The sequence below is a fragment of the Oncorhynchus kisutch genome, linkage group LG28, assembly GCF_002021735.2.
Source record: "Oncorhynchus kisutch isolate 150728-3 linkage group LG28, Okis_V2, whole genome shotgun sequence".
NCBI classification, from domain to species: domain Eukaryota; kingdom Metazoa; phylum Chordata; class Actinopteri; order Salmoniformes; family Salmonidae; genus Oncorhynchus; species Oncorhynchus kisutch.
In genome coordinates, this window is record NC_034201.2 from 22,835,667 (window position 1) to 22,955,664 (window position 119,998).

The 119,998-nt window shown below is 43.4% G+C and overlaps 1 protein-coding gene across 5 annotated transcripts; it reads right to left on the reverse strand.

Annotated features, from left to right (window-relative positions):
* Positions 1-5,955: 5,955 nt before the first annotated feature.
* On the reverse strand, positions 5,956-110,427 carry LOC109872630 (nuclear receptor corepressor 1). 5 transcript variants are annotated; one of them, XM_031807505.1, is made up of 47 exons: positions 110,286-110,427; positions 98,424-98,615; positions 95,364-95,458; positions 91,332-91,533; positions 90,841-91,023; positions 89,601-89,723; positions 87,784-87,840; positions 87,567-87,619; positions 76,746-76,812; positions 75,423-75,595; positions 73,980-74,070; positions 73,501-73,679; positions 71,624-71,678; positions 71,343-71,444; positions 47,755-47,885; positions 46,668-46,966; positions 42,877-42,957; positions 36,407-36,543; positions 36,024-36,114; positions 33,835-34,291; positions 33,405-33,531; positions 32,498-32,702; positions 31,586-31,747; positions 30,530-30,696; positions 29,351-29,468; positions 28,953-29,039; positions 28,102-28,160; positions 27,693-27,858; positions 27,497-27,616; positions 27,312-27,395; positions 26,645-26,901; positions 26,172-26,502; positions 25,675-25,899; positions 24,128-24,334; positions 23,486-23,635; positions 17,786-17,971; positions 17,409-17,547; positions 13,668-14,137; positions 13,178-13,408; positions 12,362-12,510; positions 11,638-11,882; positions 11,256-11,402; positions 10,732-10,874; positions 10,412-10,465; positions 10,021-10,209; positions 9,652-9,822; positions 5,956-8,420 (listed from the first exon to the last, which is right to left on the reverse strand). In XM_031807505.1, exons 2-47 carry the CDS (start codon positions 98,532-98,534, stop codon positions 8,236-8,238), a joined length of 7,461 nt encoding a protein of 2,486 aa, XP_031663365.1. In that variant the 5' UTR covers positions 98,535-98,615; positions 110,286-110,427; the 3' UTR covers positions 5,956-8,235. The 5 variants fall into 5 exon arrangements, with proteins under 5 accessions (XP_031663365.1, XP_020319521.2, XP_031663364.1 ...); XM_020463932.2 differs by having other exon boundaries at positions 12,362-12,507; positions 91,314-91,533; XM_031807504.1 differs by having other exon boundaries at positions 91,314-91,533.
* Positions 110,428-119,998: the final 9,571 nt, after the last annotated feature.

Genomic DNA, 119,998 nt, shown 5'->3' on the forward strand with positions numbered 1-119,998 from the left:
ATATTCTTATTAAATACTTTTTTCTTTACATAGTTGAATGTGCTGACAACAAAATCACACAAAAATGATCAATGGAAATCAAATTTATCAACCCATGGAGGTCTGGATTTGGAGTCAAACTCCAAATTAAAGTGGAAAACCACACTACAGGCTGATCCAACTTTGATGTAATGTCCTTAAAACAAGTCAAAATGCGGCTCAGTAGTGTGTGTGGCCTCCACGTGTCTGTATTACCTCCCTACAACGCCTGGTCATGCTCCTGATGAGGTGGCGGATGGTCTCCTGAGGGATCTCCTCCCAGACCTGGACTAAAGCATCCGACAACTCCTGGACAGTCTGTGGTGCAACGTGGCGTTGGTGGATGGAGCGAGACATGATGTCCCAGATGTGCTCAATTGGATTCAGGTCTGGGGAACGGGCGGGCCAGTCCATAGCATCAATGCCTTCCTCTTGCAGGAACTGCTGACACACTCCAGCCACATGAGGTCTAGCATTGTCTTGCATTAGGAGGAACCCAGGGCCAACCGCACCAGCATATGGTCTCACAAGGGGTCTGAGGATCTCATCTCGGTACCTAATGGCAGTCAGGCCACCTCTGGCGAGCACATGGAGGGCTGTGCGCCCCCCCAAAGAAATGCCACCCCACACCATGACTGACCCACCGCCAACCGGTCATGCTGGAGGATGATGCAGGCAGCAGAACGTTCTCCACGGCATCTCCAGACTCTGTCACGTCTGTCATGTGCTCAGTGTGAACCTGCTTTCATCTGTGAAGAGCACAGGGCGCCAGTGGCGAATTTGCCAATCTTGGTGTTCTCTGGTAGATGCCAAACGTCCTGCACGGTGTTGGGCTGTAAGCACAACCCCCACCTGTGGACGTCGGGCCCTCATACCACCCTCATGGAGTCTGTTTCTGACCGTTTGAGCAGACACATGCACATTTGTGGCCTGCTGGAGGTCATTTTGCAGGGCTCTGGCAGTGCTCCCCCTGCTCCTCCTTGCACAAAGGCGGAGGTAGCGGTCCTGCTGCTGGGTTGTTGCCCTCCTACGGCCTCCTCCACGTCTCCTGATGTACTGGCCTGTCTCCTGGTAGCGCCTCCATGCTCTGGACACTACGCTGACAGACACAGCAAACCTTCTTGCCACAGCTCGCATTGATGTGCCATCCTGGATGAGCTGCACTACCTGAGCCACTTGTGTGGGTTGTAGAATCCGTCTCATGCTACCACTAGAGTGAAAGCACCGCCAGCATTCAAAAGTGACCAAAACATCAGCCAGGAAGCATAGGATCTGAGAAGTGGTCTGTAGTCACCACCTGTAGAACCACTCCTTTATTGGGGGTGTCTTGCTAATTGCCTATAATTTCCACCTGTTGTCTATTCCATTTGCACAACAGCATGTGAAATGTATTGTCAATCAGTGTTGCTTCCTAAGTGGACAGTTTGATTTCACAGAAGTGTGATTGACTTGGAGTTACATTGTGTTGTTTAAGTGTTCCCTTTATTTTTTTTAACAGTGTATGAGAACTACCCTACTTTTAAAAAACTGGATAGACCAGCCTACATTTTCAAGCTGGTCCATGCTGGTTTATGTTGATCCATGCTCTTCTATGCTGGTCTGACCAGCATGGTCTAGCTAGCTGGTTAAGCTGGCTGACCAGCTGGTCAAGCTGGTGATGCTGGTGACCAGCTCATGCTTGTATGCTGGTGACTAGCTAATACTAGTAGGGTATGCTGGTGATGCTGGTGACCAAGCTGGTCTATACTGGCCTATGCTGGTCCTACATAGTCTAGCTCCCTCAAACTCAACTCTGGACTTCAAAGCTAGTTTCACTTTGTTGTTTCATTGTTCCACACTAATCAGGGACTTAGACCTGGGTCACCAGGTGGGTGCAATTCATCTTCAGGTAGAACAGAAAACCAGTAGGCTCCGGATGTTGTTGTTTAAGAGTTGAATACCCCTGGTCTAGCTGGTCAAGCTAGACTGGCAAAACCACAGCCATCATTATCACATTTCCCAGCATGCTCTATTGCAGTTAGATTTTTATATATTTTCAATATATTTTTTGTTTGTTGTGTTTTGCATTGATTGATTTATAAATGTTATGCACAAAGATAAATAACATACATGTTTCTAAACTAGTGGAATCTGTTAGTTGGATTTATTGCACCCGTTACTGAAATGGTTGTTCCAGTTTAAATGGTTTGTTAGTCGCGCTTATATATTTGTCTTTCTAACCTTGACAGTCATTCTGAATACAGATTTTGGGTAAATAAAAGTTTCTTGGATATCACCAGTATTGCTGGATTCCAATAGGAATTAAATATCACTTTGCAAGCTGGCATAATATGACTTGCAGGTCTGATATGGCCACTGTATATTAGAGACAAACTTAGCTGAGGAACGCTCAACTCAGTAGAGGACAGGGCTACTGCTTACAGGGCTATTGCAGACGACGACTGAGAGAAACAAGTACAGGAAGTTCCTCTACGATCTTCGCAGAGTCATCTAACGAGTTAAAGGACAATATAGGTATAAGGTGGACTGATACTACACAGGTTCCAACGCATGTGGCAGGGGCTACAGTCTATTATGGATTACAAGCGAAGACCTAGCCCTGATCTGCCCAATGATGCCTCTCTTCCAGACGAACTCAATGCATTTTATGCACGCTTCCACAATAACAACATCGTACCATGCGTGAGGGCCCCCACTGACCCATAGAACTGGGTGATCTCTCTTTCCCAGGCCGAAGTGAGTAAGGTCTTTAATCAGGTCAGAACTAGCAGCAGGGCTGGACGGTATTCCAAGGCGCGTTCTCAGAGCATGTGCAGATCAGGTGGCAGGCATATTCATGGTAATATTCAACCGTAATTTTCAGTCTGTAATCCCCACGTTTTAAAATGGCTACCATCATTCCTATTGGAATGAACTCTAAAGCTTCATACCACAATTACTACTACCCCGTAGCACTCACATCTGTAATCATGAAGTGCTTTGAAAGGCTGGTATGGAACACAACTCCATCATCCCAGACACCCTAGACCCACTCCAATTTGCATATTGCCCTAACAGATCCATAGACAGTGCAATCTTAATTGCACTCCACTGCCCTCACCCACTTAGATAAGAGGAATACCTATGTGAGAATGCTACAGCTCAGCGTGCAACACCATTGTTCCCTCCAAGCTCGTTACCAAACTTAGGACTCAGGGACAGCTGCATCATTGAGAGCATCTTGACTGGCTGCATCACTGATTGGTATGGCAACAGCACCTCCCTCAATTGCATGGCAGTACAGAGGGTGGTGCAGACAGCCAGGTACATGTCTGGGGCTGAGCTCCCTGCCATCCAGGACCTCTATATCAGGCAGTTTGAAAGGAAGGCCCGGAAAATCGTTAGACTTCAGCCACCCAAGCCATAGACTGTTCTCTCTGCTTCCGCACGGCAAGCGGTACTGGTGAATCAAGTCTGACACCAACAGGCTCCTGAACAGCTTCTATCCCCAAGCCATCAGACTGCCAAATAGCTAACAGAATGGCTACATGGACTATCTGAGGTGACCCTTGTATTTTATTTTTGCACTGTCTCTATGCACACTCAAAGGACTCTACACACACTGACACTCCAACACACACATAACATGCACACACATTTATACTGACTCTACACCTGCACGCACACACACTCACATACAATCATAATTTACGCTGCTGCTACTCTATCATATACCCTGACACCTAATCACCTTACCCCTACACATATCTAAAATAGTAGGCTGGTGGGAGGAGCTATAGGAGGATGGGCCCGTTGTAATAGCTGGAATGGAATCCTTGGAATGGTACCAACCACATCAAACATGGAAAGGTGTTTGACTCTGTTCCAATATTCCATTCCAGCCATTACAATGAGCCTGTTCTCCTATAGCTCCTCCCAACAAGCTCTGATATCTACAGCTATCACTCCAGTGTCCCTGCAAAATATGGTATTGGAACTGGTTCTGTATATAGCTTCTTACTTTCTCATGTTATTTCTTATTTCTCGTGTGGTTTTGTTCTACCTTATGTTATTTTTAGCTCTACATTGATATAGATTACTGCATTGTTGGGTTTGAAGCTTGCAAGAAAGGCATTTCATTGTACTTGTGCACGTGACATTTAAACTTGAAACTTGAGTTGAGCGTTCCTCAGCTACATTTCTAGTTGAACAAGCAATGCATATTGTTTTGTTTTCACACGGTTGACTGGCCTGCCCTGCTGATCCTGAGAAATATGTGTGGGGGTCCCGTGTGGTTGTTGATAGATTATTGAGTTTGCAACGCCAGGTTTGTGGGTTCAAAGGCCAGTACGAAAAAGTATGAAAATCACTACTGTAAGTCGCTCTGAATAAGTGTCTGCTAAATGACTAAAATGTCAATGTAAAATATGTTCAGGAGAGTAATAGTTCTCTCTAGCTGCTTTATGTATATTTCTTTGAGCATGTTTAGGTTGTATTTATCCCATACAATTACTGGGATGAATTTGTCTCCAATGGAAAGGTGGTATGATATGTTTAATGCAAGATGAAATGGGTGTGTCTATAAATGTAGACTGTTGAGTGTATTTCGTTATACCAAGCTGCAATCCTATACCTGGGAAATTACATTCGTTTCTCAAATTACATGTTCTGAATTGAAGACCACCGGACTGCTTTAAGCGATACATTTCCTATTTTTCAGGAACTTGGACAGGATGAGGGAAGGAGCTGTTGAGATCTCAGGTCTCTACGGCACCTGTGGTGTGTCATTGCAGAAGGATGGACAAGGGTGTCTGCCCTTTCCAGGATCCTCATGATAGACTTAAGAGGGACCAGCCATCTGGCTTAAAAAGCCTGAGTCTGTCATGGGCAGTGAGGTATTCAGGTGGGACTGCCCAAATAAGGAGGCCCTAAGCACACATTGACCAAATGTATGCTAACTGACTGTCTTGGCTTATACAACAAATAGGCTATCAACCTTTTGTTGTGATCAGCTTATATTACACAGTTTTCATTCTGCATTTTTGTCTATAGACCAGGTAGAGTACTCATCTAACTTTACCTGTTCCCTATGTCTCTCTGGCTGGGAAGGTTCAGGATGTATTTCCTGCTATTTTCCCTGGGCCAGCCACTGGTCATGGTCTGAATGGGCACCGGCCCTGATCCGCCAGGACCCTTCCCACCTCCTGCTGTGGGCCTGAAGAGACCGGGCAGCGGAGGACATATGGTGAGAGACCAGGTCCGTCAAACAACGATGAGAAACAGCATAGACTAGAACTTTTACCTCAATCATTCATGTCTGTTCTCTAAAAAAGTTTCAGGTGTACCTCATGGCAGGTCCCCACATTCCAGACCAAAGATAGCATTTCTTGTCCAAGTGTAGCAAAGGGATCAGGGCATCTGCGACCTTGCTCTCTTCGCCACACCAAAACAACTTGCACTCACAGAGTTACCACCACTCTGTAGCTGCTCTGCTGGCTTTTACCTACCATGTTAGTCTTCAGCAGGAATGTGAAAAGGCTGTTCCATTGAGGGTTCTTCGGCATACCAAAAACATTTTAGCAATGAAAGTTGATTGTTTTGTTAGTCATTTCACCACACTGATACATTTTTATTTATTTAACCTTAACGGACTTGCCTAGTTAAATAAAGAACAAATTCTTATTTACAATGACGGCCTACCCCAGCGAAACCCAGACGACACTGGACCAATTGTGCGCCACCTTATGGGACTCCCAATCACTGCCAGATGTGATGCAGCCTGGATTCAAACCAGGGACTGCAGTGACACCTCTTGCACTGAGATGCTGCACCACTTATAGATGAGCCTTGCCTTGTATTGGATGGAGCCGTTAGTCTCTTGGCCTAGCCCTAGACTAAGTGATAGAGGTCTCAGAACTTGTAACCCAATGACCGATCAGAGAAGGAAACAAAGATGCAAACGTTTGAGGTGGAGAACTGATCCACTTTATTGATTGGTCTGAACTCTTGTAATAGACTATTAAGAGACATTGTGCGATACAAACATTGCATTTCAACATCATGGGATACATGGGTTTAAGTCTCAAATTTTAAACAGCCCCCCCAAAAATTGCATCCAGATTGGATATCACCCAAAAAAGTAGTACACTATATAGGGAATAGGTTGCCATTTTGGACTCAACCATTGAGCTGAAAAGATGCACTAATTATTTTCTGTCTTCATTTCGATTTTCTTTAAGATTCAAGTTTTGTAAACTTTTTGTCATTTCCGTTGTAAACACTTGACATCCCATCAAAAATAGGATGTTGAATAACTGATGTTGAAAATGATAGCAAAAATCTGAGCTCTAGGACTTAAAACAAATCAAAATATTTTGGGGGGAAAATAAATTAGTTTAGTTCAGCAAAAGCTGAGAGAACCAAAATGGAACATTACTGTCAATATCAATGTTGACCTTGTCAAAATTCAAAATTTAAAGAAGCTACATGTCTGTTGACAAAAAAACGGCTGATATTAATCTAGAATATTGAGAATAGATTAAGAGGCCATGGATTTGAATAGTCACCATGACAGCAAAAAAGCAACTCTTCCTTAACATCTTGACTGTACCCCAAACAAAAGTAAAACTGCAATGCATGTCACACTACAAAACCATGTACCAGCTACAAGAGAAGACAGGAACTCGGTCATAAACATCCAGGTTTCCATGAGTGATGGGCAAAGTCAAAGCATATCTCAGTACAATCCTCTGCATGAGCGTGAATAAGTTATACAACAGGTAGAAAGTATGCTTTTGTTGTCAAAGGTTACAAAGCAAAAAGTGCAACAATGGTGCAGACCATTTATGTTTGGTTAGTTGTCTTTTTTTGTCTAAAACATAAGACAAATCACACATCGGTTTTCTGTCTGGACAGTATACAAAAAAAAAGGACTAAGGATACAAAACAAAAACATTAAAAAACACCAACTTATATCTCTGAGAAAATGTGTTTAAAGCTGCCTTATTTTTCTCCAGCCACAAGGCATGGGCAAACCTCTAGAAAAGGTTCCCGATGTACTTTAGTTACCTTGACAAAAAGGACTAAGGATACATGGGTTGCAGAGTACTGTAAGTAGAACATTCTGCACTTGTTGGAAACCCTAGAGGGATAGCTACGGGTCGGACTGTGTGCCATACAATACACCCACCGTAGTGGTGGTCAGCTTAATCCAAAAACTATTGGCTCAATGACAGAGTTCAGATCAACATGGGGGCCCAGAAGTAGTCATGAGGAGAAGAAACAACTTGGGACAACATCAAGCTTATTAATTAGTCTTCTTTCACCTTTCTGCTTGCGCCTACACCAGTGTTCTCAACTTGTACCAAATACATGAGTTTTGTCTCAAGGGTGTGGTGACTGACTGACAAAAGCTTTCTTTAAGTTCTAGATCAGGGGGAATATTGTTACATCCATGCATCATCTTTCTCCACAGTGTTGCAAAGACAGGCATCAAATTACAAAGCCGCAATTGAAATGTTAACATGTGTTTGTTTCATTCACTTATGTCCACAACAGGCTTTGGTGGTGCTTGGTGGTCAGGGCTTCTTCTACAGTTCTCCCCTCATTATCAAGTACAACCCACAGGTTCTGTCTCTCAGCTTCACTGTGGTGCTAGATAGGTGGGGGGTAAGAGATGGACAGGGAGAGACCGACTGATATTCAAGATTAACCCCCCCCCCCCATTCATTCAAAAACAAAGTGGATCCATTTAAAAGCATCACTAAAAGTTCAGAAAAAAACCCACTGCAAAAGGTTACTCTATTTACATACAATGATTTTTCTTAAAGACAAAAGCATTTCTTTACAGAAATCAACCACAAAAAAAGTGTTGGTTTTTTTCATCTTTTTACATACAAGTTCTTCATCTTTCATCATATCTTCCACTCAGGCGTTCTCCATCCTGGCAGGCTGTGTCTATCAAAGCTTCTGGACGTAAAGGGAGTCAGTCAGTCCATCCTGAAGATTCCAGCCTGTCAGAAGTCACTCGCTGTCTTTCTTCCTGCTGGCAGCTAGAGAGCGCACTTGAACCAAAAGGGATACCGCCACACCCCCCTGTTCTCCCCACACTCGATCAGCACCAGTGAGTGAGGATAGTTTTTTTTTTGTGTGGGGGGGGGGGGCATGCAGGCCTGTACTGAGAGGCCTGCCCTTCCTCTGGGGTGGGATGGGGGGCAGGTAGGATTCTTGTGGCAGGGATCAGTCGTCACTGTCTGACAGGGTCTCATACTGCTCCGACAGTAGGGGCTCTCGCTCCCATACACGCTGTTGCTGCTGGGGCCCCAGAGGGCCTCCAGGTGGGGGCTGCTGGGCCTGTATGGAGGTGGGGGGGGTGCTGCTCAGCATGCGCATGGTCAAGGGGTTATAGGGGAATTGCATGGAGCCTGGAGAGTAAAGTAAGACAGGATAGTCATTAGAGGGATTCAGACTGTTTTGTGTCTAATATGTCAGGCTGAAAATCTATTTTTGAGATACAAGAAAATAAAATCCAGATTTCTGAATACCTGTGTGGCTGTTAATGTGGAATGATGGCCAGACAGTCAAGGTTTATATGGGCTAAAGGCCTTAACCTGTTTGGGCTAGTGGGCAGCATTTTCACTTTTGGATGAAAAGTGTGCCCAGAGTAAACTGCCTCCTATATGCATATTATTAGTAGTATTGGATATAAAACACTCTGAATGATGTCTGTGAGTATAACAGAACTCATATGGCTGGCAAAAACCGGAAAAAAAAAATCCAAACAGGAAGTGGGAAATCTGAGGCTTGTAGTATTTCAACTCATCCCCTATTGAAGATAGTGGGATATTGGTCATCTTGCACTTCCTAAGGCTTCCACTAAATATCAACAGTCTTTAGAATGTTGTTTGATGCTTCTACTATGAAGGGGGGCTGAATGAGAAGGGAATGAGTCAGAGGTCTGGCAGAGAGCTACGGGCTCGTGACGCGAGGTCATGAGAAAGTTACCTCTCGTTCCATTGCTTTTCTACAGACAATGGAATTCTCCGGTTGGGACATTATTGAACATTTATGATAAAAACATCCTAAAGATTGATTATATACATCGTTTGATAGGTTTCTATGACCAGTAATATTACTTCATCAAAGGTAAGTGCATATTTTTAATGCTATTTCTGACCAATGTTGACTCCAACATGGCGGATATCTGTTTGGCTTGATTTGTCGTCTGAGCGCCGTACTCATATTATGCTTTAAAAAAATAAAAAATAAGTGAAATCTGACACAGCGGTTGCATTAAGGAGAAGTTTATCTAAAGTTCCATGTGTAATAGTTGTATCTATTATCAATGTTTATTATGAGTATTTCTGTGAATTGATGTGGCTCTCTTTGGCTGGAAAAATCGCAGTTTTTCTGTGACTTGGTGGTGACCTAACATAATCGTTTGTGGAGCTTTCGCTGTAAAGCCTTCTTGAAATCAGACACTGTGGCTGAATTAACGAGAATTGTATCTTTAAAATGGTGCCTAATACTTGTATGTTTGAGAAATTTGATTTATGAGATTTCTGTTGATTGAATTTGGCGCCCTGCAATTTCATTGGCTGTTGGCGAGGGGTTCCGCTACCGGAACGGGTTTCTGTTCCCAGACAGGTTAAGTACCTGTGGACGAGGGCCGGTCCTCCCAGGACCAGGCTGGGGGCTGCTGGTGGTAGTCTCCCTCTGAGTGGACGGAAGAGACTGATGAGGGCCGCTCTGCTGCGGTGTATGCCTGGCCTGGGTTGGGCGACTTTGACTTTCGGCTGTTGGCTTTGCTCTGCAGTTTCTGTTTGCCTGTTGGACAATCAGACAAATACAAGAGTGTTAGCAATAATGCAATAGAGTTAGCAAAAGCTTAGGACTAGTCTGGTGAGTTTGTTGTAAATATCAGAATTTCTAAGAATTTGATTTGACATTTCCTTGTGTGTGCATGTGAATGTGTCTATTCCTATATGTTTTAGTTGGCTGTAGGTGTGCTTGTGTGCCACTGACCCATGCTAGGTGAAGGGTTGGCCTCCTGGCGGGCCTCGTTACTGGGGGTGTTAGAGCTGGGCTGAGGCCCTCCCTGGTGCTCCTCTGGCCTTTCTTCCAGGTTCCCCATCAGGGCCTTGCGAATTATGTCCTCCAGGCCCAGGTTACTGGCCGGGTCGCTGAAGGAGTGGTTCCTGGGGTTCACGCTACCTGGAGGGCCAAACACACGACGGACGATTAGACAGGGAAGATATGGAGCAGCCAGCACGGTCGTGTTCTTTAGGGTATGCAAACAGAAAACAGAGTTTAAATTTATTTTATTCCATTTTGGTGCTTACTGAACACTACCTACAAGTTGCTGGTTTAAATTATTCTAGTTTGTTTGAATGGTGATAGAAATATCTAAACGCACTTGAGCTGGTCACAGCAGGCAAGTTGAAGATCTCTGTGCCTGGTTGTGCATTTCCTGAAAGGAGAAATGATAGCACAGTAAACAAAATGTCTGAAACAAAAAAATGGTGCTAAAGACAGAGTTCATTGTTAGTCGTTTTATGCCTTCCTTTACAATGTTTCCTTCCCCTTGTGAAAATGAGAAATGAGTGCAATGCATCCCATTATATGTTCATATAATACTGTATAAGTTGAGTTCCATCAAATGTCACATTATTTCCATTTTGGAAAGCTTTGTTCAATGATGTTAGTACAAGGTAGATAAGAAGAGAGCACACTTACCAACATCAGAATCACTGACACCAGAGGAGTTCAACTTACGAATGATCTCCTGCTTCTTGGATTTCACCATAGGGGAGGTGTTCTCCAGCCTGGTGAAGAAGGAGGGCAGGTAGCTGACACTGCCAGGGGAGCGAGAGTCACCCCTGTAACCAGAGAAAGGCCACCACAGGGGTTAAGAGTCAGGCAGCAGATGGCTGAGTAGGCTAGCGTGCAACTGGCACCTCTCCACCCAGTTTCCACTCCGTTGGCATGCCAATTGGGTCACAGCTGCCCACAAGACACATTCCGCTATGGGCACTGAATCCATGTGTCCTTGTGCCAGGGGAAGGTATTCAGAATCCACCACACACACACACGTAGACATACAACAAAAAAAATCTGTCATGCTTTTTAGTTTGTCACTTAAACCTTAAAGACACAAACATACAAATATGCCTAGTTATAACATTGAAAGACAATGTAAGGAGAATATAAACAAATGGGAGTACCCCCACTTCTTATGAAGATATGCCAGTCCTACACACCTCATCTCAGGCTGGTCAGCCTCTCGCCTCTGTGGTTGCTGTTGCTCTCTAGCCTCTTGTTGTTTATCCTGGTAGCTCTGGGGAGGGGAGATGGGCTCATAGCTCTCTATCGCTCCCCTGCCACCCCGATCAGGGGATTTACCAGGTCTGGGGGAGGCACAGAGGAAAAGAGCAAAAAGTGAATCTGATGGAGTGGTCAGAGGTGTACCACCAGGGTTATGTTCAGTAGGGAGAAAACATTTTGCATGGAGGTACTACCTGAACACAAGTTTTTGTTTTTCGTTGCAAAACATTTTGCTATGGTGTACACCCTAATGACCATGTCTCAGGCTGGCTTGGTGAAGAGGCTGTGTTGGGCTACCGCCGGGTGCTGTTACTGTACCTGGCTCTGGGCTTGTCAGGGGCATTATCGGGAGACACTCTGCTGGGTGTGGGTCTCTGGTGGTGTGATGGGGCCTGGGCCTGGTTTTCTGGGCTGTAGCGGCTGGGGACCTTGGCACGACCCCCAGGGCCCAAGATAGACACGGGCAGCTGGGCACTCTGGAATGTGGTGGTGGCAGAGGAGGAGATGGTAGTGGAGGACTGAGGAGGGTCCTGGTTCCTGGCAAAGTCCTGGGTGATGATATGCTATAAAGGAGAAAGAGGAGAGGACAAGGGGATAGACAGATCAGGGAGATGTTAGTACTTGGAGGCACACATACATTTTCACTACTCTTAAAAGTATTTCTCTTAAGATGTCTAGTAGAGGCTGTTGTCAGAGTTGTTGAGATCATCATTTGCAGTTCAGTCGATGGATCACTCAAGATATCATCACTCAACAAAAAGTGGTATAGGAGGCATACTGTACATACATTTTTGGTAAAGTAAATTGTATTGGTTACACAGAATATGGATACTTTGCCTCAGGATCCAGGAACCCAGTTGAAAAGGGTTATGAATGAATGAGTCATTGGATGTGTTCCAGGCTGACTACATTGCAGTTGCCTGATAGATCTCTGATTAGTTTTAACATATTAGATAACCACATAATGATATATCAATCTGATGGCCGACTGCGCAGGCAATGACATGGCATGCAACTGTGGAAAGCTACCAGTGTGTCTTACCGAGATGTGGTCAGCCAGGGTCATGACCCGGTGGGTCTTGGGGACCTGCTGGGACTGGGAGTACCCTCCGTCAGCCTGGGAGGAGGGGGGCTGCTGTGACTCTGCTGACTGGCGGTAGCGGATCATGTCAAAGGGACGCATGCCAGCTGCTGAGTGAGAATATTCCACACACACACACACACACACACACACACACACACACGAGTTGCGGGAGGGGAGATGAGGAGGGGTAGCACTGTATTGCATGCCAGCACCAACTGAAATACATTTGCCTCCAGCAGACAGAAATAGCTTGTGCAGCGGTCTGGTGACCAGACGGGGGCTAGTGGGGAATGGAATGGTGTCGTCTGCTATATCTGTTGTACTAAAATGACTCGGGTGGAGTCATTCGGGTTGTAGTATGTTTACACCATATCATCACTATAAGATACAGTATGCCTCTGCAGTAACCTGAATTCCTGGTTAAATTTTGTATCGAAGTCAGTTGAGTACAGATATTGTACTGTACTCATGTAGGACATGGTAGGTAACTTAAACCTTGGAAAAGGAAAACAGTACTTGAGAAAGAGTGATTCAGAGCGCCAAGAGAATACTTCAAGTCTCCATATATGGCATCTATAGAGCTTTACCGGTCAGTCGGGCAGGGCCAGTTTCCCAGACACATTAAGCCTAGCCCTTGACTGAAATGCACTTTCAATAGATGTTCACTATTGAGCAAGCATTTTTTTTCCAGGTGCAGGCTTAATCTGTGTCAGGGAAACCAGCACTGACAACACATATTCATGTTTTTTTTCACAGTATATAGTGCCATCTCACCTTGTGCTGCTGCCTGTGCGGCCCGGTCCCTGTCGGCCCGGTCCCTGTCGGCCCTCTCCCTGTCGGCCCGGTCCCTGTCGGCCCGGTCCCTGTCGGCCCGGTCCCTGTCGGCCCGGTCCCTGTCGGCCCGGTCCCTGTCGTCCTGCTGCTGCTGGGACTGGGCTGGAGAGTTGGCTGGGCTGATCACATCGATGGCTCCTCCACTGGGCATCTCATACCTACTGGACGACACTGCAGGGCCAGGCACAGACACACACACTTATAAAACAACCCTCTCACTAACATATGAGATATTATTATAATTTGTATTTATTTTATTTGCTATGTTGTTAAGTCTTATATGTTAGAAATGTTGGGAATTAAACCGCAAACCAAATCTATATCCAGGTCTCTAACCACCACAGCAGTGTTCCGTACTGCCTTCCATCCCATCTGTCCCATTGTGTCTACGTTCTATACTGTTCCCTGTTGTTCTATGTGGAAGACTCACAGCTGCTGGAGGAGTCGGAGCTCTGGGAGCCTCTCTCCCGGGAGTCCTTGTCCGAGGCGATCTGGCTCGTAATGATGACGTCAATGAAGTTGGCGGCCGTGATGGTGGTCTTTCCTCTGGTCCTCAGCTCTTCCTCGATGCGTGACTTGCTGGGAGGACCCTTGTCCTTACTCCCCTGGGGACCATTGGGCCCCTCAGCGTATCCTGGGTGGAGTTTCCCCCCTGGCAGAGACATTGGGCCGTAGGGAGACTGCATGGAGCGCCTGTCTGCCTCCTGCTGCTGCTGCTCGTGCTGCCGCCTGGCCACCGAGGATGATAAAGATATGTCGTCATCTCGGTCATGCTTGGAAGAGTCCTTGCCTTTGTTGACGTCCATTTGAGGGGCGGAGGCGGCGGCGTCCACCAGGGCAGCCAGGGCGTCGGCTGCAGTGCTGTAACGGGCTCCTGCCTGGGCTGCTGCCGCTGCCGGCCTGGAGGGGGAAGAGAGAGGCAGAGGGTTTATGCCTCAATCACACCGACAGCGTCATCATGCAAAATGGTATGCATGCAACACAAGTTAAACATTCACCTTCTGTCAAGCTGGCTACGCATGGTTTCATGCATACATACAGAACACACTGTCTCTGCAACGCTGCATGGCAAACGCAGCATTCCTTTGGAAATTAATGCACTTCTGGTGTACCGCAATGACGCTATCGGTGATGGAGGCGTTAACATTGTATTGATAGATATCTATATACATATATACACACACACACACACACACACACACATATACATATATATATATATACACATATATATACACATATACATATATATATATATATATATATATATATATATATATATATATATATATATATATATATATATATATATATACATACACATACAACAAAAATATAAACGCAACATGCAACAATTTCAAACATTTTACTGAGTTACATTTAATTTAAAGAAATCAGTCAATTGAAATACTCATTCATCTTTAATGATAATCTATGGATTTCACATGACTGGGAATAAAGATATGCCTATGTTGGTCACCTTAAAAAAAAAATCAAGTGGATCAGAAAACCAGTCAGTATCTTGTGACCACCAGAGTATGTGAATGGAACGAAGAGCAGTGTGACTAGAGCGCAGAGTTAGATTCCAAAAAGGCTGGTGCGTCGGCCTTCTTGCACGCTACCAATTTCGCTCCAGTGGCACTCACTTCATGACCTCAGGGCATGCCCGCTCCAGCATGCATTTGTAGTCTACTTATGTGCTGCTATAGTCCCTTGCTTTAGCTACTGTCATGGAGTTCACTAAATATTGATGGTATACTTACTATGTGCACATGCTAAATGAAAGGAATGAGATGGGTAGCTAACTAAGTGTGTCATTGTAGCAAAGTATTTATAAACTAAAACTCAGATCTCAAAAACTAACTTTTTTCTCCAATACACACACACACGACCATAATATGATTTTGTCTCAATAGGCCTGGCATATTCTCACTTTCAAGGAGCTTTCAATTTTGAATGAACCAAATGCCTACCTATAAGAAGAAGAAAAAAACTCTGTATCTATGCCCAGCCTGGCAAGAGTGGCCAAAAGGGTGTTTAGCATCTCCAGTGGGCTCTGCAAGCACGGTGAGGATATTCTCCATTCTCCATCGCATGAGCCTGAAGCCACATTCTCTCAAACTCCTGTTTTTTTTATTATTTCAAAAAAGGCAATGCAGATTGAGCCTAACATTGCATTTTTTGTTTAATTTGTATTTAATTGTAAGTAAGTCACAGCCTGTATGCACAATTTATAGACTAATGATTTAATACAACAAAATGTTGTTTAAATGCTGAGCACTTTATGTTCCTACCAGCCAATTGTGTCGCACTCGCAAATGCATTTCTTTGTAGGCTACAGCCTTGAAATAATATCCTAAATAATACATTTTCTTTCCGTGTTTGGCTCCTGACCTATTTAGAGTGTTTACATACTGTTTAATATGACATGTAGCCTATTTGAAATGATGAGCACTTCTTACATTGAACTTTGTTTATTAAAATACTTGTCATTCAAATCATATGGTTTGGTTTAAATACTTCAAAACCAAATAGTAGGTCCAGGCAGTCAGAAAAATAGATGGGTGTTGGTTAAATTGTGCTTTTAATGAATGGAGTGACCGTTTTTCCCCCTGTGAGCGCAGGATGGTTTTTAGCGGAGCGGTTGGAAAGGACGTTGAGCGCCAGAACGGTGTGCAAGCATTTGCCTCATTCAGCGCAACACATCTCCTTCATATAGGGTTGATCAGGCTGTTGATTGTAGCCTGTGGAATGTTGTCCCACTCCACTTCAATGGCTGTGCGAAGTTGCTGGATATTGGCGGGAACTGGAACACGCACACGGAACTGGAACACACATCCCAAACATGCTCAATGGGTGAGTTTTGCAGGCCATGGAAGAACTGGGACATTTTCAGCTTTCATGAATTGTGTAAAGATACATTTTTATAAAGTATTTTACTTTTATTTAACTAGGCAAGTCAGTTAAGAACAAATTCTTATTTTCAATGACGGCCTAGGAACAGTGGGTTAAACTGCCTTGTTCAGGGGCAGAACAACAGATTTTTACCTTGTCAGCTTGGGGATTCGAACTTGCAACCTTTCGGTTACTAGCCCAACGCTCTAACCACTAACCCTTGCGATGTGGGGTCGTGCATTATCATGCTGAAACATGAGGTGATGGCGGCGGATGAATGGCTGGACAATGGGCCTCAGGATCTTATCACGGTATCAAATTGTGATAGATAAAATACAACTGTGTTCGTTGTCTGTAGCTTATGCCTGCCCATACCATAACCCCACCATGGGGTAAACCGCTCCCACACAAAGATATACACATTGTCTGCGGTTGAGAGGCCAGTTGGAGGTACTGCCAAATTAACATGAAATTCTCTGGCAACAGCTCTGGTGAGCATTCTTGCAGTCAGCATGCCAATTGCACGCTCCCTCAAATCTTGAGACATCTGTGGCATTGTGTTGTATGATAAAACCACACATTTTAGAGTAGCCTTGTATTGTCCCCAGCAGAAGGTGCACATGTGTAATGATCATGCTGTTTAATCAGCTTCTTGATATGCCAGAGGTGGATGGATTATCTTGGCAAAGGAGAAACGCTCAAGAAACATGGGCCCAACACTTTAAATAATGCGTTTATATTTTTGTCCAGCACACACGCACTTGGTCAAAAGTTTAAGAAAACCTACTCATGCAAGGGTTTTTCTTTATTTGTACTATTTTCTACATTGTAGTTGGTTGGTTGAGAGAATGCCAAGAGTGTGTAAAACTGTCATCAAGACAAAGGTTACTTTTTTGGTTACTACATGATTCCATGTGTTATTTGATAGTTCTGATGTCGTCACTATTATTCTATAATGTAGAAAATAGTAAAAATAAAGAAAACCCCTTGAATGAGTAGGTGTGTCCAAACTTTTGACTGGTACTGTAAATATATAGAACAAGGGAGAGGGTAGAGAGTAGAAGGGCTGTTATGTTCTGTGAGCATGTAGAGGGTTTTCATTGCAAATGGCATAACATTTAGTGCAGGCAGGTATGCTCCTGACGTGTTGCGATTTGCAACTGAAAGTATGCCCATAAGAATGGATTAACAGTACACACACACACTAAGACTCAGAGTGTACATGAGGTGAGGTCAGGGCTTACCAGGCCAGAGCGGAGCAAGCTTAGAGACTCACATGAGAGGGGTGATGACGCCCTTGCTGTTGGCTCCCTGGAAGATGCTGGGCCGCTGCTGCTGGGCTTCCTGTGATCTCATAGAGGGGGAGGGGCTACGCAGGTATCCACGGCTACCTGGTCTGTCTGGCTGCCCAGGACCTGGGGACAAATAAGAGGGGACTTCAATAACAGAGAAGAGCAATTCAAAGTTGGAATCATATAATGGTTTTTCCAACACTGTGCAAAAGACAGGCTACATAAATCCTTAACTCTGTGAGAGCATCTGTCCATCCAGGTCCAATCGAAATAAACGACTATTATATAGCTCACATTCACATGCATTTCTGTATTATTGATGACACAGTACAGCACTATACAATATGATGATGAGTCTCACCTCCACGCATGTAGTCATTGGCAACCGCTGCAGCCACTGCTCGCTCACGCTCTCGTTGTCTTTGCTCCTGTTCCCGCTCCCTGTGCTCCCTTTCTCTCTCTTTTTCTCGGTGCTCCCGATCACGCTCCCTCTCACGTTCTCGCTCCTGGTTGGCCGCTGCAGTAGCTGCGAGGTGGGCTTGGTGGCCTGTAGACACAAAGAAACAAACAGCAGGGTTACACACCATTAGGGCTGCAAAGGGTCGGGAAATTTCCATGGGAAGTAAAGCCTGGGAATTTGGGGAATTTTGTTTAAATTCATCAAAAAAATGTTAGCTTATAACAGTGAACCTTTTCTGTGGGATACACACAAGGCAATTCTAGGTCTTGTGACATATTTTGGTTAAACTATCCTAAATTCAATGGAATTGCACCCTCTGCATGCACAGTCCGAGGGCGAGCCTTCTCGTCTCTACTCCTCCCGTTACGGGGTCTGAGACGCCGAAGCTTCCCACCATTAGCTCTGACAAATTGAAAACTCTAGTCATTGGCGACTCCATTACCCGCAGTATTAGACTTAAAACGAATCATCCAGCGATCATACACTGTTTACCAGGGGGCAGGGCTACCGACGTTAAGGCTAATCTGAAGATGGTGCTGGCTAAAGCTAAAACTGGCGAGTGTAGAGAGTATAGAGATATTGTTATCCACGTCGGCACCAACGATGTTAGGATGAAACAGACAGAGATCACCAAGCGTAACATAGCTTCAGCGTGTAAATCAGCTAGAAAGATGTGTTGGCATCGAGTAATTGTCTCTGGCCCCCTCCCAGTTTAGGGGGAGTGATGAGCTCTACAGCAGAGTCTCACAACTCAATCGCTGGTTGAAAACTGTTTTCCGCCCCTCCCAAAAGATAGAATTTGTAGATAATTGGCCCTCTTTCTGGGACTCACCCACAAACAGGACCAACCCTGACCTGCTGAGGAGTGACGGACTCCATACTAGCTGGAGGGGTGCTCTCATCTTATCTACCAACAGACAGGGCTCTAACTCCTCTAGCGCCACAATGAAATAGGGTGCAGGCCAGGCAGCAGGCTGTTAGCCAGCCTGTCAGCATAGTGGAGTCTGCCACTAGCACAGTCAGTGTAGTCAGCTCAGCTATCCCCATTGAGACCGTTTCTGTGCCTCGACCTAGGTTGGGCAAAACTAAACATGGCGGTGTTCGCCTTAGCAATCTCACTAGGATAAAGACCGCCTCCATTCCTGTCATTATTGAAAGAGATCATGATACCTCACATCTCAAAATAGGGCTACTTAATGTTAGATCCCTTACTTCAAAGGCAATTATAGTCAATGAACTAATCACTGATCATAATCTTGATGTGATTGGCCTGACTGAAACATGGCTTAAGCCTGATGAATTGTGTTAGATGAGGCCTCACCTCCTGGCTACACTAGTGCCCATTTCCCCTGTGCATCCCGCAAAGGTGGAGGTGTTGCTAACATTTACGATAGCAAATTTAAATTTACAACAAAAAAAATGAAGTTTTCGTCTTTTGAGCTTCTAGTCATGAAATCTATGCAGCCTACTCAATCACTTTTTGTAGCTACTGTTTACAGGCCTCCTGGGCCATATACAGCGTTCCTCACTGAGTTCCCTGAATTCCTATCGGACCTTGTAGTCATAGCAGATAATATTCTAATCTTATTCTAATATTCTAACCCACTCCAAAATGCTTTCGGAGCCATCATCGACTCAGTGGGTTTTGTCCAACATGTCTCTGGACCTACTCACTGTCACAGTCATACTCTGGACCTAGTTTTGTCCCATGGAATAAATGTTGTGGATCTTAATGTTTTTCCTCATAATCCTGGACTATCGGACCACCATTTTATTATGTTTGCAATTGCAACAAATAATCTGCTCAGACCCCAACCAAGGAACATCAAAGGTTGTGCTATAAATTCACAGACAACACAAAGATTCCTTGATGTCCTTCCAGACTCCCTCTGTCTACCCAAGGATGCCAGAGGACAAAAATCAGTTAACCACCTTAATGAGGAACTCAATTTAACCTTGTGCAATACCCTAGATGCATTTGCACCCCTAAAAACTAAAAACATTTCTCATAAGAAACTAGCTCCCTGGTATACAGAAAATACCCAAGCTCTGAAGCAAAGTTCCAGAAAATTGGAACGGAAATGGCGCCACACCAAACTGGAAGTCTTCCGACTAGCTTGGAAAGACAGTACCGTGCAGTATCGAAGAGCCCTTACTGCTGCTCGATCATCCAATTTTTCCAACTTAATTGAGGAAAATAAGAACAATCCGAAATTCTTTTTTGATACTATCGCAAAGCTAACTAAAAAGCAGCATTCCCCAAGAGAGGGTGGCTTTCACTTCAGCAGTAATAAATTAATTAACTTCTTTGAGGAAAAGATCATGATTATTCGAAAGCAAATTACGGACTCCTCTTTAAATCTGCGTATTCCTTCAAAGCTCAGTTGTCCTGAGTCTGCACAACTCTGCCAGGACCTAGGATCAAGAGAGACACTCAAGTGTTTTAGTACTATATCTCTTGACACAATGATGAAAATAATCATGGCCTCTAAACCGTCAAGCTGCATACTGGACCCTATTCCAATTAAACTACTGAAAGAGCTGTTTCCTGTGCTTGGCCCTCCTATGTTGAACATAATAAACGGCTCTATCCACCGGATGTGTACCAAACTCACTAAAAGTGGCAGTAACAAAGCCTCTTGAAAAAGCCAAACCTTGACCCAGAAAAAAAACTAAAAACTAAAATCGGCCTATATCGAATCTTCCATTCCTCTCCAAAATTTTAGAAAAGGCTTTTGCGCAGCAACTCACTGCCTTCCTGAAGACAAACAATGTATACGAAATGCTTTAGTCTGGTTTTAGACCCCATCATAGCACTGAGACGGCACTTGTGAAGGTGGTAAATGACCTTTTAATGGCATCAGACCGAGGCTCTGCATCTGTCCTCATGCTCCTAGACCTTAGTGCTGCTTTTGATACCATCGATCACCACATTCTTTGAGAGATTGGAAACCCAAATTGGTCTACACAGACAAGTTCTGGCCTGGTTTAGATCTTATCTGTCGGAAAGATATCAGTTTGTCTCTGTGAATGATTTGTCCTCTTGACAAATCCTCCCTACACTGGCTTCCTGTCAAGGCAAGGGCTGACATCAAGGTTTTACTGCTAACCTACAAAGCATTACATGGGCTTGCTTCCTACCTATCGTTCTGATTTGGTCCTGCCGTACATACCTACACGTACGCTACGGTCACAAGACGCAGGCCTCCTAATTGTCCCTAGTGGTCTGCCTACCCATGTGAGAGACGCAAACTCGGTCTCAACCTTTAAGTCTTTACTGAAGACTCATCTCTTCAGTGGGTAATATGATTGAGTGTAGAGTCTGGCCCAGGAGTGTGAAGGTGAACGGAAAGGCTCTGGAGCAACGAACCGCCCTTGCTGTCTCTGCCTGGCCAGTTCCCCTCTTTCCACTGGGATTCTCTGCCACTAACCCTATTACAGGGGCTGAGTCACTGGTTTACTAGGGCTCTTTCATACCGTCCCGAGGAGGGGTAAGTCACTTGAGTGGGTTGAGTCACTGATGTGATCTTCCTGTCTGGGTTGGCACCCCCCCTTGGGTTGTGCCGTGGCGGAGATCTTTGTGGGCTATACTCGGCCTTGTCTCAGGTGGAAAGGACTTTGTGGATCTGAAGCTCTTTCCCCTGTTGACTCAATCATCCTCCAAATCCCACCAACATCAGCCACCTCAGAGTGCAACTGGTCCTTGTTTGGGAACACACACACACACACCAAATCTCGCAACAGGCTGACCAGTATAAGGGTTGAAAAATTGTTGACCATCCGGGCAAATTTGAGGCTTTTTAAGCCTGACAGCAAGCCATCCTCAACAAGGTTGGAAAGTGACAGTGAAGATGAGGCCTCAGAGTCTGATGTTCAAGAGGTGGACATTGAGGAGGTCCAGGGAGAAGACATGGAAGACGGGGGAAGACAAACAAAGCTCAAGTTTAGACTATCACCGTGATGTTGACCAGACAGTCTTTCAACAATGGTCGCATGGTAGCATCTCAAATAGAGGTCGACCGATTATGATTTTTCAACGCCGATACAGATTATTGGAGGACCAAAAAAGCCGATACCGATTAAAAATCGGCCAATTTTTATTTATAATAATGACTATTTACAACAATACTGAATGAACACTTGTTTTAATTTAATATAATACATCAATGAAATCAATTTCATTCAAATCAAGTAAATAATGAAACATGTTCAATTTGGTTTAAATAATGCAAAAACAAAGTGTTGGAAAAGAAAGTAAAAGAGCAATATGTGCCATGTCAGAAAGCTAACGTTTCAGTTCCTTGCTCAGAACATGAGAACATATGAAAGCTGGTGGTTCCTTTTAACATGAGTGTTCAATATTCCCAGGTAAGAAGTTTTAGATTGTAGTTATTATAGGAATTATAGGACTATTTCCCTCTATACCATTGGTATTTCATTAACCTTTGACTATTGGATGTTCTTATAGGCACTTTAGTATTGCCAATGTATCAGTATAGCTTCCGTCCCTCTCCTCGCTCCTCCCTGGGCTCGAAACAGCAACACAATGACAACAGTCACCATCGAAGCAGCGTTACCCATGCAGAGCAAGGGAAACAACCACAGGCTCAGAGAGAGTGACGTTTGAAACGCTATTAGTGCACGCTAACTAGCTAGCCATTTCACTTCGGTTACACCAGCCTCATCTCGGGAGTTGATAGGCTTGAAGTCAAACAGCGCAATGCTTGACGCACAATGAAGAGCTGCTGGCAAAACACACGAAAGTGCTGTTTGAATGAATGTTTACACGCCTGCTTTTTTATTTTACCTTTATTTAACTAGGCAAGTCAGTTAAAACCTGTTGCGACTCTAGGGGCAGTACTTTTACTATTGGGGAAAAAACGTTCCCGTTTTAAACGGGATATTTTGTCAGGACAAGATGCTAGAATATGCATATAATTGACAGCTTTGGATAGAAACACTAACGTTTCCAAAACTGTAAAGATATCGTCTGTGAGTATAACAGAACTGATGTTGAGAGAAATCGCTGAGAAAGCACTGCGTTCCAATGAGTCCCTATTGAGCAGTGAATGTGCCATCAACAAGCTTACGCTTTGATTACGCTCCCGGACCCGGGTTTGAGAGTCACAAGAAGTTAAGAACAAATTCTTTTTTCAATGACGGCCTAGGAACAGTGGGTTAACTGCCTGTTCAGGGGCAGAACGACAGATTTGTACCTTGTCAGCTCGGGGATTTGAATTTCCAACCTTCTGGTTTCTAGTCGAACACTCTAAAAATGTTATTTAAAAAAAAAAAATCGGCGCCCAAAAATACAGTTTTCCAATTGTTATGAAAACTTGAAATCGGCCCTAATTAAATCGGCCATTCCGATTGATTGGTCGACCTCTAATCTCAAATTGAACTTTTAACAAAGCGCGTGTCTGATTTTGAGAAGAGAAGTTACTGAACTATGTGTTCATTTAGATCTGGTCCATAGAGGTGCGTAGAGGTTTGTTCAGATTCTCAGAACTCGGGAGTGTAGCAGGGCAGTGAGGTTAGGAGGAGGGTACAAAGGAACAAAAAGGGTGTCAGGTTGGGGTTGGGGCAGGATGGGGTCCTCACCTGGAGATATGGAGGCTTGGTTGAAAGGCCTAGGAGGGAAAGGGGGTTGAGCTCCAGGGATGTAGGTGATGCGGTCCAAAGTGGGAGTACCTGTTCCCCCAGGGTGAGGCAACAGGATAGTTGGAGGCATCTGGGCTAGATCAATAATCCCTTTTACAGACAGAAGCAAAGGGCCAACAGTGAGCAACATGAACCAAATCCATAGGATCAATTTCAAGAGTTATGAATGAACACTGCGTACAGTAGCCTTGGTTTTACCGGTCACCTTACTCTGAACAGTGCTCAAAAATAATTATTTTATTTGTTTAAGGGCTGCTTTAAAAAATTATATGTTAAGGTGTGTGGAGTGATGGTCACCTTGTAACCACTGGACAAATGAAAATTGGAAGTTTGTCAATACCCAATTTATAAAATTAAGTATTAGCTGTAGTCAGCTGCAGCCCTAAAATATACATAAACAAATCAGCTATAGTAAATCAAATAAAATTCTAAATCAATATGAGGCCATTTGTGAGGGTCATTTGCTTCTGGGCGTCTGGAAAAAGGTAGCCACTAATTCACAAGCACATTCTGCTTACTATCCCCCCACCTCCCTCCCGTGAGAGAGGGACACACAACCAGCCAGCCGCCAGAGTACAGTACCTCGCGCTCCGGGAGGGTAAGACAGAGCTATCGGTTGCTGTTCCCGTGGCGACAGGCCCCTGGCGACGTCGGGCCGTGGGATAACCTGCATCTGCTGGGAGGTGATATAATCATTGAGGATGGTCTGCCTCGTGTTCTCCATGGTGTACAGCTGGTAGGTGTTGTGGTAGCCCGTTGGGGACGGCTGCCTCGGGAACATGTACGCAGCTGCAGGGGGAAAGAGGAGGATAGATGAGGAGCAAACAGAGACCAATAATATGAACAACAGGCACGCTCCTTACTAGTGATGCACCGATATAACATCTAAAATAATCCTATTTTATAAGACAGTTCTTATTTGATTAATTGTGGTCGGACCCATCTATGTGAAGCAAGCCACAATAAGGATTAGCCTTCAAAATAAAAGTACGGCATAATTCTACTATTTGTATTCATTTGCATCACTGTCAATGACATACTTTTATTTTGAAGGCAACCTGCAAATCCCACTATTGTGCCTAATCCTTATTGTGGCAAAGCTTCAGAACACATGAGCCTCACTAGCCAGATGAAGCTAGCTGGCTGCTTATAACGTTAACTTTGGGCAACAGAGTTAAGTAGCTGGCTAGCTATTTATTTTCATGAACTGGAGTTCAATTTCAATAGCCGAACAGCAAGTGGCAACCTAGCTAATACTTATAAGGATTCCTAAATCATTCCTGAAAATGACTGCAGTTTCTACTGGTCATTGTTTTCCGGCTGGTTGTATTGGTGCTAGCTTGGTACCAAGCTAAAGCTAGCTACCCCAGAAGTTGCGGTTGAACAAAATCGTTCGTGGCTGGTGTTTGCAGACTTTTTTTGTACAGCTTTGACAGTACTACTTTATATTTTTTGACACGCAAAGACCCAAACGGCGTTCCATAGTATGTATGTCGTGAAGGTAATAGTAGTGACGCTATTCCTGTGTAACTCCGGTAGGGCAACATCTGAAAAATAGAGCACTTGGTTGTGTGTACCGGTGCTCAACCAGTCGGCGAAAGCCAACATCACCCACGACAGAGAACGGTTGATTGTCAAGAGCAATGAATGACATTTTCTTGGCTTTAATGGATTTCGCCTTCGAGTTGTTTCGCAGACATGTTCTTACTCTTTCAAATGACTGCTCGATCCACACAGCACACATTGTGGGCTAGGTTAGGAATGCTGTGTTGCGCAACATTTTACGTGGCGTCATTATACCATGTACCAACGTTATATAGGTATGCACGGTAGCTTTGACATCGGTTTTTAACATCGGCATTAAACTAGACATCGGGCCGTTACCGATGTTGGGTTTTTAGTAATATCGTCCGATTCCGATATTTTCACCGATATATCGTGCATCCCTACTGACGTCAACTGACTCAACCTGAGACTGGACATTCAGTGCCTATGAATGAGAGACACCAAAGATAACCTTCATCAGTTTACCCAGAATCCTTCTATCATTCCAGGATTCAGGTCTATTACTGTGTCATTTAATGGAGGTTGGCTTAGGTTCATTGGAGTGGCTGTGTAGCATGTCCTACCTGGGTCCAGGACAGCCCTGTGGAAGAGGGCAGGGTCTAGGTGTGGAGGTAGGTGGAACCTGGGCTCTCCGGGGGCTATGGGGCGGTGGTGGGGGTCGAAGGGGCTGTGGGAGGCCATAGGGTGGTTGGGGTCACCCCCTGACACAGGAGACTTGGCTGGAACACTGTCCCTCTGAGTGGGGGTCATGGTACTCTTCCGGTCATGGGACGCAGGCTTCCCAGAGCCTGGATAGGGGAGAGATGATCACAATTACAAATGGGTTTCATCAATACAAAATCGGTTTATATATATAGTACTGTAAACATAACTAACTAATATAAAAATGTGTTCACTTTCAATGTTGGAAAATTGTAATGATGTAAAGACCCATAGCAACACATCATTGCTTGTGAACTGATTGCTGTACAGCGAAACTACATGGTGCAGTCAGATACAGCTGACAGGATACATCTGCATTGAAAGTGAAGACTAAGAGGGATGGTCAGACAAGACGTACCCTCCTGTCCTCGGCCCAGCATCGGTGAGCCTCTGGACATGGAGCTAGTGCTGTAGTTGACCGGGGTCCTGCGGGCGTCGGCATCTTGGTACATGCCCGGGCTGAGCTGGGACTTTCCTTGCTCCTGGTGGGTGGAACGCAGGACGGAGGTTGCCGAGTTGACCACAGAGGTGTGGCGCGCTCGCTGCTCCGCTGCCGCCTTGCTCTCTTCATACTTGGCCCGCTCCATGGCCTCCAGCGGGGGCATGGTGTGACCATGGGGCAGCCTACTGGGACTGGTGATCAGGGACTTGACGTTGTGCTTGATGGCCGACTGGCTCAGAGGATGGCCCTGGTAGAGAGAGGAGAGGAGTGATTAGAGTCGGCTGGTGACAACGGACAGACCGACACGATGCACTCAGTAAAATCAGGCTAATAAAACACACTCACACGCCTACACACACAAATGTGTTCACTCTCTCTCAAACACGCACCTGGGATATAGAGCCCTCCATGGAGGCTCGGATGTTGGCAGCCATGTCGGGGGTCTTGCGGGGGTCCTGTCCAGGCTGCTCCTGGCGGGGGATCTCGTGGATGGAGCGGCCCATCTCCTTAATGGTGTTCACCCCCTCGTAGGGCTTACCCTTACCTATCCCCCCCTCAAAGGAGCGGATGGGTGGACTCTCCCTCTTTATCTGCTTGCCGTACTTCATGCTCTCCTCATAGGCCTCTGCAGAGGTTCTGGGTGTACCTGGAGTGGGAAGAGAAAAACACAAAGCTGGAATCTGTACATGGTAAAAATGACAAGATATTACAACAACAAAGAAGTTCCTTCAAACAACAAACACATTTTCTTTCCCTTGGACATCTTTGCACATGAGATTGAACAGCATTGTTCCTCTGTTTCATCAAGAAAACAAAAACAATAACAAATGCGTTGGGGGGGCGTGAACAGTGGTGTCATTGCAGATTTCAGCTTTAATGTGGGTTACATTTACATAGTAAAAATCATATCTGATTAATTTAATTGATTTAGCTGTTTTTAATTGACTGATTTACATACGGTTGTCTTCGTTATAATTATCTGATCTGCCAGGTTCTCGCTCATGCCCCAGTACATCTGAGTTTTGGAGCTGTGATGACACCTGATAGCTTAATTACCTTGCATGATGGATCCAGTCATCATGGGCCTCTCCTTAGACTCCCCGTGGGGACTGTCTCTGGGCAGGGCTCGGCTGATCAACCCTGACAAACACATACACAGTCAGTTACTCTCACACAGTGGCCTGAATATATGCACAGAGACGAGGGTAGAAGAAGAAAAAAAAAAAACACACACGCCTTACCTTCGAAGGGGGCTCCCTCTCTCCCGGGGTGGCCTCTGGCGACCTCCATCATATCGTAGGAGCGTTTGAGCTCATGGCCTGTCCTGGGGCTACGTGTGGCCTCTCTTGGGTTTTTAATGGCTACGGAGACAGGAGCTGATTTACAGATATACAAAAGGATCAAGTCAGAGTGACCACTAACAGGCCTTAGCCTTACCGTCGTAGGAGAGGATGTGTCCACTCTTGCCTTCGTAGATGACGTGTCCCTTGGCCAGCTGTTCCCGAGCCTTCTCTGGGCTGCTCAGGTCCTCCGTGGGCAGCTTGGTGATGGTGCCCTTCAGCAGGTCAGCCGCAATGCTGGACCCGGACAGGGCTGGCGTGCCCTGGTCACATGGAAGAGAGCGAAAGGGAGAGAGAGAAATAGGTCCAGAGAGAGCAACCAGAAACTGTTTAATACATTTTACGTTTTTCCTTTCAAAGAAATTTGCTCCAAGAATATTAGACTACTTCATAGAATATACACGGATTTACATAATCATAAACTCAATTGTTCTATAAGACATCCATAGACAGGGTGGTGCTTGGACACACATACTGATTTAGCAATGTTAGTGACATTCTAATACCTGTGTGATTGATCCTCTGGCTGAGTTTCCCCTGCTGATACCCCCATCCATTGGGCCTCCTAGAAGGAAGACAACAGAGAGACAGGTTGGTATGCATGGATACATGAGGGCTGTACAGTTGGCATTTTATTCCTGCTCAGAATCACTCATGCTCAATTCCAATTTTCCCCTCATTCTCCCTGAAATGTGCACTTGTTGACTCCAAGGATGTAAAATATCATTGGTGTAAGAAATATGGTACACTCTGGCTACACTAATGTAATGCTTCTAAATCTTTGAAGGGGAGTGAACAAATGCACACTTCAGGGTGAAGTGTGGAGCAATGGCCTGAAGTACACACTACACCCCCATGTCACCTCAGAGGTCAGTTGTAGAAGAAGTTGTGAGGAGGACTGCTGGTGAGTGGAGATGCTCGTTGAACTTGGGCTTGTGAAGGCCCCCCCTCTCCCTCCCTCCATCCCTAGCATGCCACATTCTGTCAGGTCTGTGCAAACAGAGGCCTGGAGGGAGGTAGGGTGGAAGTCGGTGCCAGACTCCTTCATTTCATTCTTCTCTTTTCTCCCTCAGCCTGAGATAATGCTCTTTTTCTCTTAAATTTCTCAGACCTGGGTTCAAATAGTATTTGAAATATTTTGCCCCAGAAATGCAAATCCCAACCATCTGCCACTACAAGCAGGCAAACACTGAGTATTTGAACACAGGTGTGGTTTCTGAGTATTCACTGTTGGAATCTGCATCGTTTAGTGAGTGACACTCACACACTTTACCACGGTGAAAGGGGAAACACACCGAAGGATAGACAGGTTGACAAACAGATTGAAAGGTTGTGAGATGGACAGACAAACACGCACCTCTGACTACCCCCTCATACTGCGTGCGAGAGAGGAGTCCCTCAGACTGGCCACGCGGAGAACACTGCTCCTGCTTAATGTAGGACACTAGGGAGAGGGAGGGAGGTGGAGAGAATGAACAGGGGACAATTAGGGAAGGGAAGTGGGATATTTGGGACTGTCACATCAGGTCTGAATGCGATTAAACTTTACAACAACATGCCACCTCTCTCATGCAAATCTAATAGCAGTGAGAGGACAGGAGCTGATGATAGACAGCAGGGCTATGTTCCAATATCCACACTAGCATACCACTTAGTAAGAAGACATGTATTGGGCATTTATTGTAAATAGTATTATAGTTTAATCATTGGGAATGTGGGTAGGGTGTGTGTGTTGTCCAGACTGGCTTGTCATACCAGGCTTGGCGGGGTCCTGCTGCCTGGGCAGGCCCAGAGATATGGAGCCCACAGAACTCTTTGCCCCCTCTGGGCCACCGTAGACAGCATGAGACGGTAGGTACGTACCAGGAGTCCCCTGAAATGGCCGGAACAGACAGGTCAGAATCAGGTCAGGATTGCAAAATTCCAGTTGGTTAACCAAGATTTCTGAAAAACCTTGAAACTTGTATGGAAATATACAGCAGGGAAATACAAGGAAGGTGCAGTGTACACAAATAAAAGTGGATCCAAGTGACATGTACCAAAGTTTCCCCTTTGGCATATTAGCTAGTAACCGTTACTAAATACAGACTACAAGGGCAAATACAAGGGCAAATACCCTTATCGGTTTCTTAGTAAATCATTATCACACAAATACTGCTATATTATGACTGAATGATAAAGAGAGAATGGTGCTGAATAGAACATACCAAAAACTCCAGCTACAGTGCCGTTTCTAGGCACAAGGGCAGGGGTTGCCAAACTTTTTTGGCCTGTGACCCCACCATGTAAAAAAGTGATGTCATCAATAGCAAATGCCTACTTTTTTAAATTGGGGCTATGACATTCTATTACAAATCAGTCTGACAGTAGATTTGGCAGTATTTCGATCTGAAATAAGTATGGTTTCAAGTGACTGAAACGCATGTGGAAAGGCATTGGGAAGTTCAGAAGATCATCAGGCAATAATTTTGTATGATCTTCTGTGTAGAAAAGATCATCATTGATGATATTATTTTTCCCAGTCTGATTTAGTGCCTGCTCATGTCGTCCAGTGATGGGGTCATGACATTTTGTAGCATAAACCATTAAATGATAGAGCCACATCAGTAGGAAGAAAACAGAAACCACTGTTTATTACAACCGCATCTAGTGGCTGCCGGAGGTTACTGACGTAACACTAGTTCTAAGACCCAAGCGCATTTAAAATGTATTTCAGAGTTTCTCGCATAACCCCATTTTGAAATCAGGCGACCCCACATTACATCGCAACCCCTAGTTTGGGAAACGCTGCAAAAGGGACATAAGCGCTTAGAGGCCCCACAACCGCTAAGGCACTCAAAATGCTAGAAACGGCCCTGTCCAGCTACACCTGTGTCGGTCTTTACCAGGGGGCTGGCTGGATCTGAGCCCTCACCTGATGGATAGGGGTCTTACCTGGGAGATGGAGCCACCCTGGATAAAGGAGGGCTTGTCTGTGGGTTTGGAGGTTGGAATTAATGGAGGAGGAGATGGAATGTTGGCGGGTCGGCTGTGTCTGGAGAAAGTCACACGGACTCCATCAGGCAGGCTCTGGACCACCTGGTTGGGAGCTGGCTGGAGCACTGGGAGAGGAGAGAAAACAGTAAAAGTTAGAAAGTGACACACTCTATAATATGGTCACTTAGCATATGGAAAGAGAAAACACACAAAAGAACGTGTGGCAAGAATAGAGAATCCAGAGGCACTGAAAAGTATCTGCATGATTGCACCAAAAACACTTCAGGATTTTTTTTTCAATTGATGTCCAGTATGGATAATTTTTTTCTTTGGGTGGCATTCCTTCAATTTGCTACTAAATTCAGCTCAAATTGTTTCTCATTCTCAGCCAGTGAATCATTCATTAGTCTTGCCAACAGGCTCCACCCATCTCCCATCTATGAGTGCATTATGATCAAACATTGATTTGCCCTAATGCTGCTCCCCCAGATGTTTAAGCCTGCCGCCACAGATTTCCCAGACTGCAGTGTTCTAACATGTTAGTGAGTCACAGTGACTGGGAGTGACCTGCCTTGAGGAAGCAACGCCTGCTCCTTTCCTCCCCACCGCACACCCGTCCTCCATGCCCCTGCACTACTAAATCAAAAATTTTATATTTGTCTGGGAGAGTTCCTACAGAAGGCACAGATGTCAGCACCCTGGCAGCTCACACGGGAGATAAGAAAACAAGGTACTCCATAATGAAATACTGATAAAGCCTTACTGCAGCCAGGCTGTGTGTGTAATGTTAATTCATGATAGGGACAGATAGATGCTCAAGGCCAGCTACACTACAGCTGAATCTACTCACAGAGACAAAGGGGAAAGAGTATGGGGGTGGAGTGCGAAAAGAACAAGGGCACGAGCTTAAGCCAATGGAACAAGAGTTGGCTACGGCACAAACAGTATGGGACCAGGCTAGGTGAATGGTAGAGAGGAGGTCAGATGGGGAAGGACAGAGCAGAGGGCGGTTACCTGGAGGCACGCTGTAGCGGGAGGCGTTGGGGTCATTGGGCTGAGGAGAGGCCTTGCTCATGTCCCTGGGAGAGAGCCCGTAGGGAGAGCCTGGCCGACCAGACTGGGCCTCCTGCTCCAGAGCCATCTTCATATCATAAGGCATGTAGGGGAAGGGCTTACCTGGAGAACACAACACAGAACAGAGACACATGAAAGAAAACACTACCACAACAAATTACACACACACACACACACACACACACACACACACACACACACAAAGAATCATAAGATGAAACACAATTTAAGGAAATCCAGTTCTCTGAGGACACATGCTGTTGATTTTGATTATTCATTCCAAATCAACTAAAAATGATTGAGAAGCATCTTGACATGGATTCGCAGTTGACAAAAAAGAAAGAAAAAAAGGCTGCTGTAATGCACGAACACGAACTTCAATTTTGCAGGCTTCTTCAAACATGGTATTGCGAGACTACCCGAAAACCTTTGTGGCTGAATGACTCTTCTGCCGTTCAAAATAGGACCCGCTTCTCTGTCTGTCTGGGAGGCACTGACTGTGTCCTGCTCTGACACACTCAAGTCACACGCCTTCAAAAGTAGACCGCAGAATCCCTCTCTTCCCCCAGAGGCATTTCAGGAAAAACAAGCCTTCCCCATCAGAGGCTTCATGGTGGCATCAGAGGTGAAATGGGGTCAGCTAACATCTTGTTCTGGCTCAGAAAGACATTTTAGAGTGGCAGTCTGAACCTGCTCTCTCTCTCCTCTCATATTTCCTTTGTTGACGGTGAACTACAGCGAACGTGACAGAAAAATGCATTGGCTACAAATAGGCTGCTGTTGGTTGAGAGGCTCAGGTAGGTAGGGGCTCAGAGGGAGGATATCGGTGTGTTTGTATGTACTCTCTCTTACCCTCCCTGTCCACTATGGTGGGGCTGTGGTTGGTGAAGCCAGGGCAGTTGGTGGGTTGTCTGCTGCGCTCGGGGTCAGCCTGATCCTGCCTCTGTTTCTCCTCGGCGTGGGCTGACTCGTGCACAGCCGTGATCTGGTGCTGGAACATGGCAAAACCGCTGAGGGGGGCTCCTATGGAAATTCCACCAGGACCAAAAGGAACCACCTACAGGAAGGGGGCGAGGAGAGATGCCCATGTGAGGAAGACTGGGGGGGACACAAGCTCTGTACAAGTGAAGCGAGCGGCTGATGCGTTGCCCACTAACACTGAAGTTTCTCGATCTACATTTGTAAGAGTACAGGAAAAGTAGATGTTGATTGGACTTCAGGGTCAGAATTAAACACAAAGTACTAAGGCATGACTTTAAACCATCCCAGAGAAAAGATAATGGACATTATTGGATGACAAATGTAAAACATCAGCTAAACAGTTGTCAGATTTGATAGTGTTCGTGTTTTGCACATAGTGCTTAAACAATCCAGTTTGTCTGATCTCATTCCATAAGAAATTAGGAGACAGAAGCACCATAGAAGAGGCCATTGGAGGGAAAGAAATTTACATCAGAAAACAATTTGACAGTGTCAGTACATTAGCATGATTGATTACACAAAAGATGGGCACAATTTGATTGATTTAAATCCATGCTGACACATTGCTCAACTGATTGAATGACAGAAGATTAATGATTGGTAACAAATTGATTGATTGACAGGTTGGTTGGAAAAATGCTGGGGATGATGGACTCACTTGACAGGGAGGTTGGTCTAAACAAGACATGCTTTCACCCTGCTGCCTGCCTCCGTGTGCCTGCCTCGCCGAATGGGCATATCTGATCATAGAAAAGTGTGGGTTGCTATAGTGACTGACCATGGGCGGGATGGCAGCGGCGCGCTGCTGGAGCTGCTGCATGTTGAGGTGGGCCTGCTTGGCCGTGGACATCAGCACTGAGCCGGGAGGGCTGAGCAACGAAGGCTTGTCCATACTAGAGAAAATCCTGAGGTCACAGGAGATAGGGGTAGACAGGAGAGGAACGGTGAGACACACTGTTCAGAAAGAGTTGAGGTAATGGTCAAAGGAGTTACAATAAAGGAGTCCTGTATGGAATGATTCAATTACCACTAATAATATCAACCATTTACCACCTTAATAATTAATCTAAGTACATTTTGCCCTCATCTGATCCCCTATACTGATAGTATCAACAGCTGAATGATCATTAGATTCACCCAAATAGCTTTGTTTTTTAAGTCCAAATGTGTTTTTTAGGTCCATCCCTGTGATCATCATCCTGACCCACCTCTGTCTCTCGGGCTCAGCGTCTACATCTTCGTCGGCGCTGCAGGTGGCACTGGAGTCGTTGTCTGAGTGGTGCCCCTCCCTCTGCTTCTCTGGCTCCCCCTTCTCCTTGGCAGAGTCAGGCTCCACCTTCACCTGCACCTCCCCGGCCCCCCCAGGCTTCATGTCCACATCTTGGGGCTCGCTCTTGGGGTGCCCATGTCCCTCGTAGGCCACCCGTGCTCTCTCCCCATCCTCCTGAGAGCCAGGCTCTCTGGCCTCTCCCTCGGGGCTCTTCTCCAACTTGACCCTCAGCTCCCCGTAGGAGGGCTCCTGTATCCTCCCATTGCTAGCCTGGCCCTTGTTGGACCACTGGTTCTCTGACCCTCCAGCTCCGTCTCCCCTCTGGGAATCCCCTCCGGCCTTGGAGGGGTCCGACGGGGACGGGGCGCTCTCTGTGTCTGAGCTGTTATCTCCACCTTTATGGGCACACAGAACAGGAAAAGACATGGGTGAGACGCACTTAAATCACTCTGTATGGCATACATAGTAAGTGACCCTGAGGAGAGGGACACCTATAATGATCCAAGCAGATAAAAATATTATGGATAAAAATATGCAGTATAGATAAAAACACAGACCACATACAATGCATTAATATTCTGCAAACCAATGATGCATGCAATGTTGCCTGTGTCTGGCACTATTGCCATGGAGAGAAGAAACCTGAACATTGAATCAAAAAAGCATGTGTCGATGCCAAGATAAATCTCTAACACAGGTCAAACTGAATCAAATCAAACACCAAAGAGTCTGTCCAAATAATGTGACCAAAAACAAATAATCTAAATGTGTCCCCTCTGACAGAAGCAGGGTTTTAGAACACTGAACACTCCCCTCCCAGCAGCATTACTGCCTTTGCTCAACCATGTGACACTCAATCAGCAGGCAGTTACACCAACCAACCAAGACCTTGGAGGACAGTTTGAGTTTCCTTGGGAGTCAATGAGAGCTTCAAAAACAACACATAATATAGTGACCTTCTGTAGTCCAGACACAACTTTACAAATATCTGATTGTAGTTGGTTGTCATCAGGAGGGGCAGCAAGGCAGCAGCAGGGATAGAGTGAGACAGAGACTAGCAGGCTACAAGGGTAGGGGGAAGCCTCTACTACCTCCCTCCTCCCAGTCAGGTGAGAGGATCAACCCTAAACCAATTTGCTTCACCTCAGCCACTTTGCTTAACCACGACCAAAAGCTAGAGGGAGATGGGCTCCACGCCAAAAGAGAAAGAAAGAGAGATGGAGAAGGGGAGAAGAAAGAGGGAGAGAGAAAGAGATGGCCAAGAGCAACAGTCGGTGAGTGATCGGTTTGTGACAAACCCAAGGGAGACATTGAATTCATGAGGACATTTAGGGACAGGATGAAATGGAAAGGTACCAGACAATCTGGACTCACACGCATTAACCTATACCCATACATGGCAGAGCATTGCAGGGCAAGGGATTTAAATATTCAAAACAGGCCCTGTTACGACAACATTTTAGAACTTTAAGAGTGGAGAGAGAGAGAGCAAGACCGAGAGAGATAGAAGACTGCAAGTGGAGAGTGAGAGAGAGGGGGGAGAGAAGAGACACAGAAGGAGAAAGAGCAGAGAGTTGGGGAGAGAGTGGGAGAGGGGTAGAGAGAAAGAAACCGGGGGAGGCCCGGTGGATCAAAAGAGTGGAGCAGCACTCCGCGTTCCATGCAGTACGCTTTCTTCAAAGCCAAGGAACAGTTACATAACCCAGACCCAGCAGTCAGAATTAGTTCACATCTTTTATCTCTCGCTTTTTCCCCCTCCTTCTCCCTTTCTATTTGATCCCTTTTTTCTCTCTCATTAAAACTACAGACAGTATAGAGAAAATACCGGGGCTCCTTTGCCATAATTCAAATCAAATTCTCAGAAGACAGACAGTTCAAGAGGCTCTTTCTGAAGTGGACTCACTCTTTTAGACTTTGCTTCACTCTTCCATAGAGGCGTTTCTCTAAATCTTTCTCATTCACACACAACTACATCGTTTATTCACTCAGATCAAATGTAAGTAAATAATCATCAAAAACAATTCTTAACAATGGTTGTGTTTGTGTATTTGTGCTGTGCAGACAGTGTAAGTGTGTCTGAATGCGAGGATATACAGTAGGATGGTGTGCGACATCTCTCTGACTGACCATCACTATCCTCTGGGTTTTGGTCGTCATCAGCTGAAGCCATGCTCTCGCTCTGAGACGGGTCTCGATCTCCCCGTGCCCGCCGTGTGTCCTGAAGAAACACAGGTTATAGAACAAACAACTTCACTGCTCCTCTGATTATTACAGAAAATCGATTAAAGACAGTGACAGACATTCAAGTTCTAATAAGACGTTAAAGAAAAGAAAACTCTTCATATTGTACCTGAACAATGTTATTAAGCACTAAACTGAGAAAATTAACTGAAACTGGTAGGGACTGCCTGGATGATAAGGTATACTCTTTTATTGCCATTGTATTTACATTTTTTATGTGCCCATATGAACACAACCCTGGTAATTAATTGTGTTGAATGCTGCTGTACCTGCTTGTGCTGCTGGAGCAAGTTGTCCAGGTTGTGCCGTCTCTTGTAGTTGAAGTAGAAGTTCTTGCACTGAGCCTCGCTCTTGGTGCCCACCATCTTGGCAATGGCTGGCCAGTTGCGCCCGTGCTCGACAAGCCCTGGCAGAGGAGAGAGAGGGAGACTGGGTTGGGATCTGAACCTAAAACAGGCGCAGATTAAGCATATTCATTGAATATTAACCTACTACAGATTGACACCATCTCACCTGGTAAAACCTTGCAGGCCAACAGCACTTATCTAATCCAACAATTAGCTTTAATGGAGTCTCAAACTGTTTACGACAGACTACGCTTACAGAGAGGTGCAGTGGACTGGAAGATCGACAGCCGATTACCTTTGACATTAGGGTCTCTCTCCAACCTCCCTCCCCCTTCATCCACTGCATTTCTGAGCTAAAGGACACCGACACTTTGACAAATCACCTCAGACTGGAGCCCAGAATAGGACAAAGGTCCATTACAAACGCCATCTGAACTAATAAGACAGAAGACACCGGACAGAACATTTAGTGTCGGGTTTGAGTCACTTGTAATAGTCGTATTTTTTTTCTTATCTTTTTCAAAATGATAATGGTGGTCCAGTTGCCCTATTTAGTGTTGGCCAGAAAACCACTGAAAACACCTACAGTATATAACATGGACATTATCCATTCTCCCCCCAAATTATCAAAGACACCAGCCACCAAAGTCAAACTATTCTCTTTGTTACCACAAGGCAATCGGTACCGATGCACCAAATCTGGAACCAACAGGACCCTGAAGAGCTTCTACCCACAAGCTATAATGCTGCTAAAATGGTTAGTTAAATAGTTAACCAATAGCTACTCGGAATACCTGCAATGACCATTTTTGCACTAATCTATTTTTAGTTTATCTATCCCGTTGCAATCGGAAAGTATTTAGACCCCTTGACTTTTTCAGAGGTGTTATATAACATTACAGCCTTATTCTAAAATGTAATCCATTGTTTTTCCCCTTCATTAATCTACACACAATACCCCATAATGACAAAGCAAAAACAGATTTTTTTGAATTATTTGCAAATTTAAGTATAAAATATCACATTTACATAAGTATTCAGATTCTTTATGCAGTACTTTGTTGAAGTACCTTCGGTAGCAATTACAGCCTCAAGTCTTCTTGTTATGACGCGACAAGCTTGGCACACCTTAATTTGGGAATTTTCTTCCATTCCTTTCTGCAGATCCTCTTAAGCTCTTTCAGGTTAGATGGGGAGTGTCGCTGCACAACTATTTTCAGGTCTCTCCAGAGATGTTAGATTGGGTTCAATTACGGGCTCTGGCTGGGCTACTCAAAGACATTCAGAGACATGTCCCAAAGCCACTCCTGTGTTGTCTTGGCTGTGTGTTTACGGTTGTTGTCCTGTTGGAAGGTGAACCTTCGCCTCAGTCTGAGGTCCTGAGCAGATTTTCATCAAGGATCTCTGTACTTCTTCCGTTCATCTTTCCCTCGATCCTGACTAGACTCCCAGTCCCTGCCGCTGAAAAACATCCCCACAGCCTAATGCTGCCACCACACTTCACCGTCCCAGGTCCCAGGTTTTCTCCAGACAAGGCGCTTGGCATTCAGGCCAAAGAGTTCAATCTTGGTTTAATCAGACCAAAGAATCTTGTTTCTCATGGTCTGAGTCCTTTAGGTGCCTTTTGGCAAACTCCAAGCGGTCGATCATGTGCCTATTACTGAAGAGTGGCTTCCGTCTGGCCACTCTACCATAAAGGCCTGATTGGTGGAGTGCTGCAGAGATGGTTTTCCTTCTGGAAGGTTCTCCCATCTCCACAGATGAATTCTACAGCTCTACAGTCAGAGTGACCATTGGGTTCTTGGTCATCTCCCTGACCAAGGACCTTCTCCCCCGACTGCACTGCTTGGCCGGGTAGCTAGCTCTAGGAAGTCTTGGTGGTTCCAAACTTCTTCCATTTAAGAATAGCAAGAATGTAACAAAATGTGGAAATTGTCAAAGGGTCTGAATACTTTCCGGATGCACTGTACATGTACATAACTACCTCGTAACCCTGCACTTCAACTTGGTACGCCGTGTATATAGCCAAGTTATCGTTACTCATAGTTAAATGTATTCCTTGTGTTTTTATTTTTCAATGTTCTTTGCTATTCTTTCTACTGTGTCTTTTTCCCCCCCTCTCTGCATTGCTGGGAAGGGCCCATAAGTAAGCATGTCAGTGTTAGTCCACACCTGTTGTTTACGTAGCATGTGATACATGTTGATTTGAAAATGTGTGAATACTGTGAATGCTATATTCACCCATCTCTTAGATTAATAGAAGTAATCATATCAGCGTCTTTCCTAAAAGTTTGTTGTTGATATGCATTAAATTGTGTAGGACTTTCAGACGGACTGATCCCTAATATTCGTCATGAGGCCTACGACCAGTACAGCACTAAATCAAATCAAATTTTATTTGTCACATGCAGATGTTAATGCGAGTGTAGCGAAATGCTTGTGCTTCTAGTTCCGACAATGCAGTAATAACCAACGAGTAATCTAGCTAACAATTCCAAAACTACTACCTTATACACATAAGTGTAAAGGGATAAAGACAGTCAGTGGCTTGGGTGGTTGTTGTCCTTGATGATCTTTATGGCCTTCCTGTGACATCGGGTGGTGTAGGTGTCCTGGAGGGCAGGTAGTTTGCCCCCGGTGATGCATTGTGCAGACCTCACTACCCTCTGGAGAGCCTTACGGTTGTGGGCGGAGCAGTTGCCGTACCAGGCGGTGATACAGCCCGACAGGATGCTCTCGATTGTGCATCTGTAGAAGTTTGTGAGTGCTTTTGGTGACAAGCCAAATTTCTTCAGCCTCCTGAGGTTGAAGAGGCGCTGCTGCGCCTTCTTCACGATGCTGTCTGTGTGGGTGGACCAATTCAATTCAGTTTGTCTGTGATGTGTACGCCGAAGAACTTAAAACTTACTACCCTCTCCACTACTGTTCCATCGATGTGGATAGGGGGGTGTTCCCTCTGCTGTTTCCTGAAGTCCACAATCATCTCCTTAGTTTTGGTGACGTTGAGTGTGAGGTTATTTTCCTGACACCACACTCCGGGGGCCCTCACCTCCTCCCTGTAGGCCGTCTCGTCGGTGTTGGTAATCAAGCCTACCACTGTTGTGTCGTCCGCAAACTTGATGATTGCACTGTTGTGTCGTCCGCAAACTTGATGATTGAGTTGGAGGCGTGCGTGGCCACGCAGTCGTGGGTGAACAGGGAGTACAGGAGAGGGCTCAGAACGCACCCTTGTGGGGCCCCAGTGTTGAGGATCAGCGGGGTGGAGATGTTGTTACCTACCCTCACCACCTGGGGGGCGGCCTGTCAGGAAGTCCAGTACCCAGTTGCACAGGGCGGGGTCGAGACCCAGGGTCTCGAGCTAGATGACGAGTTTGGAGGGTATTATGGTGTTAAATGCTGAGCTGTAGTCGATGAACAGCATTCTCACATAGGTATTCCTCTAGTCCAGATGGGTTAGGGCAGTGTGGTTGAGATTGCATCGTCTGTGGACCTATTTGGGCGGTAAGCAAATTGGAGTGGGTCTAGGGTGTCAGGTAGGGTGGAGGTGATATGGTCCTTGACTAGTCTCTCAAAGCACTTCATGATGACGGAAGTGAGTCCTACGGGGCGGTAGTCGTTTAGCTCAGTTAGCTTTCTTGGGAACAGGAACAATGGTGGCCCTCTTGAAGCATGTGGGAACAGCAGACTGGGATAGGGATAGATTGAATATGTCCGTAAACACACCAGCCAGCTGGTCTGCGCATGCTCTGAGGGCACGGCTGGGGATGCCGTCTGGGCCTGCAGCCTTGCGAGGGTTAACAAGTTTAAATGTTTTACTCACCTCGGCTGCAGTGAAGGAGAGTCCACATGTTTTGGTTGTGGGCCGTGTCAGTGGCACTGTACTGTCCTCAAAGCGGGCAAAAAAGTTATTTAGTCTGCCAGGGAGCAAGGCATCCTGGTCCGTGACTGGGCTGGTTTTCTTGTTGTAATCCATGATTGACTGTAGACCCTGCCACATACCTCTTGTGTCTGAGCCGTTGAATTGCGATTCTACTTTGTCTCTATACTGACGCTTAGCTTGTTTGATTGCCTTGCGGAGAGAATAGCTACACTGTTTGTATTCGGTCATGTTTCCGGTCACCTTGCCCTGATTAAAAGACGATTAAAAGCAGTGGTTTGCGCTTTCAGTTTCACGCGAATGCTGCCATCAATCCACGGTTTCTGGTTTGGGAATGTTTTAATCGTTGCTATGGGAATGACCTCTTCAACGCACGTTCTAATGCACTCACTACCACTTATCCTCCTTCTCACATGTACAAGGCCTGTTACATACAGCTTACATGAAGATAGGGGGGAGAACGTGAGAAAAAAAGACAAGGGGGGGCACTCTCTGACCCATCCAGCAGTGGGCAAAACATAAAAAGGCTGTTGTGAAACTACGCAGAACACTGTGCCAGCATCTAATGTACACTATTGTTAGGCAGCCCAATGAATGAAAGTGCTCCTTTCAAACATGTCATCTTTTAAAAACTCCCTCTATATTGTCTGGTCTGGAGGAGCTTCAGATTTAAGACCTTGGGTATCAGTGGCTGCTCTGCTAGACCCTGTTAATTCAACCAGACTACTCTAAATTAACAGCCCTAGTCACTGTATGATTGCAGTGATTCACTTTTGGCTGTGAATGTATGACCAACCAAATGATACCAATGGCAAAACAGAACACTGTATCTGGCATCAGCATTCTGCAATACAGAAAATACAGAAATACACAGCAGAGGTAGTTACTCCCTGGGATATATAGGCTAGGTTTGTCGACTGAAGTCTATGTACGGGAAAATGTACATGGGTTGGGGGAGGCATGACCAAATCAATTCCAAATCCGCAAACCCACCCAAGACAGCCTTAATTAATCCCCATTAATCCTTCTATTTACTCTCCTGTCCAATGTGCTTAGCCCCATTGGCACTCTCATGCTGCACTTCCACCTAAGACTTACCCCACACCAAAGTAATGCCAGTGTTTTCTATTAAAGTAAGCTCTAGTGTTATTGTTTCTCCATCAGGAGTGTGACACTAAAAACTTTGGGCGAGCAGAAATCAACAACCTCTGCATTATCAAGACCTTTACTTTGTGAGAAGGTGCTAAAGTTCACAGTTAGCCATTATTATGGAAATGACTGCTGAAAAGTACCAGTGGCCTGGCACTGGCCCCAAGGAGGAGCAGGTCCGCCGGCGCCATGGCCCAGTGAGACATGGGTGCTGGTACACGTAGATGGAAACAGAAAAGTCTGAGCCTTTTAGGTAAAACACCAGGATAAATTATGGAAACTCGACATATCTCGCCCTCTCCCTTTTTCTCCCATTGTCCACCAGAGTCTACACTGACAAATTTGGAGGAGTATTGGCCTGGCTGGAAGGTAACTATGGGTCGATGGGGTCAATCTCCCATGGACTGAGTGACGCAACTGGCGAAGGCAGAAACGCTGTTGTGTCCACTGTCAGTAACTGCATGAAATGAAAGACTCACCTCTCAAAAGGAGTGGTTTTGGAGAGAAAAATGTTTTGGGGTAAAGTCCTATAAGATCCAGAGGCCTGGCAAAGTGTTTTTGTGAATAATAGATATGATCTTTAGAGGAAACTCAAACTGTCACGCTCTGTTACTTCATACTTTGGCCTAATAGATCAGTTTTGATCGGCACGCAGAACAGAGCCACTGCAGTTAGCTACCAGAAAAAGTATCCTCGCTCAAACCACTCCGTCTTGCTTCGCCCTAAAAGCCTCCACCAGTTATGCACCCAGCCAGGCGAGTGTCAGAGTGATAGTTTATGTGGGAGCAAACTTGTATTTGTGAGAGGTATTGACATGTTGAATGCACTGAACTGTCTGTTTAACTACTGGCACACAGCTCCGACACCCATGCATACCCCACAAAACATTCCACCAGAGGTCTCTTCACAAGCCCCAAGTCCAGAACAGACTATGGGAGGTGCACAGTACTACATAGAGACAGAAATACTTGGAACTCTATTCCACATCAAGCAACTCCTGCAAGCAGTAGAATCAGTTTTAAACAGATAAAAATACACCTTATGGAACAGCGGGGACTGTGAAGAGACAAGCACAAACACATGCATAAGATAACATACACACACGTACACATGGATTTTGTGTCGTAGATATGTGGTAGTAGAGTAGTGGCCTGAGGGCACACACTTAATGTGTTGCGAATATATTATAATGTTTTTAAAATTGTATAACTGCCTTAATTTAGCAGAATCCCAGGAAGAGTAGCTGCTGCCTTGGAAGGAAGTAATGGGGATCAATAATAAATACAAATTTCGAGTAGAGAGATCAAACTAGAAAGAGAGAGGGGTGAGAGAAACAGTAGATAGAGAAATAAAACAAAAACACTACCTTTTTTGGCAACCTCCATCTCCTCCTCGGTCCAGCGAGAAGTCTCTCCGGTTTCGCCGTTCGCAGCAGCAGCTCCTCCTGCTTAAGTCACAGAGAGAGAACAGAAACCTTCATAATCAGCCCACAGAGAGAGAAAGTACAGTACCAAGCTCGTTCCGCTTCTCAGCCGTCTTGCTTCTCATGGCTGCTAATCTAATAATCAGTTTACATTCTGTGGCTCGCTGCCGAGACCTACCCCTCACGCTCTCTCTTACACTCCCTTTCTCTCGTGCTCTCTCATGCTCCCTCCTATTTCCCTTCGCTCTCTCTCTCCCTCCCAACCCCCTCCTCACTCTCCCCCCCAAGGGGAGGGTCCGTGTCACCTGATCTGGCTCTAAACAGCGGAGTAGAGACGGGCCTCCCAACATCCCCCTCTTTGGGAAACGGCCTTGGACAGAGACAAAACAGACAGAGAGAACAGCCAACAGATTTACCGCTCATATCGCTGCTACAATGCAACAACCATTAACCACACACACACACACACACACACACACACACAGGTGCTGATGGAGGCTGGGGCTGAGAGAGAGTGAACCCTGGCCCACCCTATTCCACTGGACCCATAGAGATTGTGTAAACATTTGGACCAATATAGCTGCAGTACGAACCCGACATTTACACAAAACATTTTTACTAAGGAGATACATTCTTACGGTTTAGACGGCTCCTAGCGAACGGTCTAGGGCCACACAGACTTAAATCTACTCAAATGTTTACTGAATCACTGCTCCTGTCCCGTTCAACATGTTCGCCTAATCTTACTGCCATTCCCTCATGACCCCATCATGGCTTTCAAGGTCCAGGGAGGTGGGCAGGTCATTAATCTCAGCTGGCTCTTTGAAGAGATAGGGGGCCATTTTGGACTGACCCTATACAATGGACTGCTTTTGACCTGGCCCAGATCTCGTACTACTCCCTTCACAGAACAGCGCAAACTGGCTCTAACCAGAATAGAAAGAGTGGGAGGCCCCGAGCCATAAGACTCCTGAACAGCTAATCAAATGGCTACCCAGACTATTTACATTGCACATGGGGACAAATATCATATTTTTTTGAAAAATGTCCTCTGGTCTGATGAGACAAAAATGGAACCGTTTGGCCATAATGACCATCGTTATGTTTGGAGGAAAAAGGGGGAGGCTTGCAAGCTGAAGAACACCATCCCAACCGTGAAGCACGGGGGTGGCAGCATCATGTTGTGGGGGTGCTTTGCTGCAGGAGGGACTTGTGCACTTCACAAAACAGATGGCATCATGAGGAAGGACAATTATGTGGATATATTTAAGCATCATCAAAACATCAGTCAGGAAGTTAAAGCTTGGTCGCAAATGGGTCTTCCAAGTGGACAATAACCCCAAGCATACTTACAAAGTTGTGGCAAAATGGCTTAAGGACAACAAAGTCAAGATAGGGCCATCACAAATTTCTAACCTCAAACCTATAGAAAATGTGAGGGCAGAACTGAAAAAGCGTGTGCGAGCAAGGAGGCCTACAAACCTGACTCAGTTACACCAGCTCTGTCAGGAGTTATGGGCCAAAATTCACCCAACTTATTGTGGGAAGCTTGTGGAAGGCTACCCAAAACGTTTGACCCAGGTTAAACTATTTAAAGGCAGTGCTACCAAATACTAATTGAGTGTATGTAAACTTCTTACCCACTGGGAATGTGATGAAATAAATAAAAGCTGAAATAAATAATCATCTACTATTATTCTGACATTTCACATTCTTGAAATAAAGTGGTGATCCTAACTGACCTAAGACAGGGTATTTTTACTAGGATTAAATGTCAGGAAGTTTAAATTTATTTGGCTAAGGTATATGTAAACTTTTGACTTCAACTGTACCAATCCAGTCAATACCTTTGAAACTATTTCTTTAAGCGAATTTTTATAAATGTTTACATTTGAAGCTACTCTTTAAGCAAATACCTGCAGTCAACTTCTGCAATACATTAGGAGATAAAGAAAATCGCATTCTTCATTTCACCTGTCACATAATTTCTCATTATGAAACTTACCGGTAGTCCCCAGTCAAGTGGTGTATGTTTACTCACTCTTGTGCAGCATGCGCCAGGGGACATAGTTACAGTATGGAATGCACAACTAAATGTTAGGAGTTGTAATTCCTATCTATCTATAAGCTCTATCTGGCTAAGTTAACAGTGTAAAATGTGCTAAATGCAGTTGTGCATTTGATTTGCTGATTTAGTAGCTTGTTAGCTAAATGGTTAGCTTCTTTCAAAATTAAAGCTTTGCTTGGTAAAAATCAGAGAAATCCCCTCCTGGATTCTAGAGCCTTGCTGCCTAATATTTGTTTTGTGCCTGCAGCAAACTATGAGTAACATTTTTTTGTTACTTGTATAACTTTGAGGTGGGATGTCTGTCCTGCAAATAATTTCAGTCAGAGACCATATAAAATTTTTGCAATATGCTCGTTAGCATTCTCTATGGGATTTTACATGTACTTGTTAACGGCTAACCTTTGGATTTTAAAGGCTCAGTGGGGTTTGAAAATAGCACTCCTTTGTGTTCAGTGGTGGTATTACCGAATATCCCGGGATGGCAAAAGATAAAAGGTATGACTATCTGGATACCGCCCAAGCCTAACACACACAAAACCAGCACGGAGGCTGTGAATCAGCAGAGGAGAAGAGAGGAGACAAGCAGTCTGCTCAGCAGTCAGTCATTTCATAAGATTGAACTTAAAATGGTCCTATGCAAATCCCTGACGCACCAGAGCCAAGAGGGGACAAGGGGTTGACAAACTGCACCTTATTTCCCAGTCTGACTTAAAAAAGGACAGCACAACATGTAGGTTTTGGTCAATACAGAAATTAGCCATAAAGACGAAATTCCTTAAAATAATACAACTTGATTTTACATCCTTGGATGGATATTCACCTTTCTGAGATGGATAATCAATTATTCCATTCAAATCTTTACAAGGATGTAGCTTAAATTCACCTTTCTAAAACACTTTTGTGTTTGCTTGAATGCTCTGGTCAGAGACCTGAGCCTGCACTGTCTTGACGTTCAGCACACAAACATCAAAAGAAGCTCTCAGAGCAGCACAAGGACAAATTAAGTGGTTCGGCTGAGGTACAGCTGTGAGGAGCCATGACAACAGGTCCACCCCAGACACCACACTATTGCCATTGTGATGATGGCTAGGGTATAGGCTAGACAGACCGAACCCCTGGCTAGGTTACAGAAGTGAGACAGTCTGTTATGGCATTGTGTTGAGGAGCAAAACATCAAAAAGAAAATCAACCTGAACCTGGTGAACCAGGGACCTATTCAGTGCGGTGACATGATAGAAATATAGCTAATGAATAGAACTGACTCCAGTTGTTAACTGCCCACCCTGTCACGTGTGTGTAAAGGTACCTGGGGTTAATTATATAGTATGTGGTGTTTTTCTTGAAGCAAGGGGTGTTTCAGCTCAGCTGTATGACCATTGGGACTTATTTAGGCAAGTTGTGCCGTCCTCTTCTATAGCTGGGACCTATAAAAGCATCCTCACAATGCTATTATATTTCAGGGCCTTTCCAGGAAAAAAACAGTTGATCTCTCACATAAGATAATCATGAAGCCACAGTTTACTCCCCACACACTTGTTCAAACCTCCATAGCTAAGGAGCAATACCACGAGTTGACAGGAGTTGAGACTTATTATCTACTCAGTCCCATTGTCACAAATACAACATAACCACAAAACTAAAAGCGTAGAATAGCTGAGGCGCTTACCTCCTCTGTTAGGGTCCATGGGGGGCTCACCCGGTGCAGATTTGGTGGGCTCTCTCACAGCCTTCTGGGTAGTAGGCTCAGGTTTGGAAGGCTGAGGGGGCTCGGAGGGCAAGAGAGGCTCGGGTGGCGGTGGCTCCTCGGCCGCCACAGAGGCAGCCTCATTGGCCATGGAGCGCGTGGTGATCCTTCCCTTGCGCCGGCCCTGGCTGTTGGCGGTCTTCCTGCCACGTGGCGTGCTCTGCTCCTTACCGTCCTCGTCCTCCCCGCCGTCACACTTGTCTTTGTCTTTTCCGATGTCCCTGGAGGACACAAGAGAAGGGATTGTTTTATTTTATTCAACTCCAATTAATTTTGAGATGGAGAAGGGATTAGAAGAATTGAGGAAAAGCTAAATGGAAAAAGAGCTACTGACTTAAGGGAAGAGCCCGGCAGACATCTTGACCCCAGGACTCTGATCCATTAGCCAGATAACTCCCTGCCTTTTTACCCAGCTGGATCAGTGGGCAGCAGTTAGTCATGACTCATGTGTCCTAACCAACCATCAAATGAGAAATGCAAGTGCCTGTAAAAAAATAAATGTTTTTTTTGTTGTTGTAATTATTATTATTATTATTTAGATTGGACTATAATTTAGATTTTCCTAAGCATTTAGCTATGCAAATAATAGGCTTGTACAGTTTATGAAAATGTCCATTGTGGAATTTACAGGCACTTGCATTTCTCATTTGATGGTTGGTTAGGACAATTCTTCTAAACCCTTGATCTCAAAATTAACTGGAGTAGAACATCCGAAGGAGAGAGGACAGGAGTAATCAATGGAACATTGAAAGCAGTCGGGTGGTGAGGTCAGCTTGGCCATCACCCCAGAGAAGGGCAGTGGTTCTCTCCCACTCTATGGCCTGATTTACAACACATCTATGAGGGCTCCAGAATTCCCGTCACCTCAACTGAAGGTAAACATTTACTGGGAGGTACAGATTCTCAGAGGTGGATCGGGCCAGAGGCTGACTATAGCCAGGACTAAAAGCTGTACCTGTGGGAAACCCATGCAAAAGTGCATACGCACACAGAGCTATTCAAAACTCACCTGGAGTCCTCCTTTTCATCTTTCTCTTCCTCTTCCTTATTCTGCTCGTCCTCTTTTTTCTCTGACTTCTCCAACTTGTCCTCTTCAGGTTTATCGTCTGACTTTTCTTCTTGTGAGGATCGTGTTATTTGCTAGGAAAAAGGATACATTTTTTAAAATTACTATTTTTAAAATGTATACATGGCAACTCTTCACCAGTCATCAAATAGGGAGATTCTCTAATCTCTCATGATGCCAGACAGAGAGCACTCTAGTCTATTCAAGTTCATCATGATGACGCAGTTCAATCTGGGCCAGAAAGTTAACAAAAAGGCAGCCCACTGCTCATTAATGTCTAGTTTTAAAAGTCTGGCCATGTTTGAATTCCTATTTAGTGACAGAGTGAGTGGGGTTAATGAGGCACACAGCTAAAACAGCTCACCATGACCCACTTTCCTTTTAAGGCAACATAATAGTGGTGCGCTAAAACAACACCCTTTAGGAAAGAAAAGGAGTCAGGATGAAAAATAAGTGACACCGTAAAAAATACCAAATGATGGGAACTGATTATGTTTCAATACCTGTGTATTTCTGTAACATGGCTAAAACACCTTTCTCCTACACATTGCCTGTGTGACTAGTTAACTTCTCGGGAAGGTATGGTTCGCTTTGCACGTGTCCCAGAGAACTAAGAAGATCAGATGTACCAATGCATACACAATCTTCAGTATTATCTAGAAGCCATATGTTGCCATGTTGACCAGTGTTAATGTAAATGACCAATGAGTCGGTATAGGTGTTTTTGCACTTGACCAATGAGAATGAGACCAATGAACACGTGCAAGTTGAGGAGGTGTAAAACTTGTCTGGCATAGTGTTTCAGCTGAGCACAATCCTTCCATTGGGATGTAAATTAAAGACTTGAATTGGATTCAAGCATTTGTTCTCAATATCTTCATTACCATTCACAAAGCAATAAACTGACGGACCTACAAATCACAGCATGAATCTTAGAGCGACCTACGGTTTATTTCAGATATGATATACCATTTCATGGCCTATTAAATGCACTCTCCAGCCAAGCAAAGCCACAAAACAAAACAGCAGTTAAATCTCTTTACTGTTGCAGCAATCACCCAAACTCAATGTCTGACCCCTTACACATTCAGAAGCCTGCTAAAAGTTCACTGAGTGTTCTGCTGCTTAATTCTTCAGACTAAAGAGAGAACAGACAGACTGTCCCACAAACTGAACAACAGTACTATGTCATAATGTGACGAGCTAGCCTAACTGCCCTAGGGTTATTCCCCAATTTACCAGGCAGTCCAATATCCTCAAAGCTAACCAAATAAGAAAAGAAAGGGAACCAGGAGTGGAGTTTAACAGCCTGGTCATGCACCCAGTGTCAATAAGATGACTATGGCTTCCTTTGATGATCTTCACATGGAGAGGGTGTCCACAGGATCATGCCACACACACACACACACACACCATAAGTACAATACATGCGATTGTTCCCCCTGGATTCAGCTGGTGTAGAAAATCAAAGGCCTCACATGACAACTAAATGAAGAGAATTACAGTGAAAGATGGGGGGAGTGATAGGGTGTCCTGAACCCACAACCACCCCAACCCATCAGAGTTCATATATGCAATCATTCAAGTCATTATGATTGCCCATGACAATTAGTAATCACATTAGCTTACAGCAAGAATGCAGATACTGTACAAACCAAGATTGACTTTTGCAGCCACCAATCAATATAAAGCTTTTGGCAGATGCACCAATGATGAAAAGGATCTAAATGTTGCATTTTGTATAAAAATAGTAAAGTACACATTTATATACAGGATCAGTCAAAAGTTACTCATTCACCTACTCGTTCAAAGTTTTGTAAAAAATTTGTTTTTATTTTTTTACAATTTTGTACATTGTAGAATTATAGTGAAGACATCAAAACTACAAAATAACATATGGAATCATGTAAACAAAAAAAGTGTTGTCTGATTCGTCAAAGTAGCAACCCTTTGCCTTGATGACAGCTTTGTACACTTGTTGCATTCTCTCAAGCAGCTTCACCTGGAATGCTTTTCCAACAGTCTTGAAGGAGTTCCAATTTAAGCAGAGCACTTGTTGGTTGCTTTTCCTTCACTCTGCGGTCCAACTCATCCCAAACCATCTCAATTGGGTTGAGGTCATCTGATGCAGCATTCCATCACTCCTCTTGGTCAAATAGCCTTTACACAGCCTGGAGGTGTGTTGGGTCATTGTCCTGTTGAAAAACAAATGATAGTTGGACGAAGCGCACACCACATAGGATGGCGTTTTTCTGCAGAATGCTGTGGTAGCCATGCTGGTTTAGCGTGCCTTGAATTCTGAATAAATCACTGAGTGTCGCCGGCAAAGCACCCCCACACCACCTCCATGCTTCATGGTGGGAACCACACATGCGAAGAGCATCCGTTCACCTACTTTGCATCTCACAAAGACACAGCAGTTGAACGCAAACACCTCACATTTGGACTAATCAGGCCAAAGGACAGATTTCCACCTGTCTAATGTCCATTGCTAGTGTTTCTTGGCCCAAGCAAGTCTTTTCTTCGTATTATTGGTGTCCTTTAGTAGTGGTTTCTTTGCAGCAATTTGACCATGAAGGCCTGATTCACCCAGTCTCCTCTGAACAGTTGATGTGTTTGTTACCTGAACTCTGTGAGCTGCAATCTGAGGTGCAGTTACTTGCCGATTTCTGAGGCTGGTAACTCTAATGAACTTATCCTCTGCAGCAGAAGTAACACTGGATCTTCCTTTCCTGTGGCGGTCCTCATGAGAGCCAGTTCCATCATAGCGTTTGATGGTTTTTGCGACTGATCTTGAAGATTTGTTCAAAGTTCTTGACATTTTCCGGATTGACTGACCTTCATGCCTTAAGTAATGGACTATCAGTTCTCTTTGCTTATTTGAGCTGTTCTTGTCATAATAAGAACTTGGTATTGTACCAAATAGGGTTATATTGTCTGTATACCAACCATACCTTGCCACAACACAACTGAATGGCTCAAATGCATTAAGGAAAGAAATTCCACAAATTAACTTTTAATAAGGCACACTACTTGTTAATTGAAATGCAATTTTTTGGTTAATACATGATTCAATATGTGTTTTTTCATAGTTTTGATGTCTTCAATATTATTCTACAATGTAGAAAATAGTCAAACTAAAAATAAATCCTAGAATGAGTAGGTGTCCAAACTTGACTGGTAAAGTATATCCACATGGTGAACGTTCATAACACATAAGCATACATTACATACATATTTACCAGCAATAGTTTAGAATGTATTCACTAAAAGCAGTAGATACTAGATAGCAGAACCCCTGGGTCAGATACAGGTCTGAAGACAAGTCCCACAGAGTGATTGAGAATAGAGCAACATTCTTTATTATCATTGCTGGCGCAGAACACCACAGACTACCTCCCTCCTCTGCCTGTTCCACGAAAGTACTGTGCTGGAACAAGTCTGGCTATGCCAAGCCAAACATCCCATGCTGGTACCGGATGGGGCCAAGGAATTTCAAAACTCAGTGGTGAGGCAGAGAGGGGAATGAGGCAGAGAAGATAAAAGGAGAGCGAGCAAGAGTGAACGAGAACAAGAGAGAAATAGTAGAAACAGGGAGAAAGGCGGAAGATAAGTAGATTATTTAAAAAGCATGAAGAGGGACAAGGATGAATTTGAATGCATGAAGACAGACATTATTGGTGGGCTCGATCTACAGACAGATCAGAGAGACCATTTGGCCAAGTAGACATGGGTCGTGTTCAGCAAAAAAACTGAAAACATTTAGCAACAACAAAAATCTGTGTTCCTTTTGGAGACATTCAGGTAATAGCACTTGTGAAACTCCATTTAAAAAGGTTTAGGGACCACAGTTATTCCTCCACACTAGAGCAGTCCTGGTGGGGTCAGGGATCACGTGTGTTTATTTTGGAGGCCATCTGGGCACCATGATGGCATTCCTGTCTTCTCTCCCCATTCTGCTCAAGTGCTTCCAGTGCTGCTTCCACACCACTGATGTTCTCCAAATCTCAATGGAGCCCTGTTTGCCAGTTTTTTTAGACTGTTTTTCCCCCCCTAACCTGGTCTGAGTTTTAATTTCTCCCCTCTCTCGCCTTCTTTTCACTGGTTCCCTAGTGCTGTTTGAGTAAGGAAATGACAACCACAAGAGCATCTTTTCCTTTTCCTAGCCTGGAGTTTAAATGGGGCATCAGAGAGATCTTTGAAACACACACACACGCTGTTAACTTCTCTAGGGTAGGAGACAGCATTTGGAATTTTGGATGAAAAGCATGCCCAAATTAAATTGCCTTCTACTCAGGCCCAGAAGATAGGATATGCATATAATTAGTAGATTTGGATAGAAAACATTCTAAAGTTTCCAAAACTGTTAAAATAATATCTGAGTATAACAGAACTGATTTGGCAGGCGAAAATGTATTTTTCTATTCAATGCCATTACAGTATCCATTGACTGAGGACTCAAATTGCAGTTCCTATGCCTTCCACTAGATGTCAACAGTCTAGAAGTGGTTTCAGGCTTGTATTCTGAAAAATTAGGGAGTAAGAGTAGTCTGAATGAGTGGACCCTGCCGTGTCACTGAGCTTTTTCATGTGTGAGACCGGGAGTGTGCCTTTCTTGTTTACCTTTTATATTGACAACATTATTGTCCGGTTGAAATATTACCGATTATTTTGGCTAAAAACAACCTGAGGCTTGAATATAAACATCGTTTGACATGTTTCTATGAACTTTACAGATACAATTTGGATTTTTTTTGTCTGCCTGTTGTGACTGCGTTGGAGCCTGTGGATTACTGAAGAAAACGATCGAACAAAGTGGAGGTTTTCAGATATAAAGCGAGAATTTATCAAACAAAAGGAACATAAAAAAAAAAAAAATGTCTTCTGAGTGCAATCATACGAAGATCATCAAAGGTAAGTGATTACTTTTCTCTCTATTTTTGACTTATGTAACTCTTCTACTTGGCTGGTTACTGTTTGTAATGATTTGTCTGCTGGGCTATGTTCTCAAATAATTGTATGGTTTGCTTTCGCCGTAATGTATTTTTAAAAATCTGACACCGTGGTTGGATTCACAAGAAGTTCATCTTTAAACCTATGTAAAATAGTTGTATCTTTTCTGAATTTTTGTAATGAGTATTTCTGCATTTGAATTTGGCGCTCTGCATTCTCACTGGATGTTGGCCAGGTTAACAACCTTCAATGAGGAAAGGAAGTAGAATAGACCGTTCAAAAATACCCAACTACTATCTACCGCTAGCTATTCAACCTACCCATCTACCTACAATTCAGTTTGGTATGACCTTCAACTCAAATGGGGGGGGAGGGGGAGCTTAACCCTTTCAGAAAACACTCTTGTACAATTAAGTCAGAATTGGTTTCCTCTCCAAGAGAGCAAAGAAAAACAGAACAAACTTTACAGAAAATACTTATCTACCGCAAGCCATCTAACCCACCTACCTACAGTTCAGTTTGACCTTTTACAATCCAATGATCCAATAGGCTAATCCAATTAGATAACAAACTTACTAGAATTTCTGTCCTCCACTGGACTCCAGACCTGGGTTCAAATACTCTGTGCTTTATTGAGCTTGCAAAACAGCAAAACCCATCCACATGGCACTCCAGGTGGGCTAGATCAAACAAGTATTTGAAAGACTCAAATAGCATTTGAACACCGGTCTAACTCAAAAACAGTGGATTGTCCACTCTCCCCCTGCATGTCATGATCCAGGTCACTGTGCCAAGTAGGCACCTGGTCAGGCGCTTAAGGCAAGGTTTGGCTCTCTTGGCGTCGCTACAGAAAGCTAATGGGTTCTGCTTGACTGCTGCTAGATAAATATTCACTGCCAAGTGATTACGAAGAAAAGAACAAGGGAGGGAAACCACTTCTTTCCATTGCATGTCCAACAGAAGCAGGCATTATTAAAAAAAGACGTGGCAATAGCGCTGACTGATTTCCCTACAATTACATTCCTTAATTTCTTCTCCTGCCGTCTGTGTGAAAGTCTGCCACCTGCTGTAGACTAGAGTAACATCTGTGTGGCTTATAGTGGACTTGGTTACAGCCCAGTGAACTGAACTCCTCTGGTCACCTTTGACTCCATGACACACACGCCCTTTGGCCCTGGAGGCCATGGCTGGAGAAGGTCAGCAGGCTCTGTCACCTCATAAAATAACAGCTATTCCAGTCCGGACCCATTTCAACATCCCGCATGGCAATGCAAGCAGCCAAGCAGAGGAATACACAACGGGTCTGGTGGATAGACAGACATGTTAGAAATACAAGTGTAATGGTGTATACTTTTTGTGAATGCTTTTCTCCAGTGTTCAATTTGGTGTTTTAATGCAATAACTATGGAGGTGCTAACTACTAACACAGGTCAATATAAAATATACAAAACAGATCCATGCGACATCCATATAGCAAAGTATGAGGAAAATATTAGATTTCACAACAACAAAAAAGTCCATTGCAGGGGTTTAAGAGTAGAGAGTTAACTAAGTGTGGGGGGGGGGGGCACAATTTTTATTTTTTAACTATTTTTGCTTTGTCATTATTGGGTGTTGTGTGTAGATTGACAAGGATTTTTTAATATTTTTTTTTAGAATAAGGCTGTAACATAACAAAATGTGGAAAAAGTCAAGGGGTCTGAATACTTTCTGAATGCACTGTATATATATATTTTTCTCTCTCAAATGTCAGATGATCTGGGCTAAAAGACAGTTTTTTATATATATTTTTAAAGAGAACACACCTGTGTCTTGTTACAGAAGCCCAAATATGATATTCTCTCCATTTGATATACAACTTGGCCTATTAAGCCACTCTTTCAGTTGAATGCATGCTACATTTCTGCTGCAGCGATATTTCTTGATCAAACTAATGAATCTAACAGAGTTCTAGGTTCAGAAAGTTAAGTTGTTTTTGAATAACCCCAAAACATGGGAGGCCTAAGGTAATGAAAGAGAGATTTTATATCTTGCTATTGTTTCTTCTAATGAGAAATTTGAACAAACCTTACAGCTGAGCAAAGCATTGTAAGACTGAAAGGACGCATGCATAAGTGGCCAGAAAAGAAGTCCCTCCTTGCTGTTGCAAACCAAACTACAAAAAACCTAATACTACTAACTGAAATATCATTAAATCAAAGTTAAATTAAGACAATTTAAAGTTATGAAGAGTTGTGGAAAAACTACCCAATTGTCATACTTAAAGTAAAGATATTTTTAACCTCTTGGTGTTAGGGGGCAGTATTTTCATTTTTGAAAAAAAATCGTTCCCGTTTTAAACGTGATATTTTGTCAGGACAAGATGCTAGAATATGCATATAATTGACAGCTTTGGATAGAAAACACTCCCAACGTTTCCAAAACTGTAAAGATATTGTCTGTGAGTATAACAGAACTGATGTTGCAGGCGAAAGCCTGAGAAAAATCCAATCAGGAAGGAAGTGCCCCAGGTTTTGAAAGTGCAACGTTCCAATGACTCCCTATTCAGCTGTGAATGTACCATCTACGAACTTATGCTTTCTACGTATTCCCCAAGGTGTCTATAGCATTGTGACGTAGTTTTACACATTTCTGTTGAAGAATAGCCATAGGCGGCCACATTGCGTAAATGGTCACATTAGGTGGCTCCGAGAGAGATTATTGCGTAAAATACAGAGGTAGCCATTATTCCAATCGGTCCTAGTGAAAAACAAAATTGTCCCAACGGATATATTATCGAATAGATATTAGAAAAACACCTTGAGGATGGATTATAAACAACTTTTGCAATGTTTCTGTCGATATTATGGAGCTAATTTGGAATATTTTTCAGGGTTGTGGCGACCGCAATTTCGGCGATTTCTCAGCCAAACGTGAAGAACAAACGGAGCTATTTCGCCTACAAAAATAATATTTTGGGAAAAATTTACTTTGGCTGTCTACCTGGGATGCTCGTGAGTGAAAACATCCGAAGTTCATCAAAGGTAAACGATTTCATTTGATTGCTTTTCTGATTTCCGTGACAAGGTTACCTGCTGCTAGCAAGGCATAATGCTATGCTAGGCTATGATAAACTCACACAAATGCTTGTCTAGCGTTGGCTGTAAAGCATATTTTGAAAATCTGAGATGACAGGGTGATTAACAAAAAGGCTAAGCTGTGTTCCAATATATTTCACTTGTGATTTTCATGAATAGGAAGATTTTCTAGGAAGATTTATATCCGTTGCGTTATGCTAATTAGTGTCAGATGATGACAACGGTCCCGTTCACGGGATGGGGTGTCACTACAGGTTAATAGAAAATGACTCAAGTAAAAGTCACCCAGTAAATTCCTACTTGAGTAAAAGTATTTGGTTTTAAATATACTGAAGTATCAAAAGTAAATATAATAGCTAAAATACACTTAAGTATGAAAAGTATAAATCATGTCAAATTCCTTATATTAAGCAAACCAGACAGCACCTTTTTATTTATTTTTACAAATAGCCAGGGGCAAGCACCACATGAAAGATGGCGCCAAAAGAGATGGTCGCTTCGAGTCCTGAAGAAACTATGCTGTATTTTGTTTTTATGTATTATTTTCTTACCTTGTTACCCCAGGAAATCTTAAGTCTTACTACATACAGCCGGGATGAACTATTGGATATAAGAATGACATTAACTTACCAACACAACAACCAGGAATTACGACTTTCCCAAAGTGGATCCCCTGTTTGGACCACCACCCAGGACAATGGATCTAATCCCAGAAGCCGACCCAAAACAACGGCGCCGCAGAAGGGGCAGACGGAGCGGCCTCCTGGTCAGGCTCCGTAGACGTGCACATCTCCCACCACTCCAGAGTATACTACACACCAATGTCCAATCTCTTGACAACAAGGTAGACGAAATTAGAGCAAGGGTTGCCATCCAGAGAAACAGAGATTGAAATATGGATCTCTCGGGATATGTTGTCAAAATCGGTTCAGCCACCAGACTTCTCCATGCATTGCACCAACAGACACACATCTCTCTGGGAAGAGGAAGGGCAGGGGTGTATGCTTCATGATTAATGACTCATGGTGTAATCATACAGGAACTCAAGTCCTTCTGCTCACTCAACCTAGAATTCCTTACAATCAAATGCCAGCCATATTACCTCCCAAGATAATTCTCGTCAGTAATCATCACAGATGTGTACATTCCTCCTCAAGCAGACGCCAAAACGGCCCTCAAGAAACTTCACTGGACTCTATGTAAAATGGAAACCATATATCCTGAGGCTGCATTTATTGTAGCTGGGGCTTTTAACAAAGCAAATTTGAAAACAAGGCTACCTAAATTCTAATCAGCATACTGATTGCAGTATTCGCGGGAGTAACACTCGATCACTGCTATTCTAACTTCCGCGATGCATACAAAGCCCTCCCCCACCCACCCTTCGGTAAATCCGACCACAACGCCATCTTGCACCTACCGTCTTATAGGCAGAAACTCAAACAGGATGTACCAGTGACAAGAACTATTCAACGCTGGTTTGACTAATCGGAATCCACGCTTCAAGATTGTTTTGATCATGCGGACTGGGATATGCTCCGGTCAGTCTCAGAGAACAACATTGATCTATACGCTGACTCCGTGAGTCAGTTTATAAGGAAGTGCATTGGGGCTGTTGTACCCACTGTGACAATTAAAACTGACCCTAACCTGAAATCGTGGATGGATGCCGGCATTCGCGCAATACTGAAAGCGTGAACCACCACATTTAACCATGGAAAGAGGTCTGGGAATATGGCTGAATATAAACAGTGTAGTTATTCCCTCTGCAAGGCAATCAAACAAACTAAAATGCAGGTACAGGGACAAAATGGGGTCGCAATTCAGACACAAGACATATGTGGCAGGGTCTACAGGAAATCACGGACTACAAAAAGAAAACAAGCCACGTCACGGACACAGATGTCACACTTCCAAACAAACTAAACGACCTCTTTGCCCGCTTTGAGGATAATACAGTGACAGCGTCGCGGCCCCGCTAACAAGGCTGCCTACATTGAGACCCAATCACTGGCCACCTTAAATGGATCACTAGTCACTTTAAACAATGCAATTTTAAATAAAGCCACGTTAATAATGTTTACATATCCTACATTAGTGATATGTATATAATACCATTATTTCACTTTGCCTATGCTGCTCGGCCATCCACATATTTATATTCTCATTCACCCCTTTAGACTTGTGAGTACTATGTAGTTGTTGGGGAATTGTTAGATATTACTGCACTGCCGGAACTAGAAACACAAGCATTTCGCTACACTTGCATTAACATCTGCCAACCATGTGTATATGTGACCAATACAATTTGATTTGATACCGTTTAGTGAGTCCACCAGATCAGAGGCAGTAGGGTTGACCAGGGATGTTCTCTTAAGAAGTGTGTGAATTAGACCATTTTCCTGTCCTACTAAACATTCAAAAGTACTTTTGGGTGTCAGGGAAAATGGAGTAAAAAATAAATTATTTTCTTTAGGAATGTAGTGAAGTAAAAGTTAAAATAGTAAAGTAAAGTACAGATACCCCAAAAAACTACTTTAGGAGTATTTTATACCACTGGTTATGAGTAGAGTATTTTCCAAACTATTCTAAGAAAGTGTTTGTCCTAAAGTTGCAGCTTTTAAATGGGAATAATTATCAAAGTCTATGCTATTCTCAATCAAATATTTATTTTAAAATTACAAATATTTTAGGCTACAAGCTGTGAAAGTGAGCAAACAATACCAAGATGGAAAAATCTAACGAAAAGTCAAAAGAAAAATAACTTTCCACAGCTGTAGCATAAATGTGTAGTTGGCCTAGGCCTATTTCCATATTATTCTAGCAATGTTCAACCTAACTAAACCGTATATAGAACCTAGGCCAGTAAGAGAGGAGGATGAGGAAAATGCAAATCAGTTTATAATTATCCAGTTCTGAGGACAGCAGTTGCTCTCCAGCCATTAAGATTTACAACCCATCACAAGACGCACAGCCAGCGAGGCTCGAAGACGGTCACTCGCGCCATCTACGCGCTTCGGCACACAGACACAGTTAGCAGCCTTAGCTACTACATATCTCTTTCATTCCCCAGCTCCACCAGAGTGGAATAGACTATTCGAAAAGATTTGGCCCCACTAAATATATTTTGTCAATGTCATTTTTAAAATGTTTGTTTTACATGTTTTGGACGGACGCGAATGAGCAATAACATCGTCTATGGGCAAGCGCAGATAATTATTTCCGACCCCTTCTATGTACTTCACTCATTTTCAGTCACCCTGGGAGAGAAAAGGGAGAGGGGGGACAAGTGACTTCAACTTTCAGACAAGTACACAATCCATACAAAATGTAACACGTGATTAAAAAAGTTAAATGTTAGAGTGTAGCCTATTTATATATTTGTAGATAGCGGGCACATACGCGCAAGCAACTAGTACATCATCAAGAACAAAAACCAGGCACTGTAGCTATGCAACTGTGATTGTGCAAGAGTACAGAAAAAACTAACTGTACTCAAATCCACAGTGTTCCCCATTGTAAACTTTAAATGGGTGTTAAGGTTAATACGCAGAAAGTTTTTAAAAAATGCAAGCAACTGTGGCTGTCCCAAGAAACTGAAAGAGGGAGAGAGAGCGAAAAAGCACGATAGAGGAGATGGGAGGGGGGTGGGGGGGGAGAGAGAGACAGAGCCAACACACTACAGTACTGGTTTCAAAGCCAGACGCCACATACCTGCAAATTCATTTGTCGGTCATAAAGGCCCTTTGCCCCTGAGCAAGCCACAGCCTATGGGTGTAGCAGGCGTGAGTTTGGCCAGACCCCCGGTAGCAGTACCTCCATAGCAGCGGTAACGGTAGCAGTACTACAGATACTGCAGGACAGGATAGCAGCATCATAACAGAGCTCCTTAGAAGGGCTGCCTGGCCCCGGCACTGCTCCACATATTCCAGGAAAGCATGTCATCAAGCCGCTTAAACCGCTTGAAGAATCGTCCATCTCACATGCACATTTTAATCTATGCGGGGTCACTCAAGGTAATCCCCGTCGAGCGCTTGTCTTTGATTGGCACTCGCAGCAGCACATCAAGTTTTTTGGGCCTGTCAGATCGCTGGGGCATACCACTCCGCTTTTACTGAGGGGGGTTATCGGTTGTCTCTCGCTTACAGCGAACCAGAGCAAACCACAGAGTAGACTGTCAGTGTTTTTTTTTCCTCTCTCCCTCTCTCACTCACTCTTTTTCCATTGCTCTCTCTCCCTCTCGCAAATCACTCGACCCAGTCTCTGAGGAAGTTCAGATAATTTACACAAGCTCCAGCCAACGGCTTGGTCAGGTTGAGCTGCTTTCCACCATATGACAAGGCCGTGGCGTTTTCACTTCACTGACAATGGGCATTTTAAATGCCTACCGTAATACATGACAATATTAACTTAATCAAACTTTCATGACGAGTCAGTTAAGAACTAACTCCTAAATATAATGACAGCCTTTCAATAATGGATACAAACAAATTTTTTCCGCACGGTTACATAACCCTTTACAGCAGAAGAGCTGACTGGCTGATACATTTGCATGTGAGAAGGTCAGTGGCTGTGTGCTCTGGCTGAACAAGGCTAATAGTTGTGATTATTGGACTGATGATGCGGAGGGCTGCTGGCCACTTCATGCCTCCTGTGACCCCAGAACCAAACTTGTGATATACAGATCTGGAGACTGGCTAGGCCACTCCAGGACCTTGAAATGCTTCTAACGAAGCCACTCCTTCGTTGCCCGGGCAGTGTGTTATACACCCTTTGTTGGCAATGACAGAGGTCAAATGTTTTCTGTAAGTCTTCACAAGGTTTTCACACACTGTTGCTGGTATTTTGGCCCATTCCTCCATGCAGATCTCCTCTAGAGCGGTGATGTTTTGGGGCTGTTGCTGGGCAACACGGACTTTCAACTCCCTCCAAAGATTTTCTATGGGGTTGAGATCTGGAGACTGGCTAGGCCACTCCAGGACCTTGCCCGGGCGGTGTGTTTGGGATCATTGTCATGCTGAAAGACCCAGCCACATTTCATCTTCAATGCCCTTGCTGACGGGAGGAGGTTTACACTCAAAATCCCATGATTTTGACCCCACGGGGTGAGATCTTGCGTGGAGCCCCAGATTGAGGGAGATTATCAGTGGTCTTGTATGTCTTCCATTTCCTAATATTTGCTCCCATAGTTGATATCTTCAAACCAAGCTGCTTTCCTTTTGCAGATTCAGTCTTCCCAGCCTGGTGCAGGTCTACAATTTTGTTTCTGGTGTCCTTTGACAGCTCTTTGGTCTTGGCCATAGTGGAGTTTGGAGTGTGACTGTTTGAGGTTGTGGACAGGTGTCTTTTATACTGATAACAAGTTCAAACAGGTGCCATTAATACAGGTAACGAGTGGAGGACAGAGGAGCCTCTTAAAGAAGAAGTTACAGGTCTGTGAGAGCCAGAAATCTTGCTTGTTTGTAGGTGACCAAATACTTATTTTCCACCATAATTTGCTAATAAATTCATTAAAAATCCTACAATGTGATTTTCTGGATTCTTTTTCTCATTTTGTCTGTCATAGTTGAAGTGTACCTATGATGAAAATTACAGGCCTCTCATCTTTTTAAGTGGGAGAACTTGCACAATTGGTGACTGACTAAATACTTTTTTGCCCCACTGGATGTCCTCCTGTCTCCGAGGCAAACGGAGCCCTACCTTTGTTTCTGCTTGTATAGACTGACATATAGTAACAGAGTCGCTTCCTCGAACTACACTGAACAAAAATAAACAAAACATGTAGTGTTGGTGCCATGTTTCATGAGCTGAAAAAAAAAGTATCCCTGACTTTTTTCATAAACACAAAACGCTTATTTCACTCAAATGTTTTGCATCCGTTAGTGAGCATTTCTCCTTTGCCAAGATAATCCATCCACCTGACAGGTGTGGCATATCAAGAAGATGATTAAACATCATGATAATTACACGGGTGCACCTTGTGCTTGGGACAATAAAAGGCCACTTTTTGGTGCAGTTTTGTCACACAACACAATGCCCCAGATCTCAAGTGTTCACGGAGTGTGCAATTGTCATGCTGACTGCAGGAATGTCCACCAGAGCTGTTGCCAGAGAATTTAATGTTCATTTCTCCTCCAACGTCATTTTAGAGGTTTTGGCAGTATGTCCAACCGGCATCACAACGTGTAACCACGCCAGCTCAGGACCTCCACATCTGGCTTCTTCACCTGCAGGATCATCTGAAACCAGCCACCTGATGAAACTGAGGAGTAGTTCTGTCTGTAATAAAGCCCTTTTGTGGGGAACCCCCCCTCCCCCCCTCTGATTGGCTATATCTGGCACCCCAGCCAGGGTGGGCTAAGGCCCATCCACTTGAGAACAAGGCCCACCCATGGCTGCACCACTGCCTAGTCATGTGAAATCCATAGATTAGGGCCTAATTTATTTATTTCAATTGACTGGTTCTCTTATATGAACAGTAACATTTTTAAAATTGTTACATGTTGAGTTTATATTTTGTTTAGTATATGTAAAAGCCATTGTCAGAACCCAGACAATCCTTTAAATGAGCTCAAGTAGTAGTAGCAAGAATGTTGTGTCTCAACACACAAACTAGTCTATTCTCTCATCACGTATGAGTACAACACACACATGATTCTTACGACTTGACTGGTGGAATTAATCTATAGTTGTTCAGAAGTAGAGAAGTCCAATCGGGCCTCTACTCTGCAGTTATACCCTGCTACTCTGCCAAGTGAGATAAGACTGAAGGTCACCAGGCAGTGGGAGAAACAATAGTGAGAGGAACACGATGTTACATCCGTGATAAAATACAATGTACTATTAAGATACTGTTACTACAACTGCACCACACCAACACGTTCTCATCAATTATACCCACTTATCACACCTGTATTTCATTGTACATATTTTCCATAGACAGTGGTATGTTACAGGGAGAAGATGAGACGGACCAGTGAATCAAACCTCGGTCTCCAGGGGGTGTGCAACATTTGGTCTGGAGGCAGCAGGCAGCGCTATTGCTAGACTAATCGATTATTAATTATCTGACATGGTGCCTCTTGGTGCTCTGCCCTTAATACATACATAGATAGAATGTTCTATAAGTACAGGGTCCACAGGGATCATGTACAGTGGGATCTGGAATTACTTAGCAAAAAATACTAATAAATAGCCTAGTACAAATACCGAGTTATATTGTATGGTCATATGACACAAAAATAGAAGTCTGACCATGCATACCAGTGGTGGGTAAAATAATGCATACGAAGAAAATACCTCATCCATACTGTAAATATGGTGGTACTTTTGGTGTTATGGGGCTATTTTGTTTCCACTGATCCTGTTAAGGTCAAAAGCATCATGAACTTTACCCAGTACCTGGAGATTTTAGCCAAAAACTTGGTTGCCTCTGACAGGAGGCTGACACTTTGTCTTGCTGGAAGATCCACTTGCGGCCATAACCCCAAGCACTAATCAAAATCCACAAAAATGTTTAATTGGTCACAAAATCAAAATTTTATAACTGGCCATCTCAGTCTCTGAACACCATTGAAGAGGGCAGTCTATAAGCGCAGATGAAGGAAATCAAGGATCTGGAAAGATTATGTACAGATGAATGATCTAAGATCCCTCCCAATGTGTTCTCCAATCTCATAACACTTACCCTTTTTCTAAAATGTTTTATCCTCAATGGGAGGGTGCTGCAGTATTGAAACAGGGAACATCTTTCTCTGAGCAATTGTATTTGTAATATATATATTTTATGTGCATACAATAAAGCTCAGTTTATTTATTTATTATATGCAGTCTTTTTTGCTCATCTTTATCAAGGAAGCCAATAATTCCAGACCCCACTGTATGTTCTGCAGATAGAGGGGCAATGGACATGAATGAATTACACATACATGGGCCAGAGGAAGCACCAAAGGCATCAATGAGCTAGAAAAGCCCAAGAGGGAAAGCCAAGGCAGTCCATCGTCCTGGGATACAGGCATTAGAGGAGCTCAGACAACACGAGATGATATGAATTATGAAATCAGCTGTTAAAGCTATGCTGGGGATTTCAGAACAGGGTTAAATGTTTGTCGCCCAGAAAGAGTCACAGGTGAGTCATGGAGGTGATCATCAACTCAAGACACAGCTTTTAGCGTACAACAATTCACATGTGTCTGCATTTGGTTTATATTACCATAACCTTGCAAACATAAACAATGTGTACCAATGAATACAAATCCCGTATGCCAGTTAATAGATGGGACTTGGTGTACTGTCCTCAGACACAAGACACACGAGTCCCTCTCTCACCCGCACACAACTCTTATCTAGGCGTAAAGCCAACCTGTGTGCAATCCCTTACCCTCCCTTGCCCTGCTCACCTGGGGCTGGAACCGCATATACCATATTTCACTATATACTTGTATTGATGCACGGACCGGTTTGAGTTCTCAGTTTACTTTCTATAAATGGTATTTCAGTGTTTGGTTTATTAAGTGTGATACGCAACTCCGGCGTGTAGAATGTCCATTTTTATAGTTGAATTGAATGGAGAAAGCCCCATTGAAATAAATTATAATTTATGTGTTGCCATCCTAAAGTCATGAATTACTCAAAGCATATATCTAACTAATTCAAAAACATAAGTTAAAAAAATTGAACATTGTGATATATTTTGTCAATATCGCCCAGCCCTATTTTATTATTATTATTTTTTATTTCACCTTTATTTAACCAGGTAGGCTAGTTGAGAACAAGTTCTCATTTGCAACTGCGACCTGGCCAAGATAAAGCATAGCAGTGTGAGCATACAACAAAGAGTTACACATGGAGTAAACAATTAACAAGTCAATAACACAGTAGAAAACAAATGGGGAGTCTATATACAATGTGAGTGCAGGCTGGCTGCCTGTTTCAACAGCAGCCCCAGGACATACCACTACCACTTACAGTACATTTGGAAAGTATTCAGACCCCTTCACTTTTTCACCATTTGTTAAGTTACAGCCATATTCTAAAACGTATTAAATACTTTCCCCCCCTCAATCTACACACAATCCCCCATAATGACAAAGCAAAAACAAATGAAATATCACATTTACATAAGTATTTGGACCCTATACTCAGTACTATATTGAAGCACCTTCAGCAGCGATTACAGCCTGGGGTCTTCTTGGGTATGACGCTACAAGCTTGGCACACCTGTATTTGGGGAGTTTCTCCTAGTCTTCTCTGCAGATCCTCTCAAGCTCTGTCAGGTTGGATGGGGAGCGTCGCTGCACAGCTATTATTATGTCTCTCCAGAGATGTTCGATCGGGTTCAAGTCCGGGCTCTGGCTGGTAATCAAGGACAGTCAGATACTTGTCCCGAAGCCACTCCTGTGTTGTCTTGGCTGTGTGCTTAGGGTCGTTTCCCTGTTGGGAGGTGAATCTTCGCCCCAGTCTGAGGTCCTGAGCAGGTTTTTATCAGGGATCTCTGCACTTGCTCTGTTCATCTCTGCCTTGATCCTGACATGTCTCCCAGTCCCTGCTGCTGAAAAATATCCCCACAGCATATCACTGCCACCACCATGCTTCACCGGGGGGGACCTTCAATGCTGCAGACATGTTTTGGTACCCAGATCTGTGCTTTGACACAATCCTGTCTTGGAGCTCTACGAACAATTCCTTCAACCTCATGGCTTGTAGAAACATCAAGGATTATCAATATAAACTGGATGCACCTGAGCTCAATTTCAAGTCTCACAGCAAAGGGTGTGAATACGTATGTAAATAAGGGATCAGTTTATTTATTTTTTAATTGGGGGGGGGGGGGTGAAAACCCAGTTTAGACTTTCTAAAATGTAAATGACAAAGGCTGTAACGTAACAAAATGTGGAAAAAGTGAAGGGGTGTGAATACTTTCCGAATGCACTGTATGTAACGCTAACCCACATTCAGACCACTGCTCAAATCCAATGGAAAACACTCAATCAGCAACTCAACTGCAGCCTCCAACTATGTTTTATTTTTTTCTACTCTCCAAACAGAGAGCCTTGTTGGATTGGAATGAGGGAAAACAGAGTATCAGGGCTGACTAGGCGATTACGAAACAAAAATGACAAAATGTGCATAAACCTCATTGATTAAAACTCCTCCAGTGTTCTTGTGAGAGAGGGAAACAATATAAAACACGTCTGAAGTAAAACAGCACGGGCACGCCGTTGGTAAGCAGAGCTCCAAGGCACGGATAACCTTATTGAGTGAAGTGAAGTCTGCATCTCACCCAATGTAAAAGCAACTGCCGCTCTCTCACTTCCTCTGCAGAAATAAAGGTTCTGACAAGTTTCTCACCATAATCAAATTGAAGAAATTACCTTAAACCCTCCAAAAAAGTTAAACAAGAGAGCCTACTGATGCGTATCAACATATTTTAGCAGTTAGGATGGACGGAGACTAGAATTGAGGATGACTGGGTGAGTTCACAGAGAGGGAGTCTGACTTTCCTTTTTGACCTCCGTCTCGCTTTCTCTTCCCTCAGGCTCTGGAAAGCAACACGGAGCCTCCCGACTATGGCAACCAGATTAAAAAGATTCCTGGGAACGTTTGCTGCTCCCCAGCCCTTCCATAAATCAGTCTCAGCAAGCCAGCCCAGACCTAGCTCCACTCTGTTCTGCTTCTATGCCTGGGGCCTGGTTCTTATTTACCCACACAACACATCAAGAGCCTTCGCTCACTCAGCTCCCAAACCTCACACTCCTCACAAGCCTCTATAATTCTACTGCTAGCCTGATACACAGAGAGAGGGAGGGAGAGCTGAAGAGGCACTGTGGGCTAAAGGTCACTACAAGCGCCACTCTGTTGATCTATGTGCATGCATGCGCCTTTTTGGTAACATTATATCCTTGCCGATCCCACTCCCATTCACAAGGGGGCAAAAGCAAAGTATTTAATTTGTGTCTTTTCATTTTGAGTCGCTTTCCCTTGCAAGTAGGGGCGGCAGGTAGACTAGTGGTTAGAGCGTTGAGCCAGTAACCGAAAGGTTGCTAGATTGAATCCCCGAGCTAACAAGGTAAAAATCTGTCATTCTGCCCCTGAAGAAGGCAGTTAACCCACTGTTCCTAGGCCGTCACTGTAAATAATAATTTGTTCTTAACTGACTTGCATAGTTAAATAAAAAATAAATAGTAGCTAGTTGGCAGCCTGACTAGCTGGCTTTAGCTTGGCTAAAAGTACAGCACGCTAGCTAGCCTTTTTAGCTTCTCACATCTCCATGTGAAATAATCAGATTCATAAAAATAAATAAAATATGCCAGGCAAATATTATACTTGCCTGTGTAATATATTCCCATATCAGCAAAAAAAATAGAATGTCATGTTTTGGTCATGGAGAAGAAAAAAAAAAGCACATGGCTAGCTACAGCAGGGTCCACCATTTCACCAGCTTCTCACATCTTCATGTGAAATAATCAGATTTATAATGAAATAATATGCCCTGGCAAACATTCTTATACTTGCCAGTGTAATCTACAACATTATCCTAATTTGATATGCTGCTTCAATGTATTCGCTCCCATATTAGCCAAAAATTGACATTGTATTTATGTCATCATGAAGGAAAAAAAAACACATCGCTTGTTGTTTTAGCCTAGAATAATGTGATCACATCTAAACAATTTTTTTTGTGGGATTCTATAAGGCTACAATGTTGTCTGGTTTATTATTTGAACATTCGCCGAGAATATATTTGGTTATCAATGCAAAAAAAGCACATCTCACAGCTGTTTTTAACAGTAGCCTGGAACCACTAGTTATTATATCTAAAACAAAATACATTGGGGGGGGGGGGGGGGGATAATAAGGCTAATGTTTTTTGGTTTACTGTTTGAACAGTCGCTGAGATTATATTTGCTTATCAATGCAAAATAGGCTACTTTGATGCATAGCCAATAGGATATATAGTGGGGAGAACAAGTATTTGATACACTGCCGATTTTACAGGTTTTCCTACTTACAAAGCATGTAGAGGTCTGTCATTTTTATCATAGGTATACTTCAACTGTGAGAGACGGAATCTAAAACAAAAATCCAGAAAATCACATTGTATGATTTGTAAGTAATTAATTAGCATTTTATTGCATGACATACGACAGAGCCTGGGCGCGAACCCAGAGTCTCTGGTGGCACAGCTGGCGCTGCAGTACAGCGCCCTTAACCACCCGGGAGGCCCTAAGGAGCAGACTTTCTATCAAGTGTTTCCCAAAACTCCCATGAAGTAAATGATCTAAGACCAGCTCAGCTAATCCCTACCATTGTGACAATGAGTCGTCATAATGCTGCATCAAATGTACATGATCATTGGCAAACACAAAGTAAGAAATTAAATGTATGTACCCCTAATTGCACTGAATACATCTGTTTATCCCACAGCTATTGTAAGCAGAAATCATGTGTCAATAAACCAGAGTTACACTGTTAGCACTGAGGCGGTGTGCAATAGGAGGAAGACCACTTTATGCAGCTCACCCTGCACTGTCAATGTAAATCAAATGAGTAAGTCTACTTCTGATAAGCTTCCCAGTAAAGCATGAAAAACAATCCAGCAACCCAGAAAAGTGCTAAAAATAGCCCATATTAACATATGTAGCCTAAGAAACAAGGTCCATGAAGTCAATAACATGCTTGTAACAGATGACATTGATATTCTGACTCTCTCTGAAACTCACTTAGATAACACCTTGGATGATTCAGTAGTAGCAAAACATGGTTATAACATCTACCGAAAAGACCGAAATGCCAATGGAGGCGGTGTTGCGGTCTATATTGAGGACCACATTCCTGTAAAGCTTAGAGACAATTTCATGTTAAATACCATTGAAGTAATATGACTAGAGGTTCATCTGCCTCACCTGAAGCCCATTCTGGTGGGAAGCTGCTATAGACCACCAAGTGCTAACAGTCAGTATCTGGATAATGTGTGAGAAATGCTTGATAATGTATGTGATATCAACAGAGAGGTATATTTTCCAGGTGATTTAAAATATTGACTAGCTATAATCAAGCTGCCCACTCAGGAAAAAACTTCAAACTGTAACCAGTGCCTGCAACCTGGATCAGGTTGTCAGTCAACCTACCAGGGTAGATATAAACAGCACAGGAATTAAATCATCAACGTGTATTGATCACATCTTTACTAATGCAGCAGATATTTGCTTTAAAGCAGTATCCAAATCCATAGGATGTAGTGATCACAATTATAATAGCCATATCTAGGAAAACCAAAGTTCCAAAGGTTGGGTCATACAACAAGTTTTGTAGTGATTCATATGTTGATGAAGTAAAGAATATTTGCTGGTCTGTGGTGTGTGAGTGAGGAGCAACCAGACGCTGCACTTGACGCATTTATGAAACTACTTATTCCAGTTACTAATAAGCACACCCATTAAGAAAATGACTAAAAACTGTTAAATCCCCTTGGATTGATGAGGAATTGAAAAATGGTATGGTTGAGAGGTATGGCAATTAAGTCTGGCAGCCCAACTAATTGGCAAACGTACTGCAAATTAAGAAATCATGTGAGTGAAGAAAACTACACTATGAAACAAAGACAAATTATATAAAACATGATTTAAAAATACTTTGGGACACCTTAAATTAAATTTTGGGTAAAAAAGCCAACTCGGCTCCTTCATTCATTGAATCAGATGGCTCAATCATCAAAGACCACTGATAATGCAAACTTCTTTAATTACTTTTTCATTGGCAAGATTAGCAAACTTGGGGATGACATGCCAGCAACAAACACACTACACATCCAAGTATATCAGACCAAATTATGAAAGACAAGAATTGCACTTTTGAATTCCGTAAAGTCAGTGTGGAAGAGGCGAAAAAATGATTGTTGTCTATCAACAATGACAAGCCACCAGGGTCTGACAATCTAGATGGAAAATGACAGAGGATAATAGCAGACGATATTGCCACTCCTATTTGCCACATAGTCAATTTAAGCCTACTAGAGAGCGTGTGCCCTGAGGCCTAGAGGGAAGCTCAAGTCATTCTGATATCCAAGAATAGTAAAGCCCCCTTTACTGGCTCAAATAGCCGACCAATCAGCTTGTTACCAACCCTTAGTAAACTTCTAGAAAAAAAGTGTGGCTGACCAAATACATGGCTATTTCACAGTAAAGAAAATTGACAACAGAATTTCAGCATGCTTATGGGGAAGGACACTTACACAAATGAATGATGTTCAAATGATTGTGGGGGCTGCCTTGTTAGACTTTGGTGCAGCTTTTGACATTATCGATCATAGTCTGCTGCTGGAAAAATGTGTGTTATGGCTTTACACCCCCTGCTATATTGTTGATAAAGAGTTAATTGTCTAACAGAACAGAGGACATTCTTTAAATGGAAGCCTCTCAAATATAATCCAGTTAGAATCTGAAATTCCCCAGGGTAGCTGGTAAGGCCCCTTGCTTTTTTCAATTTTTACTAATGATATGCCACTGGCTTTGAGTAAAGCCAGAATGTCTGTATGTGGATGACTCAACACTATACACGTCAGCTACTACAGAGACTGAAATGACTGCAACACTCAAAAAGCTGCAGTCAGTTTCAGAGTGGGTGGCAAGGAATAAGTTAGCCCTAAAACTAAAATCATTGTATTTGGAACAAAACACTCACTAAACCCTAAACCTCAACTAAATCTTGTAATAAATCATGTGGAAAATGAGCAAATTGAGATGAGTAAACTGCTTGGAGTAACCCTAGATTGTAAACGGTCATGGTCAAAACATATTGACACAGTAGTAGCTAAGATGGGGAGATGGCTGTCTATAATAAAGCAATGCCCTGCCTTCTTAACAACACTATCAACCAGGCATGTCCTACAGGCCCTAGTTTTGTCGCACATTGACTACTGTTCAGTCGTGTGGTCAGGTGCCACAAAAAAGGACTTAGGAAAATTGCAATTGGCTCAGAACAGGGCAGCATGACTGGCCCTTGGATGTACACAGAGAGCTAATAATAATATGCATGTCAATCTCTCCTGGCTGAAAATGGAGAGATTGACTTCATCACTTCTTTAATTTATGAGAGGTATTGACATGTTGAATGCACCGAGCTGTCTGTCTAAACTACTGGCACACAGCTTGGACACCCATGCATACCCCACAAGACATGCCACAAGAGGTCTCTTCATAGTCCCCAAGTCCAGAACAGACTAGGAAGCACACAGTACTACATAGAGCCATGACTACATGAAACTCTATTCCACATCAAGTAACTGACACAAGCAGTAAAATTAGATTTAAAAAACAAGAAAAAAAAAATATATCTTTATGGAACAGTGGGGACTGTGAAGCAACACAAACCAGTCCCTGACACAAGCATTATTTACTGGTTAAATCCCACCCAGACAGCCTCTCGGTATTTCCAAAGCCCATTCATTAACACATAAATACATTTAGCCATTCCCTAGTGAAGATGCTCTCTAGAACTCACGTGGTTTCTCCCTCGCCGTCTGCCGTAGTTGCGTCTCACCAGTGTCTTGTAGTTCTGGTTCTTCTTGGTCAAGTAGTAGTACAGGACACAATCGGACACACACTGCAGAGAGAGATGACAGAGGGACATGAGCCCATGAAACATTTAAATAACAGACAAATGCAAACCATGTGCTTTTGGGTTTGTTGGATTAACTTTATAAACATATGGGGAAGAGTGGAGAATAGGCTTTACTACAAAGTAAAATCACCAGAGAATGAATTCAATCCACTGTAGCTCACCTTTCTCTCTAGATAAGAAGCAATGAGGCCAAAATTTTTGGGGTGCTGAACAAACCTGTGAGAAAAACAAGGGAAAATAGTCACGGTTAAAGCTACATTTTGCGATTCAAAAAATAAAACGGCAGACCCGCCACTTGTTTTGGTATACAGCTGAGGGATGGTTGCCTGGCTACCCAGACTCCTTGCTCCGGCCAAAGGCTACACTACACCCACAGACTTAAGTTTCTTCTCTGGAAAAGTCTGGATCGGAGTACCTGCCCGACACGTCACCAAATGCTTCTGATTGGTCCAGAAACCGATGGGTTGGGCCACTTCGTTTTTCTTAAGAATCCCTCCTGTTCTCCACTCATTAACTGCACCCGTTTGAACTCGTTACATGTATAAAAGACACCTGTCCACACACTCAATCAAACAGACAGACTCCAACCTCTCCACAATGGCCAAGACCAGAGAGCTGTGTAAGGACATCAGGGATAAAATTGTAGACCTGCACAAGGCTGGGATGGGCTACAGGACAATAAGCAAGCAGCTTGGTGAGAAGGCAACAGCTGTTGGTGCATTTATTAGAAAATGGAAGAAGTTCAAGATGACGGTTAATCACCCTCGGTCTGGGGCTCCATGCAAGATCTCACCTCGTGGGGCATCAATGATCATGAGGAAGGTGAGGGATCAGCCGAGAACTACACGGCAGGATCTGGTCAATGACCGGAAGAGAACTGGGACCACAGTCTCAAAGAAAACCATTAGTAACACACTACGCCGTCATGGATTAAAATCCTGCAGCTCACGCAAGGTCCCCCTGCTCAAGCCAGCGCATGTCCAGGCCCATCTGAAGTTTGCCAATGACCATCTGGATGATCCAGAGGAGGAATGGGAGAAGGTCATGTGGTCTGATGAGATAAAAATAGAGCTTTTTGGTCTAAACTCCACTCGCCGTGTTTGGAGGAAGAAGAAGGATGAGTACAACCCCAAGAACACCATCCCAACCGTGAAGCATGGAGGTGGAAACGTCATTCTTTGGGGATGCTTTTCTGCAAAGGGGACAGGACGACTGCACCGTATTGAGGGGAGGATGGATGGGGCCATGTATCGCGAGATCTTGGCCAACAACCTCCTTCCCTCAGTAAGAGCATTGAAGATGGAGGTGGCCGGGTCTTCCAGCATGACAACGACCCGAAACACACAGTCAGGGCAACTAAGGAGTGGCTCCATAAGAAGCATCTCAAGGTCCTGGAGTGGCCTAGCCAGTCTCCAGACCTGAACCCAATAGAAAATCTTTGGAGGGAGCTGAAAGTCCGTATTGCCCAGCGACAGCCCTGAAACCTGAAGGATCTGGAGACGATCTGTATGGAGGAGTGGGCCAAAATCCCGGCTACAGTGTGCGCAAACCTGGTCAAGAACTACAGGAAACATATGATCTCTGTAATTGCAAACAAAGGTTTCTGTACCAAATATTAAATTCTGCTTTTCTGATGTATCAAATACTTATGACATGCAATAAAATGCAAATTAATTACTTAAAAATCATAATGTGATTTTCTGGATTTTTGTTTTATATTCCATCTCTCACAGTTGAAGTATACCTATGATAAAAATTACAGACCTCTACATGCTTTGTAAGTAGGAAAACCTGCAAAATCGGCAGTGTATCAAATACTTGTTCTCCCCACTGTATGTGATCGTAGACAAATGTAAGCAAGGACTGAAATTGTTTAAATCAAATAGTGTATGTTGGGCTTCTTGTGGTCAATTTGCAGTCTACAAATTTGTAATTATGTTCCAGCCCCCTGACCATCTGCTCAAGAAGAAATCATCCCACAGCTGAATCTAGTTGATGATCCCTGCTATAAGGACAACAAAAAATTATTGGTAATCACTTTTCTTTGAAGATCCCCTTCTCTTGTTCGGTCCACACATTCATGAACTGCCGAGCCTTGTACACCTTCATGGGGTCATCCGTCAGGCCGTTCATGTTGATGAACCTGACTCGCCTCTGCTCGGTGTCGTACATCATGGGTGGGATGACTGACAGCTGTCTCATCTGCTTCTCGTTATTCTATTGGACGAGAGGAGGGGTTAAGCTATTTACATTTTTGTTAACCTTGTTTCAACTTGAACTTGACTCTGATAATGGCTGCATCCAGATTCTACACCGTTCTTCCTAAGTATGTATTTGCATACTTCGTCATTAATTTAAAAGCATAGGATTGATGCAAGCATTGGCTGGAGGGAGTTTCAACCACTGTGAAATCCATGACAGGAAGTGCACAGAGAGAAGGGTGGACAATCGAGATGTAGCCAAGTGGTAATGGACGATGACCTTTAACTGAGATGTTTCAAAGTTGACAGCGCTCACCTCCTGTTCAGAAAGGCCATCGATGATTTCAGAAATCTCATGCTCGCTTCTGGCAATGGTCGCAGACATTCCAGTTCCTCTCTGACCAACCCTAAATTGGAGAACAAACACAGATATTAAGAAACATAATGACCTTTTAAAAATACCAAATGAGCACCCTCCATATAACAATACTGGGTAGGTGCCATCACATCAGTGTGCCCCTCCTTCCCTCATGACCCTTCCATTACCGCTTCACTTGAGGTTTAAAAAAAAAAAAAAAAAAAAGAGGCTAAATCAAGCTGTAACAAACAGGTTTTCTGAGAAATCTTCAAACAAAGCAGGGAGAACATTGTCTGCTAACAAGGCTGTTTAAGCATACAGGAATAAGTGTACCTCCTTCACCACTCCTTTAGTCCTTAAGAGTTGATTGATGCACCCTTCCAAATCTGTCTGTTTAAGCTAGCAATGTTTTTTGTATGAGCTACGTCTCAATCCACCGCATTCGCCTAGGTCGGCCTTCCACATCTCTAGTGGAAAGTGGCAGAGCTACAGCGCCATTTGACATGCCAAAAATCGGTCATCTCACAAAAACATATGTAGCGTCCAAACAGTTTGGCCCATAAACTATTATGACCACTACCTAGAAAGATGACTCTCAAACATTATGGTATTCTCTGTTTTGCTCAACGACCCCTACAAGTGTCACGTGACTCTTCTGAAGGTAACCCGGGACCGGTGAAGAAAAAAATGTAAGTGGTTGTGCGCCCCCCCCCACAAATATTGTTAAATATATGTCCACATTTAAAAATATATATAATCCGAGGTCTAATATCTTTTAGATATAGGACAGACACTGGAAAACCTTATTCCTTATGATACATTTTTTTTTAACCTTTATTTAACTAGGCAAGAACAAATTCGTATTTTCAATGACTTTTTCGAGGCGAATCACTGCTTGCGCTCTCTCTCTCTCTGCCTGGTCTAGTACTACCAGTCTGAACAAACAGCCCTGACCTGCCTCTTAACAGCCTTGCTCTGAGATTTCAGCGAAAGACCCATGCCTGTGTGCCAGGAACAGCCAGACACTGGCTGGACTCTGTCCCCTGACACAGCCAGCTGATAAGCCCACTGCAGACTGCCTTCAGCGCACCACCTAGGATGCATCTGAATAGTGTGAAGAGGCCTCCTCTCTCTCCATGTTTCTTCTCCATCATTATGCACTGACCTGAAAGAAACTGGACTGGTGATAGCAATTTCTTATTATATCAGGCATTGATTGTATTGCTTTCACCTTTGTGTCAAAACAGTGTGAAGAGGGTAGGAACCTAGTCAATGCATTTTGAGGCGGCGGCGAGAGGATGCAACCAATCAATGGAAGACTTTAGATTAATCTGCTACATCGTAGCCGCCAAGAGGAACAAGAGAAAAGTATCATTCCAGTTCACTGTTCCCTCAGTTTACCTCTGGAAGCGCTCCTGCTGCTCTCTCTGCTTGCGTATCTCGGGGAACTGTCTCTCATAGTACTCTCTGGTGCGGCTATCTTTGGCCTTGCGACGTGGGTTGTTCTCCATCCGCTCCACCTTCTTTTCCCAGGCCTCCATTAGCTGGTCGTAGCGCTGGCAGATGTTCTGTTCCTGAACCACACAATAATACACATTTATAAAAAGGGGATTTGAATGTTGAGGTACAACATGATGACGATGACCTAAAGCAAACCTTAGCCATTTGCTTTCAGAGGAAAGTCAAGATATTCTACTTAGCCATGGCTATATCCAAAAATCACATTTTCTGCTGATGATACCCTGCCCTATTGGTCATATTTCGTCTCTCAAAACATAATGCTGGCCACAACTGTCAAATCCAGAAAGTTCCATTAGCCATCTTGGACTTGAAATGTGAGGTGTTTGATGTGGAACATTACAGCTTTAACAAATGATGTGCATTAACCAAGAGTTTACTGTTACAAAAGAGAGAACATTTTTTATTGAAGAGAGAGAGAGTCCCATACACGGAGGACAATACAGCCTTGTTTCCACTTTCAACCAGCAAGGGCCAAACAATCCACCTTCCTCTTGGCAGGTGGCCAAGCTGCGCACTGTGCTGCCATTGTCCTGACCCTGCCTGGAAGCAGCCAGCTAAAAGTCGCACTCCGTTAACCATAGCTAGCTACCTTCATCATTTAAAAAAGGAAAACGTTTACAATGGGGGTGATCATTAGTAAAAACTATTTTTAGCTATGGGCTGATGAACTGATAAGAGTAATTTTGCTAGCCAGTGCTGTTTTGGTCTGAGGTCTGTCCCTTTGATGACATTGGTTACTTAATCCATTGACTAAGGGAAAGCCACTGATTGGACTTGCAGTACCATACTAGTAGGGATGCAAGGAGATACCCTGTTCAAACAGAATTTGTGTTATAAACATGTCAACCATGAAATTCTAAAACCAATAAGAGGGCATGTAAGCTAAAGCTAGCGTGCGTGACTGCCACCTATTAATTTAAAATTCAATTGACGTCAAAGACCTGCAGCGGACAATAAAACGCCACCAAATTGAGAAATGCGATGCAGTTTAACATAATGTATATTATTGTCCATGGTCCGTTTGAGTCATCTCTATGAGAGCACAGCTTGTGTGGTGGAGATTTACAACCATGTCAGTCAGGCTGTCCGTGTGTGTTTGGGTTCAATTGTTTGTATCAGTCTGTTTTGTTCAAAGCATTCAACACATTCCTTGAAGTTTCCTTCCCTTGAATCCCTCCCTCAAAAGCAGGGAGAGAGACTTACCCTTTGTTTACGAGCATGGTTCCTTCTCTTGAAAAACAGAATCAGTTTCTTCCTCATCACTTGATTACTGGGAGAGAGAGAAAGATTGTTTGGTCAGTGAGGTGTGCACTGATCTAGGGCCCATAGGGACACTAATGTTACTGTAAACAATACAACAAAATCATCCTGTAGGAAATAGTAAACAGGTACACAATATTATATGTTCACAAAACATGCCTATTTAATTGCACTAAAATAATCAACCTAACTAACTATCTGCCTTTCACCTCTCCATGGATGTAAAGAAATCGATAAGGAGAGGATCCTGTATCAACAACACAACTGCTGTCTATCATTGGTCAACAAGAGCTGGGCAAACAACATCACTACTTCCTTCCTACAACACAGCAGCAGAGTGCAGAGTCATTACTTTAGAGGGGCACCAAACCAGAGGGGAGAAAACATCTGTGGTGTAGTAAAAAGCATTCTCTCCAAAAGCAACATGCAGTGCATGAGGTATTTCACACAGAGATTGCAGACACAGTAAACAATCCTGAAGAAACAACAGGGTCATTTTAGATTTTATGTAGTTGCCGTCTGATCTGTGTGTAACAAGTACTTTACACAAAAGGGCCATGGGAGGTGCTCTCATGACCTTAACTAGGGTTGCAAAGGGTCGGGAACTTTCCGGTAAATTGCAGAATTTTTCCAATTTTCCATGGGAAGTTAAGCCAGGAAAATTTGCTTAAATTCATCACAAAAAAGTTAGTTTATAACAGTGAACCTTTTCTGTGGGATACAGAAAGCAATTCTAGGTCTTGTGGAATATTTTGGTAAAACTATCCCCAATTCAATGGAATTGCACCTTGTGCATGTACAGTGCACTCTTCCATCACATGTACAGTTATGGCTAAAAGTTATGAGAATGACACAATTATTAATTTTCAAAGTCTGCTACCTCAGTTTGTATGGTGGCAATTTGCATATACTCCAGAATGTTATGAAGAGTGATCAGATGAAATGCAAATTCCCTCTTCGCCATGCAAATGAACTGAATCCCCAAAAAACATTTCCACTGCATTTCAGCCATGCCACAAAAGGACCAGCTGCCATCATGTCAGTGATTCCTTCGTAAACGCAAGTGTGAGTGTTGACGAGGACAAGGCTGGAGATCACTCTGTCATGCTGATTGAGTTTGAATAACAGACTGGAATCTTCAAAAAGGAGGGTGGGGCTTGGAATCATTGTTCTTCCTCTGTCAACCATGGTTACCTGCAAGGAAACACGTGCCGTTATCATTGAGTTGCACAAAAAGGGCTTCACAGGCAAGGATATTGCTGCCAGTGCACATAAATCAACCACTTATCAGATCATCAAGAACTTCCAAGGAGAGCGGTTCAATTGTTGTGAAGGCTTCAGGGCGCCCAAGAAAGTCCAGCAAGCGCCAGGACCTAAAGTTGATTCAGCTGCGGGATCGGGGCACCACCAGTACAGAGCTTGCTCAGGAATGACAGCAGGCAGGTGTGAGACCATCTGCATGCACAGTGAGGCGAAGACTTTTGGAGGATGGCTTGGTGTCAAGAACGGCAGCAAAGAAGCCACTTCTCTCCAGGAAAAACATCAGGGACAGACTGATATTCTGCAAAAGGTACAGGGATTGGACTGCTGAGGACTGGGCTAAAGTAATTTTCTCTGATGAATTCCCTTTCCGATTGTTTGGGGCATCCGTAAAAAAGATTGTCCGGAGAAGACAAGGTGAGCGCTACCATCAGTCCTGTGTCATGCCAACAGTAAAGCATCCTGAGACAATTCATGTGTGGGGTTGTTCCTCAGCAAAGGGAGTGGGCTCACTCACAATTTTGCCTAAGAACACAGCCATGAATAAAGAACGGTACCAACACATCCTCCGAGAGCAACTTCTCCCAACCATCCAGGAACAGTTTGGTGACAAACAATGCCTTTTCCAGCATGATGGAGCACCTTGCCATAAGGCAAAAGTCTGAACTAAGTGGCTCGGGGAACAAAACATCGATATTTTGGGTCCATGGCCAGGAAACTCCCCAGACCTTAATCCCATTGAGAACTTGTGGTCAATCCTCAAGAGGCGGGTGGACAAACTAATACCCACAAATTCTGACAAACTCCAAGCATTCATTATGCAAGAATGGGCTGCTATCAGTCAGGATGTGGCCCATAAGTTAATTGACAGCATGCCAGGGCAGATGGCAGAGGTCTTGAAAAAGAAGGGTCAACACTGCAAATATGGACTCTTCGCATCAACTTCATGTAATTGTCAATAAAAGCCTTTGACACTTATGAAATTCTAGTAATTATACTTCAGGATTCCATAGTAATATCTGACAACAACAAAAAATCGAAGGACACTGAAGCAGCAGACTGTGAAAATTAATATTTGTGTCATTCTCAAAACTTTTGGCCATGACTGTACAGCTGATTCTCAAGATCTTGCACACTAATGATATGATATAGAGCCCACACTACTACACTGTCTGAGTCAAGGACTACATGCTTTCTGGTAAATTTTGATTACAATACTGGGTGGGGTGAATATATTGCATATGACATTTTTTGATAACTAGTAAATAGTAATCACTGCAGCTAATGTAGAAGGAAAAGCTTTGTACATTGGAAAATAATGTGCCAAATCATGTGAAGGCAACAAAGATGCAGAATCATCTGGCCAAGTGCATGAAGTTCCCCCAGCGCTCACAACAAGCAACCTCTGACGAAAGTCCCTCAACTTCTATTTGAGGTGAAAATGATGAATCAGATACCTCGTCAATAGCAACAACTCACGGTCCTCCTGAATCAGAAGTTTTTCTTGACTCAGTGGAGGAAGGTAGTCGGAGAAAGGCTGATGAATGTCTTGCTCGAGCTGTGTTTGCAACTGGTTCACCTCTGATGCTCACAGGCTGTGTGTATTGGAAGAGATTTCTGAATGTTCTTCGCCCAGCATACACCCCTCCAACCAGACATGCTTTATCTACTCATTGGCTGGATGCAGAGTTCAGAGTTCAAGGTCGAGCAAATCATAGAGAAAGCAGACAGTAATAGAATCAGCTCTGATGGGTGGTCGAATGTTTGTGGGCAAGGAATAATTAACTACATCATCTCCACCCCTCAACCAGTATTCCACAAGAACACAGACACAAGCGACAACAGACACACCAGTCTCTACTTTGCAGATGAGCTGAAGGCAGTAATCAATGACCTTGGACCACAGAAGGTATTTGCACTGGTGAAAGACAACCGTGTGAACATGAAGGGTGCTTGGTCTGAAGTGGAGGAGTGCTACCCTCACATCACACCCATTGGCTGTGCTGCTCATGCATCGAATCTGCTCCTCAATGACACCATGGCACTGAAAACAATGGATACACTCCACAAGAGAGCCAAGGAAATGGTTAGGTATGTGCAGGGTCATCAAGTTATAGCAGCAATCTACCTCACCAAGCAAAGTGAGAAGAATAACAGCACCACATTGAAGCTGCCCAGCAATACCCATTGAGGTGGTGTTGTCATTATGTTTGACAGTCTCCTGGAGGGGAAGGAGTCTCTCCAAGAAATGGCCATATCACTCTCTGCCGATATGGACAGCCCCATCAAGAGGATCCTCCTGGATTATGTATTTTGGGAGAGAGTGGTAAGCAGCCTGAAACCTATAGCAGTAGCCATTGCACAGATTAAAGGTAGACAATGCCATTCTGTCTGACGTTGACACTGCTTGCAGACGTAAGAGAAGAAATCCATACTGCCCTGCCTAATTCACTGTTGCGCCAAGCAGAGGAAACTGCAGTTCTGAAAGACATCGAAAAGTGAAGACTTCTGCCTGAAGCCCATACACGCCGTAGCGTACATGTTGGACCCCAAGTATGCTGGCAAGAGCATCCTATCTGGTGCAGAGATCAACCAGGCCTATGGTATGATCACTGCCGTGTCTTGCCACCTTGGCCTGGATCAGGGCAAGGTTCTTGGAAGTACACTTCCAAGCAAGGGCTTTGGGATGGAGATGCAATATGGCAGTCATGCCAACATATCTCATCAGCCACCTGGAGGAAAGGACTTCGTGGATCTGAAGCTCTTTCCCCTGTTGACTCAATCATCCTCCAAATCCCACCAACATCAGCCACCTCCGAGCGCAACTGGTCCTTGTGTGGGAACACACACACAAAAGGCTGTCCAAAACAAGGGTAGAAAAATTGGTGGTCTCCGGGAAAATTTGAGGCTTTTTGAGCCTGACAACGAGCCATCCGCAACAAGGTTGGAAAGGGACAGTGAAGATGAGGCCTCAGAGTCTGATGTTCAAAAAGTGGACATTGAGGAGGTCCAAGGAGAAGACATGGAAGCCTGAGAGGAAGACAACTAAAGCTTTAGTTTAGACTATCATTTTACAGATGTACAGTGGGGCAAAAAAGTATTTAGTCAGCCACCAATTGTGCAAGTTCTCCCACTTAAAAAGATGAGAAAGGCCTGTAATTTTCATCATAGGTACACTTCAACTATGACAGACAATTTGATTTTTTTTTGCCCCACTGTATGTTGAAAACGTTTTTGGGAGATTTTATTTTTTTAACATTTTAATTCACCTTTATTTAACGAGGTAGGCAAGTTGAGAACACCTTTATTTAACGAGGTAGGCAAGTTGAGAACAAGTTCTCATTTACAATTACGACCTGGCAAAGATAAAGCAGAGCAGTTCGACACATAACACAGAGTTACAAATGGAGTAAAACAAACATACAGTCCATAATACGGTAGAAACAAGTCTTTATACGATGTCAGCAAATGAGGTGAGATAAGGGAGGTAAAGGCAAAAAAAAATGCCATGGTGGCAAAGTAAATACACTGCTCAAAAAAAACAAAGGGAACACTAAAATAACACATCCTAGATCTGAATGAATGAAATATTCTTATTAAATACTTTTTTCTTTACATAGTTGAATGTGCTGACAACAAAAATCACGCAAAAATTATCAATGGAAATTAAATTTATCAACCCATGGAGGTCTGGATTTGGAGTCACACTCAAAATTAAACACTACAGGCTGATCCAATTTTGATGTAATGTCCTTAAAACAAGTCAAAATGAGGCTCAGTAGTGTGTGTGGCCTCCACGTGCCTGTATGACCTCCCTACAACGCCTGGGCATGCTCCTGATGAGGTGGCGGATGGTCTCCTGAGGGATCTCCTCCCAAACCTGGACTAAAGCATCCGCCAACTCCTGGACAGTTTGTGGTTGGTGGATGGAGCGAGACATGATGTCCCAGATGTGCTCAATTGGATTCAGGTCTGGGGAACGGGCAGGCCAGTCCATAGCATCAATGCCTTCCTATTGCAGGAACTTCTGACACACTCCAGCCACATGAGGTCTAGCATTGTCTTGCATTAGGAGGAACCCAGGGGCAACGCAGGGCCAACCGCACCAGCATATGGTCCCACAAGGGGTCTGAGGATCTCATCTCGGTACCTAATGGCAGTCAGGCTCTCTGGCGAGCACATGGAGGGCTGTGCGGCCCCCCAAAGAAATGCCACCCCACACCATGACTGACCCACAGCCAAACCGGTCATGCTGGAGGATGGTGCAGGCAGCAGAACGTTCTCCACGGTGTCTCCAGACTCTGTCACGTGCTCAGTGTGACACTGCTTTCATCTGTGAAGAGCACAGGGCGCCAGTGGCGAATTTGCCAATCTTGGTGTTCTCTGGCAAATGCCAAACGTCCTGCACGGTGTTGGGCTGTAAGCACAACCCCCATCTGTGGACGTCGGGCCCTCATACCACCCTCATGGAGTCTGTTTCTGACCGTTTGAGCAGACACATGCACATTTGTGGCCTGCTAGGGGTCATTTTGCAGGGCTCTGGCAGTGCTCCTCCTGCTCCTCCTTGCACAAAGGCGGAGGTAGAGGTCCTGCTGCTGGGTTGTTGCCCTCCTACTGCCTCCTCCACGTCTCCTGATGTACTGGCCTGTCTCCTGGTAGCGCCTCCATGCTCTGGACACTACGCTGACAGACACAGCAAACCTTCTTGCCATAGCTCGCATTGATGTTCCATCCTGGATGAGCTGCACTACCTGAGCCACTTGTGTGGGTTGTAGACTCCGTCTCATGCTACCACTAGAGTGAAAGCACTGCCAGCATTCAAAAGTGACCAAAACATCAGCCAGGAAGCATAGGAACTGAGAAGTGGTCTGTGGTCCCCACCTGCAGAACCACTCCTTTACTGGGGGTGTCTTGCTAATTGCCTATAATTTCCATCTGTTGTCTATTCCATTTGCACAACAGCATGTGAAATGTATTGTCAATCAGTGTTGCTTCCTAAGTGGACAGTTTGATTTCACAGAAGTGCGATTTTTTTGAGCAGTGTACAATATAGCAAGTAAAAACACTGGAATGGTAGATCTGCAGTGCAAAAATGTGCAAAGTAGAAATAAAAATAAAGGGGTGCAAAGGAGCAAAAATAAATAAATAAAATAAATACAGCAGGGAAAGAGGTAGTTGTTTGGGCTAAATTATAGGTGGGCTATGTACAGGTGCAGTAATCTGTTAGCTGCTCTGATAGTTGGTGCTTAAAGCTAGTGAGGGAGATAAGTGTTTCCAGTTTCAGAGATTTTTGTAGTTCGTTCCAGTCATTGGCAGCAGAGAACTGGAAGGAGAGGCGGCCAAATGAAGAATTGGTTTTGGGGGTGACCAGAGAGATATACCTGCTGGAGCGCGTGCTACAGGTGGGTGATGCTATGGTGACCAGCGAGCTGAGATAAGGGGGGATTTTACCTAGCAGGGTTTTGTAGATGCATGGAGCCAGTGGGTTTGGCGACGAGTATGAAGCGAGGGCCAGCCAACGAGAGCGTACAGGTCGCAATGGTGGGTAGTGTATGGGGCTTTGGTGACAAAACGGATGGCACTGTGATAGACTGCATCCAATTTATTGAGTAGGGTATTGGAGGCTATTTTGTAAATGACGTCGCCGAAGTCGAGGATCAGTAGGATGGTCAGTTTTACAAGGGTATGTTTGGCAGCATGAGTGAAGGATGCTTTGTTGCGAAATAGGAAGCCAATTCTAGATTTAACTTTGGATTGGAGATGTTTGATGTGGGTCTGGAAGGAGAGTCTAACCAGACACCTAGGTATTTGTAGTTGTCCACATATTCAAAGTCAGAGCAGTCCAGAGTAGTGATGTTGGACAGGCGGGCAGGTGCAGGCAGCGATCGGTTGAAGAGCATGCATTTAGTTTTACTTGTATTTAAGAGCAATTGGAGGCCACGCAAGGAGAGTTGTATGGCATTGAAGCTTGCCTGGAGGGTTGTTAACACAGTGTCCAAAGAAGGGCCAGAAGTATACAGAATGGTGTCGTCTGCGTAGAGGTGGATCAGAGACTCACCAGCAGCAAGAGCCACATCATTGATGTATACAGAGAAGAGAGTCGGTCCAAGAATTGAACCCTGTGGCACCCCCATAGAGACTGCCAGAGGTCAGGACAACAGACCCTCCGATTTGACACTATCAGAGAAGTAGTTGGTGAACCAGGCGAGGCAATCATTTGAGAAACCAAGGCTGTCGAGTCTACCGATGAGGATGTGGTGATTGACAGAGTCGAAAGCCTTGGCCAGATCAATGAATATGGCTGCACTGTAATGTTTCTTATCGATGGCGGTTAAGATATCATTTAGGACCTTGAGCGTGGCTGAGGTGCACCCATGACCAGCTCTGAAACCAGATTGCATAGCAGAGAGGGTATGGTGAGATTCGAAATGGTCGGTAATCTGCTTGTTGACTTGGCTTTCGAAGACCTTAGAAAGGCAGGGTAGGATTGATATAGGTCTGTAACAGTTTGGGTCAAGAGTGTCCCCCCCTTTGAAGAGGGGGATGACCGCAGCTGCTTTCCAATCTTTGGGAATCTCAAACGACACGAAATAGGTTGAACAGGCTAGTAATAGGGGTTGCAACAATTTGGCAGATAATTTTAGAAAGAAAGGGTCCAGATTGTCTAGCCCAGTTGATTTGTAGGGGTCCAGATTTTGCAGCCCTTTCAGAACATCAGCTGACTGGATTTGGGAGGAGAAATGGGGAAGGTTTGGGCGAGTTGCTGTGGGGGGGTGCAGTGCTGTTGACCGGGGTAGGGGTAGCCAGGTGGAAAGCATGGCCAGCCGTAGAAAAATGCTTATTGAAATTCTCAATTATAGTGGATTTATCAGTGGTGACAGTGTTTCCTATCTTCAGTGCAGTGGGCAGCTGGGAGGAAGTGTTCTTATTCTCCATGGACTTTACAGTGTCCCAGAACTTTTTTGAGTTAGTGTTGCGGGAAGCAAATTTCTGCTTGAAAAAGCTAGCCTTGGCTTTTCTAACTGCCTGTGTATAATGGTTTCTAGCTTCGCTGAAAAGCTGCATATCACGGGGGCTGTTCGATGCTAATGCAGAACGCCATAGGATGTTTTTGTGTTGGTTAATGGCAGTCAGGTCTGGGGAGAACCAAGGGCTATATCTGTTCCTGGTTCTAAATTTCTTGAATGGGGCATGCTTATTTAAGATGGTTAGGAAGGCATTTAAAAAAGAAACGAGGCATCCTCTACTGACAGGATGAGATCAATATCCTTCCAGGATACCCCGGCCAGGTCGATTAGAAAGGCCTGCTCGCTGAAGTGTTTCAGGGAGCGTTTGACAGTGATGAGTGGAGGTCGTTTGACCGCTGACCCATTACGGATGCAGGCAATGAGGCAGTGATCGCTGAGATCTTGGTTGAAGACAGCAGAGGTGTATTTAGAGGGCAAGTTGGTTAGGATGATATCTATGAGGGTGCCCGTGTTTACGGCTTTGGGGAGGTACCTGGTAGGTTCATTGATAATTTGTGTGAGATTGAGGGCATCAAGCTTAGATTGTAGGATGGCTGGGGTGTTAAGCATGTTCCAGTTTAGGTCGCCTAGCAGCACGAGCTCTGAAGATTGATGGGGAGCAATCAGTCCACATATGGTGTCCAGAGCACAGCTGGGGGCAGAGGGTGGTCTATAGCAGGCTATAATTTTGCACGCCCAATTTTTCAGTTTTTGATTTGTTAAAAAAGTTTGAAATATCCAATAAATGTCGTTCCACTTCATGATTGTGTCCCACTTGTTGATTATTCACAAAAAAATACAGCTTTATATCTTTATGTTTGAAGCCTGAAATGTAGCAAAAGGTCGCACAGTTCAAGCGGGCCGAATACTTTCGCAAGGCACTGTATATATATTTCCACACACACACACACATACAGTGGGGCAAAAAGGTATTTAGTCAGCCACCAATTGTGCAAGTTCTCCCACTTAAAGACAAGAGGCCTGTAATTTTCATCATAGGTTCACTTCAACTATGACAGAAAAAAATAAAAAATAAAATCCAGAAAAACACGTAGGATTTTTTATGAATTTATTTGCAAATTATGGTGGAAAATAAGTATTTGGTCACCTACAAACAAGCAACATTTCTGGCTCTCACAGACCTGTAACAACTTCTTTAAGAGGCTCCTCTGTCCTCCACTCGTTACCTGTATTAATGGCACCTGTTTGAACGTGTTATCAGTATAAAAGACACCTGTCCACAACCTCAAACAGTCACACTCCACTATGGCCAAGACCAAAGAGCTGTCAAAGGACACCAGAAACAAAATTGTAGACCTGCACCAGGCTGGGAAGACCGAATCTGCAATAGGTAAGCAGCTTGGTTTGAAGAAATCAACTGTGGGAGCAATTATTAGGAAATGGAAGACATACAAGACCACTGATAATCTCCCTCGATTTGGGGCTCCACGTAAGATCTCACCCTGTGGGGTCAAAATGATAACAAGAACGGTGAGCAAAAATCCCAGAACCACACGGGGGGACCTAGTGAATGACCTGCAGAGAGCTGGGACCAAAGTAACAAAGCCTACCATCAGTAACACACTACGCCGCCAGGGACTCAAATCCTGGAGTGCCAGACGTGTCCCCCTGCTTAAGCCAGTACATGTCCAGGCCCGTCTGAAGTTTGCTAGAGAGCATTTGGATGATCCAGAAGAAGATTGGGAGAATGTCATATGGTCAGATGAAAGCAAAATATAACTTTTTGGTAAAAACTCAACTCGTCATGTTTGGAGGACAAAGAATGCTGAGTTGCATCCAAAGAACACCATACCTACTGTGAAGCATGGGGGTGGAAACATCATGCTCTGGGGCTGTTTTTCTGCAAAGGGACCAGGACGACTGATCCGTGTAAAGGAAAGAATGAATGGGGCCATGTATCGTGAGATTTTGAGTGAAAACCTCCATCAGCAAGGGCATTGAAGATGAAATGTGGCTTGGTCTTTCAGCATGACAATGATCCCAAACACACCGCCCGTGCAACGAAGGAGTGGCTTCGTAAGAAGCATTTCAAGGTCCTGGAGTGGCCTAGCCAGTCTCCAGATCTCAACCCCATTGAAAATCTTTGGAGGGAGTTGAAAATCTGTGTTGCCCAGCAACAGCCCCAAAACATCACTGATCTAGAGGAGATCTGCATGGAGGAATGGGCCAAAATACCAGCAACAGTGTGTGAAAACCTTGTGAAGACTTACAGAAATATATATATATATAAATAACAAAGTATTTATTTTCCACCATCATTTGCAAATAAATTCATTGAAAATGCTACAATGTGATTTTCTGGATTTTTTTTCTCTCATTTTGTCTGTCATAGTTGAAGTGTACCTACGATGAAAATTACAGGCCTCTCATCTTTTTAAGTGGGAGAACTTGCACAATTGGTGGCTGACTAAATACTTGTTTGCCCCACTGTATATACATACACACCGTACATGCAAGAAACAAAGTGCATACTCACGTCTTTATGTTGTCATGGTAAACTTTTGTATCCGATGGCTGATTATACAGGGGCTAAGAAAAAGGGAGGGGGGGGGGGTAGAAATCAGTCTAAGTAATGACTATCATTTGCTACTAGTATTATAATAACTCAAATCATTGCTACCATATGCAGTTTTTCAAAGAACCTTATCTAGGAAACAATCATTCAACCATTGAAAAACCCCTCAACCACCTACCAGTTCAACCTTAGGACCAAGACCTTCGAATATCTTATGGGCCTCTTCAGCTTTTTTCTGAAATGTAATAAAATACACAATATGATGATAGTTAGTAGGTCTCAAAATAATAGAGTCCCTTCACTCAAAGTAGTAGTCCTTTGTGATTGAACACACAATGTGGCCTGCAGGCTCTGTGGTTCCGTGTGTTTAATTACAGCTGCATAGACTCTTGCCAGCGTAGGACAATAACTATTTGGACACATTAATTTGCTAAAATATCTTCCCTTTTCCCCCCTCATCTAGGTACAATTATATAAAAGAAACGCTCCAATATTTTTGACTTCCCAAGCGTCTGAACTCTAAAAATATGTATTTTTTCCCAGGCAGCACTGTGCGGCGAATCTCCCTGCCCAAAAGAGGAAAGCCAAGGGAGATTGTCGGGCCAGGTTATAAAACGAGTTTCAATAAGAAGCTCAATCAGCTGAGCGAGTGACCAAATAAATTCTCCAAAGCATGTGATCTCCATGTACTGTATTTCCAAACTAATTTACATAAGTAATAGGAATGTGTCCATCTCTGAATTCTTTTTGCATATAGTTTGCTTGTGATTTTTTGTGGTTTCTAAGCTTTTGTCCAAATTACACAAAGAATTGAGAAGCTACAGTTGTTTGAAAAGCAGACACACAATGCAAAGACAGAGAAAATAGTGTTCCAGTAGAGCATAATTTATAGACCTTGGAAATAGTGACAAATCACGTATCACACAAGACTGTCAACTGTAAAAAAAACAACCTAAAAACACATATTTAAAAAAAAACAATATTTTTCATACAAACTCTGCCCAGATACTGCTGTGGCAGATAACCAAGACCACAAGGGGAATGTTCTACGTGGCCCGTAGCTCTGCTCTCACAGGCTGGGCTGAGGAGAAGCTTTCCTGCTAAAAGGGTTAATGGCTGCCTGAAAAGGATGCAGTGCAGACACGACCAACAGTAACCTCCACACACACAGTCCCTCCCTCACTTTTCCTTCTGCTAAAAAACACAAGATACACGCAGTCTGTGGCTGTACTCCTTTGCTCAGTCGGGGGATTGCGCAGGAGCAGTTGGCACTCCTTCACATGCTACCTGGCTCACCTGGGACCACTTCAGAGATTTTTTTTCTACAGTAAAAAGACTACAGTAGCCACTAGGATGTAGACAAACAAGGCAACCGTGACTGCAGATGTATAACATAGCAGTAATCCCATTTACTGTAGTCTCAAAATGATTAAACATTTATATTATGTAATAAAGTTAATTTATTTTCATTTCTATTTCAAAATGGAGCACACTTTGTTAGTAGCATCTATTAAATCATATGAAATTAAGTCGTCCAAATAATTTGACTCACCCACATCATTATACCTGGATGCAAAAGTATCAACTCTGAAAGTTTTATTCATTTGGGCTAATAGCTTCTACCTGAGCACATGATACGTGGTAATTGCATGCAATTCACATATTCTGTGTAGATGGCGATAATTAGTATAACACTCTGTACTCAGTCCCTCTTCCCCATTTGCTCACTGTAGCGCTGCGCAATTCACAGCCATGTCGCGGACGCAGGCGGTGCTATGGCCTTTCTAGCCATAGAAACTTATACACAAGCATTGTAAGATTTAAGTATTGTTATGCATTGCCCCTCCAGATTCATAACTTTTATCAAGTATGAAGTAGATAACAGTACAGCGTGGTAAAACCACCAGACACATGGAGTTGTCTGTGTAGTCACAGGTATAGTAAAGGTGGAGTGCAGCATGTGTACAGTAGCGGAGGATTCCCCATTAAACCCACCCTGTTCTCGTCATAGATGATCTGGACAATGCTGCGGTGCTTGTTGTGTTCCTGTGGTATGGGGGGAGGGGTCACTGGCTTTTCTGGCTCCACTGGCTTCGCCGCTTCCTCCTCCAGTTGTTGCTAAGAGACAACATCAACACATTACCTCTGTCAATAAATGAATGTGCGCAGACAAACACACACGTGAAAATATTATATGGTAAACTTCCTCTCCTCCATAAATCATACAATTATAAAATTAGGCATGGGTTTCATGCTGCATATTCACGTTTGCTAATTCCACCTCAATTCAGCTAATGGTGGTGGCTGGACAGAAAGACAAGGCTCAGTGTTAATCTGATTCCAGTCTCTGATATGTGAGGCTCATGCCGGATTATTCCCCACTCAATTGTTTTAGGGCATTTATTTTAAGAGCTCTGTAATGTAACTGATAATGGCTGATCTATGCACCATCCAAGACTATTGACTGATAGTTGAACTTGTAGTGTGTGTCCAATAGTTGAACGGGTGTATCTGTGTGCGTTTACATGCTTAAGGTTAAGTAAACAGAAAGCCGCCTGAGATTAGGGGTTCCTGGAATACCTTGAATAAATAAATCCCAGAAAATCCTGGGAAAAGCTTCAGGAAAACATAAACATTTACTTTCTCCCAAAGCCAAGCTCAGTTTAACTTCCTGTCTAATGAGTAGGGATTCCAAAAATATGTGTTTTTTTCTATCCAACTACAAACATTTTTATGAAGCAAGTTAATGCTCACTTCACCAGGTCAGGACAGGAAGAGCGCTTGACATAGCAAATAATCCAACAGGCGGGGGGGGGCAACCTGTAGCTCTGCCTGGAGATGAGTGGCACTCCCTGAGACTTCTAGCTAACCTGTGGGGCTTAGATTAAGGCCCTTTAACCATGTCTGGCTCACTTTCAACAGAGACAGGTTCATTTCCACCTCCTTGTTACTGAGACAAGGCTTTTCACTCAAATATTTCACAAGATATTATAACTGTATTAGTGGGCATGTATGCATGACAAAAATAAATGTGTTTTAGTTCAATCAACAATTCCATCAGATGTAATTTTGATGCATTTGGTTCATGGGCACTGTTTAAATCAACTCCAATATTTATGCTATTGGCTAGAGCTCCAAGACAGGGTATCTTTCTTATCGACACAAATCACAGAATAATTTCAACAGGTCTGGGGTAGGCTATTAAAGTGTGTCACGTAACAGTGGCCTAAACAACCTGCTTCTTCTTCAGCTTGAAGATCTGCTGCTCCACTTTAGCGATCTCTCTGTCCACACGGTCCATGCTCTGGATCAGCTCTTCCTTGGACAATCTGGAGGGTGAGCTGTCAGGAACCTCCCCCACATGGTGCAGCCCTCCTGGAGCCTGGGACTCGGCTTTCATGCCACTGAACTGGGTCTCCTGGAACACAGACAGAGAACGTGAGTCCACTGCAGTGAACGAGGGTTCAATACATTGTGCATGTTTGAGATTGACTACAATGTAGTCAGAGTCACTGACAGACTGTACAGAATCTACAACTCAACTTGTATCCCAAATAAATTCAATAAAATCAAAATAAGCCATGCTGCACCACACCTTGCTGAAATCGATATCCTAAAACATATTTAAAGTCATTGAGGGTTTAATACATCGCTTTAGCCATCGTTTTCTATGTCTTTATTAGAACTAGGTAGATAGGCGACGTGCACCTTATTGACCTCCCCTACGTTGGCTCTGAGGCTGTCCTGGACCTGGTGGGACTGCAGGGGTAAAATGATTCCCCCGGGCAGGGCACCGCGGGCGAAGTGGGCCTCAGAGACAGTCTCCATGCGGGGCCGCTTGGCCTCCAGAGCCTCGTGGCCGTCAGCCTGCTGCTGGGAGGTGACACTGTGGAACTGCTGCTCGTAGCCATGACGTCTCTCTGGAGGCCTGGAGGAAGAAGGTAAACATCAGATCACACACACACACACACACACATTCCTCCTGATACAGGAATAACATCTATAGTGACTACCTTCTACAATAACATCTATGCCAGGGGTGCTCAAGAATTATTTGAGAAGGTCCGTTAACACAAATTTCCTAGGTGGCAAAAGTCCGGATGGATAGTCGTTCATCAGCGTAGCAACAAATCCCAACCCATGCTACCCCAACCTGCTCACACCCCTCTTGTTTGCAGATTTTTGTTGTTGCAATTCTACATATTTTTCATGTCTAAACCATGTTAATATGATACCAGGGGTCATAGCCTTACCGAGATGCAAAAAATATTGGGCGACTGAGAGTTGTCTGATCTTCCAACTAATTGAATTTTAAAGTAGATGTTTCCATTTATAGACACATTCTATGAGTTTATCAAATCAACTTTATGCACTGAGATGGTCTGATGCTTTAAGCGCACCGCTTGATGAAATAATGAAGACAACAAATGACTAGGAGGGTGTCCGACTGCAATTGACTTGATTGTGCGCAGATTTGCTGCGTGATAGATAGATCGATAAATAAGTGTACCAAAAATCCCTCATTCATTTAGGAAAAACATTCCCTAAACCCTTGCGCTCTTTACGTGACATGTATGCGTCGCAATCACGTGACCAATACACCCTGACCTAAAGCATATCATAATCACATCAATAAAATGGGTTATAACAAACTCCAAACACATGATAGCAAAATGGATGCAGAGGACATGACAAAAACTTGAAAATGGGGGAATGTTTACTTGTTGCTCAGTAGGTAAAATGGGAAGTCGGATGTGTAGAATAAATTTGACTAGTTGTGGAAAATACTGGAGATGAAGAAAATAATGTAAGGAGCAGGCACTGTATATTATTCATGCCAAACAGGTGCTGTTAGAATATAATATCACTTTTCTGATCGTTTGGAGAATGTAAACAAATTATAAGCATACCAGAGTCTGTTGTAATGTATTTTTTTTGTTTAGGGGCAAAGACTAAAATCAGTAGCATTAATTTGTGAAAGACAAGGCTCAGTGAAACACTAATTATTCAAGGGTGCCTTTATTGTATTTGAAAACGAAAATGCTTGATTGCATTTCAAATCCTGAATGACTCACATGCTGTGTGATGACATGAACAAATTAATTAAGTCATTGATTGATACAGTATTGAAATACTGGCCTAAGAAAGTTATGGTATTAGGACTAAACAGGATGCCCTCTTTGGCCTTCAGCTCAATGGTGGTTATACAAGGCTGCTATACGAAGCCTACTAATGATTACATTACTTAATATTATAATGACGGCAATAACAAAAACAACAAGGAGATCATTAAATAAATGATAAGTAATAGGCTGTTCTAACGGGGGGGGGGGGGGGGGGCATAAGGCCTTCATTACAGCATAGCAAAATTTAAAAAACTGCCAAACTGTTTATCCAGCATGTTGTGGTTGCCAAGCCTCACGAAATCAGTAGGCTACACGAACACAAACAGAATCTCTTATTTCTGTAGATATACAGTGGGGCAAAAAAGTATTTAGTCAGCCACCAATTGTGCAAGTTCTCCCACTTAAAAAGATGAGGCCTGTAATTTTCATCATAGGTACACTTCAACTATTACAGACAAAAAAAAATATGAATTTATTTGCAAATTATGGTGGAAAATAAGTATTTGGTCAATAACAACAGTTTCTCAATACTTTGTTATGTACCCTTTGTTGGCAATGACAGAGGTCAAATGTTTTCTGTAAGTCTTCACAAGTTTTTCACACACTGTTGCTGGTATTTTGGCCCATTCCTCCATGCAGATCTCCTCTAGAGCGGTGATGTTTTGGGGCTGTTGCTGGGCAACACGGACTTTCAACTCCCTCCAAAGATTTTCTATGGGGTTGAGATCTGGAGACTGCTAGGCCACTCCAGGACCTTGCCCGGGCGGTGTGTTTGGGATCATTGTCATGTTGAAAGACCCAGCCACGTTTCATCTTCAATGCCCTTGCTGACGGAAGGAGGTTTACACTCAAAATCCCATGATTTTGACCCCACAGGGTGAGATCTTGCGTGGAGCCCCAGATTGAGGGAGATTATCAGTGGTCTTGTATGTTCCATTTCCTAATATTTGCTCCCATAGTTGATATCTTCAAACCAAGCTGCTTTCCTTTGGCAGATTCAGTCTTCCCAGCCTGGTGCAGGTCTACAATTTTGTTTCTGATGTCCTTTGACAGCTCTTTGGTCTTGGCCATAGTGGAGTTTGGAGTGTGACTGTTTGAGGTTGTGGACAGGTGACTTTTATACTGATAACAAGTTCAAACAGGTGTCATTAATACAGGTAACGAATGGAGGACAGAGGAGCCTCTTAAAGAAGAAGTTACAGGTCTGTGAGAGCCAGAAATCTTGCTTGTTTGTAGGTGACCAAATACTTATTTTCCACCATAATTTGCAAATAAATTCATTAAAAATCCTACAATGTGATTTTCTGGATTTTTTTTCTCTCATTTTGTCTGTCATAGTTGAAGTGTACCTATGATGAAAATTACAGGCCTCTCATCTTTTTAAGTGGGAGAACTTGCACAATTGGTGGCTGACTAAATACTTTTTTTGCCCACTGTACAGTGCCTTTCAGCCTATTCAGACCCCTTGATTTATTGATACGTTACAAAATGTTTTTTTTAAATTTAAGTATAAATCATTAGCAATCGACCTACACACAATACCCCATAATGATAAAGCAAAAACAGGTTAAACATTTTTGCAAATGTATTAAAAATACCTTATTTACATAAGTATTCATACCCTTTGCTAGGAGACTCGAAATTGAGCTTAAATCTAATTTTATTTGTCACATGCGCCGAATACAACAGGTATTCCTTAGTGAAATGCTTACTTACAAGCCCTCGTAGACAATTAAGGCAAATGCTGTTTTTTCATCTCCTAACGCTGCTGCTGCATCCGCCGCATTGTTCTCAACAGCAACATGCTGGTTAACTTTGCTATTATGCACATAGCAACACGGTCTAGGAAAAGGCACCAATTTAACAGCGCATTGATGTTTCAGAACCGGGGACAGCGACCGCTATCCAACACGGGAAAAAGGGCATTTGTTATAAAATTATATTTTTAATAGTGTGGTACCATTGTTCTTAGGTAATATAGCCATATACAATTGCAGTAGCATGTCTCGGTGATGGACCGCACCATCCCCACGGACTCCACAATGGACAGGCGAGAGTCAGACCGATGTCTTGTACACCATAAAGTATAATTTTTGCTACTGCCTGACTAAATTAATCTCGGGCGACCAACTGCCTATCGACCAATTGACAAAATGGGGTGAGCCCTAGAAGCCGCATTCCGTATTGACCCCTGTTCTTAGTCAGGATCCGGAACTCAGAACAGGGTTTTATGCACTAGTACATTCTATAGCAGGGATGTTCAATGTCGGTCCTATAGGGCCGAAACACTTCTGGTTTTCATCCTTACCTTCAAAAACGTGGGACACCAGGTGAGTGCAAATAAAAACCAGAACTGGAATTTAACAGTGCTACTCTATAGGATGGTTTCCTAGACACCAGATAACAGCCAGTACTAACCTAAAAGGCATGTGGAGACTCTCGATTGAAAGTACTTCTTAGTCCAAGACTAGGCTTAATATGGGTCAGGGAAACTGGCCAATATGAGTAAACCTTTTTGTGTGTGCTACTTTTAGGATAACTGAAAAATCCCAGAAATTACTGTCATCATCCCCCCAACAGACTATAATAACAGGCTTTTGAAGCTGAGGTGGCCGTTGGTATCGTTAAGTACCTCTCAGTTCCAGGGTGGAATTCCGAAAGCAAGGAAGGCCTTCGTCGACCTTGCTGGTCCTGCAGGTGACCTCGGTAGTCCGGGACGGTGAACTCCTACGCACACACACACACACATATTAAGCAAACAATAATAACATGCTGGTTTAGACTAGAGCCAGTTGCACAGTGAATAGGGCAGGTCTGCACAGCCACGAAACACAGCCTGTTGATAACACATGGCATGTCAGAGCAGCAACACATTTCACCAAAACAGGCGCTATTGCCCAAACCAATCGATAACAATTCAAAACAAAAAATGTTTAAGATAATAAAATTACTTGTAGGGCCCTATGCATTCAGAATGCAAAAAAATGTTTTTTTTTTAAAAGCCCAGCATTGCAGAATCCCTCATGTTGGATTGCAAGGGAGGCAGAGACATTTATGCCTATGATACACTATCAAAAGGGAAACCTCTCTACTTGATGATTATTAACGATTTACACAAAAGTCTTTGAACAGCCACCGCAGAGAAGCAACAAGACAATACATCAATGCACACATCCTCGAGCACCTTTTTACCTCGACAAACTAGAAATCAAAATCGGTTTCATTGCTTTCAAGTGAGGGCAGTGAATTGATGTAAACCTGTTTTGGGGGGGTTGAAAAGGTTAAATGCACCCAATTTTATCTAAATATCAAATCATTTCTAGGTAACAATTAAGTACCCTGCTGTGATCGTTCTCAGCAAAGAATTTCTCAAGCAATAATTTTGCTAGGACTGAGAGTGATCTGAGTGGGGAGGGGAAAACTGTTGGCAGAGAGGTTTGGAACTTTATTGATCTGTTAACTCATCTATGACGACACCATGCAGGCAAACTGTATCCCACCACAACAGGCCGACATTTAAGGGGGTCTTTTCAAACAGCTCTTACACTAAAAGGCCACTATCATAATTTTCACATTATTCCAACCTCATAGTATAATACACAGGAAATCACATTTGACTACACTCGGCCTTTAATGGCTTCTATCAGGGAGTAATTAGCATTTCATGCCCTTTGCTATCAGCACACTGTGACCTACAAACAAACCTGAGCATGTCAATGCACTTAACAGAAAGTTCAGCCCTACCTAGACCAAACATTTCCTAAAACATCCATTATTTTTTCCACATAGACAGATTGTAAAAACAGAAAATGTACCATCAACCTAACAAACATGAAACAACCTTTGTGATCATGTTGCAATAACTGCAAGGAAAGCCTACTGCATCTCTCAACTTTGGCAGACCAAATGCAAACTAATTAAATCGCAAAACAGTTAGTGTCTGCACAAAAAAACAAAAGATAGGCATTTTAATGTATTCTCCAATTACCCAACAAATGGTCCTACACACATGCAGAAAGTTCATTTCCATGTAAAAATATCAGACATTGATGATTATGTTGCAGTAAATGTGAAACCAGAGTGAAAGCAGCAATACTATAGGTGAACAGGTGGCCTCTGTGTGAATCAGTTCATCAAGCCCTGAGGAACGCACAACACTGAGCAGAGATAACCAAATTGATTCATAGTCATGGAAATCCAGCACGTTCTGGAGTCATTCATCTGACCAGGGAGAAGTGGTGGAGAGAAAAACACTCTACACTACATAGCTCTGGTCTGGCTAGAGCCATGCTAAACTTAGCTAGAACAGTGGGTTCTGGCATATTCTAGGAGAGATAAAAACAGTGAAGTGTTCAGAAACACACACACACACACACACCTCTTTATAGGCTGCAGCTTTTTGTAGCTCTTTTCCTAGCCATGCAAAAACATATGTTTTACACACTGAGTAATTTTCATAACCCAAAATAAAAACACTCAGATTAAGTCAAAAGGGTCAGACACAGAGAAATCTGACCCCCGATAGGTACTTAGCACCTCGGCCCAGAGTCTCGACCGTTAACATCCCTAATGTGAACAACAAAGTTAAAAGTGCACTACGTAGAATTTGCTCCGCCATTTCCCAGTTGCTAAAATTCGAAACAGTTCCCCTAATTTAAGGTAGTGACAAAACAAGCAAATATAGTGTTGAGAATCACGATGGGGGCTCTGTGCAGGCCAGCAACCGAGGACAGACGATTTCTACGCGCTTCAGCACACAGCGGTCCCGATCCGTGAGCTTGTGTAGCCTACCACTTCACGGCTGAGCCGTTTCCACTTCACAATAACAGCACTTAGTTGACTGGGGCAGCTCTAGCAGAAATTTGACGAACTGTCTTGTGGGAAATGTGGCATCCTATGACGGTGCCACGTTGAAAGTCACTGAGCACTTCAGTAAGGCCCTTATACTGCCAATGTTCGTCTATGGAGATTGCATGGCTGTGGACTCAATTTTATACACCTGTCAACAACGGGAGTGGCTGAAATAGCCGAATCAACTAATTAGAAAGGTTGTCCACATAGTTTTGTATAAATAGTGTATTTCAGTACACTCGTAACAACTTAAGCATTACAAAACATATATTTGATAAAATAACCTTGTGTAACAAATAACCCTTTCATTTTTCTGTTGACCAAATTCGTCACGCTCTCACTGACCTCCGTACAAAAACTCCTTGCTTGGTGAGCAAAAATACACCGCCTGCTGAAGAGTTGGCCTCGCTCTTCTTCTCTGATTATAGTGATCATTTCAGCATTAGGCGATCGGTTGATCATTATAACCACAAGTGCACTGTAATAATACTAAAGCAGCCAAAGTAATTTAAAAAACTGACTTGAGAATAACTCAATTGTTGTACCTTTAGACTGTTCAAGCCAGTGGATACTCTCATGCTTTCACTTAAACACAAGAGAAGTCTGCATGATTCCAGAGCACATCCCGAGGCATGTCATCTTGAAATCTCTATTTTCCATTATATTATGGATTCAGCATTAACATGCAATAGTGAATAATTTGCATGGAGAGAGAGGAATTCTTGCTAGTAGGTGTGTAAATTGTATTTTTTTAAATAAAAAAATTGTAAAAGATACAGTGCAGTGCCACCATTAAGAGGTTTGAGAGAGTAATGACATTTCTCTGAGCTCAGTTTCTTACCTGTTGGTGGCGTGTGGTGCTGAAGGTGTACTGGACAGAGTGTGATGGGTAGCGGCTCTGCTCACTGCTGAAGCTGCCCTGGGTAGGGGGATAGCCCGAGCTACTGGACATCCTGGCTCCGGGTTGAGCTGGGCGGGCTGTTGCTGCACTGATCAGGGGCTCTGCTGGAGCATGGCTGGAGACCCAAACCACCTGACGTAGGACAGATAGAGGGACACTGGTGTAGCATGGTATACCGATGTAATGTCGATACATTTTCAATACTAGAACATGAAAAACTGTTTGGTACTAGAATGTTACTTCTGTCAAATGTGTCTGTATCAGTTCAGCAGACCCCTTATTATAGTGCACATCGTGCCTGCCTACTTACTCATTGCTAGCCTGCACAGAGAGTCTGGGCTGGTGCATGTTAGTTCCCCACACATGCTGTACAGTAGTTAATATGCTTGAATAATATGACACTGCATGTAGAAATGTTGAACCTGTTAATTACTGTTCACAAAACAATGTCCATACAGGCAAAACACTTTACAATGGAAGATGATACCGGTAGCTTCCAGCTTAGCAGGCTAACTGTCCTTGCTAGCTGACAGCTAAAGCCATCATCAATTCACTACCCTAGTACCTTGTTTGTGATACCATAATGTAAGTCATAATGCTAAAAGCGCAGATTTCAAAGCTGATTTCTACCAAACACTTTATTCATTAACTTAATACGTCTATCACCCAAAGATGACCTATTGCCTCAGCACAATGACTGCCCCGTGAATGACGTAACTATTGGTTAAAAATTTTCAATTAGATACTTCTATGCAATGCTGTTGATCCGTACAATGCCACCACTATATTTCACTGTAGGGATGGTGCCAGGTTCTCATTCAGGCCAAAATGTTCAATCTTGGTTTCATCTGACCAGAGAATCTTGTTTCTCATGATCTGATAGTCTTCAGGTGAGATTTGGCTAACTCCAAGTGAGATGGTTGTCCTTCTGGAAGGTTCTCCCATCTTTAGAGGAACTCGGGAGCTCTGCCAGAGTAATCATCAGGTTCTTGGTCGCCTCCCTGACCAAAACCCTTCTCCAATGATTGCTCAGCATGGCCGGGTGGCCAGCTCTAGTAAGAGTCTTGGTGGTTCCAAACTTCGATTCAATAATAATGGATGCCACTGTGTTCTTGGGGACCTTCAATGCTGCAGACATTTTTTGGTACCCTTCCCCAGATCTGTGACGACACAATCCTGTCTCAGAGCTCTACAGTCAATTCCTTCAATCTCATGGCTTGGTTTTTGCTCTGACATGCACTGTCAACTGTGGGCCCTTAAATAGACAGGTGTGTGCCTTTCCAAAACATGTCCAATCAATTTAAAATTTACCACAGGTGGACTCCAATCAAGTTATAGAAACATCAAGGATGATCAACAGAAACAGGCTTAGGGCTGACCCCAATTAGTCGACTGGTGGATTGTTCGGTTGTCTTTTTTGTTTTTGAGCAGTAACACACTCAAAAGTTTGGACACCTACTCATCAAAAAAGTCAGAAGTTCACATACACCTTAACCAAATACATTTTTCAATTTTCACAATTCCTGATATTTAATCCTAGTAAAAATTCAGTCTTAGGTTCACCACTTTCTTTTAAGAATGTGAGAGAAATCATTCCCTCTAATAGTAGAGAGAATGATTTATTTCAACTTTTATTTCTTTCATCACATTCCCAGTGGGCCAGAGGTTTACATACTCAATTAGTATTTGGTAGCATTGCCTTTAAATTGTTTAATTTGGGTAAAACGTTTTGGGAAGCTTGTGGAAGGCTACCCACAATAAGTTGGGTGACCCCCGAATGGCCCATTCCTCCTGACAGAGCTGGTGTAACTGAGTCAGGTTTGTAGGCCTCCTTGCTCGCACACGCTTTTTCAGTTCTGCCCAAAACTTTCTATGGGATTGAGGTCAGGGCTTTGTGATGGCCACTCCAATACCTGGACTTTGTTGTCCTTAAGCCATTTTGCCACAACTTTGGAAGTATGCTTGGGGTCATTGCCCATTTGGAAGACCCATTTGCGACCAAGCTTTAACTTTCTGACTGATGTCTTAAGATGTTGCTTCAATATAGCCACATATTTTTCCTGCCTCATGATGCCATCTAATTTGTGAAGCGCACCAGTCCATCCTGCAGCAAAGCACCCCCACAACATGGGTTGGTGTTCTTCGGCTTGCAAGCCTCACCGTTTTTCCTCCAAACATAATGATGGTCATTATGGCCAAACAGTTCTATTTTTGTTTAATCAGATCAGAGGACATTTCTCCAAAAAGTCTTTGTCCCCATGTGCAGATGCAAATAGGAGTCTGCCGTTTTTATTGCGGTTTTGGAGCAGTGGCTTCTTCCTTTTTTCTTTTTTTTTAACCTTTATTTAACTAGGCAAGTCAGTGAAGAACAAATTCTTATTTTCAATGACGGCCTAGGAACAGTGGGTTAACTGCCTGTTCAGGGGCAGAACGACAGATTTGTACCTTGTCAGCTCGGGGGTTTGAACTTACAACCTTCCGGTTACTAGATCAACGCTCTAACCACTAGGCTACCCTGCTGAGCGACAATTCAGGTTATGTGAATATAGGTCTAATTTTACTGTGGATATAGATACTTTGTACCTGGTTCCTCCAGCATCTTCACAAGGTCCTTTGTTGTTGTTCTGGGACTGATTTGCACTTTTCGCACCAAAGTACATTCATTTCTAGGAGACAGAACACGTGTCCTTCTTGAGCGGTTTGAGGCTGCGTGGTCCCATGGTGTTTATACTTGCGTACTGTTGTTTGTACAAATTAACGTGGTACCTTCAGGCATTTGGAAATTTCTCCCAAGGATGAACAAGACATGTGGTCTACAATTTTTTTCTATAGTCTTGGCTGATTTCTTTTGATTATCCCATGATTTCAAGCAAAGAAGCACTGAGTTTGAAGGTTGGCCTTGAAATACAGCCACAGGTACACCTCAAATTGACTCAAATGATGCCAATTAGCCTATCAGAAGCTTCTAAACCAATTACAATTTTCTGGAATTGTCCATGTTGTTTAAAGGCACAGTCAACTTAGTGTATGTAAACTTCTGACCCACTGGAATTGTGATACAGTGAATTATAAGTGAAATAATCTGCATTTAAACAATTGTTGGAAAAATGTATTGTGTCATGCACAAAGTAGATGTCCTAACCGACTTGCCAAAACGGTTGTTTGTTAAGAAATTTGTGGAGTTGTTGAAAAACGAGATTTAATGACTCCAACCTAAGTGCATGTAAACTTCCGACTTCAACTGTAGGTGCAGGAGCTCCACAATACTTTTGAGCTAATATTCTATAAAGAGGAACAGCAGCTCAAACAGTACAACATTTGTGGAGCCGGTACTCATCTCCGGTGAACTCCTACCTAAGTTAAGCACTGCTTCTTATCCCTTGCGCAAATACCCTACAGCTGTCTCTGTTCCGAGCTCACTGGCGCAGGAAACTGAGTGCCCAGAATATTTTATACAATGCTGCAAGTTTGCTAGTGCAAGCATCGGGTCGGACCAAAGTTAATACGTTTCAAGTTTGTTGCAGACAGGCAATGTGATTTATAGGATTCCACCCCCCCTTAAAATAAATCTGGATATTTTCTGCCTGCAGGCTACAATGTATTAATTTGTTGGCATTATGTAGGCAATGGCAATAATAGTTAGTTTTTAGGTTAACATTTTAGATTTGTATAGAATTTTTATTTACCACTTGACAATGATTGAGATATGAAGACGTTACTAACTGTTTCACAAAGATTTGCATATGAAAACCATAGCTGGCACACAGATCGGTAGAAATTAGAAGTTAAATTGGCATTCCACATGAGAAAGGTTGCCAGCTCTTCGTATAACCTATTACCGGAAACTTCAGGAGAGTAATGGCATAATTTGCGAACACCACCAGGAGGAGAAGAGTTGGGTTAGGTTAAGTAAAGTTTTTTTCTCTTCTTCATGTTATCTAGATCTGGTGCCCTCGAGGCATTTGTCAAATTACATCAAACCATAAAGCATCAGACAAGCTCAATGCATATAGTTGATTTTATTACACCCTATATGTTGTGTCTATATACGGAAAAATACACATTTACAAATTTTGATTGGCCGAAAGAACAGACGACGTTCAGTCGACCAAGATCATTTTTAGTGAAAACTGCCCTATACAGGACGCACCTGAGCTCAATTTCAAGTGTCAATGCAAAGGGTCTGGATACTTATGTGAATAAGGTATCCGTTTATTTTTAATACATTTGCAAAAAATTCAAAAACCTGTTTCCACTTTGTCATTATGGGGTATTGTGTGTAGATTGACAAGGGAAAATGTTAATTTAATCTATTTTAGAATAAGGCTGTAACATGTGAAGGGGTCTGAAAACTTTCCAAATTCACTGTATGTTCATGCTTAGTGTTGGACTTAAAAGTATACAATTTCAATCACATTATAGGTTGCAGTTTTTGTTTTGTGTAGCCTATTTAAATACCCTAAACTGTACCCCGCATTATACTGTGTAGAGTGCTGCTACCCGATTTATGGTCGGGTTAGGGCCCGTTTTTCCATCAATAATGAATCGGGCAGGGCTTCATTAAATTGATCACTAACATTGTGTGTGTGGCCTCCACGTGCCTGTATGACCTCCCTACAATGCCTGGGCATGCTCCTGATGAGGTGGCGGATGGTCTCCTGAGGGATCTCCTCCCAGACCTGGACTAAAGCACCCGCCAACTCCTGGATAGTCTGTGGTGAAACGCGGCGTTGATGGATGGAGCGAGACATGATGTCCCAGATGTGCTCAATTGGATTCAGGTCTGGGGAACGGGCGGGCCAGTCCATAGCATCAATGCCTTCCTCTTGCAGGAACTGCTGACACACTCCAGCCACATGAGGTCTAGCATTGTCTTGCATTAGGATGAACCCAGGGCCAACCGCACCAGCATATGGTCTCACATGGGGTCTGAGGATCTAATCTCAGTACCTAATGGCAGTCAGGCTACCTCTGGCGAGCACATGGAGGGCTGTGCAGCCCCCCAAAGAAATGCCACCCCACACCATGACTGACCCACCGCCAAACTGGTCATGCTGGAGGATGGTGCAGGCAGCAGAACGTTCTCCACGGCGTCTCCAGACTCTGTCACATGTGCTCAGTGTGAACCTGCTTTCATCTGTGAAGAGCACAGGGCGCCAATGGCGAATTTGCCAATCTTGGTGTTCTCTGGCAAATGCCAAACGTCCTGCACGGTGTTGGGCTGTAAGCACAACCCCCACCTGTTGACGTCGGGCCCTCATACCACCCTCGGAGTCTGTTTCTGACCGTTTTGAGCAGACACATGCACATTTGTGGACTGCTGGAGGTCATTTTGCAGGGCTCTGGCAGTGCTCCTCCTGCTCCTCCTTGCACAAAGGCAGAGGTAGAGGTCCTGCTGCTGGGTTGTTGCCCTCCTACAGCCTCCTCCACGTCTCCTGATGTACTGGCCTGTCTCCTGGTAGCGCCTCCATGCTCTGGACACTACGCTGACAGACACAGCAAACCTTCTTGCCACAGCTCGCATTGATGTGCCATCCCGGATGAGCTGCACTACCTGAGCCACTTGTGTGGGTTATAGACTCCGTCTCATGCTACCACTAGAGTGAAAGCACCGCCAGCATTCAAGTGACCAAAACATCAGCCAGGAAGCATAGGAACTGAGAAGTGGTCTGTGGTCACCACCTGCAGAACCACTCCTTTATTGGGGGTGTCTTGCTAATTGCCTATAATTTCCACCTGTTGTCTATTCCATTTGCACAAGAGCTTTTGAAATGTATTGCTTCCTAAGTGGACATTTTGATTTCACAGAAGTGTGATTGAATTAGAGTTACATTGTGTTGTTTAAGTGTTCCCTTTTTTTAAATATTTTTTTTATTTAAATAAGAGTAGTGAGGCTTTATACAGGGGGTACCGGTACAGCGTCAATGTGCGGGGGCACAGGTTAGTCGAGGTAATATATACATGTAGGTTGAGTTAAAGTGACTATGCATAGATAATAAACAGAGTAGCAGCAACGTAATAGATGGGGAGGGAGAATGCAAATAGTCTCGGTAGCCATTTGATAAGCTGTTCATGAGTCTTACGGCTTGGGGGTAGAAGCTGTTTAGAAGCCTCTTGGAACTAGACTTGGCGTTCCAGTATCATTTGCCGTCGTCTGACACCGCCTGGTATAGAGATCCTGGATGGCAGAAAGCTTGGCCACAGTGATGTACTGGGCCGTACGCACTACCCTCTGTAGTGCCTTGCAACCGGAGGCCGAGCAGTTGCCATACCAGGCAGAGATGCAACCAGTTCTCGAGGGAGCAGCTGTAGAACCTTTTGAGGATCTGAGGACCCATGACAAATCTTTTCCGTCTCCTGGGCGGGAACAGGCTTGTCTTGGTGTGCTTGGACCATGTAAGTTTGTTGGTAACGTGGATGCCAAGGAACTTGAAGCTCTCAAGCCCCGTCGATGAGAATGAGGGCATGCTTGGTCCTCCTTTTCCTGTAGTCCACAATCTCCTTTGTCTTGATCAAGTTGAGGGAGAGGTTGTTGTCCTGGCATCACACGGCCAGGTCTCTGACCTCCTCCCTATAGGCTGTCTCATCGTTGTCTGATCAGATTTTGTGCACCAGCTGTTGTTTACAAATATAGACAGACCGCCACCCCTTGTCTTACCTGAGGCAGCTGTTCGATCTTGCCGATGCAGCGCAAACCCCACCAGCGTAACCAATTTCTGATTTTGGGCAGGGCCTTAAATTTGGCAGACGCAATCAGGCCTGGGAAGGGCCTAAACGTTGCGGGCATTTTAATTTCTTAGGTGACCGTGATGGTTTGAGGGCCAGATTGGGAATTTAGCCAGGACACCGGGGTTAACACCCCTACTCTTACGATAAGTGCCATGGGATCTTTAATGACCTCAGAGAGTCAGGACACCCGTTTAACATCCCATCCGAAAGACGGCACCCCGACACATGGGTAGGGCTCGGGCTTAAAATGCATGCCTGTGCAGTAGGGATGCATGATATATATATATATATTGGGGTGGCAGGGTAGCCTAGTGGTTAGAGCGTTGGACTAGTAACCGTAAGGTTGCAAGTACAAATACCCGAGCTGACAAGGTACAAATCTGTCGTTCTGCCCCTGAACAGGCAGTTAACCCACTGTTCCTAGGCCGTCAGTGAAATAAGAATTTGTTCTTAACTGATTTGCCTAGTAAAATAAAAGGTAAAATAAAATAAAAAAATATCAGTGAACATATCGGAATTGGATAATATTAGCTAAAAATGGCAACATCGGTATTGGCCCGATGTCTAGTTTAACACAGATGTGAAAAACTGACATCAAAGCTGACGTGCATATCTATAGAACGTAGGTACATGACGCCACATACAATTTTGCGCTACACCTGAAAAAACAGCATTCCTAACTTAGCCCACAATGTCTGCTGTGTGGATCGAGCAGTCATTTGAAAGAGGAAGAACATATCAACAAGACAACCCAAAGGCAAAATCCATTAACATCAAGATAATGGAATTCATTGCCCTTGACAATCAACCGTTCTGTCGTTTGTGATGTTGGCTTTCACCGACTGGTCGAGCACCGGTACACACAACCAAGTGAGCTATTTTTCAGAGATGTTGCCCTACCAGAGTTACACAGTAAAAGCGTTACTGCTATTAGCTTCACGACATACATACTATGGAACGCCGTTTGGGCCTTTGCGTGTCAAAAAATACATGTCAAATCACACTATTTGACGCGTTGAAAAAGCTTTCATTTGACATGTCAAATAACACAGTTCTATTATAGAATGTTGTGTGTTTTGAATTTGCATGTGCAAGCCAAGCGCCACCACTACTATCAGTAGCACTGTCAAAGCTGTACAAAAAGTCTGCAAACAAGCAAACACCGCCACGAACGACGCGTTTACAATACCACGTTGGTAATAAAGCATTATTTGTTCGACCGCAACTTCTGGGGTAGCTAGCTAGCTTTAGCTTGGTACCTAGCTAGCACCAATACAATGACCAGTAGAAACTGCAGTCATTTTCCCTATTCTTAGCAATGATTTAGGAATCCTTGTGAGTAAGTAATAGCTAGGTAGCCACTTGCCAGTAGTTCGCCTATTGAAATTTTACTCCAGTTCATGAAAAAAATTGCTGGCCAGCTACTTAACCCTGGTGCCCAAAGCTAACGTTATAAGCAGCCAGATAGCTTAATCTGGCTAGTGAGGCTCGACCTGACTGGGTTGTGAAGCTAGCCACAATAAGGATTAGGAAAAATAGTGGAATTTGCAGTTTCCCTTCAAAATAAATGTATGTCATTGACAGCGATCAAATCATAGCTTATTTGTCACGTGCGCCACCCGACACAGCCAGAAGAGGACTGGCCACCTCACATAGCCTTGTTCCTCTCTAGGTTTCTTCCTAGGTTTTGGCCTTTCTAGGGAGTTTTTCCTAGCCACCGTGCTTCTACACCTGCATTGCTTGCCGTTTGGGGTTTTAGGCTGGGTTTCTGTACAGCACTTTGAGATATCAGCTGATGTACGAAGGGCTATATAAATAAATTTGATTTGATGAACAGAGAGTAGCAGTAGCGTAAAAGAGCGGTTGGCAGGTGGTGGGTGGCAGGACACAATGCAGATAGCCCAGTTAGCCAATGTGCGGGAGCACTGGTTGGTCGGCCCAATTGAGGTAGTATGTATATGAATGTATAGTTAAAGTGACTATGCATATATGATAAACAGAGAGTAGCAGCAGCGTAAAAAGAGGGTTGGGGGGGTACACAATGCAAATAGTCTGGGTAGCCATTTGATTACCTGTTCAGGGGTCTTATGGCTTGGGGGTAAAAATTGTTGAGAAGCCTTTTTGTCCTAAACTTGGCACTCCGGTACTGCTTGCCATGCAGTAGTAGAGAGAACAGTCTTTGACAATTTTTAGGGCCTTCCTCTGACACCGCCTGGTGTAGAGGTCCTGGATGGTAGGCAGCTTAATATGGTTGGCAGGTTAATATTGCCTGCTAACCTGGTTTCTTTTAGCTAAATATGCAGGTTTAAAAATGTATACTTTGTGTATAGATTTTTTTTTTTACCCCCTTTTCGTGGTATCCAATTGTTTTAGTAGCTACTATCTTGTCTCATTGCTACAACTCCCGTATGGGCTCGGGAGAGACGAAGGTTGAAAGTCATGCGTCCTCCGATACACAACCCAACCAAGCCACACTGCTTCTTAACACAGCACGCATCCAACCCGGAAGCCAGCCGCACCAATGTGTCGGAGGAAACACTGTGCACCTGTCAACCTTGGTTAGCGTGCACTGCGCCCGGCACGGCCAAGCCCTCCCTAACCCGGACAACACTAGGCCAATTGTGCGTCGCCCCACGGACCTCTTGGTCGCGGCCGGTAGTGACAGAGCCTGGGCGCGAAACCAGAGTCTCTGGTGGCACAGCTGGCGCTGCAGTAGAGCACCCTTAACCACTGCGCCACCCGGGAGGCCTCTGTGTATTGATTTTAAGAAAGGCATTGATGTTTATGGTTAGGTACACATTGGAGCAACGATACTCACAGCCTCGATTATATGCAAAGCAGGACACGCTAGATAATATCTAGTAATATCATCAACCATATGTAGTTAACTAGTGATTATAATTGATTGTTTTTTATAAGATAAGTTTAATGCTAGCTAGCAACTTACCTTGGCTTACTGCATTCGCTTAACAGGCAGGCTCCTCGTGGAGTGCAATGTAATCAGGTGGTTAGAGCGTTGGACTAGTTAACTGTAAGGTTGTAAGATTGAATCCCCGAGCTGACATGGTGCAAATCTGTCGTTCTGCCCCTGAACAAGGCAGTTAACCCACCGTTCCTAGGCCGTCATTGAAAATAAGAATGTGTTCTTAACTGACTTGCCTAGTTAAATTAAGATTAAATAAAAGGTGTTAAAGAAATAAAATAAAAATCGGCCAAATCGGTGGCCAAAAATACCGATTTCCGATTGTTATGAAAACTTGAAATCAGCCCTAATTAATTTGGCCATTGCGATTAATCGGTCGACCTCTAATCACTACAGTGCAGGGCTCTGCCAGAACTGCTTACGTTGAAGGTCCCGATATTCCCATATTTTCAGAGTTACACTGAAATCCTGTACAGAGCAATGTTTGAGAAGGAAAGCCTGAATGTTGATCTGATGAACACTTCCGTCATATTAAAATCAAGGATTTGTATAAAAAATATTTTTAAAACGTCTGCTACAGGGGTGCCATCCAGACAGATATGGCGATGACAAGAATGCCAGGAATACCAAAGAAGGCACATTTTTGTCTGTCAGACAAATCATGAATGACTATGCATCTACAACGCCATGCTGCTAAAAAAATGTTGAGGGGAAGAAAATCTCCACAGTTGCTCTCCAAATCTCTGCAGTTCCCTTTTGAGTTTTAACTTCAAAATGCTTAAAACAATAAGATGGCATAAAATGCTGCTGAAACTCTATCCAAATTCATACTTGGAATGAAACTCTACACAACACCTAGCCTAAAATGAAGCCTAAAAAATAATAATATGGTCCTCTAATTTATCTGATTGTAAACCATATCTGATACAGTTTGGATAGAGGCTACAGAAAACAAATTGCGCCAACAAGGCCCCAGTGTGTTTCTCATGCTTGTTCTGCATGCCTACAAGGACAGCACAATAATTGTCTTCCGTCAGGAATGTAAGTTATAAAACCGAAGGCAATACAACATCACAAACACCAATTAAAGTATTGAATGAGTCTCTTCCACTTATTATAATGAGTCTCTTCCTCATTAATATAATGTAACAAAGTAAAAATCAATGAGGACATATTAGAGGAGACGAAACAGGTGTGCACTTTGTAAATAAACGGGATGATTGGAGTCTGCATCTTTAGGCCAGCTGACAGTGAACTTTTTTACATTCTCCTCAGTAGTGAGTTTCTCATCAATACAGAACATAATTTCTAATATGACTCTTATCTTTTAATACCAGTTTGTTGACAGGCAGGACCAGATGTTGAATTGCAGCTGCAACGACAAAAACCTACTGTTGATGATGCTGAATAAATAACAATCACATATTGCAACAAACCACACTAAGATCATATTAGCGCAATTTATTGACTAACCATGGATGGTGTCTCCATGAAAGATACAAATGGTTACTTTTCGGTTTGTTGATGATGTTGGTTATACAGACGTTTACAATAATAGCTACCTAGCTACTTGGCCTACATAACATGATTACCTAGCTAGCTTAGCTAAATAGTTTGCAGATACTGCTGTATGGAGCGAACCTTTTTACATAAGGTGAAATCAATTAATAGTTATTATTGTCTAAACGTATTAAACAAGATACAGCTGCAAACATCAATAGCAACTTGACAAATGTAATGCTCGTTGCAGTCTACACCTTCCTCTGGTGTTTGCCTTGTTGGCTTGTATGCTAACTGGGTAAGCGAACTAGCTTACAATATCAATTGCTTGTTGCTGAACTAAAGTATATGTACGTTTCTTTTTAGTTTAAAATCGACGAATTAGCCTTCATCTCCCATAAATGTGTAAATACAGCATACTTGAACTTTATAAAGTACATGAAAACATCGGATGCTGCGAAACGACAGTGTTGTTTGCTACAATTATTCACTTTGAATTCTCAAGCAGGCCGCCATCTTGCAAAGGGAAATTTGCAGCCTCGATATATTACGCTAAAGTGGCTAACATGCTAGCTAAACGCAACCCAAAGTTCTGCTCTATTCTGAAAAACATGTAACTTCTGTGCACATATGAAGAGATAGACACTCACCTCACATTCGGGGAAAAAGTACCGTGTAAGAAGTAAATGTGTTCTTATTGGGTTTAAAGGGCTGATGCTTTGTAAACCCGCTGTTGACGGACAGTAGACGGGTCGTAGCAGACAGAACGCTGCACCACATTTGTCTGTCGATGTCCTGGCAGGATTGTAGAAATTGTTACATAGAAAAAAAATACAGTACTTTCATGATGTACATTTGCATATTTTCTCAGTGCTTACTGTGTGTGTTAAAGATGGATTAAAACAGTGATTAGACATTAAGTCAACGTTGTCTAAACTACGCGATTTAAAAAATATATTTTTATTTGATATACCAAAGAGGATAATGTTGTGTAACGTTCAAACCATCCCCATAGACGAACTAAAGATCAATTGTCTTCCGCCTGACACAAAACATGCTTGTTGATCGTGATTTTTGATTTATCCAAAACAAAAATATAAGTAATAATGTGTCCACAGTTTAGATAAATAAAAATACATTTCTTGAATAATACAAATGATCGGTTGGTCGTTTACCTAACCTTCCCCTTTCTACAGAAACGGGGAAACTTTCAGATGCCTAACTAACATTATAATTAGAACATTTCTGATTTTCATATCAACGGGATATTCGTTGACTTATGCCAATTTTCGGTGTTTTTGTAATTAGATATTGTATATGGTCGTGGGTTCAAATGTTATGTTGCGTTCCAGAAACAGGAAATGTAGCCAAGTAACTTATTTTAGGCGGAACCTTTGATAAATAAGACTGAAAATACGGAATGTTTAGAAGAACGGCCCCAAAAAAAGTCATGTTTTATTTGTAATTTTCGTAGTCCCTTTATCTTTGTTTGGATAAAATGCATTTACGATCAGCAGAATTCAGCAAAGTCACGTAAACAATTGTTTCAATTTGTTATGTAGAAACAAGCAATTCAACTCATCTGAAACAAGCGATTTGTCTGGCGATGTTCGAGCACTCTTTAACTGCCTATCCAGATGATGAATGCATGTTCTTTGTACCAACAATTTTAAGACTCGAGGAACTAAATGCCTCTTCATTTGTGTATCTCAAGGTGGGTATACAATAGAAAATCGTTTTGATTGGTCCTTTGAGCAGCCTATGTATTCCTGAACCAGAATTTGGCTTTACAGGAGACGTTGATATGGCGAATCTCCATTAAGCCCAGGAAGCAGCCTTTCAAACTTAATGTCAAAATACGGTAGTTACTCACGAAAAATGGACTTCCGATTGACTAACTATCGTAATTTACGGCCGGTATGTACTTCTAAAAAAGGTCTAAATAAAAATGTACAAGCAACCAAATAAATGACTATTTTCCACCTCTAATGAATCGCTCAGGTCCCAAGGATCCCGGATAGCATTAACCTTCCTGCCATGCATAGGTCGAAAGTCTACAACAAATGTTTCGGTGCATGTAATTTTGCTATTTTTTATGTCGTTATGTAACAACGCGTTAAATGACAACATATAAAGTAATTACTTTTCTCCAAATAATTACCTAGGCAATTACTACAATCAATGTGTACAGCTTCCAGGCAGCTGTGCAGTATTGGTAATCCATCCACACATTCCTTTTAAAAACACCTATTGATGGGTCTTACGCCATTTTCGTGCTTCTTGGTTGTACCAGTAGAAATGATGCCCTTATAATTTATTTAATTTACCTACATAACAAAAAATTATTACATGCATATACACTACCCATGTTGTGCTTGGGATCCAGGTTTAGAAAGTAGTCTGCTATTTTAAATAAGAAGTGCCTGCTTAGCATACATTTGTGGTTAAGTAACCTTGTCAGAACAGTCAACCGATGGTCAATTTATTAAGCCTAACAAATAATGTGATTTTTGAAATTGGGCAGGAGACTGTGGATCTGTACGTTAGTGTGCGTTAGTTGCACACAATATCTCAGACAACACTGGCCTAATTTTGACAACTTGAATGAATGAGGCATCTTGCCATAGAGATCTGGCATTTACAAAATTACACTGATTGGCCAGATGGTGGCGCTATAACATGAAATTGAAAATACTGACTTTGAAGGGTCACGCCACTCACCCCGTTTGACCTAAAGCAGGGGTGGGCAATTCCAGTCCTCGAGGGCCTGATTGGTGTCAGTTTTGCCCCAACCCCAGCTAACACACCAAGACTCCAATAATCACCTAATCATGATCTTCAGTTTAGAATGCAATTTAAAATCAAACTTTATTCGTCACATGCGCCGAAAACAACAGGTGTAGACTCTACCGTGAAATGCTTACCTACTGTTAACCAACAGTCCAGTTCAAAAATAATAAAATATTTATCAAGTAGACTAAAATAAAATGTAATAATAAATAGTAACCCAATAAGAATAACAATAATGAGGCTATATACAAAGGGCACCGGTACCGAGTCAGTGTGCGGAGGTACAGGCTAGTTGAGGTAATCTGTACATGTAGGTGGGACGCAGTGACTATGAATAGGTAACAAACAAACAGCGAGGAGCAGCAGTGTACAAAATGGAGGGGATCTATGTAAATTGTTTGGTGGGGATTTTATGAATTGTTCAGCAGTCTTATGGCTTGGGGGTAGAAGCTGTTGAGGAGCCTTTTGGTCCTAGACTTGGCGCTCCGGTACCGCTTGGCGTGCGGTAGCAGAGAAAATAGTCTATAACTTGGGTGACTGGAGTCTGACAATTTTATGGGCTTTCCTCTGACACCGCTTTTTATATAGGTCCTGGATGGCAGGATGCTTGGGCTGTTCGCACTACCCTCTGTAGCGCCTTACAGCCAGATGCCCAGCAGTTGCCAGGTGGTGATGCAACTAGGATGCTCTCGATGGTGCAGCTGTAGAACCCTTTGAGGATCTGGGGACCCATGCCAAATCTTTTCAGTCTCCTGAGAGAGAAAAGGTTTTGTCGTGCCCTCTTCACTACTATCTTGGTATGTTTGGATCATGATAATTCTTTGGTGATGTGGACACCAAGGAATTTGAAACTCTCGACCTGCTCCACTACAGCCCCGTCGATGTTAATGGGGGCCTGTTCTTCCCACGTTTTCCAGTAATCCACGATCAGCTCCTTAGTCTTGCTCACATTGAGGGAGAGGTTGGTTGTCCTGGCACCACATTGCCAGTTCTCTGACCTCCCTGTAGGCCATCTCAGCATTGTCGGTGATCGGGCATACCACTGTTGTGTCAGTCAGCAAACTTGATGATGGCGTTGGAGTCGTGTTTGGCCACGCAGTCATGGGTAAACAGGGAATACAGGAGGGGACTAAGTACACAGCCCTGAGGGGCCCCAGTGTTAAGGATCAGTGTGGCAGACGTGTTGTTGCCTACTCTTACCACCTGGAGGCGGCCCGTCAGGAAGTCCAGGAACCAGTTGCAGAGGGAGGTGTTTAGTCCCAGAGTCCTTAGCTTAGTGATGAGCTTTGTGGGCACTATGGTGTTGAACGCTAAGCTTTATTCAATGAACAGCATTCTCATGTAGGTGTTCCTTTTGTCCAGGTGAGAAAGGGCGGTTTGGAATGCAATAGAGATTGCGTCATCTGTGGATCTGTTGGGGTGGTATGAGAATTGGAGTGGGTCTAAGGTGTCCGGGAGGATGCTTTTGATGTGAGCCATGAACAGCCTTTCAAAGCACTTCATGGCTACCGACTATGGTCTGCTTGAAACATGTAGGTATTACCGACTCAGTCAGGGAGAGGTTGAAAATGTCAGTGAAGGCCTCCCGGGTGGCGCAGTGGTCTAGGGCACTGCATCGTAGCGCTAGCTGTGCCACCAGAGACACAATTGGCCTAGCGTCGTCCGGGTTAGGGAGGGTTTGGCCGGAGGGATATCCTTGTCTCATTGCGCACTAGCGACTCCTGTGGTGGGCCGGGCGCAGTGCACGCTAACCAGGTCGCCAGGTGCACGGTGTTTCCTCCAACACATTGGTGCGGCTGGCTTCCGGGTTGGATGATCACTGTGTTAAGAAGCAGTGCGGTTGGGTTGTGTTTCGGGGGACGCATGGCTTTCAACCTTCTTCTCTCCCGAGCCCGTACGAGAGTTGTAGCGATAAGACAAGATAGTAACTACCAACAATTGGATACCACGAAAAGGGGGTAAAATTACAAATTATGTTTTTTAAATGTCAGTGAAGACACTTGACAGTTGGTCCGTGCATGCTTTGAGTACACATCCTGGTAATCCGTCTGGCCCAGCAGCTTTGTGAATGTTGACCTGTGTAAAGGTTTTGTTCACATCGGCTACCGAGAGCGTTATCTCCCAGTCATCCAAAACATCTAGTGAAAAACACTTCAAATGCTACACTTCTGGTTAAAACACGTTATTTTCCAGACAAGTACCTAAAACATAATGGCAGCTATTGACCACTAAACATTCACGGGGGCGTGGTCTGGCACAAATACCCATACAGTGCATTTGTAAAGTATTCAGATCCCTTGACTTTTCCACATTTTGTTACGTTACTGTCTAATTCTAAAAATAGTTTTACAACCTACACGCAGTAACCCATAATGACAAAGCAAAAACAGTTTTATACATTTTTTTGCACCTTTTATTAAAAATATTAATTATATTTACCTAGGTATTCAGACCCTTTACTCAGTACTTTGTTGAAGTATTCTTGGGTATGACGCTACAAGCTTGGCACCTTTTATTTGGGGAGTTTCTCCCATTTTTCTCTGCAGATCCTCTCAAGCTCTGTCAGCTAGCAACTTACCTTGACTTACTGCATTTGCGTAACAGACAGTCTCCTTGTGGAGTGCAATGAGAGAGAGGCAGGCCGTTATTGCGTTGGTCTCGTTAACTGTAAGGTTGCAAGATTGGATCCCCCGAGCTGATAAGGCAGTTAACCCACCGTTCCCAGGCCGTCATTGAAAATAAGAATGTGTTCTTAACTGACTTGCCTAGTTAAATAAAGATTAAATAAAGGTGTAAAAAAATCACCGCACAAAAATACCAATTTCCGATTGTTATGAAAACTTGAAATCGGCCCTAATTAATCATTACGATTAATCAGTCGACCTCTAATACAGTGTGTGCAAATGAAGTAAGGAGGTAAGACAATAAATAGGCCAATAGTGGCGAAGTAATTACAATTTAGCAATTTACACTGGAGTGATATATGTGCAGATGAGGATGTGCAAGTAGAAATACTGGTGTGCAAAAGAGCAGAAAAACAGAAACATATGGGGATGAGGTAGGTAGTTGGTTGGATGGGCTATTTACAAATGGGCTGTGTACAGCTGCAGCGGTCGGTAAGCTGCTCTGACAGCTGACGCTTAAAGTTAGTGAGGGTGATAAGTCTCCAACTTCAGTGATTTTTGCTATTTGTTTCAGTCATTGGCAGCAGAGAACTGGAAGGAAAGGCGGCCAAAGCAGGTGTTGGCTTTGGGGTTGACCAGTGAAATATACCTGCTATAGTGCGTGCTATGAGTGGGTGTTGCTATGGTGACCAGTGAGCTGAGATAAGGAGGAGCTATACCTAGCAAAGATTTATAGACCTGGAGCCAGTGCGTTTGGCGACGAATATGTAGCGAGGACCAGCCAACGAGAGCATACAGGTTGCAGTGGTGGGTAGTATTTGGGGCTTTGGTGACAAAATGGATGGCACTGTGATAGACTGCATCTAATTTGCTGAGTAGAGTGTTGGAGGCTAATTTGTAAATAACATCACCAAAGTCAAGGATCTGTAGGATAGTCAGTTTTACGAGGGTAAGTTTGGCAGCATGAGTGAAGAAGGCTTTGTTGTGAAATCAGAAGCCGATTCTAGATTTAACTTTGGATTGGAGATTCTTAATGTGAGTCTAGAAGGAGAGTTTACAGTCCAGCCAGACACCTAGGTATTTATAGTTGTCCACATATTCTAAGTCAGAACCGTCCAGAGTAGTGATGCTAGTCAGGCGGGTGCGATCAGTTGAAGAGCATGCATTTCATTTTACTAGCATTTAAGAGCAGTTCTGAGGCCATGTAAGGAGTGTTGGAGGTTTATTAACACAGTGTCCAAAGAAGGGACAGATGTGTACAGAATGGTGTCGTCTGCGAAGAGATAGATCAATGAGTCACCTGCAGCAAGAACGACATCATTGATATATACAGAGAAAAGAGTCGGCCCAAGAATTGAACCCTGTGGCACCCCCATAGAGACTGCCAGAGGTCCGGACAACATGCCCTCCGATTTGACACACTGTACTTTATCTGAGAAGTAGTTAGTGAACCAGGCGAGGCAGTCATTTGAGAAACCAAGGCTGTTGAGCCTGCCGATTTTAAGAATGCGGTGATTGACAGAGTTGAAAGACTCCATAATTTGCAAATAAATTCAGTAAAAATCCTACAATGTGATTTTCTGGATTTTTTTTCTTCTCATTTTGTCTGTCATAGTTGAAGTGTACCTATGATGAAAATTACAGGCCTCTCTCATCTTTTTAAGTGGGAGAACTTGCACAATTGGTGGCAGACTAAATACTTTTTTGCCCCACTGTATTTATTTATCTACTTTCCTAATATTAAGCACATTGCTTATCTTTACAACAGAAGTATAGCCTACCTGGCTGGCATGAAAATGAACAGTCAGGTAGGGCAAATTCGCTATAAGTGCATAGATTTCATGTATTTTTTCCCGCTGCCCCTGTTTCGAGACAGGTGCATGATAATGGTCCATTCTAAATCAAAACCAATTTCACACATATATTATTTAGTATATGTAAAGACAAGATTATATCAAGAATAGTCTGATGGCTGATAATATTAACCTATCACTTGTGAATGATGCCCAGCATAAGGCAAGAAACAATGCCTCTTTTTGTGACTTTTTAGAATCATAGTCGCACACCTCATGTAGCCTAGTCCATAAACCGCTAAAGTGGCCAAATAGCTTGTTAAAATTAAGCACATTAATCTGCTTTACAAGGGGTGTAGAGCGTAACTGGCATACATAAGCAGCGAGTGAGTTTCAAGTTTGGGGAAGATAATTTTCACCATAAAAATCCACCTTTTTATAATAAAAGCATTACTTGCATAAGCGCATTTGCTGTCACCTTTTGATAATTGTGTTTTCCCGCTAATGGAACATTTGCGCTTATAGCCTACTGCCATGTGTGCATTGCTGCGCTTATAATGTTAAGAAATAGCCTAATGGTTTAGATTGTTTAGCTTAAAATGTTCATAATCTGTTTTGTCAGCCACGTTTTTTTAATGCTAGTGGTTGTATTAATTTGGGATCTATCCTATCCCCTACTGTCCCAGACTGTTTAGAATATTAATTTCTTGCACAGAATAGGACAAATGTTGTACTATGGGGTATATAAGATTAACATAGGCTAGTGCTTTTCTGTTCGTTAGGCCTACTAATTTTTTGGGGCTGACAAAGTAAATGTGGACAGTTCTTCCAATATCTTCACTATGCACCTCGGATTTGGATAAGGACACACAGTCACTTGTAGCCTGTGAGAAAGACCTGATCACGTGATTGAGAGCAATACGAGTGAGAGGTGTTCGAGGCGCGCAGGACTCCGGAAGAAGGGCACAACGCGGCCACTGGCCGCAGAAGGCATGAATTTTTTAAGGATGCATTACGGCCACACAAAGGGGATTGCCGCCGTGAAATTCTAGGCATTATCCAGTGCTTGTCAGATAGTGAATACGAGACTGATGATGTTTGTACAGCCTGTGCAAAAAAACAAAGCCGAGCTCATTCCATTCAAGCATCTTTTTCGCATCATGCAGCCTTACAATGTATAACACATCGACAACGTTTGTAGAACAACTAAAGTGTCATTAATAACTCTAAATGAAGCATATAGGAGTACCTATTTCTTTGTTAACTGCTCTACACAGAATAGCCACGTGCGCACTCCCTCAAATCGTTTGGAGAAAATATCCCTTCTATTTATATTATTCAGCTTAGTTCAATTGTATTCTTCATACTATAAAATATTTATACGAAATTCTAAGCAAATATTGGCTGCTAAATGAACTAGTGTAGCCCACAGCCATTTGGCATGACCAGATCAGGACCTAACATAATGACAACTCAGAGTATGTTATTCTGTTCTTCTGACTACATTGCCTTCATGTCATGCTAATTTAGACCTGTCTAAATTACATGGATTTATTAGACTTTTTAAAATGTAATGGTCTGCTTCAGTGGCTTGAAGGCTCTGTGTGGAAGCCTGGCGATGCTCAATGTGTATGTTAACTAGCTGTAAATTACCGTGAGAATGACAGTTATTTGCTTGACAATCACCTGCTGATTAAATTTCGTGACCGCTCTAGGCGTGTGCCTTTACAAATCGTGTCCGATCAATTGAATTTAACACAGGTGGACTCCAATCAAGTTGTAGAAATATCTCAAGGGTGATTAATGAAAACAGGATGCACCTGAGCTCAATTTCGAGTCTCATAGCAAAGAGTCTGAAATACTTATGTAAATAGGCTATTTCTGTTATTTTCTATAAATTTGCTAAAATGCCTAAACCTGTTTTCGCTTTGTCATTATGGGATAGTGTGTAGATTGAGGATTTTTTTATTTTATTTAATCAATTTTAGAATAAGGCTGTAACGTAACATTTTCTGGGTTTTGAAAGAAAAACAGATTTTCTGTCCATTTAAAATAACATCAAATTGATCAGAAATAATGTGTAGACATTGTTAATGTTGTAAATGACTATTGTAGCTGGAAACGGCAGATTTTTTATGGAATATCTACATAGACGTACAGAGGCCCATTATCAGCAACCATCACGCCTGTGTTCCAATGGCACGTTGTTAGCTAATCCAAGTTTATCATTTTAAAAGGCTAATTGATCATTAGAAAACCCTTTTGCAATTATGTTAGCACAGCTGAAAACTGTTCTTCTGATTTAAAGAAGCAATAAAACTGTCCTTGTTTAGACTAATTGAGTTTCTGTAGCGTCAGCGTTGTACGAAGATCTCGTACAACGCTCGTACTCTGTGTATTACTCCCTTCACAGAACAGTGCAAACTGGCCCTAACCAGAATAGAAAGAGTAGTGGGAGGCCCTGGTGCACAACTGAGCAAGAGGACAAGTACATTAGTGTTGAGTTGGAGAAACAGAGGCCTCACAAGTCCTCAACTGGCAGCTTCATTAAATAGTCCCTGCAAAACACCAGTCTCAACATCAGCAGTGAGGAGGCGACTCCGGGATGCTGGCCTTCTAGGCAGAGTTGCAAAGAAAAAGCCATATCTCAGACTGGCCAATAAAAAGAAAAGATTAAGATGGGCAAAAGAACACAGACACTGGACAGAGCAACTCTGCCTAGAATGCCAGCATCCCGGAGTCGCCTCTTCACTTTTGAGACTGGTGTTTTGCGGGTACTATTTACCTTGTCACAACTGAACTGATTTTGTCAAACACATTAAGAAGGAAAGAAATTCCACAAATGAACTTTTAGAAGGCACACCTGTTAATGGAAATGCATTCCAGGTGACTACCTCATGAAGCTGGTTAAGAGTGTGCAAAGCTGTCATCAAGACAAAGGGTGGCTACTTCGAAGAATATGAAATATATTTTGTTTGAACACTTTCTATCTATCGCTCTCTTGTCAGACAGTGTTCTGCCTCTCTTCTAAACAGTCAGTCAGTCGTACTGGTGGCTGGCTGGCCCCTCATTCTCATCAGACCTTAATGCCCGCTGAATAGGACAGCTGTGTTGACAGTCTCTGTGCAGGGCCCCAGTGCATCATGGGGCATGGCC

Excerpts from the sequence above, each read along its gene's own strand:
- LOC109872630 (XM_031807504.1), bottom strand. The coding sequence starts at position 98,534 with ATGTCCAGTAGCTCGGGCTATCCCCCTACCCAGGGCAGCTTCAGCAGT. Across the intron at positions 27,396-27,496 it reads AGAGGGAGCCCCCTTCGAAG|GGTTGATCAGCCGAGCCCTG; the intron begins GTAAGGCGTGTG and ends TGTGTTTGTCAG. Across the intron at positions 11,403-11,637 it reads CCTGACAAGCCCAGAGCCAG|ACCTGGTAAATCCCCTGATC; the intron begins GTACAGTAACAG and ends TGCCTCCCCCAG.